General features: G+C 38.9%; 10 protein-coding genes and 1 pseudogene across 10 annotated transcripts; 9 read left to right on the plus strand and 2 right to left on the minus strand.

Annotated features, from left to right (window-relative positions):
* Positions 1–927: 927 nt before the first annotated feature.
* On the minus strand, positions 928–41,023 carry adgrf7 (adhesion G protein-coupled receptor F7). Its single transcript, XM_030128940.1, has 23 exons — positions 40,936–41,023; positions 31,647–31,729; positions 31,443–31,494; positions 31,135–31,275; positions 29,472–29,648; positions 26,806–26,871; positions 26,451–26,606; positions 26,199–26,360; positions 25,573–25,596; positions 25,305–25,478; positions 25,120–25,208; positions 24,929–24,987; positions 23,622–23,743; positions 23,268–23,486; positions 14,423–14,638; positions 12,696–12,818; positions 12,434–12,618; positions 7,860–8,036; positions 4,051–5,451; positions 3,926–3,967; positions 3,622–3,672; positions 3,457–3,523; positions 928–1,181 (listed from the first exon to the last, which is right to left on the minus strand). Exons 1-23 carry the CDS (start codon positions 40,988–40,990, stop codon positions 1,132–1,134), a joined length of 3,891 nt encoding a protein of 1,296 aa, XP_029984800.1. The 5' UTR covers positions 40,991–41,023; the 3' UTR covers positions 928–1,131.
* A 12,244-nt stretch (positions 41,024–53,267) lies between these two features.
* On the plus strand, positions 53,268–85,564 carry LOC115415591 (trace amine-associated receptor 1-like). Its single transcript, XM_030129218.1, has 3 exons — positions 53,268–53,589; positions 53,662–54,219; positions 85,392–85,564. The coding sequence occupies exons 1-3, from the start codon at positions 53,268–53,270 to the stop codon at positions 85,562–85,564; spliced, it is 1,053 nt and encodes a 350-aa protein (XP_029985078.1).
* Positions 85,565–86,101: 537 nt separating this feature from the next.
* On the minus strand, positions 86,102–87,046 carry LOC115415457 (trace amine-associated receptor 1-like; annotated as a pseudogene).
* A 3,309-nt stretch (positions 87,047–90,355) lies between these two features.
* Positions 90,356–93,020, plus strand: LOC115415592 (trace amine-associated receptor 1-like). The gene is given in 5 exon segments (XM_030129219.1): positions 90,356–90,402; positions 92,128–92,360; positions 92,433–92,519; positions 92,901–92,929; positions 92,931–93,020. Coding segments are annotated over 5 exon segments (486 nt in total).
* Positions 93,021–95,067: 2,047 nt separating this feature from the next.
* On the plus strand, positions 95,068–96,033 carry LOC115415596 (trace amine-associated receptor 1-like). The gene is made up of 2 exons (XM_030129225.1): positions 95,068–95,395; positions 95,468–96,033. Exons 1-2 carry the CDS (start codon positions 95,068–95,070, stop codon positions 96,031–96,033), a joined length of 894 nt encoding a protein of 297 aa, XP_029985085.1.
* Positions 96,034–104,523: 8,490 nt separating this feature from the next.
* On the plus strand, positions 104,524–105,486 carry LOC115415190 (trace amine-associated receptor 1-like). The gene has a single exon (XM_030128687.1). The coding sequence runs from the start codon at positions 104,524–104,526 to the stop codon at positions 105,484–105,486; it is 963 nt and encodes a 320-aa protein (XP_029984547.1).
* Positions 105,487–115,282: 9,796 nt separating this feature from the next.
* On the plus strand, positions 115,283–116,657 carry LOC115415598 (trace amine-associated receptor 1-like). Its single transcript, XM_030129226.1, has 3 exons — positions 115,283–115,343; positions 115,738–115,998; positions 116,071–116,657. The coding sequence occupies exons 1-3, from the start codon at positions 115,283–115,285 to the stop codon at positions 116,655–116,657; spliced, it is 909 nt and encodes a 302-aa protein (XP_029985086.1).
* Positions 116,658–120,438: 3,781 nt separating this feature from the next.
* On the plus strand, positions 120,439–121,416 carry LOC115415189 (trace amine-associated receptor 1-like). Its single transcript, XM_030128686.1, has one exon. It carries the CDS (start codon positions 120,439–120,441, stop codon positions 121,414–121,416), a length of 978 nt encoding a protein of 325 aa, XP_029984546.1.
* Positions 121,417–127,640: 6,224 nt separating this feature from the next.
* On the plus strand, positions 127,641–128,627 carry LOC115415286 (trace amine-associated receptor 1-like). Its single transcript, XM_030128805.1, has one exon. It carries the CDS (start codon positions 127,641–127,643, stop codon positions 128,625–128,627), a length of 987 nt encoding a protein of 328 aa, XP_029984665.1.
* A 3,518-nt stretch (positions 128,628–132,145) lies between these two features.
* Positions 132,146–135,727, plus strand: LOC115415599 (vegetative cell wall protein gp1-like). Its single transcript, XM_030129227.1, has 4 exons — positions 132,146–132,196; positions 133,919–134,139; positions 134,761–135,199; positions 135,476–135,727. Exons 1-4 carry the CDS (start codon positions 132,146–132,148, stop codon positions 135,725–135,727), a joined length of 963 nt encoding a protein of 320 aa, XP_029985087.1.
* Positions 135,728–141,387: 5,660 nt separating this feature from the next.
* On the plus strand, positions 141,388–142,374 carry LOC115415600 (trace amine-associated receptor 1-like). The gene has a single exon (XM_030129229.1). The coding sequence runs from the start codon at positions 141,388–141,390 to the stop codon at positions 142,372–142,374; it is 987 nt and encodes a 328-aa protein (XP_029985089.1).
* The last annotated feature ends 1,805 nt before the right edge of the window (positions 142,375–144,179 follow it).

Genomic DNA, 144,179 nt, shown 5'->3' on the forward strand with positions numbered 1-144,179 from the left:
CGTAACCCTAATCTTAATCTAATTTTAAAACAATACAAATTTTAAAGGTAGTCTGTGAGAAATGGAACAGGAGTACAATCACATGAAAGCAGGTTGCCCCAGCAGCCACACTGCACGTTGAACTGTTCTATTTTGCTTGCCATTTTACAGCAGGTGACATCCTTAACACACCCATAACTGAAGTTTGCAACTTCACCTATAGATATCACTAAATATCACATATTAAACTTCTGCACTCAAAATCAATGATTTCCCTTAAATGTTGTTCATTCAATGGTTGCTCTGTCCTACATTTGGACTGCATAAACAGGTCCCCATGATATAATAAAAATATAATATAATTATGAAAGACAAACTTTTGTGCAAGCACACACATACACACACACATAGGGTTTCCATGTGTTTAGGAGACATTGAATTTTCTGGAGACTTAATCTTCCTAAAATGCCTAATCCTAACCCTAACATTAAAACAAGACAACACAATTTAAGATTAAAATAAGACCTGATTTACATTAGTGGACTGTCAGGCAGTTGTCCTGACAAGTGACCCAGACCACAATCACATAATTATCACCACAATTAGCACACCTAAACTTAACTTTGAGCCTAACCTTAACCTTTAAACAAACTCTAAAACATTTTATTGTAAAGATTTACTCTTAGGTGAATCTGTTTTGTAGTCAGCTGAGTCCCCACAAGTGACATAAGTGAGACTAATTCACACATACATGAGCACACAAAAAACTATGTATAACACACATTCACAAACTGAGTGATAATAGTGATAGTGTTAAATAGAAATTCAATACACAACATGTTTTTTTCATAACTTATAACAGAAAAATATATGATGCAGACACTAATGATAAATCCAAGACATTAAAATATTATCCTAGTTTCCTACAGTAAGCTGCACAGTGTTTTTCAGTGGCAGTTCAGTACTTTAGAGTATAGCTAGAATAATTTTTCACCCTTGCCCCTAAAAATCAATTTTACTTCAGATGTCACCTTGTGTTTTCATACTGTAAGTAACAGCTGCAATGGAGAAAGCCCATGAGTTGATTGAGTGAAACATCTTTGTGTTTGGTTGGTTGTTATTCCAGATGACAAGAAGCGTCCATACATTTCATCAAGTATTGTAAGAATCCCTTCCACTAGTGGAGGAGACATTGTAGCCATCTGGAAAAGAAAAGAAAAAAATCAGTTGTGACAATGCTAGGCTGTATATACAGTCATGGCCAAACATTTTGGGAATGACAAGCTTTGTTTTTGCAAAATTTTCGGACAATAGTTTTATTAATTTATCTATTTTTCAGATTTCTGAGGACCTTAAAGAACAATTGAAAGATGTTTCATATAGGTTTCAAAGGGTTTTTTGGCAAATGAATCACATTTAACCAAAAATCCATTTGTGTCATTCCCAAAACCTTTAGCCAAGAAACTGTATTACAGTCAATGGCAAGAGACAAATATTTATTTTTTATTCCACTTTAATTATGTCATCATTTTGCAATTTTTTGTTTCCTCCATTGCATCTGCCATGTAGTTATTCAGTCTATTTAAATGGTGGTTAAATGGTGTGGGGGCTGCACTGGATAGCTACAGTACAGAAATATTTTTCTGTCTTTCAACAGTTATGTAACCTGCCCTGGACACAAGAAGCATGGAAAGATGTCAGTAAATCTGAATAAAAAACAAATTGCTCATCCTGTGTCAATGCACTGCATTAAACACAGATGTGGGGAGGTAATTTCTGAATCACCAGAGGTCCATGGGGTATACTAGTTCCATACTACAAGGGCTTTAGACCATAAAAAAAAGTCCATCTCCTTGTTTCTACAGGGTGTCCCATAAGTCTCCATACATAGGAGACATATTACATTCCATACATATATGGTTCTAACATGTATTTCTTCATATTTCTTCTTTATAGTTCTTCAGCAGTGGAGGACACGCATTGAAATGTGTTCCCGACAAAATGGCAGTCATATAGAGCATATTATATAAATAAAAATGGTTTATGTCAAGAAACGCTTATTTTTCCTATGTATGGAGACTTATGGGACACCCTGTATATTAGTATGCAGCTAAAACACAAGAGGAATTGAACCTGCATTATATGAAAAAGAGCAGTGTGTCTTGTTGAGACCATGAACATATGTCAGTTCAGTAGATGACCAGATATATTTTAGTGGATATTTCACATAAGACATAAAATTAGTCTATCACATAGTGGTGGACTGACTAATAGTGATGGGCGATTCACGAACGAATTGTTCAAAAGAATTGATTCACGTAAGTGAACGAGTTGAAACGATTCACGAATGCAACTGAATCGATGCATCAGCGCTTTGCTAATATTTTGTTTATTAACGCATAAACTAGTCAGAATCACTCATTAAGTCAGAGGCGGAAGTGCTGTGTGACGCACTGTGCAGCAGGTAGTCTCCATGGCAAGATCTCTGATTGTATCGCAAGACTAGTTGCTGGCAACAGGCAGACCAAGCCAAGGTAGTGATCCGCTGAATGAATGAGAGATCGAGTAGAGCGGAGTCGCTGAATTGATTCTGAATTGTTCATGAATCACTAACTCGCTGAATCATTCACAAATCGATGACCTGCTGAATCGTTCATGAATGGATGACTTGCTGAATCCTCCAAGAATCAACTCGCTGAATCATTCATGAATCGATGACTTGCTGAATCGCTTTGCGAATCGTTAAGTCTATTGAACTGCTGAATGAGACTAGATACCCCTACTGTAAGAAGACAGAACAGAAGCCATGATCAATCAAGGTGGATGTAGCAATGTGAAGTCAACTATTTTTGGAATGTTTAAAATGTCAAAGTGTAATTGCAAGAAAGCACACTAAAAAAATTAAACACACAGAGCACAAAGTTGTTTTAAGCAACATAAAGTAGATAGATAGATAGATAGATAGATAGATAGATAGATAGATAGATAGATAGATAGATAGATAGATAGATAGATAGATAGATAGATAGACAGACAGACAGACAGACAGACAGACAGACAGATAGATAGATAGATAGATAGATAGATAGATAAGTCGAGTATACTGAATGCAATTAACTACTGACAAAGTAGTACTATGTTGATATACTAGTGGAAATCTTTATTAAGTTTTATAATTTTCTAATTACATTAGTTATAGATTGACAGAAAATAGAGATATTAAGGGTTAGATCTATTGCTACTTCCCCTTGTCAAGTGGCGTAGTGGTACAAACATATACTTGGCATTTTGGCACTGCCAGTTTGCAACCAGTGCCTGTTAGATGTTTTTCTTTTTAAATTGATGAATTGATTCGCAACAAATGAATGAACCGAAAAAATCAAATTAGTAAAAGAATTGGACTTCCCATCACTACTGACTAAACAGACACTAAACTAACGTGTATAAATGTAGAACTTTCTTTAATTCTTGCTGTACCTCTTCCTCTTCGCCAGTTGCGAAGAAAGTCCAGACCACTTGATGATGACATCCCGGCACTGGTGCTCTATAACCAAAGTCAGAGCAAACACATGAATGGGCCACAACTATTTAAATGGTCTTTGGCTCTGCAAACAGAAAGACAATAAAGAAAGCTGCTCTTACCCTTGTTCCACTTGACGAAGTTTGTGACTTCACCGCAATTTCTGATCGTACCTGAAAAGTTAATTATCACATTTTAGCTCACATCTATAAAAGTGTAAATTTTAATCATGTATGATTTGTCAGGTTTAAGACTGAGTCTGTTTTCTTAATTCAAATCTGCTTCAAATAGACCTGTTACTTTCTGTAGGTGAGGTAAAGAAATTCTCTGGGTATTCTTTAAATATATAAATTTAACTCTGAAGTAGGTTTCCCTCTTATGAAGCCAGTTGACTGGTAAGATTTTAGAATACTAAGACATACGTACGTTTTTGTCCAGCAGAGTTCCAAAAATCAATATGAAAAACCCCTTTATGAAGACACAACACAATCATTTTAGAGGAATTCAGCAACAACTTAACATGCATAGCACAGTGTAGACTAAACTCATACCTGCAATGAATTGAAGAATGCGAATGAAACATGTATTCCAAAGTTGTCAGGGCTAGTCATGGTTCCAACTCCTAGACCCCATGTTAACCCAAACAGGGGAGTGAGGAAAGCCAAGCTTCGAGCAATGACCACTAGAACATGCCTTTCCTCTGCTTGTGTAGCATCTGTTGTTACCCTTCTCCTCACCATTTTGTAGATCACCACACACAAAATCATCAAGTTTATCAGCACTATCAAGAGTGCAGGGATTACGAAGGCCAGGAGAGCTTTAGACTCATACCAGTTGAGCCAACAAGCATTGTCTCCTCTGATGTACTCATCTGTGGGTGCAGTCACAGCAATAGTGATGACAGCAATAAGAAGTGGTGCCCCATAGCCAAGGGAAAATCCTATACCTAACATGGCATTTTTTGACAAACCCGCACCAAAGACATTGACTGTGCCGTGGAACAACAGCAGGCCAGATGCTAACATCCAGAAGAATAGAGCCAGGTAGAACAGATGGATAAAAAATGTTGCTGCAGTGCATGCTGGGGGATTTTTCTGTTGTAAATCTGAAATGGCTGCACCAATAATAAACCAAATATCTGCAATCAGGAGAGACACGGCGATGTTTACAATGGTAATATGGCGCAGGTAAGATATTCTTTTTCGTCTGATTTTTCTCCATATAATGCCCTCAATAATAAGGCAAATGATCAAGGAAGCCATTGATATCCCAACTCCAATGTAGGTTATGTAATCCAAGATAATTTTGTACTTCTCTGGAATGTTTGGTGACATAAGGATAGAGAACGAAGTCAGGTGGTTGCAGTTGCATGTGACGGTATCATTAATGTTTGACACCAGCTCACACCCCTCATTGTCCCATCCCCCAAGGTTGTTGAACAAGCTGAAGTTCCAGAAAACACACTGGGGGTTACCCAGAGTGTCGTTCAGAACATTAAATGTGAATGTTGCATTATTGACATCATTGGACTGTACAAGCACAACTCTCCCATTGATGAAGTTGAAGGATGAATTGGCTTCATCTCTTGGAGGAAGCACATTATCCATTGAATCAAAGGTTACAACAGTGATAACATGGTTCTGTAGACCAGAATCTGGGATTTCTATCTGTACTGATGAATTAAAGTTGGCGGTGAAATTGTCTGTGAATGTGGTTTTGTTCAGCAATATAAAAGGTGTGACAATGTTGAAAGTGTCATTGATAAGGTTATTTGTAAGAGACTCCAGAGAGAACAAAAATCTTGAGCTCGCACTTGACTCTTGAACTTCAGTGATGTTAGTTCTTGTCACTGTACTGTTAGTTACAACTTTTCTTCTGGGTTTGGTATTGAGTAAATCCCATGATTCCTCTGCTTCATCTTTGGTGAGGACACCTGAAGTGAACAGGATATCCTACAAGAAAAGAACACATTAGATGGCACGGAAGTGTATTCAAAGATCAGGTTGTGACATTACGTACACCTTGGGTAAATTAACTCATGTCAGTATATACACTGACATTTCTTTCCAGTGTACATACTTTATACTTTTTATTTAATCACACCATCACATCATATTGATTAGTATAAGCAAACTATTCTACAAGATCTTTATCACAAACCTAACTCCTGCTTTTTTCTGCTGACGTTGTAGTAATGTTTTCTTTGACAAACAGCCTTTTTTAGGTTCCCCATCCTCTAACATCCCTACCAGGTCAAACTGTTTCTAGGATGCTTCTGAACCTGCGATACTAAAATCTGTTCATCTCAGTAAAGTCGAGTCATTAAACATCCCAAATCTATCCTGCACAATTCTTTGATTAAGTTAGTATTTCTGTTTTGTATTTTCTATTCGTAAGCTCAAATGTTTGGGCATCTGTCTCTTGGACAACGTAGACTTGCAGACATCTATAAACTTGAATGTGTTGTTTCATTGCTTTAGATTGTCCCATGATGAAAAGCAAAAACGTCATGAAGGGAGGCCAGGGGTACATGTGATAATATCATAATCCATACCCACAGAAATTGAATGCCTGAATGGTTTCACTGTAAAATCAATTTGAATCTCAACACCAATAATTACAAACATGCAACTAGGGTTGGCTGAAAATCTTGATTTTGTTTTCCAGTGACCAATTTTCCCCCTATTTTTTCCCTATGTGAACACAAAGTTAAGATCTATAACATAAAATAAACCACAATTAAATATACCATGAATAAAAGAGCAAGGAGGATTAGTTCCCTGGAGGAACTAATCTAGATTGAAGCATTTTTTGCATTGAAAAAAACTGGATTAACTGAATTAAATTATTACATTTACCAGCCCCACTCACAAGTCTCTGCACAGTCTTTTGAAAGTGGCTGTTGTAAACCCAGCTCTTAAGGTTAATGTTAACTTCCTTCCAAGTAAAGAAATTTGGTATCTGCATTTTACCCATCCTAATACATACACACAATACCTAGCACTGGCATTAGCACATGCACATTAGGAAAAGTGAGCTGTCGCTGAAGGCACTTGGAGACCAAGTCTAGATCGTCATTATGGTCAGGGACACCAACCGGAGAATGAACCTAAATTTTCCTTTTTCTATAGCAGAACAACCTGGAACACCTGGTGGAATCCCATGTAGTGTGGAGAGAACAGTTTACCTCAACAAAGACAGACTCTGGTCTGACTGAGTAGAACCCAGAATCTCTTGCTGTAAGGCGTAAATATGCCACCATGCTACCCAAGCTATTGAAGCATTGAACCCTAAGATCTAATTCGTTTTTCCACAAATTTATTCTCCTTTTTGTTTCGAATGTTTTGGTGAAAAAAAATTGTTGCATTTCCTTCACACATTTGAGCAGTGCAATGATGTAGTGGTTAGCACTTTTTGACTCTAAGTCAGACTGATGCTTTTCTGAGATAAGTTTACCTGTTATTTTTGTTTTCTTTGGTTTCCCCTACCATTAAAAAGCAGGTACATATGGGTTAATTCTCACATGCCCCTGCTGAAAACCTGGAGATGGTCCCAGAGTGCCTTCAATGGGAGCTCACTGCTCCTAATTTGTGCCAAGTGCTAAAACTAGATGCTCTGTGTGTTAAGACGGAGAGACTAAATAACCTTTAATTACACTAGTAAGTAGATACTTCTGCAAAGTATATCATTAGTTTCCAGACTATAATAGAGGATTATTATTTATAATGTGATGTAGCTCATGCAGTGTAACTTTTCAACATCAACCTTCCTAATGCTAGTGGGAGGTAGTGTTTGAGTATCAGGATGGATAAAATGCAGAGACTGAGTTTCCCTACAGGGACAGTAAAGCCAGTGGGAAATTTTGGAAAAATGTTTGTAAAACACCATCAAAAAGCTGCAGTTGTGGCAAAGTAAATTAATATTTGCGGATATTTTTTCAACCAATCACAAAATTGTGCCAGCCTTCAGAACTTCTTCCAATCATACAAAATCCTCATTTTGTTAGGTGTAAACACTGAATTTAAACCTTTCAAAGCTCTTTTGTTATGGATTATTATCTCATTTATCCCATACAGGTACACCACCATTTATAAAGTGTAAATCAACCAGTCTATTCTGTAAAGTCATGACTTCCCTTTCCAGAGGCTTCCAAGCTGTTTGTTTACATACGCTGTTTATGTAACTATGCAATCAGTTAAATTAAGAGTCACATGTCCTAAACTGACGGGGATAAGTGAACTTAATTAGGTTAGCTGAACAACAACAGATATGGGAAAGAAATGTTTGTAAATGTTTGAGTGCTTGTAGAAAGAAATTGATGTCAAGTGTGATTTTCAGAACAAGTTTCCATCTTTCATACCGTCATTGATGCTTGATTTATTAGAATGGAGGCTTCTGATGATACATTTGCTACCCGTGTGAGGATTGTAACAATAGCATTAATGGTAGCTGGTGATTCAGTCACATCATCCGTGAAGTTGACAGTTACAGTCCTGAGTTCTACCAAGAAGAGTGGCAGCGTATTGTTATTCAGATTCTGTAAAGTAAACAAAGAGGATGACTCAGAGATTCAGTCTTAGAATTGAATTATATTTGAAACACTGAAAGACGTAATCATGTTTTTTATTCTCAGATCACCTGCATTCAATTGTCAAAGCTACCTTAAAGTAGATACTTAATGTATTTCAACTTTAAATAGTCTAATATTATCTAATACAATGTCTCTCAAAAGTTTGGAAACACCTAGTCTTTCATTCATTTCATTGTTCATTCATTCCATTGTTTTTGAAAGATACATGCATGTTTTTATTGTTTACATGCAACAAAATACGTAATTTAAAGGTGTGAAGATTTATTGTGCCTCAACAAATATACAGATGTGTAGATACTGGTTAAAAAAATATCCACTAAACTGTCATCCTAACCAATAACAAGAGATTTTGGATGAAATATATGTTAGTATGTCAAGTTGCTCTTGACAAGTAAAATAACCTGTCAACCACGATTAAGTGTACTGATACATGGAAACAATGACAAACAGTGTGATGTTTCAGGATCGATACACATTGGCATGGAAGGCATGGCTTGCACTTAGTACACCAACATAACCTTCCCCATGCAATAACATAATTATCCAAAACATACGTCCAAGCTCTGTAAGGTTTATTTAGAGCGATAACAACAAGTACCCAGAAAGCCTTAGCCAAGATTTGCAGCAAAGTATTTCAGCTAAATGTTGGCTTCACTGGCCTCCTGTCACTTAGAGGATCCAGTTGTATAATTTCAAGTGCCTGAAGGGTGCGCACTCCTGTAAGGGAAATACAACCTTTAAATCACCTGATTTTAGATACGTTGCATACCCGTCTAAACACTTAAGTGTCAGAGTTTTCTGTGGCAGGTCTGAGGCACTGGAACACTCCACTCCAACATATCTTATGTGTACAGTCCATTGAGATTTTAAATCTCTTTTAAAGACACACCTATTTGCACTGGGTTTTAATACAAAAGTGTGACTTATTTATTTTATCCACTGGTTGTGTTTTATATGTTCTATCCTATTCATTTTCTCACTGTTCTTATCAGTTTTAGTATAATTTATTCTTTTTTATTCTTATTTTTTCTAGTTTACTATATCATCTTTATCTTTAACTTTGTACAGCAATTTGGGCTACATAAATAAACTTGACCTTGATCTTGACCTAGAAACCACATGTACAGATACCAAGTGTGCAGATAGATAATTACGGTGTGTAGAAGCTGCTGCAGATGGGACTTTTGCTTACTGAAAGATGTTCTGAGGGTAGAAACTGTTGTGATTTGTCCAATCAACCCACCAATCTCCCGGAGCCCACGGGTGCTGTGGTGCCCCCTCACCAATCCATGTGGAGACATGGATTGGATGGCAGTGTTCGGAGCAGTGGCCAATGCTTTTGGTGGCTTTTTGCAGACCATGAATCCATCCATTTGTTGTTCCTCCTCAGTGGAGGTTCATTTCTGCTCCTGGTCTCAGCTCAATGGAATGGATGATAAAAACAAAGGAGGTTGATGTTCACAACTCCCCGACCCACCTCTTCTTCACCTTGCTCAAGGAACAGGGACTCCATCTCTGGCAGAAGATGGCAGCCAGAGGCAGGATGGAGATCCTGGATGGTGGCCACATGCACCATCCCCAGGCAGCAGCACCCAGATGCTGCGGAGCTCCCAGCTGCACTCCCCACTCAGGCTCCGGGGGATAAGAAGATGATCCATCGGGCTCCGTCCCTGGCCTGACCAAAGGTGCCTGGGTGGTTGCTCACCAAGATCTGGGGCAGCATCTGGATGCCTTACCCTGAGCATCAAACCGGGGTCTATCCACCTGTGGAGCTACATCTCTAGGCACAATCCGGTGGGGGGTGTGAGTGCAAAGGATGGCAAAGGAGACTGGGCTAGAGGAGGCAAACTGGTGGGGAAGCTCTCCTCCTGAGCAAAGCCTCCACAGGGAAGGCGGTCAAAGGAGCCGGTGGGCAAAGCAGGACCTTCAGCTCCTCTGTGGACAAGGACTGGCTGTCCCTGGATGTGGAGGTTGGGGAGGGCAGCATCTCCCATGGTAAGGAGCGGTTGGTCACATTAGTGGACAGTAGAGTCCCCCCTCCAGCTACATGTCATTTTCACCTGTGGCATGAAGCTGAGCATCCGGGGGGCCCTCCACAGCCAGGGACCACTGGACCTTGTCCATGGGGGGGTCTCTGAGCAGCTTTTGCAACTGTTAATAGTGGCATCAATGACTGCTGATGACGTAACAGGTCACAAAGGGTTGTCCCATTTCATAGGGGAATGTTTCAACCCCTACCCCTTGCAGCTCCGTTTCAAGGGATAGTGCCAAGTGCAAGGGGTAGGGCTAAGGGTTAGGGCTAAGGGTTAGGGCTAAGGGGTGAATTGGGCCATGAAGTTTCCATTCCTTGGGCGAGGCGAAGAAGAGGTGAGTCGTGGGTTGTGAACATCAGCCTCCTTTGTTTTTATCATTCATTTTGTTTGGGCCGAGACCGGGAGCAGAAATCAACCTCCATCGAGGAACAACAACAAAAGGACAGATCCCCAGTCCACGAAGAGCCGCCAACAGGAAGCTCTGGCTACAGCTCTGAACACCGCTGTCCGATCCATGCGGAGGTGAGGGGGAGCCACGGCACTTGTGGGCTCCGGGGGAGAATCAAGAGCCTTTAGCGCTTACCTCTCCCACCTCTCCTCTGTTTCGATTGGACCAATCACAACAGTTTCTGTCCTCAGAGCATCTTTTGGTAAGCAAAAGCCCCATCTGTGAAGCTGCTAGGACTGATGAAAATCAGTTGATGAAAATAAAGTTTGACTATTTGTTTGGTCACAATAAATCTTTATACTGTTATAGCACCTTGCTTATATATAAACAAAGGAGCATGCATGTGTCTGTAAAATGTATGCACTTGGTGTGTCCAGACTTTTGATAGGCTCTGAATTATTATCTGAGCTAACGGAAGTAACAGTTCTGATGTTGTGTCAAAGATGTCGCTGTATTGTATTGTGGACATATCTAGAGCCTGTCTTGTTAACCAGCAACTCCATTGTGGCTTGTTTTTGTCAGTGTACTTTAGTTTTGCTTTTTTTTTTTTTTTTTATTTGTGTGTGTCTGTATTTCTAACAAAAAATATGCTGGAAATACCGTATTGAAACATGCACATATCAGAACTAAACAGCTTCTGCACCTAAAGTCAGTATTTAATATTTACCTCCATTTGAATTCAGTCACACTTCACCTCTCTGAGGTCAACAGTCTGGACGTTTTTGTTCATTTGTTTTTTAATAATCATGTGTTATATTACACACCTTCAGGATGTCCCATAGGCTTTTATCCTTTATTCTGTCCAGATGATTCCATATAGATTCTACAATGTTCCATTTTTTCCAAAAAGCATTTTTGTTTTTAATACTGTTTGCTGTTTATTATTTGCTGTATAATCCAGTTGTACACATATTAGTAAAAGACTAAGAAATGCATATATGTACCTATGCGAAGATTTTGTGAATCCAAACGGAGATCACACTAAATACTAACTTCACCTGCAGAAGCTAATTCAGTCATTCATTCAGTCATTCATTCATTCATTGTGTGTGTGTTTCAACACTGTGCACATATTTCCTGTTAGAAGTAAAGACATGCATATTGCAACCATACAAAAAAAAAAAAAAAAAGACAGTTAAAGGTTGCCAAAGATTTTCGCATAGCACTGTATTACTAAGCCAAAAGCAAAGAGTTGGAATACAGAGGTGGCTGGCGGTCATCAGCAGAAACACAAATATATATCCTTACAATAATATCTAGCAAATATGTTGATGAGACTGCACACATTTTGTCATATGGTTCAGTCTGTATATGATAAAAGGTAGAGGAAGTGAAAGTAGTCTGGGATTTGTGATTTTTGATCTGGGTGTTTGTGGGCATGTGACAACTAACCCTACGTGAAAACTGGGATTGGGTTAACACAAACTAGACATGAAACTAGTATTAAACATTCCTCACTATTCTTACTGCCACTGCTGCATTGGTTGATATTACCTTATTATCTTAAGTAGATGCATCACTCCAAGATAAACCAGAAATGACTAATTCATTAATCAGCCATTAGATCTTGGGTCAAGGTCAGGCGGGGTTCACATAAAATTACACTGAATACTAGGAATACTAAGTCAACAACTTTTTTCAGGAGTCATTATGGGCATATCCCCTTTGTTTGGACTCTCGACTAAGTGTACTGGTGGGCCAGTACACCCAGTATTTCTCCATTACAATGATTTTAGGGCTTTTTAGGCCTTTACCTTGAACATTCATGTGAGGTCATCACATTCCTACATAATATCTCTCCCCCTATCTATCCTTTGCTAATATCATTACATTGTGCAAAAATAACTGGACAAATCATTCACCTCAGACTGACTGAGCAGCTGCAGAACTGGTATCAGGATGCAGTTGTCCTCCTCTTCCCATTGTTTCACCCCGTTATTGTCTGTACATATTCCTATTTTCTCACCCTCTTTGTTTGGTTCACAGGGAGCTATGGCAACATCCTCGACATTTCCAACCCCAAACTTAACATCGTCACAGTCAAATTCTGGAGTGAAAGACATAAGTTGTGAGCCAAGTACTTAAAAGTGCAGAAAACATTTTGAAAGTATGGTTTATACTTACCTCCAGAGACTAACTCCAGCTGTATACTTTTATTAAACCGTGTAAATGTTGCCTCTACACAAGTGAATAGTCTGTTTCCACAGCTAGTGAAATCCACAGTATGGGTGATTGAGGTACCTGCAGCTGCATATATACATGTATATATTTATCAGTCAGTTTTGAGACAGTAGTACAATGCCAAGATTAACTTGTAAATATAATGCTGCGGTGTAGTTATTACAGCGCTGTGAAAACGTATTTACCCCCTTCCTGATTTCTTATACTTTTGTATGTTTTTCACACTTATTATAATTATAATTACAATATTAGACTGATGGCCTGAGGAAGTAAGAATGCGGTTTATAAATGATGATTTCATTTATTAAGGGGAAAAAAGATATGTAAACCTATCTAGCCTTATAAGAAAAATATTATCCCATTGTTGTTACATCACAAATAAACTGTAATTAAGTTCCTTTTTTTAATATTATTATTTTTAACTGAGTTCAGTTTCATTCACTCATTCATTGAATTAGGAAATAACTTAAATCTAAAATGTGAAGTAGGCTAAAATGTCTCAAAAAGCAGCACATCATGCCATGATCTAGAGAAATTCCAGAACAGATAAGAAACAAAGTCATTGACATCAGTGTGGAAATGGTTCCAAAGACTTTGTAACAGTTGTGAACCTTCCCAGGGGTTGCCAGCCCACCAAAATTACTCCAGGAACACATCAACGACTCATCTAGGAAGTCACAAAAGAGCCCCGGACAACATTTAGAGACCTGCAAGCCTCATTTGCCTCAGTTAAGGTCAGAGGTCCAAGGCTGAACAATAAGAAATAGACAAAAGTGGTATCCATGGTCAAAGGTGAAAATCATTGCTGACCAAAAAGCACACGAAGGTTTGCCTCATATTTGCCAAAAAGCATCTTGATGATCCACAAGAATGTGGGGAAATTATTGTGGAGTAACGAGACAAAAGTGGAACTTTTTGGAAGGTACATCTGGCATAAAACTAACACAGCATTTCATAAAAAGAACATCACATTAACAGTCCAACATGAGGGTGGTATGTGCTGGTCTGGGGCTGCTTTGCTGCTTCAGGAACTAGATGACTCGCTGTAATTGATAGAATCATCAATTCTACTCTCTACCAGAAAATCCTGAAGGAGAATATCTGGCCATCAATTTGTGACCTCAAGCTGAAGTACACTTAGCAATGCAGCAGGACAATTACCTGAAACATCCCAGCAAGTCCTTGAATTAAAAAAAAAAAAAAAATTAGGAGTGGTCAAATTCCCAAATTAAATCTGATGGACATGTTTGACTTCATGCTCAAAAATTTCCAACGTGGTTGAATTAAAACAATTCTGTGAGGAAGATTCAGCCCAAATTCCTCAGTAGCAATGTATAAGACTCAATGCCAGTTAGTGTAAATGCTTGATTGCAGTTGTTGCTGCCAAGGGTGACACAATCAGTTATTAGATTTAGGCGGCAATTACTTTTTCACACAGGGTGACGGTAGGTTTAGTTATCTATTTCCCTCAATAAATGAAATTATCATAAACAACAGCAGTTTTTATTTAGTCTGGTCACCTTTGTCTATATTATAATTAATTTGATGATCTGACAGATTTAAGTATGACAAATATGCAAAACTCTAAGAAATCATAAAGGGAGTAAATACTTTTTTCGCAATATAATTTCACGCTGTTTGACATACATCAAACATTTGCCAAAGGTTACCTGGGGGATTTATGCCTTGAAATTGAATTGTGTGTGGACTCTGAACAGAACATGTCAGGGTCACAGTGTGCGACTCTCCTTCCACACACTCCAGCTTCTGTCTCTCTGGTTTCACCATAATCACTGGTGTTTCTCTAAAAGTGAGCTCTCCATTGGACTTTTGACGGAAAATTGCTTTTGTGACCAGTGTGTCTTTCATCCTACATTCATAAACTCCTGAAATGACAATCGATTGTCAGTTAAGGACACCTTGACATGAAATTAGTGGTGCTAAACTCTTGTGGACCAATGAAATGTCATCTTTAAGTTAGGCTAACCTACGTCACAAAAAATGTCACCACTTTATCTACAGTCCATGCAAACCACTGATACATTTGATCTCAAAGTGATTTGTCATTGAGGAATCTGGAAGCATTTTGGCTTCATTATTTCAATGGCAAAGCGATAGGGAGGATGGATAATGGATAGACAAAAGTACCTTGGTTATGGTCAGGAAATGCTATTGCTTGATTTAAATATTACCAAAGATGGGTGTCAGTCTATAAAGATTGTTGCAGTTTTGTATTTGTTTTTTCTGCATTACATCCATATGTTTTACTGTTAGGAAAAAATTGTGTGAGTGAAGAGGGATGGATGATGAAAACAGATTGATAACTATAGCGTTTACCTCAAGATCATGAAAAACTATAAAATACCATTATTATTAATATAATTTTGCTGTTGTGATGTGGTGATGATTATAACAGTGACTAATATGGGGCAGCTGTGGTTCAGTCGGTAGAGTGGGTTGGCCAATGACCGAAGGGTCGGCATATCGAAGTGTCTTTGGGCAAGACACTGAACCCTAAATTGCTCCTAGTAGGGGGTGGCTTGCGCCTTGCATGGCAGCAGTCGCCCATTGGTGTATGAGTGTGTCCATGAATATGAGGCTTTGTACAGCGCTTTGGGCACCCTAAAAGTGTGGAAAAGCACTATATAAGTAATTTACAATTAATAAAAACCATATTATTAAATATGTATAATAATGATGGTAATAATGATGACACTAATAATAACATATGTAATATAGATGATAGTACATGTTGGATCATTATTAAAACTGACATAAGTTAATACCTTGGTAATATTATTGATACATTGACTACAACAATTTTATAATATGCTATATATGCTAAACTTTTTGACTGAAAGCAGCTGAATAGATTAATACTAAAGAATATATGACTATAGAGTGGAAGTGGGAGTAAGTAAATTGTACTTGTTCCCTCCTCTTTTTTATATGTTGAGTATATGTATTTCTGTATGTCTGAATGTATATGTATTTATTTTCATTTGTAAATATTGTACATTCATTATATTCTTTTTGTTTTTTTCTTCTCCACATTGACATGCTTGAAATAAATGATCATTCAAACAAATGAATCAAAAATTCTATTTACTGCAACTTTTCCTTTGTTGTTAGAATTGTCATGTATTTACTTAATTTTCTATCAAATGGCTCAATAATCAGTTGTTTTACTTTGGATTACTTATACTTACACATTGTTTTGACTGAGGTTTCTGAAATGTTATGTTTGGTCAAGTTTGTCATGTTATGACCATAAGAAAACCACCAATGATTGTCTGGATTCTTAAATGTAAAGAAATTAACCAAAATTTGTCAGTACTAACTGATACGTTTATTTGGACGTAGAATTTTTGATATTATTTATGTCATGAATGAGTCATTAAACTGTATGCACTGACAATATATGGTGAAATATACAGGGTGTATAAGAAAAAAGTAGACTCAGAAATTAACATAAAACCAAAATATGAGGACATTTTGAAAATCTGGTCATATGTGTTTATTGACCATGTAATTCTCCCTTGATTGACACCAGTGTCCTGGGTCAGTTTTCATCCTTCAGTGAACAACGCTAGTTTGAATTGTGCAAAATAAAAGTCTTTTCATTCATTCATTCATTCATTCATTCATTATCTGAACCCGCTTTATCCTCACTAGGGTCATGGGGGTTGCTTGGAGCCTATCCCAACTACTTATGGGCCTTCGCCCATAAGTAGCTGGGAATATGAGGCAAAGTCTTTTATTTTGTACAATTCAAAATAAAAATAATTTGAAGTGTAAGGGTTAATATGAGATCTGTTGCCATGGATGACAAGTTCCATTGGTCTTTTACTTTCATATGTAAAACAGGAAAAAAAATTACATGTTAACTCCCTACTCCGTACCCAAAACAATAAGATGGGAGACTTAAATATACTGCAGTATTTTGTAATGCTTTTGCTTTAACTTGGTCTCACCTATCTGCATTTTCAGAGTATGATTTTACATTTACAAAACTGCAGAAAAGTTATTATCATTAGTGGGTCAGGCTAGAGTATAGATGCAATGTTGAATTTGCATTCTCAGTACAGTCATCAGAAACACAGTAGACAATCTTTAACATCTGTTATTTTACATACTAGGACCTAATGTAAAATTATCTGGTCCTTACCCAGTTCTAAAATAATTTAAATCTAACTTCAAGTGTAAAATAGCATACAACAAAATCCACAGTGGAATTATTTATTTAATAAAAATTAATTAAAAACTGCAAAACAAACAAACAAACAAACAAAACAGGAGCTACATCTCAGCCTCTACAGGCTGTTAAATGTTTTGACATTTAACATACATACAAGCTCAATTTGAAAACGACTATACAGGTATGGCCTTTTAGGAATGGTTTCCAGTGGAAGGCCTCTTCGCTCTACAAAGAACATGCCAGTACAGCATAGGTTTGCAGCTGAACAAATCATAAGACTTGAGGGACATTGACCTTTGACTACAAGACCAAAATGGGGACGTTTGGCCAAAATTCCCAACACTGCATTTGGTGTAAACCAAAAACAGCATATCAGCACAAACACCTCACACCAGCTGTAATGAGTCAAGGTTGTTTTGCACTCTTTACCTGCACACCTGTTGTCACTTAGCCAACCTCTATATAACAGAGTATGAGGTCATCTGTCTGACTGTTAAAGCTTGTCTGAAATTTAGCCATTTAAAAGTACACCAGTAAATCCGCAAAAGAATGACTGAAAATAAAAAATAAAACTGTTGCAAGAGTCAGTCAATGTCCTGAAATCAATCTGATTGAAATGCAATGCAATGCAAGATCTAAGCGTAAGTAAACCTTAACAAACTGAATCAATGTTGTAAGAAGTTTGGGTCAAAATTCCTCCATAATGATGTGAGAGACTGACAAAGTCATAAAATTGGTGCTAGATGTATTCCTACGTCCTATCAAAGGTTAACTCACTTTATTGTCCCCATAGGAAAATTCAGCCTCTGTGTTTTACTTGTCCTAACACACACACTCACACACACGCACGCACACACACACACACACACACACACGCACACACACACACACACACACACACACACACACACACACAGGGCCTACCATTAGCATTAGCATCCAGCACACACATTAGGACCAGTGAGAGGCCATTGAAAGTGCTAGGGGATCAACTCCAGCTCTTCATCACCATTTTTAATGGCAGGAGAACACCGCAGGGGTTTTCTCCGGCAAACTCAACACATAAAGGCTCCAATTCGACTGAGATCCAAACCTGGATTCTTTTTGCTAAGAGGCACAAGTGCTAACCACTACACTACCACACTTTCCGAGGCAGGGTGTAAAATAAACTTTTTAGCTCATCTGCAATTGGCTTGTGACCTCCAAAAATTGACCGGCCAAAAAAATTTTACAAGTTAAAATTTTTTTAATTACATGCCCTATAGACCCTTTTTCAGCCTACGTCACATAATGTTGTGTGCGCATCTTGGCAACAGAAGTGGTGCTGTTCTCCAGCGGTTCTGACTGACAAAGACGAGGTAGCAACTGGTTAGCAAACTTTTACAAACTGTTCCCAGTACCAGCATGTCTGGTTGTTGTGTATACAGTTGTACGAATCGCTATTCCACCGGAGGATTAAAGTTTTATAGGATTCCAACAGGATCACGACCATTTCAAAGCAACCGGCAGCGTCTGTGGCTGCAGGCGATTAAACGTGTGGACTGGAATGAGGACATAATCAAAAATGCTCACATCTGCAGCGCCCACTTTATATCAGGTAAGGTTATATAGCTACCCTTTCATTTTACGGGAAAGCCTTGTTTACATTAGGGATTGTCTGTATGATGTAGAAGTTTAATCAAATGCAGCTAAAGTTTGATAAGCTGGCATTAGATTTGGCTGGTAGCTTGCTAGGCTAAAACAAACATCTGAACATCTGATTTCAAAACACAAAACTTCAAGTCAGTGTCATAGTATTTGATGTTCTGTACATGACCACAGACAACGTATTCATAAGCATCCAGGGACTTATACACCCGCAGTTTCTCTCTGGTGTACACGCTTGGTTTCTCAACTAAATATGTATATACACTACTGGTCAAAAGTTTTAGAACACCCCAATTTTTCCAGTTTTGTATTGAAATTCAAGCAGTTCAAGTCCAATGAACAGCTTGAAATGGTACAAAGGTAACCAGTGAACTGCCAGAGGTTAAAAAAAGACAAAAAAAAAAAAAAAGTAAGGTTAAACGAAACTGAAAAATAATGTACATTTCAGAATTATACAAAAAGTCCTTTTTCAGCGAACAACTTAAAGCAGTTCTGCAGTAATGGAGGCTGATCAAGCCTCGAAATTTGGTGCTACCAATTCCTACAGGTGTCCCAATGTTTCTGAATTACTTCCAAACCCCTCTGTCTGCATAAAAGTAGCGTTGGAACACACTTTGGTACCATACCATTGTGAGCAGTATTTGAACAGTATTGTACTGCAGAAAGTAGTATGTGACTATAAAAATGGAAAAGAGGAAAAGGCAATTAACGATAGAAGAGAGATAGAACATCATAACACTTTAAAATGTAAGTCTTTCCTACAGAGAAATTGCAAGAAAGTCAAGGTGGCAGTATGTCCAGTTTCCTTCACCATCAAAAGGCACTCAGAAACTGGGGGAAATGCTGACAGGAAGAGGTCTGGCAGACTCAAAGCCACAACAGAATCAGAAGACAAGTTTCTGAGAATCAACAGCTTGCGTGATAGGTGACTCACAGGACAACAGCTTCAAGCACAGCTCAATAGTGTTCATAGTAAGCAAGTCTCAGTTTCAACTGTGAAGAGAAGACTTGGAGTTGCAGGTTTGATGGGTGGAGTTGCAGCAAGAAAGCCATTGCTGAGACTTCAGAATAAGAAAAAGAGGCTTGCTGGGCCATGAAACACCGCCAGTGGACTACTGAAGACTGGAAGAAGGTGTTATGGATTGATGATTCAAAATTTGAAATCTTCAGTTCATCCCGCAGGACTTATGTACGCCGTCGAGTAGGTGAAAGGATGGTTCCTCAGTGTGTGACATCAGCTGTCATGGAGGAGGAAGTGTGATGGTCTGGGGCTGTTTTGCTGGATCCAGGGTTGGTGACTTGCATAGAGTGAAAGGCACCCTGAACCAAAATGGCTACCACAGCATTCTGCAGCTATGCCATGCAGTACCCTCTGGGATGCGCCTAGATTAGGGGTCAGCAACCCTGGTCCTAGAGAGCCACTATCCTGCATGTTTTAGATGTTTCTCTCTTCCAGCACACCTGAAAGCTTTCAGGGGCCCTGAAAGCTGTAAACCCACACAAAGCCACAGGACCGGACGGGCTACTTGGGAAAGTACTGAAGGCCTGCGCAGACCAGCTGTCAGGGGTCCTAACGAGGATTTTTAACATCTCCCTAAAAGAGGCCACCGTCCCATCCTGCCTGAAAACAGCCACCATCATACCTGTCCCCAAGAAAAGCACCATAGACAGCCTGAATGACTACAGACCGGTGGCACTCACGTCTGTGGTTATGAAGTGTTTTGAGAGGCTAGTTCTGCACCATCTTAAGTCCTGTCTCCCTCAGAACTTTGACCAGCATCAGTTCGCATACAGGAAAAATAGGTCAACAGCTGATGTAGTCTCCACTGTTCTCCACGCTGCTGCGAGTCATGGGGAGAAACTGGGCAGCTATGTGAGGATGCTTTTTGTTGATTATAGTTCGGCATTTAACACCATTTTGCCAAACATACTCTTCAAGAAGCTGACTGACCTGGACTTCCCACCCCTCATCTGTAAGTGGATTAGCAGCTTCCTGACAGAGCGACCACAGACAGTGAGGGTGGGGCCCCATATGTCCTCCACCCGTACACTCTGCACGGGCTCCCCTCAGGGCTGTGTACTGAGTCCATTCCTGTACACATTGTACACGTATGACTGTGCCCCCTTGTATGACTCCAACATCCTGGTTAAATTCGCTGATGACACCGTTGTGGTGGGTCTCATCTCCAGGGGCGACGAGACAGCGTACAGGGAGGAGGTCCAGAGACTTGTAGCTTGGAGTTCAGTGAACAACCTGCATCTGAACACAAGCAAAACTAAGGAGATGGTGATGGACTGGAGGAGGAACAGAGCAGACCCCACCCCACTGCAGATAGATGGTGTCTGTGTGGAAAGGATCTCCTCTTTCCAATACCTGGGTGTACATGTAGCAGATGACCTCAGGTGGCACACGAATACAGCTGCAGTAGTCGGCAAAGCGCAGCAGAGACTGTACTTTTTAAGACTACTAAAAAAATGCCACCTGGATGTGAATCTGCTACAGACTTTTTACCGCTCCACTGTGGAAAGTGTGCTCACATACTGTGTCACGGTGTGGTATGCTGGCTGCACGGCCAAGGACAAAAAAGCCTTGCAGGGGGTCATAAAGGCAGGACAAAACATCATTGGCTGCCCCCTGCCCTCCCTGGAGGACATTGCAAACTCTAGGGGGTTGAAGAGGGCAAGGAACATCTTGCTGGACACATCCCACCCTGGCCGGTGCCTCTTCAACCCCCTACCCTCAGGGAGGAGGTATCAGGCTCTGGGGAGCCGAACAAACCGGCTCAGAGACACTTTTTATCCCTGGGCTATAAGGCTTTTAAATAAGTAAACTTGGGGTACTACTTTTTTTAAACTTTTAAAGCCTTTAAGTTTTTAACTGTTTTGTCTAAATATTTATTTTAAGATTTTTATTATCACTATATTTTTTTTAAGTCTTATTTATATACTATTGTGTTTTTATCTTGTTTATGCTGAATTGCACTGGGGGGGGGGGGGGGGGGCTGCACAATTTCATTGTAACATGGAGTACAATGACAATAAAGTTTATTCTATTCTATTATTCTTCTATTCTGATGGTCATTACTCCTGCAGAGCTTAATGATAGGCTTATCATTTGAATCAGGTGTGTTGGAAGAGGGATAGATCTAAAACATGCAGGATAGTGGCTCTCTAGGACCAGGGTTGCTGACCCCTGGCCTAGATGGTCAGGGGTTCATCCTACAGCAAGATAATGACCCAAAACATAAGTCCAAGCTATGTCAGAACTACCTTAAGAAAAAAGAACAAGATGGTTCACTTAAAAACATGGAGTGGCCAGCACAGTCTCCAGACTTAAACCCCATCGATCTGGTTTGGGGTGAACTGGACAGAGGAGTGAAAGCAAAGCAACCTACAAGTGCTACACATTTATGGGAACTTCTGCAACAGAGTTGGGAAGAACTTTCTAAAGAATATTTAAATTCCATTGCAGAAAGAATGCCATGAGTGTGTTCAACTGTTATATCTGTCAAAGGTGAGTACTTTGATGAGTCAAGTTTAGAATACCTTTTGATTTCTAAATTGATTCCATGATTTCTTTTTTAACTTCAGTTGTTTATTTGTTCTTTGCTTTAATTTCAGAGTACACTGAGACATCAAACTGCATCATTTTCAATGAAATTCTGAAAAAATCGGGCCGTCCAAAAAATTTTGACCAGTAGTGTTTATCTGGCCACTGTATATTTGGCCACTTGGAAACGTCTTCAACCCATTCATTAATAGAACACAGATCTGGCAGATGGACACCATTTGTCAAAGTCAACTTGTTCAGGTAACATTTGCGATCTTTAGTCGATAATCCCCTTGCATAGCTTGACAAGCTGTTTATCTCCGCCATATTTTCGTTGCCAAAATGTGCATGCATACGTTCTACGTCATCATTGTGTGCAAACAGAAAAAGGGTCTATTTGACCTTTTTTGTTTGCGTTATCGAGTGATAGTGAACAAAATAGATATTTCAGAGCAGGACCGCGAATACCTGACACGGGTACCGCCACACAGAGGCGTGGACGGGTCTGTCTCGCTGGCCCCTAGGGGTGATGGGTGTCTCCAGCTCACTCGTGCAGGTTCTGGCACAGAAGGGTCACGGAGGAGGGGTGGGGAAAACCTCCAGCCTCAAAATCGAACCTGCACGCAGTGTGGAGGGACTGGCCGCCTATTCAGGGGAGGGTCTCTGAGGCGGATTGTGGAAGCCGGTCATTCTCACATGCATTTAAAATTTTCCAATGGCCACTGGCAGGTGTGTGTATTTGCTTTACACGCCAAACTAATTTTTTACCCGCCATTGGTGCTTGGTTAATTTTACGCTGTATTCCAAGGTTTCCGAGACCATTGAATCATAGGGTGTAAATAGTTTTTCACAAATTTAGTCTCTATTTTTGTAGAATTTTTTTAGTGGAATCTTTTGTATGTTATTTTATCCTTGAAGTTTGATATAAAAATTTTAGAACCTGGTAAGGACCTTTTTTTTTTTTTCAATTTAGTCCTGGTGTGTAAAACCATTGAATTCAAACAAAATGTGCATCTGCACTGGTAAATAATAATATACTAAAGACATACTACTTGTTAATGTGGACAAAATATTACTTGACAGAAAACTGTGAAATCCATGTATCCAGTTTATTTCTTACCACTGTCGGTGCGAAAAAACCTGTTCACAGTAAGTACTGCCTTGTCAGCCAGTTTTGAAAACATGTGATTATCATCGGCGGGGATTAAAATGCCGTCAACCTTCCACTCCGCAACCCAGTTGGCACTAAAGTTAAGACTGCTTGGTGGAGGACCACAGGTTACAGACACGCTCTCCCCGAAAAACACGTCAGTTCGAGGAAAGGTTAAGGGTGTTTCACCTGGACAAATAAACAAATGTGCCTTATATACAGCAATCACATTATCCTAACATCATAAACAATGCTAATGTACCAGAATGTCAAAATTCCCAGCAAATTTTGTTAAAAAATGTAAAATATATGAAATTGTCTTACTGTCAATTATCATAGGGTATTTTTCTCCCAGCTGATTAATGACTCCTGTTTTTATTTTTTCTAATGTTATGTCCGTAAGGGAAGTGGCACTGACAGTACTGTCTGCAATTGTGCTTCCACTCCTGAAACACAGAATCAAATCCCAATGACAATCCAAACATTATCCATTAAATTTGAAAATAGTTGAAAGAGAAGAACTTTTTTTCTGATTCTTGAAACCTTCAAACCATTAAAGTTGTAGTACTTTGATGGTTTGAAGGTTTCAAGCTGCTCAAACCCATTATTTTAATTATTACAATAAATCAAACAGACTCACAATTTATTTTTCTGTCCCACAATGATTTTGCAATTACTGTAACTTTCAGTGCTCAACTATTTACCTCATTTACTTGACTTTTTTTTTTTTTTTTTTTTCATCCTACCAGACTTTTGCATGAAACATGCAAGTCAAAACAAATCAGTCATTTCCATATTTTTGGTTGTAAAGACACAAGGTGTAATTGCTTTGTTGCTTTGTGGACTGGATATTTTATATTTTGCCTGGCAATCATGACTTAGGGCTGGGACCTGGACTCCAATGAGAAGGCAGTGCTGAGGTATCTCAAAGTGTAATAATACCACTAGATGCTGGATCCCACTATTCTGCACTGAATTTCTCTCAAAAAATACACATTCAGTAATTTTTTTTCCTCCAAAAGTCATTCAGGTTAGTTTATTTGAATCCTCTAATAATTGTTTGGGTATTCTGACTGTAAATAGTTGCTCCATTAATACTAATAGAAGGTTTTTCTCTCTGTTGTGCCGTTGGGCTTTGATTGACTGGTGTAGTTTAGTGCTCACTCCCCTCCTGAGCTGGACCTTTGTAGCTTCTATTTGCTGAATGAGGCAATTTTCTTCCAGACAGCTCCTGTTGTAGTTAAAATGTAACCCTAACAACACTAACAGGCAACATTCATTTGTAGAATTATGCATAGAATATGGTAACCTCAAGCTTCAAAGAGCCAACATGATGATGGGTGATGTGGCAGCTCCATCTCCTTCTTTATAGTGTTTGAGTACTCACACTTTTAGGTAGAATTGGGTAGAGTTATCCTTGATTTAAAAAGAAAATGAAATAAACCCTTCATGTCAGTTTTGAAAACTGGTGTAATTGGTGAAATTCCCAGAATCAGCAAATTATAAAAGTGCTAGGTGATAACAGTACAGTGCAGAGCAACTGAAAAATAACGGCCAAATAGAAGAAAAAAAGACAAGTGTCAAAAGCTGATTTCAAAAGAGTATAGTAACTTTAATAAAAATGGACTTACCTAAACCTCAGGTCTGTCACCTTGCATTTAATGGGGATTGTTTCACAGTTACTTAAAATCTGTTTTGGGCATGCAAAGACAGTTGGTTAACTAAGGTACAAATCAAACCTAGAGCAAATGTCCAACAATTTATTTACATTGACATTATGATATGATTAAATGACATAGACAGACGACACATTAAGACTTACGGAATCATGCGTGTCTGTGTAAATCTGACTGTCTGGGCTATTGTATGTTTCCTGGTAAGTGATGTCCATGACCACTGAAAACTGTTTTTCTATAAAAATAAAGAAAATTAATTTCACAGTGTTACAAAAATAAAAAAAGAAAGAAAAAACACTTTTATGATATACAAAAAAGCAAGATATAATACGTTGCGGTGGTTCTGTTGGTCCACCAGTTGTTGTCATCTCTGGTGTAGTTGTTGTCATTGGTGTAGTTGTAGTTGTTGTCATTGGTGTAGTTGTTGTCATTGGTGTAGGTGTTGTCATTATTGGTGTAGTTGTTGTCATTGACGTAGTTGTTGTCATCACTGGTGTAGTTGTCTCTGGAGATGGGAAGAAACCACATTACTAGAGTACATGCTTTTTTTTATTATTCGTAAGTGTGCTATTACAAAGCTATGCTCTTCTCAAACATACCATGTATACATGTGGTGTTGACACCTGTGGAGACACATAAGAAAATATGTTGCCATATGAAAAAAAAAAAAAGGAACGTATTTAATTATGTACTTCAGGGATTTCATTTATTTTGTGTCTGCCTTAGTTTACCCACTTTTATTGTAAGATATATTAATAACGGTCCACAATAATGTTATATTTTATAAATCACCAAAGCCCTGTGAATTCATGACAGATATTGTTGAAAAAATTTTAAAACTTACAAAATCTTCAAGCTCTACTCAAAAAAACGTCTTAGTTATGAATAGTTGATGAATAGCTTGGTCCTTTTTTACACCATGAAATCATGAAAATGTGATTATCCTGATTATACCTCACAGAGCTCATAGTTTTCATTAGATAATCAAAAAAGGAATAAATACAGAGGGAATTCACGTCAACAAAATACATGGAAAAGTAGTTGAAAACTTTTGAATTTTGGGTGAGATGGCACAGCATTCCTTGCAAAAATGTATTTGCCTCAAAAACGCTGGGAATATGAAACCTACAGGCAACCTAAGCCTTCAGAAAATGCAAGAAAACCCCTAGACATTGTCATTACAACATCAGTTTTGTTGGAATAGGGTTAAATTAGATATGCTTACTTGTGGTAGGTTCACAGAAGCGTCCATCAGAGGGTAGACCGTTTATACAGCTGCAGGTTTGTCTTGAGACATTATTACATGCATAACGGTTGCATATGTCACACGGCCAGCGAAACTGGTTTTCACACTGACACTGCTGCGATCCAGAGACTGGAGTACACGCTTTAAAAAAGATGAATAAAACAGTCCATTGTAAAGGAATTATACACTTAGCCATTTGTTAAGTGAGCATAAATAAGCAGAAGCTCATACCTGTAGTGAATTTTAAACCTGTCAAATTTATAGATGATGTCACCGTCGTGGGTATGGGTATTGTTCCAAGAACATTTCTGAACCTAGCTATGAAATCTGATGGCACAGATGAGACTGGGACACGAACGTCAAAAGCTAGATTATACTTCACCAAGACTGTGGAGGAGGGGAAAAAAATTAAAAATCTATCACATAGGACTCATCATTTTCTAGACTTTTGCATCTTTACTCTCCATTTTTCACTTGACATGAAATCTTTTGCTATGACCATGAGGTTATACCATAAGTTGAATATCAATGCTGTTACATTATTTCCATTGTTACATTTCATTTCATTTTATTTCAAGTATCATACCCTGTGGGGTTGTGGTTGATGGCGATGTAGCTGGGCTTGATGTTGGGCTTGATGTTGGTGTTGTTACTGTAAAAACAATAAAATAAATCATTATTTTTTAGAATTGTAATGCTATTTTAGAATTTCATGAGTCTATAATGGTCCTATAGTAGACATTTTTTTTTTTATGTTCAGCTACTTCCTTCCTTTCAAGCAGTTCCTTGGAGATGAGAAAATATGACAGTTTTAATGTTTGGGACAATTAGTTCCTTGTTTCAATAATTCCAGTTTTCCCTTTTGAGTTTATTTAAATTCATTATTTTTTATTTTCTAATCTGGAACTTTGAAAAACCAGCACACCTGCATTTTTCTAGACATTTCCCTAAAACCTATATCTGTTTTTGCAGTGACTTCCAAAAGAATTTCTCTCTACACCTAACCTTTTCCAAGTGACATAATGTTTGTCACCATATGTTATTTTATCCTCTGCAGTTTATAGTAAACATATTTTATTTACAGATTGTGTAGATTGTGTTCATAAAAACCCAGAGTAACTTCACAGGTTATTATATCAGAACAGAGAAAATGGAAGAAAAAGTATTCAGCAAAATATGTCATTAAATGAATGTAAAACCAAGTATCTACAACCAGTTCCACTGGTCAAATTACATGGGTTTTACTGGAGAATCAGTGTTGCAGAAGATGATGGTGTTTCCACATTCACTATGGAGCCTCTGAAAATCATATCTGGTACTACTAAAAAAGTTAAGTTATTTTGATGTATTGATAGAATTAGTTATTGAACATTTTAGATCAAGAGAAGTTTTTGGTTGCCGGTTTGGTTGTATTTGAGGAAGTGCAACACATAAGAGGAACACACAGCATTGATGAGTATTAGGCGCCACCTACTGGCCAATAGTGAAAATGGCATGAAGACTGGATTTATATATATATATATATGTATATATATATATATATATATATATATATATATATATATATATATATATATATATATATATATATATATATACACACAGGGGTTGGACAAAATAATGGAAACACCTAACATTGTGGCATCATAGAAGGTGTTTCCATTATTTTGTCCAACCTCTGTATATATATATATATATATATATATATATATATTTTTTTTTTTTTTTTTTTTTTTTTTTTTTTTTTTTTTTTTTTTTTTTCCCTCCAGCGTAAATGTTCACCAGGACTTGATAGATGTTGGTGGTGAAATGATCATCATTTCAGGCTTTGTCACAAAATTTCCACACAATTATCAATGGGAAAACACTGTGAAGATGACAATAACATCACAATCTGTAAAATACTCATCTGGACATTAATCAACTCTATACTCCTCTGTGAAAATAGGCTATCAGAGATGACAGAATTTTTGTCACTGGAAATGATTATTTGGCATCATACATGTCATATAATGAAAACTTCCATTTCATGATATACATGACATGAAGACTACAATAAAGCATGCATTTTTATTTAGTAGCCTGGAAAGGTCATTTGGGTTCATATAATGGGTACATATATTTTTCAAGACATTTTATTTATACAATCCTGAGATACTGCATTTTAAATGTGAAGAATTTCAAATCTTATAGAGGATTAACTGATGCCTCAGAAAAAAAGAAAAAAGCATACAGCTAGTTCATGGGATAATATGAATGAATGAATAGTATGATAACAGTCACAGATCCAGAAAGAATTGGAAGAGGGGGCTGCAGGAGAATGGTGGGGTTCAGGGTTGGAATTCTGGTGGAGGCTTCAAAGAGATGAAGCAAAGCAAAATTAACAATATAAATGCTTCAGATCACATAAAATTGTATTGTTTATTTATTTATTTTTTATTATTATACACTAATAAAATGAATACAATTTAACCTCACTAAAGTGACCATTTTTGGAACTAAAACAGAGAGTTGGCCTCAGTTATGGCATTGAATTCCATTGCGTTCCAAATAATTGTAAATTAGAAACAACAGCATACAGTAGAGGTAAAGGCCTATATTTGACAACTTTGTATGATTCACTCAATCACTGGCTGTGTTCCACAGCAACTCAAAGATATTTAATATTCAGTCCATGCAGTTAAATATTTCCAACTGTATAATAATAATACATGACATACTGTCTGTAGCTGCCCATTTGTTTTTCCGGCATGCAGACCCAAATGCTGCTTGGATAGACAGATTTAACTCCCTTTACCCTATAGACTCTCGTTATAAATGGAGCGTGTGCAGTAGACCCACCTCCAATACAAGAGATAGGAGATACTTGGGGCACATAAATCTGTGGTCTGTGGTACATATGGACGGACAGCTCAATAAGTAAATTTGTGGTCTACGATATGGGAGATCAGGTTTCGAAGTTCGGCAAGAGTGCATATCATTTTCAACATTTTACATGCCGAGGGCACTGATAGGTAAATCCATCATTGTGATAAGTATGGATGAAACCACACTGGATGCCAATGTCAGTGTGCTTCTCAAAGAGGTTCATGAGCACAGTACACTATGGTTAAAATCTGCAGTGTAAAAAAGTAAAGATGGAGGCTGGCCTATTTCAGTGTTTGTATTTTTATTTTTAGTTCAACTTAAAGGAACTTGGAGATACATTGTGAATTAAGTGAGCAGTTGTATGAGCTTCAAAGTCAGGCCTACCTGTTTGACTAGTATTCAGCTGGCAGTACTGGCCATCTGCTGGAAGAGCATTAATGCATCCACATGTGTTAGCAGTGATGGCATCACAGGCTCCAGCTGTATTGCAGCTGTTGAACGACCAAGCAAAGCTCTCCTCACATCTGCACTGGTACCCAGTCATATTTGTCCTTGAACACACTGACATGAAACAAATGCAAATGTCAAACTGATTTCTGAAAATTGAAATGTATTTAATGGTTATACTGTGGCAGGATGAAGAGAAGACAGGAGCTGAAGGTTAATCTGGTAAAGAGCCTGGGAAATTTTATATATATATATAACACAACACTTAAATTCTGATAATAATCCTTAATTAGTGACACATTCATAAAAGGGTTTTTACAAAATCAAATACATAAAATATGAAGAAAACTTTGGTGTCCATAAAAGTGACCATATTTTGATTTCCAAAAAAGAACAGATTCAGCTCTACCTCGAGATACTTAAATAAGTACCATATTATTCTGTGCAAAGCAGCAATAACCCCTGAGAAAAATATTTCAATGAAACAGGTCACTTGGGATTATTTTATTAATCTAGCTGTAGTGTCATAAAAGTGTCATTAAAGTTGCTGCAAGTATGTGCTTGTGTTTCTTTTTTTCAGGACTGCTTCTACTTTCAGCTGGCTGTTCTTTTGCTTTAGTGTGTGTTTTGAGTGTCATAACATTGTGGAATAGCAAACAAAAATAACTATAATATAAAATAATTTCTGAATTTTTACAGGTTTTTTGCTGAATAAATTCTCAGAATACACATAAATAAAATTTAAGATTTTAAATTTAGGATGTTCAACGATTATTTTGGTCCAGCAGTTTTTGTTTTAGGTCTCTTTTTCTAAATCAGACCTGCAATTTTTTGGCCTATATTGCACTGCTGATACTTCCAAGGACACAAACTAACACTATTTAGGCCCTAATTTTTGTGCGCACAGCCATCTGTCAGCCAGTGCATTTTTTAAATATATATTTTTTTAACACATAACCAAGATGGCTGACAGAAGGTCTGAAATGTGGAACATCCCAGGAATACCTTGCAAATCCTTCTATAGTAGGACAACCCTGAAGATAGAAAAAAAAAAAAAGTGCTAGCATCAAGCAACATCTAAGGATTAATATCATTGCTAATATCATTGCTGTTTTATTGTATTACTGTAACTTTGCTCTTCTTGATATACTTGATCTGCAGTAACATGTTTTAATGGAAATCAATTGTAATTAACAGCATTTTTTAATCAAACAGTTTTCCTTTTCTTTTCACATATTATCTCCATAAAGTGAGAAACAAATAATATTCAAATATGTTAAAATGTGAAAAAACATCAAATTAGCAGCATTAAAAATGTTTTTATTTCATGTTTTTCACACAGTAGATTATTTTCTGATATTGGTTTGTTAAATAAATAATTCTTTGCCTCAAAAGTTGAAGAAATGGTGTCCAGCTGAGTGGACATTTATGTAACTCCATTAAAAATAGGTTCATAAAAAAAGAATCTATTGCATTGTTTTTTCATGACTAAAGAGGAAGAAAAACACTCAGGGAAAAAAAATCTTGACTAAACTTCTCCCAATTCATCCATGAAAAGGGTAACTAAACAACTGGGTACTAAGTGGAAAGGATGTCATACCTGTTGTGGCACTAATGCTGGTCAGTCTAGTGCCGTTGATAACTATGGGCAGATTCAGTGCACGTAAAGATGATCTGAGCCGTTCAAGGTCAGCGATGTGTGCAAGAACTTGAACAGTGTATCCAGATGAATCTGACTCAGCTGTGAAGATATGACCACAGCACGACACTTTCAGTTATCAATAGGTCTATACTTTGCACAAATGAACACTGAGCTACTGTATGTGAAATGTACAGATATCATTTATCACTGAAGCAATCAAACAGTCAGGTATCTTTAAAAAAAAAAAAAAAAAAAATGTTGCTCACCCTGTCTTTTAAGTAGGGCATGGCCGTGGGAAACGTCCGTATCCATCAGTTGCTGAAAAGAATCCATCTGACAAGTTTAACCTCATGGTTCTGAAGCATTAACTTAAATCCATCAACATACTCAGTCATATCTAATGATCTTTATTCAGAGCCAAAACACCACACAGTAATTATTCCTACAACAAACAGACATGTTATGCTTACCTCAGAGAATTGATTCTTCAGACTGTAGTATATAACCAGAAGAACACACATGTATCCTAATGCTCTGAGTAATGCCATTTTCACTGAAGAGAAAAAAAGCCTGTAAGTATTCAATTATTCATTAATGACTGCCTTGCATTTTACTGCAAACTCTCCTTGGTAGTTCTCCTCAGTTCAATTGGACTGCAAACTGTTTCAGCAGGTTCCTTCTGCCATCACCAAAAAGTGCTCTACCTTCCTGATTCCTGGTGCAAATGATTGTTAATGTCATACGATTGCAATGTTAGCAGTCAGTGTCTGGATAATTTCTTCATTAGTCAGCATGTCAGTTCTTGAACTATTTATGTTGTGGGCCAGTTTCCTGATTTATCTGTATCCGTGTTAACGTGATGAAGTATAACTAGGAAACAGAATGACATCTAAGACTCTGAAGTGTTTCTGAGTAAAATATTTATCACATTAAAGCTGCCACTGTACTTCCTTGATCTGTGTGTTGTGTCCTGCAAAGGAACTTAACCAAGTTAACACACATATCTGTTTTTTTCATGTGAATATTTTGTCAGTAAAGGGTCAAGGGGTTATTATTAACTCTTAGTTGATGCGCCCTCACATCCAAATCACATAACTGATTTAAGATGACATATCAGCAGATGGAGCCTCACTGAGTCCTCCTTAAAACTTGTATGGAAAGTGCAGATGTCAAAGTAATACTGTGAAGTCAATGGTGTTGAAAGGCCAAGTAAACAAGTAAACTGGACCTATGGTACACAAAAAAACAAAACAGAATTTTCCACAATACTGTCAGCATGTTTGGTGTGTGCTCAGTCCAGGAAGAGACAGTAAAAACAGGCTTCTAAAGGAAGTGCTTGCTTATAAAAAAAAACAAAAAAAACAAAACATGTTGCCATGTTTGGTGGAAAAGTTCACTAGATCAACCAAACAGATATGTGGCATCTTGTGATGCTTGTTTTTTGAAGTTAGTTGCATGTAGTTTTCCTAAAAAACACTTTGGCCATTGCCTGTATTTTCATGTAAGTAGTTGTAACAAAACATTTATTTGCTGAATTTGAAACTTTTTTTTTTTTTTTTAAAGTTTTCAATTTATATATTTACTCTAAGTTATAAAAATAGGACCAATGGCCCTGTAGCTTACCGACCAAATTAAAAGCTTTGGGAAATGTATCCAGATGCCATTTATTATCACCCAGTTATGTATATTTGTTATATTACAGAAATAGCCCATGTTTTGGTCATATTCCAATGAGGTCTGTAAAAAATTCAAATTCCAACTTGATATCATTGATATTTATTGATTTTTTTGGATCAATCCACTTCCTATCTGTTGTCATGGGAAAATTTTTCAAAGTGGCAGCAAATCTATAATCAGATCCAGATCGAAATAATTTCAATACCTTGTGTCGACATCATCATAAAGAAGCTGTATACCAAGTTTGAAGTCAATCGGAATTGTATTCGGAGAAGAAGATGATTGAAACGTTTTCCCCATAAGAGGCCATGTTAAATTTTCCGTAAGTTCCCAGATCCAGAAGAAGATCCTGATCAGCATGTGGCCATTATGTTTTGGTCATCTCCCCATCAGGGCAGCTTCTTTATGATGATGTCAACACAAGGTATTGAAATTATTTCGATCCGGATCTGATTCTGGATTTGGTGCCACTTTGAAAAATTTTCCCATTATAACAGATAGGAAGTGGATTGATCCAATCAATCAGTAAGTATCAATGATATCAAGTTGGAATTTGAATGTTTTACAGATATGATTGGAATATGACCAAAACATGGGCTATTTCTGTAATATAATAAATACACATAACTGGGTGATAATAAATGGCATCTGGATACATTTCCCAAAGCTTTTAATTTGGCCGGTAAGCTACAGGGCCATTGGTCCTATTTTTATATTTTTGTATGATTTTAGGTTCAGTGTGTTAATACAGTATGTATAATGAAAACAATAACTGTTAAGTCACACTGGTGAGGTTATGCTGAAAAAACAAACAAACAAACAAACAAGGCAAGGTAAACAGTTTTATAATGAGAAACGTAAAGGCAAAATCAAAAGTACTCAAAACAGCCAAAATATACTCAGACACCTAAGACTGACTGAGATTAATGTAGTCTACCTAGAAAACAAAAAAAATGTGATAACTTAAGTTCTGTTAATTGAGGTATGGCTAAAAGAAGTGTCCATGTCTAGAGCTAGGTATTATTCAGGATTTTTGATACCAGCTACTGATACTGATACTCTGACTTTGAAACCAATTCTTAACCCTGGACCCAGTGCTACTTTTGTAGCAGTTCCCAAAAATTTTTTTCTCTACCTTTAACCTTTCCTCAATGATTTATCAGTGTTTATTATAAAATTATCCTCTTCATTTTGCATATTTCAGTGAACATCAGGTATTTTCAGGTATATTTAATTTACTGATCATGTAGATGTTCATGAAAGCTAAGAGTAAATTCAAAGGTTATTTTTTAAAAATCTAAAAAAAAGTTTGTATTTATTTATTTATTTATTTATTTTAATTTAGCATTAACTGAATGTAAAAATTACTTATAACCACTCTCATTTGTCAAACTATGTGGGTTTTATTTGTGAATCAACTCTGTTTTAACACGTTTTTCTAACAGGGGTGGCCATGGCTCAGATTTTAGAATGGGTCGTCCAATAACCAAAGGGTTGGCGGTTCGAATCCCATGCCGTTGTGTCCTTGGGCAAAACACTTCACCTCCTCTTGCCCCCAGTGCTGCTACTCACAGTGGTGGACGAAGGGGCCGTAGGTACAGATTAGCAGCCACGCTTCCGTCAGTCTGCCCCAGGGCAGCTGTGGCTACAAATGTAGTTTACCACCACCAGAGTGTGAATGAATAATGGATCCACTGTATGCGCTTTGAGTATGCATTCATACAAAAGTGCTATATAATCCATTATCATTATTACATTTTTCAACAACTTGAAGTCATCTGTAAGTTATGTTAACATAACATGTATGTTAATATAACATACATAAAAGTGTATAAAAACTGTACGTAAATGTCTCTCATAGTGATGCTGATGGAATTTACCCCACAGGTGTAGAACATTGATATCAAGTGACATAATGATTCATACTTCATAGTTCTGTAACCAGCTCTTGTCATTACATTTTAATATCAGTATTAAACTTCAGCATTACTGATGTTGTTTGTCAGTTGCCAAATGGTTCAAAGAGAGTTATGCCTTTGGGTGTGACCCTTTTAATAATTCATTGTTTACATGCATTCACAAGCATTCTATAAAAGGGTGTGTCTGGCCACTGATCCCAGTGATGTTGCATAGTTTTATCTCAGGGAAAGTTTGACAAATGAGGCAAAATTAGGCAGAATTGTTCACTGTAGAGTGTCAATTCTTCTGAATGCTAAGTTTAAGGGTTGCCTTGAAGAATAGTTTATCTACATTGACACACATGTTAACTTGGCCTTTGTTTTTTGCTCATACCTGCAATTAAATAGAATATACATGCGCAATAAATAATACATACACAGGGCATCCTCAGGGCACATTCAGCCTGTATACATATGGTACTGAACAATGTGACTTAGCATGTGACTAGTACATTGTGCATCTTGCCACTTTAAACTTTAAAATTCATCTGACACTTTACTGATGCCATTTTATTGTTTATTATTTTCTCTCCTACCCCTGACGCTTCATCACATTGAATGTTTATAGTTATATTGCATGTTTATAAGTATAATCTGTTTTTATATTTTCTACTATGTTCCTTGTTGCACTGTGGGCCTTAGAGATTTTGTAATTTCAGTTTTCTATACGTGCTGTACATATAGCAACAACTGACAAATAAAGCTGACTTTGACTGTTGCCCATAAAGTTGGAGCATTTATCATAGAAAGAATTCACAAAGTAATTAAACAGAAGTAAAGTACGTAGGCAACCCCCCCCCCCCCCCCAAAAAAAAAAAAAAACAAAAAACAAAAAACAGCTACATAAACAGACATAAAAACATACAGCTATATACACAGACACAGGAATGAAAACATACAGCTAGACCCATAGGCATAAAAACATAAAAGCAAATGGTCATGAATCCCACCCCTAACTAAAAGCCTGTCTAAACAAGAAGGTCTTCAGTTGCTTTTTACAAGACTCAAGCAAGTCTAAAGCGCTAAGTACCAGTATTCCATAGTCATTGGGGCCACTGCTTAAAAGGGTCAATCCCCTCTAGTTATGAAATGACTATGACAATGCGATTTATCCATGGTAGATAAAGTGTAACTGGGTAATCAGTGCACCTGATCAAAAGTCATTGCCGATGTGTATAAATAGAAATAAAAAGAGGAATGTGTCTGAAAACAACATTATTCCAAATTCATGGTAAACAGTGCATATAATAATAATAATAATAATAATAATAATAATAATAATAATACCTCCCTGGTTATAGTCTTCGTTCCCAGTGACTGTCACTGGGAAAGACCTAATTTTTTCTTCCGTCATTCCAAAAATGTTCACACAAGGGTGAAAAATGTGTTGTCTGCATCTTATTTTATTGTTTTGATGTCTCCTCGTGACAATAACCACAGCCATGTATGCGGAATTATGCATACAAACAGTTTGCACCTCCCCTTGAGACGTGTTAAATATGGATGCAGTTTCTATGATAAATCACTTTGAGTGTGTTACATTAAAATTTTTACATTTTCTCCAACCCTTAGTAAATTAGTTTGTACATTGTTTTGCATGTGCAATGAGTTTGCACACATTTTTATACACACAAACCTTTGGTATAGATCTGACCCATAGTTTTTTTAATTCTACATATACTTATTTTCATTCAATTTTTTCATTCTGCTGTGTAAGGAGCAGTGGTGGCTGCTCATCTTTCAGAGAGGGGAAGCTCATTGTCGGCTTACATAAAAAAAAAAAAAAGTCAAGTTATTTAAACATAAATTCGGCCCTCCATTCCTTTTTAAGAAAATGGTCGTATTGTACCAAGTAAACAAGAAAACATTGGAATTATGTTAAATTGAAACAAGGAAGTACAATGAGTGTGTTTTATTTACAGTGCAAGAAATGAACAAGTAATTTCGTAGTGGTTTCTCTCTGATTTCACAAGCATAATGCATGACGGTATTAAACTGAACTCTGTGAAGGAGTATATCTCAAAATAGCTGTCAATCAAACGGGATTCAGCCTTTCGACCGATCCTCCAATCAGCACGTGTAATCCTGGTGTCCAGCCCGGCCGAGCTCCACCCACAGAATGGAGATTCACCCCCAGAGACGCCCGGTGTCTGGGGGCGGGACGACATCGTGGCATTTATCCAATTACCGTCCAGTTTTGAGGCAATGAAAAAAAACTGTTCCACTCAGTCCCATTAAAGTCCACTGACGCCGGGTGTCTACGGGCAAATGCACTGAGCAGAGATCGTATGAGAAAACAGCGCAACGGGAACGTATGAGACGTGAACAACATTGAGTCCGTTGATTTGTGATAAAGCTGATTCTGAATGAACTCGTCCTTGAGATGAACGTATTCTAACACATTTGTAGTCAATGAAATGTCAACACAACCGTACATATTTAACCATTTAATTTTCATAATTTTAGGGGAAGCCGGGCTTCCCTTGCAGTCTATGAGAAATCGCCACTGGTAAGGAGGGATAGCAAACACGAATTTTATTGTACAGCGTAACTACTATGTTTTATCCTGTGAATATGACATTAAAACCTTGTCAATCTCTTGACTCTTGATTTTCATAATTGATAATAATTTTGGTCAAAGGTCCAAGTCACTGTGACCTCTCAAAACACATTTTTGGTCCTAACTGCAGTAACTGATTTGCAAAAGCATAAAAGATGTCTCTTTGGACTTAGTTCAGTGTGTGATATTTAATGACATCTAGCAGTGACGCTGTAGATTGCAATCAACTGAATAACCCTTCACGTTCACATAGTGGCAGCTGCAATAAACATCTATTAGCTCTTGTTCACCCTCAAACACAGTAGGTGACAGAACCTTAATGCTGTATGACACCTACAAAATGGAAAAAAAAACTCTCAACATGGTGGAGATGGAGATGACCCACTTCCTCGTTAGACATACATAAGTTTTAACTAAGAGTAACAAAAATACTGTAATTTTCCTGTAATTATACAGTAAAAGGAACTCCCTAAATTTTTCACATGGACATAAATGTTGCAACTCCTTTGGCTCCATAGTTATGGTAGCTTTAGGCAGTTTTAGGATTTTTTTTTTCCTTTAGCGGACATCTGTGTTTTCACACACACCGCAAATCTGGTTTAGTATGCCTTCCTTCACCTCAGAAATATTGAAAAAATCTTGACGCATTTAATTACTGATGCTGAGAAAAACCCCTCCGCCTTAGTCACTTCCTGGTGTCACTTTTGTTGTTAACTTCTGCTTATTCATAACTCAGGGAAGATGCTGCGGAGCATTTAGGCCAGAACCACTAGGCTTAAATGCAACTCCTTCCCAGAGGCTGTCAGACTGGTCAACTCCATGGAACACTGATGCACTACTGTTGATCATGCTGCTACTGAAAACACTGCTGTTTTTGTCCTGGTTTAACATGCTGTTCATTTTTAATCTTGCACTGTAGTATTTATGCATTATAGTATTTACTATAGGATTCATTTTATAGGACTTTTACCATGTACATTGCTGGACCTGAGTACTGATATCGTTTCATGTACACACTACATGACTGATTTAGTTTCATGTACACACTGCAACAATAAAGTGAACCTTGAACCTTAACAAATCTCTAGTTTTAGAAAGAATCACAACAGACTTGGGCATTTTGTGTTTGATATATTCTATTTGTGATTTCCAAATGAGTTTATGGTCAATAATCACTCCTAAAAATGTTATTTTGTACACCCGAGGTTCAGTTTCAACTCCACTGATTTTCAGCTTTACATCACAACTTGCCCTAACACTGCCAAAAACCATAGATTTTGTTTTAACTTCATTAAGGGAAAACTTATTTACATTACTACATTTTTTAACTTCCTTTTCAACAGTTTCTAATATTTGTTTCATATTTGTTCCTGAATAAAACACGTTGTATCATCTGCAGATATTATACATTTTACCCCATTAGATGACATTCAAATATCATTTAAACAGAGTATGAACAATTTAGGTCCCAGAACTGAACCTTGTGGGACCCCACAGGTCACTTTTCTAAGTTGTGAATTTGTATTATTAATTGTTATATACTGGAACCTATTATGTAATAACTATTACTGAAATAACTATTACTACTTACTAATAGATATTAATTAGTCATAATAATGGATTAGATTTCTATAGCGCTTTTCTGGGCACTCAAAACGCTTTATATACTCACAATCGCCCTTTGATGGTGGTAAACTGCACCTGTAGCCACAGCTGCCCTGGGGCAGGCTGACAGTAGCGTGGCTGCCAATTTGCGCCTATAGCCCCTCTGACCACCACCAAACATTCATACGCATTCATACACCAGTGTGAGTGGCACTGGAGGCAAGGAGGGTGAAGTGTCTTGGCCAAGAACACAACGGACTGACTAGGAAAGAGCGGGATTTGAACTGCCAACCCTTAGGTTATAGGCCAACCTGCTCTACTTCCTGAGCCATGGCTATTATTTTAGTTAAGAGCTAAATATAGAAAATAGAATCAGAGATATGGTTGGCACTCATCAAAGAGGTTTTGAAAAGAACAAACACAGGACTATGTAAGGGGCCTTTTAACTCATCGCCGCTGTGATTCAAAGAACTTTAAGTTGGAGTCCATTGCAGTTAGCCAAGAACTTTTCTAATATAAATCTTGAAAACATATCTTTGAACCAATGTTTTTTAGATTTTGTTTTGTTTTCTTATTGATTCAAAGTAATTATACACTTTACCAAATCATTTTCATCTTATCAGACGGTTTAAGGGGTTATATATATTGCCACTAATGAAGTTGTTGTTTCATTATCCCCTGAATCATTTGACTATTAAATGATCTAAATACACACTGTAAAACACTAATGAAAGCAAAATTAATTATAAAAACTAAATGTGTATCCCTTCTCTGAATATTCATGTTGTCTAGTGAGAGTTCATCAATTGTCATTGAGTTAACTTCTTTACATGATCATAGAACAAATAAAACCTTTAGGTACTCTTCTAGAAACCTGACTGAGATTACATTAACAGTAACATTACTGGGAAAAAACAATAGATGTAAAATCGATTTGATGATTAAACAGAAATAAAAGGATTTACCATAGACTATTTGACTCAAATACATGATGATAAAATAACATAAAAAAAACCCTGCACTACTGGAAAAAGCTGAATATGAATATCATATATAATAATGTTATATGTATTTAGAATAAAAATTCTTAAATATAAACAATTTATTTTTTATTAAGAAAAAAAAAAAATCTGATCATTGAAAGAAGCCCAGACTCATGCAAACAGGGTCAAGTAAAAGCCAAGTTGTCGAATATAGACTAAATATACTTAAAGGGAAAGTTGTACAAGTGTCACTGTTAAAACAGTCTTAGATATGCAACCCACTGTCTTAACTTGTTATTGGTTAGTCAAGCTCAATATTGAAAAATTCAGTTCTTCTCATGCTCCTTTCCAATCATGAAAAGTGTTGATTTGTATGTATAATGAATTCATGTGCCAATAATATATTGTGATTGTGCACTTTCATGAAACGAACAAATGAAACAATAAATGACAGGCAATATTAAGTGGAATATGTTACGAAGACAAGAACAGATATATAAACTGACTTTTGCAATAAAAATAATGCTTGCCAACAAGGTTACATGGTTACAAGATTTCATTTTTACAACACCGTCTGCAAAAACCAACTGCATATTTAGCCTTAGGCTAATCTGAGTGAGCCACTTACAGTCAGTAATTTAGCTAGAATCAGCTTATGTGGTCCAATTATCCGTGAATTTAATGACAAAGCCTTAACATTATTTTAAAACACTATATTACTATATTATATTTTATTATATAATATTATATATGTTATATATCACTATATAACGTTATATTAAGACATTTTTTAGCTAAACAAGTCATTTTTTGTTCACATTCACTCTTTGGTAATCAAAAGCAACATTTTTGCAATCACACTCCTCTTAATCATCAATAAATAAAAGACCTGCATCAGTTTAGTGAAATAGACCAATAATCCACCAATAAAGAATATCCTTTTTTTTTTGTTAGGATTTCTATCATATTTGGTTACCTCTTATTGTCCTCTGTTGTTGTTTTGTCTTCAAGTTTTGGTCAAGACGGCTCATCCATTCTACAGTACGTCTGTCTCCAAATACACAGACTAACAATAAAACGTGTGAGAGAACATCAGTCAACTTCCTGGAATAGTTTGACTCACATACCTGTCCGGCCAGTTAAGTGACTTTACTTTTGGCAGCAGAGCACACTTGTTACAGTGTGTCACACAAAACTGACACACTTGTACAGATTAGAATTTGTTTACTGTACCTTTTTTTTTTTTTTTTTTGCAATAAATGTAAAATGTACTATGAATTTTCTGTAACTTTAAAGTCTATGCTTTATTTCTTTACTGTACTATAAACAGGAAGTAAATACGAACAAAGTCAAAACTTATTTTCCATGATTTTATAGGGGGAAAATATTAACTGTGTTATTAAATATGATAATACTCCTATCATTTTGTTAGGGAAATGTATGTTGTCCTCATGATTCACATGTTATTCTCATGATCTACTTAGACAGCCTTTTCAGTGTCAATCAATCAATCAATCAATCAATCAGTCCAATTTTATTTATATAGTGCTACATAATAACAAAAGTTATATCATGACACTTTACATTTAGAGCTGGTCTAAACCAGACTCTAAATAGCCAATTCACACACACCAACAGAATCCTCTGTTGTATGTATGTAGAAATTTTAGAGATTATATGGTATCTTCATGACTTTAGTTCAACAGAATGTTCATTCATGTGTGTAACAAATACTATAGCCTTGGCCATGTGTTACTCTCTTGTCATTTAAACAAAATAACCATTGGGGCCTTGCTAGAGATATGCTTCATCCCAAGGTAACATTATTCACATGAGGGGAGACATACAGTAGCTATGTCCCAGGTGGACCATTCATTGTTTTTCCACAACTTTATAAGTGAGGCCAGAAAAGACAGTCCCTTTAGTTTGGACATTTGATCATTGCTGTATGATTCAAAACTCTTTCCTCCTTCTTGCAAAAATAAATCACCTGACTTAATTATCATCATTAATTATCATTCCAAATAATATATTATATCAAGTGATATATTCATACTTTTCTCTGAAGCCTCCTAAATTCCATATGAAACAGCCATTTAACCCTTATCTGTCAACTTACTCAACAAAAATGGGGAATTCTTCTTATTGAAAAATGCATATAATTTATTACAAAACCAAATGAATAGCTAAATCTGTGGGAATTATTACAAAATAAAAAGTAGATATTGAAGATTTTTTTTGGCTCATTTAATACACCTCTATGTGAGCATCATTAGATGTACAAAGCCCATCAAGACAGTACTGGATTTCTTGCCATCTTCGTTGTAGCATAGCCTCATCAATGGTGGCAACGGCATCAGTGATCTTTTGCTTCAGGTCACTGATACACGATATATTTAACATAACCTCACAGAATGAAATCCAAGGGAGTGATATCTGGTGAACGAGGTGGCCAGGGTATTGGGCCATCCCTTCCAATGTTTGATTTAGTGCACCAACATGCAGCCCCCAATGTGGTGGTACACCACCTGAAAAATGATGGTTGGTTGAAGGTCATTCAGTTATGGTGACATATATTCAGTCAAAAGGTCAAGGTAAACATTTGTAGTTATCGATTTCTCATTGAAGAAAAATAGTCCCATGATTCAATTGTAAATGATCCCACAATGTGATTAAAAACTTTGATAGCTAGGTTAAACAGTGTAAGTAAATTAATCAGCCATTCACTTTTGTGAAACGGCTGTCGTGACAAAAATGATGATCTTGTTAATAAAGATAATGAAGTGAAGGTCAATGTGTGGAGAAGGATTGATGAGACTATGAGAATCAGTAGACTTTGTGTAACATGAACATCACATGAATACTCCATGTGTGTCTTTTCACATCAATACTAATACAGGTAAGATACGGTACAAAACCTGTTGGCAAAGATGCCACTATCCCTGTAGTCAACAACAGAGGAACAGCCACACCCATCACTTCAGAGCTTTGTAAATTCATATCAGCTTTAATGTTTGCTTGAGGCTGAATTATGAGAGAAAAGGATTGTACTCATGAGAAATGAATGAGTAACATTAAAACAAGGTTTTGTTTTGTTTTTTTTTTAAATTACCCCGCCCCCCAAAGAGGAGGCAAGGGGTATTGTTTTGGGTTCTGTTTGATTGCTACCCTGCCCCTTGAAGGGGAGGCCAGGGGTATTGTTTTTGGTTTGGTTTGTTTGTTTATTTGTGTCTTTGTTAACACTCTAGCAGCAAAACTATTTGTTGATTTCATACCAAATTGGGTTCATAGATTGTCAGTGATCCAGAATAGATGTCATTACATTTTAGGGGACATTGATATGCTGACATCAGCACACACAGACATAATGACATCAGCTGGATTGATGCCAAAGTAAGCTACAAGGGGCGGGGTTTGTTGTGCCTGGCACCACTTGTTTATTACTGCTATTAGATCTGTGTGCATCTCATTTGGCCTACAGGTAATTCTTACTTATATACTTTTGTTTAAATCTGTCTTGCGCCTTCTGCTTGCTTCAAGCTCCTGACAAAACACCTACAGGAAGGTGTTTTTACTGTGCAAGACATGTGACCTCTTGTGGTTGTAATTAAAATTCCCCCTATCAACAGGGCATTGTATAGAACATTTTTTTTATGTTCAGTAACAAAATTAACAGTAGGGTGATGTTAAACTACAATACCAACTCTGTACGAAGAGACAGGATTGGGAAATACATAAAAACAAAAAGGCCATTGTGTGTGTATTAACTTTGCCTGTGGTTTTCCACAGCACTATGAAAATAGCAATGCAAACAAAACCTCTAATTTGAATTGTACACCTAGATGATGAGCAGCTGCCACATAGTCAACTACCTAAAACAGCCCAGGAGTCTCTCATCTACACTGCTGTAAGATTAGGATGGATGCTGGATTTTTATAGTTAGATCTTTTAATTGGATATTTAACAACAAAAAGCACTGATGAGTATGAAAAAACATCAGTATCAAGTTACTGAAGAATTTTGCCCAAATGCACCAGTGGTTTTAATTATAGCCCTCAAAAGTATCAAGTTACTGAAGACTTTTGCCCAAATGCACCAGTGGTTTTAATTATAGCCCCCAAAAGGCTGTTTTGATGAATGTGAGTTTGGCATGTAACAATCGAGGCATATCTATTACGGTCGGGAATCTTAGTTGCGATACGATACTCATCTCAATACAGTGTCTCCAATCAAATTTATTAAAGATACGTGTGGCACCTCGCAATGTGATACGATACGATTCACACCCAAATCATGATACAGAGCGATTAAGCACATTCTGATTCAACACATTCATTGTGGTTAAAAAAAAAAGCAGTACAATTCAATAAGCTTTATTTTTTCATCAAATAAGACCATGACTTATCACAAAGTGGATTTTGCGCAATTTCAGAACATGTGCCTCACATACCTGTGCTTGCGCTAGGAAAATGAAAGATACAGCCGCTGTGGCTACATTAGTAGAAATGAGTGTAGCCACAAAAAGCCACAGCCAGTCTGGGTCCCTGCAGTGGGGCGCATAGCGGACCACGGTGACGAGCATAGCTCCCCTGGGAAATTTTGGGAAAAATGAAGTCTTTTTCCTGCATTCTGGTGCATTTTGAGCTTAAAAATATGTTTAATCTGGCTTCAGTTTCAAACAAAAAAAAATAAAAAATCATAAAAAATTAACTTAAGTCAACATTTTCATCTAAACTATTTTTTATTTCTAATCTTTGTATAACAAAACAATAAATGATAGACTTATAAATACAATTATTCTGACCACTGATGTTCATGAGATTCAATATGAGATTCAATGTAAAATAAATTTACCAGTGAGACACCTCTGAGTATGATACCATACATTAGGGATGCACCCATACCACTTTTTTCCAGACCGGGTACGAGTACTTACTTTTGAGTACTTGCTGATACTGAGTACTGATACTAGTACTTAATAATCCCATTCTAGTTCTTAGTTCCTTTTGTAAATGTGCTTTATTGTCATTGTCATTAGTCTGACTGGAAAAAAGTGTTGCTACTGACATTTAATATGTTGAAATGAGTGTTTCTCAATTAATCCACCAGGGGACGCTGCACTGAATTAACTATACTGGACAAATATCTCGAAGAAGAGGAAAGTTTTTTGAGAAGAATAAGAAGAAAGTCAGTAATTACAAACATGGAGATGACAGAGGCAACACTAATGTGATAGTAATATTGCAGCGTTTTCGCTGGTAAGGTTTTAAAGCAAAGCTTCAGCAGGAAGAGAAAAGAGAAATGAGCCAGAAATTTCGTTTTCACTTCTGCTGGTGGCAGTCTGCACCGCTCCGTACCCCTCTCTGTCTGTGCAGTGTGAATTCATAAAAAATCAGAAACGTTTGGGTAAGTTCGATTGCTCTCGGCAGCGCTCTTCAGTAGTGGAGACCGCATTTGTTATTTTCCTTGGTTATTGTAACATGAGGGTTCATTGGTGGTTAATGGTTCATTCTTGATAAAATGAGACTGCAGGATGGAGACGGATTTCTTCCTACAACAGTGCTTTACTTTTCATGTGCCGTGACAGCTACAACAACACGTCCTGAAACAACATCTCACATGACCGAACCAGCCAATCAGGAACTAACAGTACCTAGATCGGTAAATGTTAAGTGATTTAGAAAGGCACATTCAACAAGTTATTTTAGCTGCTTATAGACAACAAATGAAAATAATTAAATGTGTATATGTGTAAATAATAATTCTGCAACATAAATGTAAATAGTTATTTATGTAAACACTGTCAATAGATTTTTTAACAAATACCTGAATTAACTTATTCCCTGCAATCTACTCCACTGTCAAACCTTACATTCCTTCAACACAATTTTAACTTCTGAGCCTTACAGTTATCGCTCAGACATTTTCGATCAGAGATGTAAGTTGGTTGATTTTACTAAAGAATACCTTTGCCACTGTGGCTACACAGGTTGAAAACAACTTCGCCAACCAGGAAAATGCATCGCCAGTGGGGATGTGGCGATAGGCTAGCGCAAGCCTAGCATACAGTCAGGTGAAAAAGTTAGGAGTCATTTCTCTGCATGCTTCTAACGCTCAACTTCTTGCTCCCTCACCAAATCAATTTGTAATGTAATGTATTTGTAATGTAGGTAATACAGAAAAAAGTTCTGTCACTTTAAGAAACACCTGCGCAAGGTATTCTGGGATGTGCTGTTAGACATGTTTGTCACTGCTTAGGGAAGTATCTCCGGTATGTACGGCATCAATAAATGCAGCTGATATAGTAAAAAGTATATGTTTAAGCTGCGGGAGACTTTCGTCACCAATTTTTTATCAAATCTGTAAAACCCCAGTCATAGCCTAAGTATCACGAATCTGTAAGTCTTCTGTGATTACCCACCTGAATCTCTTCCCTCCTGATGAACAATTTCAAAGTGTATTCCACCATAAACATACCATTTATTTACAAACAGAGCCGGTAAGTAACTCAGGCATCTTCGGAATTTTTTTACAATGCACATTGTTGCCTGGCAGTGGCATTGCAACTATATGATATATGGCTGCAACAAACACCATGCGGAAATGGCTGAAACACAAACACAAATGGAGGGAAGTGGAGCTCCAGCCGTTTCCGTGTCATGTTTGTTGCAGCTGCCACTTCGTGATGCTTATGCTATGGCTGGGGTTTTACAGATCTGATGAAAAATTGGTGACAAAAGTCTCCCGCAGCTTTAAGAAACCACATGCCGTCACTTCCCTTCTATGTCTGTCAGATTCAGATACAGACATTACAGTATTCATCCGGGGAGCTCAGACTGTCGTGTGCAGTGTACACATCCACGAATCCACTGCGCACATTAATGTGGGCCTGAAGAAAAGAAAAACTTTATCCAAATAAATAGTAACACTTTTAAATTCAAGTAAGAAAATATATTCTATTGAATGGATCGAATTTTATCAATACAAAAATTCAGATGCATTGCGATACCATTCCAAACTTTTCATACACTCGCAGCTTCTCTATCGGTGTACTCGGATCGTGGATGTGCGTGTCGGCGTATCAATATGTATCGGATAATCTTTCCATCCCTAATATGTGCATTGTGACCTTTGGCATTGGAGAATTAATAAACAAAAACAAAAAACTGTTTTTTGTCAAAGAGTAAATGCACATAAGGATAACTGGCTTTATTATCCGCAGAGAAATTCACTCTGCATATTCTTTAACAAGTGGTGCCAGGCACAAACCCCACCCCTCGTATGTATATTGCAGCTCATTTTGGCATCTATCCAGCTGATGTCATCATGTCTATGCATGTGCTGATGTCAGCATATCAATTGCCTCTATATATGTGCCAAGTTTGAACTAAACTGGAACAAAATTGATGTTTTTATAGACATTTGAAATTTCGCCCATTATAAGTAAATGGGAGGAAAAATAAGAGTTTAAAAATTCATTAAAAATTTGAACTTTTCCCAAAATGCATTGACAAAACTCCTCCATTGCTGGCAATCTGTAAACCCATTGCCTCCCCTTCGGGGGGTGGGGTAACTGGATAACTGGTCCAAAAAAAGCCAAAAAACAAACATTTATATTTGCATCTTGTGACAGTTATTGTGACATTGCATAAGCATTGCATTTATTAGTTAATCTGTCCTGTGATCAAAGCTAAAAGCCGTGCAACACGGTATTTCATGTGGTACATCAAAGCTAAAGCAAGATCTAGGACAAAAATGAATGCAACTGTGGATGTAAAAAACATTGACTTAATAATAAATGATATTTATTGTAACATTATAAAAGCACTATGTGGTATAAATGATACCACACTGAATGTTTCTTGTAATCAAAATTAAAAGCAGTCAAATGAAATATTGCATGTCAAATGTTTTTTTTTTTTCATGTTGGGCAGCATGTCAAGACACCATTGTATGTTTAGTTGCTGTTTTCTTACATAGAGTTGATGTCAGTGTGAATAATCTCACACTCTGATATTATGCATAACCAATGACCTTGACATGTTTAATTAGTTGTTTTTATGTGGAAAAAAAAAAAAAAAAAAAAACTAGAAGCACTCGGAGAGCGCAGACCTCCGCCAAGGCTGATCAGTGCCCCCCCCCCCCGTGGGCCCCCCCCACCCCCGATCACCACCAAAATTTAATCATTTCTTCCTTATCCCATTTCCAACAAACCCTGAAAATTTCATCCAAATCTGTCCATAACTTTTTGAGTTATGTTGCACACTAACGGACAGACAAACAAACAAACAGACAAACAAACAAACAAACCCTGGCAAAAACATAACCTCCTTGGCGGAGGTAAAAAAAACAACTTATTGCCATAGAGCATGTTTTTGCACAGCAGATATTGTGAATCTTTTTTCTGTTCATAAAAAAAGCTGCATCAGAAACAAGTGCGAGTGCAGAAAGCATTACTTTAAATTTGGTTTATTTGTCACGATCGGGATATATTGCATTTAATAATGAAAAATATATTCCCTGGACTGTAAAGATGGTCATTGTTATAATGATTGTTTGTTCTCCCTAACCTGGTCTCTGTATTTTCCAAAGTGTCCACTATGTCATTGTTTACATAATTATATGGCCTTAAGTGGGTTTTTCTTCATGGGTTTTGTAATTGCTAGGACTCTGTCAGGCCCCAGGTTGAAGAGGTGAGATGATGCTGAGAGATGGAGGTAGCTCAGGGACCGTCAACTACACATTGCATTCACACCTTTAATTGAAGACTGTTCCACCACTTCAACAAGAGAGATAATTATAAAGACATATATTATGTGAGGATGTGGATGAAATAATTTAAATATACAGTTTTACAAATATTGTTTGATACTTTCAGTGATTTATATCAACTATAAACAGAAAAAGGCATCCGCCAGCACCTGGAAAACGGATGGAATGTACGCAGAGGACAGACAGAACACTCCGTCTATATCTGTCTGTGTCTTTAACGTTACTTGCAGTCAATGTTACTTGTATCACTAGGGATGGGAATCGAGAACCGGTTCTTTTTGAGAACCGGTTCCCAGTAACTTGATTCCTTGGAATCGTTTGCCTGCCTGCTTAACGATTCTGCTTATCAATTCCGCCTTCGTTGTGCATGCGCGATGACGTCACACGTACACTGCATTGTTTTGGTCAGAACATAGCCAACATGGTGTTGAGCAGAAATGGTCTAAAAAGATGACACCAGGTCCACTTACTTGGAACACTTGCAACACTTCCATGTCTTTAAAAGGGTGGAATCCCTCCAATATCCTCAAACATTTGTCCATGTGAATCATTTACAGGAATGTCACATATTTGATACGCTACATAGTGGCACTTGTGAATGTAGCGGCAGAGTGAACGCTGGCCCGTTTCCTGTGCAGGCAACAAACGCATCAAATACAAGTTTCCGAAGGTAAGAAGGGAAAGGAAATGAGGTGCACAACAACGGGAGACGAGCTGAGCCGAGTCAAACTGGTTCCACGTAGTAGAAGTGCGGCAAGGAAAGCGTCTTTAGTTTCACTTTCACTGTATGCCCCCCCTCCCCCGACTGGCCCGGCGTCATCTGTTATTATTATTATTTGCACATACTGTATATGTTATATTTTCTGTGCAGAGATGGCAATATAAAAGACAGTTAATGCAAACACACCCGTTTATACTCTTTTATTCCCTCACCCAATGGGATTCGATAAGAGAATCCATAAGGAATCGGATCAATAAGCAATATCGATAATGGAATCGGAATTATTAAATTCTTAACAATTCCCATCCCTATGTATCACCGTCATTTATTTTGAAAAATCTCCACACTCTTCACACTCCCCATACCCCCCACCGCCGCGTACCTGCTTCACTGAACTGTGAATGTCACATGGCTGTAAGTGGTATCGGTGCATTTGTATCGGATATCTTTTATGTGTACAAATACAAGTACACACACTGAGTATCAGAGACGATGCCCGGTACTCGTATCGGTATTGGTCCATCCCTACCTTGTGGTGATATGTGGTTGTGGTGCGGCTGAAAACTCACTTGGATACCACACCCAACCAAAAAATAATTTCACCAGCTGCCCTTGCCTCTTACCTCATGTGTGCTAGCATATTCTGTCTGCCCCCATGACCATGCACCAACCCCACAAGACCTGAGAAATGTAGGTCAACACTGTGTTCTAATTTGATGTGTCAACCCAGATTTCTCCCTGAAAATGAAGATCGAGGTCGATGCATAGGAGAGCTTCCCAAATTACATCTAAATACAAAACATGACAGAGATCAGATGATTTGAAAAAGAGTAATATATAGTGATACTGATGGACAGACACACACACACACACACACACACACACACACACACACACACACACACACAGAAAGACACCACAGGGTATGACACTACCTTACGGCCAATGACTGAGGGGTAAATACGGTCCAAACCATTGTTAAAACCTGGAAGGATAGTAGCAAATCATCATCTATGAAGAAGAAATGTGTTCAGAAAAATATTGACATCACTTAAATAACTGATTAACCCTTTCATGCATGAACTGTGAGAACCTTAGTCAAGATTGTTTTCTTCAGTGTTTTTATTACTTCTTAGGCATCAAAAAACAATGTGATCGAGTTTTTTTTTTTTCCTACGGAGTTACAAAAATATCCATGCATTTAATTTTTGAAGTAAAGAAACATGTTTAAAACCCAATATCAGAAAGTGATATGAAAACAATGAAATAAAAACATTTTTAATGCTGCTAATCTGATGTCTTCTCACATTTTAACATATTCTAATGCTAGTAATTACTCACTTCATGAAGATACTATGCAAAAAAAACTTCTTGTCTAACAAATAACAATTGATTTACACTTAAACATGTTACTGCAGATCAGGTTTATCAAGAACAGCAAAGTTACAGTAATGGTCCGAATGTCAGTGTATGGGATGATGCGTAAGTGTTCACTGTGTTGGCTGATATGGAACTAAAACATCAAAACCTATGAATATACAAGAGACCAGCTGGAGAAGAACTGTCCACTGTAGTGACCTATGCATGAAAGGGTTAAATCAGATCTTAATAAATCAACGTCAGAACTCGTGGCTTTGTTTAAAGCATTTTCACACACAATGTGAAAAAAACCTAAGAGACGAAACAGGTGTGTAACCTGAAAAAATCACTTGTCAGTGAAGATGAAAAAATGCCTCAAGACTGTGGATTGTGGAGCAAGGGCATAAATTCATGCAGTCGGATGAGTCCAGACTTGACCCTGTCCCATAGTGATGGGCACATCAGGGTGAGAGGAGATGAAGTAATTACCCATCATGCCTAGTACCTAGAATACAAGTCTGTGGGGGCTTCAGTTGGTCGGGTCTGGGTTCAGGAATGTTATGTGTCCAAAAAATGTGGTCAACTGACTATCTGAATATACTGAATGACCATTTCATCAGCATCAATGGATTTTTACTTTGCTAATGATGTAGACATATTCCTAGATCAGTGGTTCTCAAATCCGGTCCTCGAGGAACCCTATCCTGCATGTTTTAGACATTACCCTCTACCACCACACCTGGAAGCCATTATATTGTTATCAAGCTTCTGTAGCGCTTGGTGGTAAGCTGATCATTAAATGAACCAGGGGCTCATTTCTGGGTTAAATAATGAACCCACCTTTTTGTGAGCCTTTAAACTCAAATGTTAAGCTAACGATGAGGCTTAACGGATGCAAAATCCATTTCTGGGCTCATTGTGTTCGCTTAACCATCGCTTGCTCACTATTTGCGTTGAAGGGTGTTTGCTAATGGGTGCATTCACTGTTTAACCCAGAACAACACCTTTGCTCCTGCTGTTTCTGGTCAACCTGGTGGAGCACAACCTGGTGATACCGGGTTGGGCAGCATTATGGTTAGAATGAAGAATTATTTTAGGCTATTTGTGACCCCGGGCTTCCTCCCTTACCCTCACCTGTCTGGATGGGCCTCCTCACCCTCATTGTGCTGGGCTTAAAGATTTAATGATCCAGTGCAGAAACGAGCCCCAGGTGTGCTGGGGTGTGCTATTTAAAATATGCAGGACAGGGGTCCTCGAGGACCGGATTTGAGAACCATTGTCCTAGATGACAACATGAGGGTTCATCAGGCTTACATTGTGAAAAAGGGGTCCAGAGTCCTGACCTAAACTCCATGGAGAATCCTTGGGATATGCTGGAGAAGAATTTACACTGTCTGTCTCTCAATACAATACATCAATACAATACAATATCTTGGCCAAAAATCAATGCAACTCTGGATATTTTCTGAAAATAGTGTTAATACACCCTTATAGCACAATTACATAGAATCTACACCAATGTTAGTATGTCAGCTTCTGTTTTTCCACAACGGCCTTGATTGTCATATATTGTCCTCAGTGTCCACTGAGGTCATCGAGTATTAGGATGTTCTTCCACTTGTCTGTGACAACCTCTCTGAGAGGCCTGATGTTGAACATCTGATGCTTCTCCACCTTGTGTTTCAGCATGCCCCACAAATCCAATATTGAGTTCAGATTAGGCAACATGCCAAATGACTCCATCAGTAAGGCAGTGTTTAATACATGGTACAATCAATGAATTTGAGCACTACAGTACCAATAACATCATGCAGTTGAGGATATGTTGTCATACAACAGGCCTCCAACAGGCCCCATAATGGTCATAAATCATAATATATGAAAAAAAGATACTGCTTTTTGTATGTTTTAGTTTTTATTAATGTCTGTTTTTTTATGATAACATCAGCTTGCCCAGGGACTACAGGTGGAAATTAGCACTAGTGCTACAACCTGGCACACTACATATCTCCTTTTTAAGGTTAATGTATATTGTGCATTGTCCCTGTCTAGATAAATAAATAAAATGAAAATGAAGCCAATGGGTGACGTGTCATCAAAGGCTAAAACATGCACACATCATTCACACACCATCACTTATTTTTGTTGTATGTTACTTTTTGGTTGCCAATGTCTCATAGAAACAAGATACAGTTTTACATTTCTCTCAGTGACATTGCATATGGGATACGGGATGTGATAAATAGCAAGATCAGTGCACAACAGGACATGTGGCCAAGACCACTTCAGGAAACATGATCAAGGTTCATCAGGTATGAAAGAGCATGACAAGATTGACGGAAGAAGCTCACATTCTTATCATGGTACATAATGTCTCATTTAAATATTCAAGGTTTTTCAGTTTTCTCAATACTTCTAATATCATGAACTGTATTTAAATTTAGGAACCACAAAACATGGAATCCAGAGTGAACAGGACTGGTATTGTGACTGATATTCATCCCTGCTACAAAATAGAAGATTTCAGTTACATACTAACTAGTAGGCCTTCCATCATATGCATATTGCTATACACATCACTTGCATTATTATGTTTGGTTACAATTTTTGGAAACCTTCTTGTAATAATCTCGATTATTTATTTCAAACAGCTCCACACTCCTACAAACTACCTTATTCTGTCTCTGGCTGTGGCTGATCTACTTGTCGGGGTTATTGTCTTTCCTCTTAGCATGGCATTCTCTCTTAGCTCATGTCTGTATCATGAACACTTTTTTTGCAATGTCCGGGGAAGTTTTGATATTTCACTGAGCACATGTTCTATTCTAAGCCTATGCTGTATTTCTATTGACAGATATTATGCAGTGTGTCAGCCTCTGATGTACAGAACTAAAATAAATGACCATGTTGTTACGATTATGATTGTGGTGAGTTGGGCTGTTTCTGCTTTAATTGGAATAGGAGTAATAATAGCTGGATTAAACAATGGAAAATGTGAGGAAAGATGTTTAATTGATGTTCTTATGGAAAACACTATTGGACCTATTTTATCATTTTACCTCCCAGTGATCATAATGCTGTGTATCTACTTTAAGATTTTCCTTGTTGCTCTGAAACAGGCACGCAGCATCCAGAACACAAAGTCTGGAGGAACAGCCAGTAAGACGGAGAGGAAAGCCACCAAAACTCTGGCTATAGTTTTAGGAGTTTTTCTTATCTGTTGGAGTCCTTTTTTCATTTGTATCACCTTTATGCCTTTTACTCAACACTCGGTACCACTTCCTTTGATTGAAACACTGAATTGGCTCACATTGTCGAATTCAATGCTCAATCCATTTATTTACGCTTTCTTTTACAGCTGGTTCAGATCAGCTTTTAGAATGATTATTTGTGGAAAAATATTTAAAGGTGATTTATCTAATTCAAAACTTCTTTAATTAGATTTTTTGTTTGCTTAAATTGACAATATAAATTAACTGATCTCTGTAAATTTTAGCAATCATATTTCATTTACTTTACATATAAAAGCACTTCCTTGCTGTAATACAAATTTATGTTGTTTAATACAATCCTGAAAAATTATTTTGTGAATATTTAATATATAAATATTTTTGGTCAAAAAAATTACATAATGCACGAAATGCTCTTAGGTGCAGCTCCTTATTTATGCAACAATAAGACATATTATCCTATTTTGCAGCAATGGTAATTTAGGATATTTGTCTTATTTAAACAGGGATTTTTAGGTTCCTCCCAGAGTTTCCCTGTGCTGACTTGTATCTGATTATGTCTTCAATGTTTTTTGTGTGTGCACAAAACAAAAGTTACCAACCTACCAACACGATTCATGACATTCAACAGAATAAAGTCGGTCAGAGAATCGGAGAGAAATGTAATGTGAAAAATGTCAAGCACTGACTGCACTTTCCACTCTACAGTAAGATCTGGAATCAACATGATTTGTTGCCAAATGAGTCATTTCCTGCTGGGCTCTGTGTTTTATGTTTTATGGATTTTACTCATTCATCAATTTTCCAAAGCAGTTAATCCTCAACAGGGTCACAGGGGTGCTGGAGTCTATCCCAGCAACCGTCAGGTGAAGGGCTGGATTGTACTGTATTCTTTTAAAATATTTTGTTGTTTCAATGTCCTTTTGTATTTTACTGTTTTTATATATTTTATTGCTTTTCTATATCAATCTTTGATCAACTCTGTCATTTTTAAATATGCACTAGAAATAAATTGGATTGGAAAAATCATGAGTTAAATCTACAAACACTGCATTCACACACTAACCAAACATCCAACCCAATAATCCAGTGTAAACAGAAAATGCAAAGAAAACATACGCCTCACATAAAGTTTTTTACATCAAGCGTGGTAAGCTGAACTGGACTTCAAAGACAAGATGAGACAATGAATTTAAAGAAAGTAAAACAAGAAGATGCCTTTATTGTCATTATTATTATTATTATTATTATTATTATTATTATTATTATTATTATTATTATTATTATTACTATTATTTGACAGGAGAAGTGATGCTGACTGCAAGAAAATGCACCCCAGGCTAATAAAAGGTTGTTGTTGTTTGCCTGGCAAAAGGGTCAGCTGTTGTGTGTTCATATTTGATTCTGAGGAAAATGCACCAGCACAATGGGCTGTAGACCAAGAGTGAATGTTATAGCATGATTGGTTGGGTATCAGAAATATTCTACCCCTCACCTCAAAATGAACTTTAGTGATGTAGATGAAAATTAATGACAATAAAGAACAAAAAAACTCATTAAACAAAAAATATTGATTGATACATATTTGAGTTATTATGATGACAGAAGTTCAAATGAAAAATGTAAGTCTTACATATGTGCATTTGCAGTATTATTCAACCCCGGCTTCAGTTCTTTTTGGAGAATCCTTTAGCTCTTATAACTTGTAACCAATGTTCTCAGTAAGTGCTGACAAGCTTCTTACACCTCTCAATCTCAATCTTTGCCCATTCTTCACATGCAAAAGCATCTAAAGGCAGTGGCCACAAATGTCACCATATTTCACTTGTATAGATAATGGTTAATGATTCTTATTTCATTTGTGAATATGCATAACTAAACAAAATAATAATGTTTTAATATAATGTCAGAATATTAATGTCATCTTTAAACATGATGCCACATCACAGTCACATCACATCCAACTTTAGTTTATTTTACTTCTGTATGTCAAAAGCTGACACACTGCATAATATCTGTCAACAGAAATACAATACAGGTTTAGAATATAGCATGTGCATAGTGAAACATCAAAAAAGCCTTGTATTTTGCAAAATACATCTTCATGGTAGAGACATGAGCTAAGACAGAATGCGATGCAGAAAGGAAACGCTAAAAGGCCAACAACCACAGCCAAAGACTGAATAATGTAGTTTGTAGGAGTGTGGAGCTGTCTGAAATAAACGATAGAGATAATTACAAGAAGGTTTCCATGTACTGTAATAAAACATAATAATGCAAGGAAAATGTACAACAGTATGCAAATTATGGAAGGCTTAGTAGTTTGTATATAACTGAAATCTTCCAGTTTGCAGCAGGGATGAATATCAGTCACAATGTTGGTCCTGTTCAATCCTGATTCAGTTTTTTAAGGATACTGTCGCTTAACAGATGAAATTAATCGCAGTATTGGGAAAATAAATATTTTTTTTAATTTTACAGCATTAATAATGAGAGTATACTGAAAATCTGAAAGTTTGCCTGTCCTGATACTTTACCTGGTGAATCCTAATAATCAGCTATGCACCACTGCTGTTCTTATCCCAAAAATCTTAATATTTATCAACCAGTATGTCATTTGCATAATTGCTGACCACAATGAAATACTGTTTCCATGAAACAATGACATAGACATAAAGTTAAAGGGCACAACATAAAAATAAATAAGGATATCACAAATGTGTGCAAAAGCCAAAAACCATTACACGTTTACATATATTTCACTATAACTTTCTATGCAGTAGCAGTACAGTCAGTGATAGACAGAAACTACATCAGAGGTCTTCAACTAAAATCTCAAGATGTCAACTGCCCTCCTATGCAGTTGAGGACCAAACTATTACAAATGCAAATTTATACTTTTCACCCAATTAAAGCATTGAGAAATTTTACTGTAAAACATAAATGTAAGGTGGCCCAGAGGTGCAACAGGCCAAAAAATTATCCACAAGACCAGGGGTCGGCAACCTTTAACACTCAAAGAGCCATTTTGACCTACGGAAAAGACAACACTGGGAGCCGCAAACACTTTATGACATCTGAAATGAAGATGTTAGCCTATATATACCGTGAATTCCGGACTATAAGCCACTACTTTTTTCCCACACTTTAAACACTGCAGCTTATACTCCGACGCGGCTTATACAACAATTTTACCGGTACCACGGCTTGGTGCCGCAGCGCACCTCGGTGGTGGTGGGCAGCGCACCTCGGTGGTGGTGGGCGGCGCACCGCCGTACCATGGCTCGGTGCCAGGTGCCATGGCACCGCGGTGGTGCCTCGGCTCGAGGTGCCGGTGGTGCCATGGCACCGGTGGCACCCAGTTGTGGCACCGCGGTGCAACGGCACCCGGCACCAAGCCATGGTACCGCGGTGCCACGGCACCTGGCACTGAGCCGTAGTACTGCAGTGCCACGGCACCTAGCGTTGGCCCCGAGGTGCCGCGGCACCTTGGTCGTGCCATGGCACCTGGCATCATTAAATGTTCTATTTTCTTCAGATATTTTTCTTTTCTTAGATTTCTCCGTACTTGGCCTACCTGGGGTTGAAAGTCTCGATAAATGTATGGCGTTTTGGCGGGCTGTCGGAGAGTGTGACGCATATTTTGAGTGACGAAAAATAATACTATATATATATAAATGTATATAAAATTGTATATGTGTGTAATGTGTATATAAAATTTTATTTTAATATTTCAAGATCACAATAATCTTACAATTTACAACTACAATTAAACAAACGAACAAACACAAATAACATACTTTGTTCAGATATTGTGCAGTTTTGGTGTCGCAGGGCATTCCGCGCATGCCGGCTGCCGGCTGACACGTCAAGTGCTGTCAAACGTCTCTGAAGAAGGCGAATGCTGATCACCGAAATTGCACAAGGTATGAAGAAAGAAGTTAAAAACTTTGACTTAATAAGAAGACGATACACGTTTTTGAGACAAATAACATACACTTCAATCGGACACTTATAATTTATTTTCCCAAGCCACGCAGAGCCGCAACATAAGGATGAAAGAGCCACATGTGGCTCCGGAGCCGGAACAGCCGCAGGAACAGCCTAAAAAAATGATCACTAGATGAAAAAAATTATCTACTACAAGAAAAAAAAGAGAACAGCCCAAAAAAATTATCCACTGTAAGAACAAAAAGAGAACAGCCTAAAAAATTATCCACTAGATGAAAAAAATTATCTACTACAAGAAAAAAAAGAGAACAGCCCAAAAAATTATCCACTTTAAGAAAAAAAAGAGAACAGCCTAACAAAATTATCCACTAGATGAAAAAAATTATCTACTACAAGAAAAAAAAAGAGAACAGCCCAAAAAAATTATCCACTATAAGAAAAAAAGAGAACAGCCTAAAAAAAATTATCCACTAGATGAAAAAAATTATCTACTACAAGAAAAAAAAGAGAACAGCCTAAAAAAATTATCCACTGTAAGAAAAAAAGAGAGAACAGCCTAAAAAAATTATCCACTAGATAAAAAAAAAATTATCTACTACAAGAAAAAAACAGAGAACAGCCCAAAAAAAATTATCCACTATAAGAAAAAAAGAGAACACCCTAAAAAAATTATCCACTAGATGAAAAAAATTATCTATTACAAGAAAAAAAAGAGAACAGCCCCAAAAAATTAACCACTATAAGAAAAAAAAAAAAGAGAACAGGCGAAAAAAATTATCTACTAGCCCAAAAAATTATTCACTATAAGAAAAAAAAAAAAAAAAAAAAGAACAGGTGAAAAAAATTATCTACTATGAGAAAAAAAAGAGAGCAGCCTAAAAAAATATCCACTATAAGAAAAAAAAGAGAACAGCCTAAAAAAATTATCCACTAGATGAAAAAAATTATCTACTACAAGAAAAAAAAAGAGAACAGCCCCAAAAAATTATCCACTATAAGAAAAAAAAAAAAAGAGAACAGGTGAAAAAAATTATCTACTAGCCCAAAAAATTATTCACTATAAGAAAAAAAAAAAGAAGAGGTGAAAAAAATCATCTACTATGAGAAAAAAAAAGAGAGCAGCCCAAAAAAATATCCACTATAAGAAAAAAAAAAAAACATCATCCACCTTTTCAATTAAGGGGGCGCTGTTTACCCGAAAGGTGTCTTGCTTTAAAATTAAGGCCACCACAAAAAATAAAAGGATAGGCTGAAAAATTTTAAGGCTTTTGGCTAATGTGGCTAATGCTAAGGAAGTACCCCACCGGAAGTGGAGGTCGTGCGCTAAAAAATAAAGTTATTTTAAAATATAGATATTTACATTAATATAGTTTGCAAAGCAGTTAAATGATTAAATACGGTTCCAGTGTCTGCTCCAGGTTAGGCATGGGCGTTAAATGGTTAAGGTTAGGGTTAGGGTATGGTTGGGGTTAGTTTTCAGTGGTAAATGGCCCTTGTGTGCACTGTGTGAAGGTTCGTTGCTAAGCTAATGCTAACGCGAAAAGTTGACAGCAACTTTGTGAACTACCAGTGCGAGTAAGCAATTGTGTGATTACGGTGTTGAATTGTTCAACTGCCTGACATTCAATATCATTTTTGATGAATATTAACTACAAGAAGTTCTAAAATTATTTTATTTTGAGAGGAGGAGAAGAGGAGCTTCCTGTGGAGCTCCACTATCATGGCATCGCCCATTTGTTGCAGTTAGACCCCTCCTCAACTCAAGGTCTTCAGCTCATGTGGCTAATGCTGAGAAAGTGTCATTGACGCTGGAGAACGCTGGGACTGGGAGTTCACGGTTCATTCCAGGCATGCCAATAGGGGAGGAAACATGTTTTGCCCATTTTGTGGCAAACATTTACAAATAATACAGACTTACTGCAATCACTGTGGGAAAGAAGTTTCTTTTCTTCAAAACCACAACGGCGCTGAGTCTAATTCTGTGGACAGAGTTTCAAAAGCACCAGGTAAGCGAGAAGATGCTAATAACTATAAAGCTAATTAAGCAGAAATAGGGTGTGCTCAAGTCGCTATTTCAAAAATTCCACCAATCAGTGCATTTGCTATATTTCAGACCAACTTGCCACATTCCTCAGTATGAGGAAAGAAAAGTCTAAAGAACGCCTGAGGTTCTCCTGCCCAAAACAGAAAGCTCCAGCCCCACCACACCCAGTTAAGGTAAAGTGTAATTTGCTATAGCTTTACGTATATTTGTACATTATATTCTCATATGTGAATTTTAAGAAACTTTATTCAGTCATGGTGATTAGAAAGGACACGGTATAGCACCACAGTGTTAGGTCGGCCCAAGAACGCGGATTGCGGTGGCCAACCTGGGTGGTGGGCTCAGCGGAGTGCGGCCATGTCAACTCCCTCTCACACGCTGCTTTTACACTGTTAAGGCTTTGTTCTCATAAATCGTCAAAAACGTTATGCTGTAGTATAGTGGAGTTGCTGTAGTCATCTGGAACATTTTTCACTCACAGGCCGTCAGGTGAAACATGAAAATGTGCTTTGAAATTTAATAACACTCCGACCCTCTACAACGACGTAACGTTGACCTCATAAAAAAAAGATCTATTCACACCAACGTGGCAACTACAAGTTGTTATCTGATATTCCTGCATTTTTTTTTCTGATAGGTGTTAGTAGTAGTAGCTCGGTCTGTGTTTTGCTATGAGGGATTGTTATAAACCAGGGGTGTCAAACTGAGATCCTCGAGGGCCGAGAGACAGCGAGTGCATATTGAGGCACCTACACCGCCGGTGGCTCACTTCCGGTACCACGGCTCGGTGTCGGTGGTACCGTGGCACCGCGGTACCAGGGCTCAGTGCCGGGTGCCGTGGCACCGCAGTGGCACAGCTCGGTGTCAGGTGCCACAGCTCGGTGCCAGGTGCCATGGCGCCGTGGGACCATGGCTTGGTACCACAGCTCAGCTCGGTACCACGGCTCGGTACCACGTACCACAGCACGGTGCCAAGTACCGTGGCACCGCGGTGCCACTGCTCGGTGCCAGGTGCCAAGGGTTCCTATCAATTACATTGGACTGTGAGCTAAGGAAGCGCCTTGTTCGGTGCGGTGTTTTGAACCATGTCAGTGCTAGAGGAGTTCCAACTCACTACCAGCAGAAGGTGTACCTGCGCAAACAGATTCACATATTATAAACACTGACTTCGTTGTTGTGTTTGCACGGTGATTGTCATATTCTTCCCACTATTTTTTGGCAACCCTTTAACAAAAACGTGAATAATAAAACCTTTTGGGAAAACTGGGGCCTGTATAATCCTAATACAATCCAATGTCATAGATATGCAATGGAAAATGTTTGAGGGGGAAAAAGGAGCAGTTTGTCATGAAAAGAACAAGGTATAAGCAATGGCTGAGTGCATAACAAGAAGAAGAAGACAGAAGGAACACAATAAATTTGAAATAATTGATACTGGTCAAATCCAATCTAATTTTATTTATATAGCACCAAATCATAACAAAAGTTATCTCATGACACTTTATAAATAGAGCTGGTTGAAACCAGACGCTCAAGCCAATTTACAGAAACTCAAAAGAATCCTCCAGGAACAAACACTTGGGGCTGGTGACAGTGGCGAGGAAAAACTTCCTTTTAACAGCAGAAACCATCTGCCTTGACCAGTTGGAGTAAGAGAGAGAAGGGGGGGTAGGGCGTGAATGCAACTGATACACAGATAACTAAACTAGAACTGACAAAAGTAGAAACCGTGATCAGTGTTGGCGCTAACCTTTTTATGAAATGTCAACAAGCTTTAAACGGGATTCTAGTGAATTGATATGTTTATTTCATGTCTTTGTCCACCACATTCTCGAACTCGGACATATGCATCCGATTTAAACAGAGTCTGGCCGAGCTGGCAGCCACATTTCAAGGTCGCTATCCTAAGCCCAGTGAACATGTTTCAACATTGTACCAATAAACTTTTCTTTTTTTTCTTTTTTTTCTTTTTTTTTTAACCCATCCTCCACCCCCTAATAGACCATTACACTGACTAAAACAATATTATTCACAGTCCTAACTGTCGTAAAGAAGACAATCGTTCTCCACTGGAAAACCAGAAATCAGCTAAATATTCCACACAGGAAGAACCTGTTAACTACAACGGCATATTAGGGCCACATAAGAAAATAAAAACACTTGTCACTACGAGAATAAAGTCGTAAAATATCAAGATGAAACCTGTATTTTCATGAGAATAAATTCGAACACAAAAAGTCATAATTTCATGAGAATAAAGTGATATATTGAGAATAAAAGTCATAATATTGAGGGAATAAAGTCGTATCTTAAAAAAAAAAAAAAATCTTAAACGACATTTCAGTTGAAAAAATGTCCGCTTCACTCAATCTCAAAAGTACTCGTTTCAACAAAATCTGGTCTATATTCACGAACAAAGTTACGTCTGCATTATTAGCCTGACTCCCATTCCATAACCAACAAACAGATGTACTTCATGCCTGTCTTGAACGTCCGTATAGTCGTATGATGCGGTAGGTATTGTAAACTGCGGTACCACAGCCACTGGAAATAAGCCACTGGCACCAGAAACAGTGAACCACAGACACCGGCACCTCTGGCAGCGGTGCCACAGCCACCGGAAGTGCCACAGACGAGGTGCCACAGGTACCGGAAGTGCCACAGACTACAGCAGCACCTCAGGCACCGGTGCCACAGGCCACAGTGAGATTTCGTCCCTACTGCGAGGGCCAGTATCCTGCATGTTTTAGATGTATCCCTCTTCCAACACACCTGATTCAAATGATAAGCCTATCATCAAGCTCTGCAGAAGCCTGATAACGACCATCTGGTGTGCTAGAAGAGGGAAACATCTAAAACATGCAGGATACCGGCCCTCGAGGATCTGACTTTGACACCTATGTTATAAACTGTTTTACAAGGGGAGGGGGGTTAGAGTGTAACAGGTAACATTGATAACTAAATATAGATATTTTGGTCTGTGATTTTTTTTTTTTTTTAAATAATATGGCTTATAAGTAACTATTTATCCTGGCTTGGTACTCATATAAGCTGAGATAAAACCTAAAAGACTTAAATGACATCTGCTTAATGTACTTTGTACTGTCAAATGACAATAAAGGCGATTCTGATTCTCAAGCTGTTTAATAAATTTAAAAATGGTTGCTTCACGTGTCTTTATTGACGTAACATCACTAATCTCAGTCATTGCGTTAGTAGTTTAGCAGATGATTTTATCCAGAATAGGATAAGAGCATCTCACATAGTGTAGTTCAGCAAGATAACTTAACTAATTGGTTCTAGATCTTTCTTGTAACCCAGAACCATGACAAGAACATAACCAGTGTTAAATCTCCAATGCTAGAACAAATCTTTTAAAATTCAGTGCAATGTACTGTTAGGAGAAGGATCAGGGTCGCACATGTATACAGTTAGAGAAGACGTCTTACAATAATCCCTTGTAAGAAATCAGCAGGATTGTTACAGTTGTCTATAGGAAAAGACATAGGCTATGCCCAGGTATGGAAACAAATGGCTTTGGAGACCCTTTCTCTTATCATCATCCAATTTTCAATTTGTATTTTTGTTGCTTACATCCCTAAGACACATGTGGAATTGTTTATAATCTCTTCCACTTGTCTTTCAAGGAACTATTTGAGTATTTTCTGCATTGTCGTTCAAGCCTGCTGAACCCAGGAGGCAGCCCTGTTTCCGTTTTTTTTACTAGACACGGCCATTACATTGGCCTGACACAATCATGTGACGGCCGCTTCACCACTCTAGGGGAATAATCTTATTACAGCTAGAGTGAGCTAGTGCAGAATTAAAACACCGATCACAAAAAAACTGCAGGAATATCAGACGACAGCTTTTACTTTCAAACATAACATGAATACATCTTTTTTATGAAGTCAACATTGCATGATTGTAGAGGGTCGGAGCGAGATGAAATGAAAACCGGGTTCACCTGACGGCCTATAAGGGGTTAAAGAAAATTATGAAAAATATGGCACAGTCTAGTTGTTGACAAAATTTCTGCATCAACTACCATCTTGATATCTGGTGTTCCAGATATCATCTAGACTGAGACTACAGAAAAAAACATAAATAAAAATTGTATGTTATTAAAATATGTATTGACTAGAACAGCAGAAGACAGTACCAACAGAGGAATATCACCTACCACCAGTGGTACATGTCTACAGTTGGAAAACCACTGTTCTAATAAGTTATCAGCAAACCAGCAATTATTAACAACAACAGTGAGACCACCTCACTGACCTGTGTGGTTGCCATGCCCATTGTTGCTCAGCTCCGTGGCATGTTCTATGTGAGGGTTGTTTAGATGTCCAGGATAAGACTAGGTTTAGGTTTTATTTAGTCGTTTTGTTTTTTCTCATATTTTCTCCTGACTTTTTGTTGATTCAGGTGGTTTAGTCTAGGTATGTTTAGTCTTTGCTTCATCCTTAAAATGCAGTGAAGAATATTAAATTACATAGAACAATATGGTGGTCTGAACTACAAAGACCTATGACTAAGAAGCTATTGAAGAAAGCAGACATTTTTTTTGTAAAAAAAAAAATATTGACAATATTCATAAAAAATATTAATATAGACTGGAGAGAAATATTAAGTGGTGTTTCCTAAAGGTGCTCTTTATTATAATAATTTGAGACTGATTTGGAGTCTCTGAGTCACATGACTGACAAGGTATTGAAGAAAAACAGACGTTATTTTGTAATAAAAAAAATATGAATAATATTAATAAAAAATATCAATATAGACTGGAGAGAAATATTAAGTGGTGTTTCCTAAAGGTCCTCTTTATTATAATAATTTGAGACTGATTTGGAGTCTCTGGGTCACATGACTAAGAAACTATTGAAGAAAAACAGACATTTTTATTAAAAAAATATGAATAATATTCATAAAAATATTAATATAGACTGGAGAGAAATATTAAGTGGTGTTTCCTTAAGGTCCTCTTTATTTTAATAATTTGAGACAGGTTTGGAGTCTCCGGGTCACATGACTGAGAAGCTATTGAAGAAAAACAGACATTTTTATTACAAAAATATTAATAATATTCATAAAAATATTATTATGGACTGGAGAGAAATATTAAGTGGTGTTTCTTAAATTTCCTCTTTATTATAATAATTTCAGACTGATTTGGAGTCTCTGGGTCACATGACTAAGAAACTATTGAAGAAAAAAAGACATTTTTTCATAAAAATATGAATAATATTCATAAAAAATATATTAAAATAGACTGGAGAGAAATATTAAGTGGTGATTCCTTAAGGTCCTTTTTATTATAATAATTTGAGAATGATTTGGAGTTTCTGGGTCACATGACTAAGAAGGTATTGAAGAAAAACAGACATTTTTTTTTTAAAAATATGAATAATATTCATAAAAAATATTAATATACACTGTAGAGAAATATTAAGTGGTGATTCCTTAAGGTCCTTTTTATTTTAATAATTTGAGACTGATTTGGAGTCTCTGGGTCACGTGACTGACAAGGTATTGAAGAAAAACAGACATTTTTTTGTAAAAAAAAAAAAAAGAATAATATTCATAAAAAATATTAATATAGACTGGAGAGAAATATTAAGGGGTGTTTTTTTTAAAGGTCCTCTTTATTATAATAATTTGAGACTGATTTGGAGTCTCTGGGTCACATGACTGTGAAGCTATTGAAGAAAAGCAAACATTTTTATTAAAAAATATGAATAATATTCATAAAAAAATATTAATGTAGACTGGAGAGAAATATTAAGTAGTGTTTCCTAAAGGTCCTCTATATTATAATAATTTGAGACTAATTTGGAGTCTCTGGGTCACATGACTAAGAAGCTATTGAAGAAAAACATACATTGTTTCATAAAAAATATGAATAATATTAATTAAAAATATTAATATAGACCAGAGAGAAATATTAATTGGTGTTTCCTAAATGTCCTCTTTATTATAATAATTTGAGACTGATTTGGAGTCTCTGGGTCACATGACTGAGAAGCTATTGAAGAAAAACAGACTTTTTTTTAAACAAAAATATTAATAATATTTATAAGAAATATTATTATGGACTGGAGAGAAATAGTAAGTTGTGTTTCTTAAAAGTCCTCTTTATTATAATAATTTAAGACTGATTTGGAGTCTCTGGGTCACATGACTAAGAAGCTATTGAAGAAAAAAAGAATTTTTTTCATAAAAATATGAATAATATTCATAAAAAATATTAATATAGACTAGAGAGAAATATTAAGTGGTGTTTCCTAAAGGTCCTTTTTATTATAATAATTTGAGACTGATTTGGAGTCTCTGGGTTACATGACTAAGAAGCTATTGAAGAAAAACAGACATTTTTATTAAAAAATATGAATAATATTAATAAAAAATATTAATTTAAACTGGAAAGAAATATTAAGTGGTGTTTCCTAAAGGTCCTCTTTATTATAATAATTTGAGACTGATTTGGAGTCTCTGGGTCACATGACTAAGAAGCTATTGAAGAAAAACAGACATTTTTATTAAAAAATATGAATAATATTCATAAAAAATATTAATATAGACTGGAGAGAAATATTAAGTGGTGTTTCCTTAAGGTCCTCTTTATTTTAATAATTTGAGACAGGTTTGGAGTCTCCGGGTCACATGACTGAGAAGCTATTGAAGAAAAACAGACATTTTTATTACAAAAATATTAATAATATTCATAAAAAATATTATTATGGACTGGAGAGAAATATTAAGTGGTGTTTCTTAAATTTCCTCTTTATTATAATAATTTGAGACTGATTTGGAGTCTCTGGGTCACATGACTAAGAAACTATTGAAGAAAAAAAGACATTTTTTCATAAAAATATGAATAATACTCATAAAAAATATTAAAATAGACTGGAGAGAAATATTAAGTGGTGTTTTCTAAAGGTCCTTTTTGTTATAATAATTTGAGACTGATTTGGAGTCTCTGGGTCACATGATTGAGAAGCTATTGAAGAAAAACAGACATTTTTTATAAAAAAAAAAAAATGAATAATATTCATTAAAAATATTAATGTAGACTGGAGAGAAATATTAAGTGGTGTTTCTTACAGGTACTCTTCATTATAAAAATTTGAGACTGATTTGAATTCTCTGGGTCACATGACTAAGAAGCTGTTGAAGAAAAACAGACATTTTTATTAAAAAAATATGAATAATATCCATAAAAAATATTAATATAGACTGGAGAGAAATATTACGTGGTTTTTCGTAAAGGTCATCTTTATTATAATAATTTGAGACTGATTTGGAGTCTCTGGGTCACATGACTAAGAAGCTATTAAAAGAAAAAGAAATGTTTATTAAAAAATATGAATAATATTCATAAAAAGTATTAATATAGACTGGAAATAAATATTAAGTGGTGTTTCCCAAAGGTCCTCTTTATTATAATAAGTTGAAACTGATTTGGAGTCTCTGGGTCACATGACTGAGAAGCTATTGAAGAAAAACAGACATTTTTTATAAAAAATATGAATAATATTCATAAAAAAATACTAATATAGACTGGAGAGAAAAATTAAGTGGTGTTTCCTAAAGGTCCTCTATATTATAATAATTTGAGACTGATTTGGGGTCTCTGGGTCACATGATTGAGAAGCTATTGAAGAAAAACATACATTGTTTCATAAAAAATATGAATAATATTAATTAAAAATATTAATATAGACCAGAGAGAAATATTAATTGGTGTTTCCTAAATGTCCTCTTTATTATAATAGTTTAAGACTGATTTGGAGTCTCTGGGTCTCATGACTGACAAGGTATTGAAGAAAAACAGACATTTTTTAAAAAATAAATATGAATAATATTCTTTAAAAAAATTAATATAGGCTGGAGAGAAATATGAAGTGGCGTTTCCTAAAGGTCCTCTTTATTATAATAATTTGAGACTGATTTGGAGTCTCTGGGTCACATGACTGAGAAGCTATTGAAGAAAAACAGACATTTTTTTTTAAACAAAAATATTAATAATATTTATAAGAACTATTATTATGGACTGGAGAGAAATAGTAAGTTGTGTTTCTTAAAAGTCCTCTTTATTATAATAATTTAAGACTGATTTGTAGTCTCTGGGTCACATGACTAAGAAGCTATTGAAGAAAAAATGATTTTTTTTTCATAAAAATATGAATAATATTCATAAAAAAATATTAATATAGACTAGAGAGAAATATTAAGTGGTGTTTCCTAAAGGTCCTTTTTATTATAATAATTTGAGACTGATTTGGAGTCTCTGGGTTACATGACTAAGAAGCTATTGAAGAAAAACAGACATTTTTATTAAAAAATATGAATAATATTCATAAAAAATATTAATTTAAACTGGAAAGAAATATTAAGTGGTGTTTCCTAAAGGTCCTGTTTATTATAATAATTTGAGACTGATTTGGAGTCTCTGGGTCACATGACTAAGAAGCTATTGAAGAAAAACAGACATTTTTTTGTAAAAAAAAAAAAAAAAAAAAAAAAAACATGAATAATATTCATAAAAAATACTAATATAGACTGGAGAGAAATATTAAGTGGTGTTTCCTAAAGGTCCTCTTTATTATAATAATTTGAGACTGATTTGGAGTCTCTGGGTCACATGACTAAGAAGCTATTGAAGAAAAACAGACATTTTTATTAAAAAATATGAATAATATTCATAAAAAATATTAATATAGACTGGAGAGAAATATTAAGCTGTATTTCCTAAAGGTACTCTTTAGTCTCTGGGTCACATGACTGACAAGGTATTGAAGAAAAACAGACATTTTTTTGTAAAAAAAAACAAAAAAAAAAACATGAATAATATTCATAAAAAATACTAATATAGACTGGAGAGAAATATTAAGGGGTGTTTCTTAAAGGTCCTCTTTATTATAATAATTTGAGACTGATTTGGAGTCTATGGGTCACATGACTAAGAAGCTATTGAAGAAAACAGACTTTTTTTGTAAAAAAAAATATGAGTAATATTCATAAAAATATTAATATAGACTGGAGAGAAATATTAAGCTGTATTTCCTAAAGGTACTCTTTAGTCTCTGGGTCACATGACTGACAAGGTATTGAAGAAAAACAGACATTTTTATTAAAAAATATGAATAATATTCATAAAAAATATTATTATGGACTGGAGAGAATTATTAAGTGGTATTTCCTAAAGGTCCTCTTTATTATAATAATTTCAGACTGGTTTGGAGTCTCTGGGTCACATGACTGAGAATCTATTGAAGAAAAACATTAAGAGCAGTAATTTATTGATAGTCCCTAAGGCGATGGGTTTTGAATGTCTGTCGAATATCCAACCCGCTGCTAACTTCACCTCGGTAGCGTACACTGGATGGCCGCAAGTGTCCCATTTTCAGTTCCACAATCAGTTCTCATGGGCATTGGAACCACTTCCAAAGTCCACACGCATTCCACAAAATAATGGGCAACCACTGCTGGGTTGTTGTTGCTGGGTCCAGTCTCAAGTCACATCAACCTTCTGGAAAACCCGTCAATACACCCGTTTAATGCAAACCCATAGGGTTTCAGTTTGTCGTAACCATCCACGTGCCAGACATAACTGGGTCCAAGTGAGTGGTAGCTACGACGGACAACTAGCCTTCTCCTTCACGCACGTACTCCTGGAGCATCCATTTCAGCCAAAAGAGTCATTATATCATGCCTTCGCACAACAAGATGGTATTTCACCCGCAGAACTTGCCACATTGCACGATAGCCAAAGTGTCGCCCAGGTCCTGCAAGTTCACGGGTTATAGCCCTTCTCACTTCGACCAATGAGAAATATTGGCGACGTCGAAACAACCCTAGTTTCTTTAGTTTTGTTTTAATAGTACGGATACTTAGATCGATGTGTGCTTCGTCTTCAGTAGCTCAACTATTATCTTATACGTATTACCTGCATGAAAGTACGTAAAAAGCAAATTGTCTAACAAATTGAGGTCTACTGATGGTGAACATTTACCTCTTTGATCTCCACCACAGTGCACACAAAATGAGCCTTCTTCGCACAACTGTTCACCACAAAAAACGCAAAACATCTTTATCTCCACAAAAGGTCCTTCTTGAGCTACTGTTAGTGAAGACACTCTGTTTGAGTTGAGGAGGAGGGGTCTAACTGCAACAAATGGGCGATGCCATGATAGTGGAGCTCCACAGGAAGCTCCCCTTCTCCTCTCAAAAAAAAAAAAATTTTAGAACTTCTTGTAGTGAATATTCATCAAAAATGATATTAAATGTCAGGCAGTTGAACAATTCAACACCGTAATCACACAATTGCTTACTCGCACTGGTAGTTCACAAAGTTGCCGTCACCTTTTCGCGTTAGCATTAGCTTAGCAACGAACCTTCACACAGTGCACACAAGGGCCATTTACCACTGAAAACTAACCCCGACCATACCATAACCCTAACCTTAACCATTTAATGCCCATGCCTAACCTTGAGCAGACACTGGAACCGTATTTAATCATTTAACTGCTTTCCAAACTATATTATTGTAAATATCTATATTTTAAAATAACTTTATTTTTTAGCGCATGACCTCCACTTCCGGTGGGGTACTTCCTTAGCATTAGCCACATTAGCCGAAAGCCTTAAAATTTTTCAGCCTATCCTTTTATTTTTTGTGGTGGCCTTAATTTTAAAGCAAGACACCTTTCGGGTAAACAGCGCCCCCTTAATTGAAAAGGTGGATGATGTTTTTTTTTTTTTCTTATAGTGGATATTTTTTTGGGCTGCTCTCTTTTTTTTTCTCATAGTAGATAATTTTTTTCACCTGTTCTTTTTGTTTTTCTTATAGTGAATAATTTTTTGGGCTAGTAGATAATTTTTTTCACCTGTTCTCTTTTTTTTTTCTTAAGTGGATAATTTTTTTGGCTGGTCTCTTTTTTTCTTATAGGGGATTTTTTTCGTCTAGTGGATAATTTTTTTTAGGCTGTTCTCTTTTTTTTCTTACAGTGGATAATTTTTTTGGGCTGTTCTCTCTTTTTTCTTGTAGTAGATAATTTTTTTCATCTAGTTGATAATTTTTTTTAGGCTGTTCTCTTTTTTTTCTTGTAGTAAATCATTTTTTTCATCTAGTGGATAAGTTTTTTGGGCTGTTCTCTTTTTTTTCTTGTAGTAGATAATTTTTTTCGTCTAGTGGATAATTTTTTGGCCTGTTGCACCTCTGGGCCACCATATAAATGTGTCAATCAATCAAATTTTATTTAAATAGTGCCAAATCATAACAAAAGTTATCTCATGACACTTTACATATCGAGTCGGTCGAAACCAGACTCTAAGCCAATTTACAGAAACCCAACAGAATCCTCCAGGAACAAACACTTGTGACTGGTGACAGTGTCAGTTTTGAAGTAACGTGTCTTGGTTTGACATGTGTGATCCTTAATACAAGATAAATGGTGTTGAGCACTCCTCTCTTTACTTGTAGTCATCTCTTTCAATCAATCAATCAATCAATCAATCAATAGATCAAAGTCTCTTGAGGGTCTGAATTTGAAAAAACACTTGAAACCCTCATAGCACGTTCACTTAGAATCTGTCAGTGCAATGACATTTTGTATGAGAACCAGTGTCGCTCAGAACAGCCTTGATCTTACTGGACACTGAGTTCATAGAATAACAAGTCTTTGTTGTTTAGTCTTCCTCTCTTCTGTGACGACCACTCTGAGCTGCAAGATGTTGGACCTGACATTCCTCCACCTTGTGTTTCAGGATGTTCCTCACAAGTGTATTCTGAGTTCTGTTTGGAGCAACACATTGAGTGATTATTATGTTGAAATACAGCTTGTTGACTTTGGAGGGAGTGGACTATCTCCTCTTTCAAAATGTTTCAATATACAGGGTGGGGAAGCAAAATTTACAATGAACATTTAGTTGTTTTTTCTCAGCAGGCACTACGTCAATTGTTTTGAAATCAAACATATATTGATGTCATAATCATACCTAACACTATTATCCATACCTTTTCAGAAACTTTTGCCCATATGAGTAATCAGGAAAGCAAACGTCAAAGAGTGTGTGATTTGCTGAATGCACTCATCACACCAAAGGAGATTTCAAAAATAGTTGGAGTGTCCATAAAGACTGTTTATAATGTAAAGAAGAGAATGACTATGAGCAAAACTATTACAAGAAAGTCTGGAAGATACTGTCAGGATCTGGGCCTGTGTGACTCTTTGCTCCTCCCTTGTGGTCATGGTCTGCCTGTGTGACCCTCAGCTCCTCCTTTGTTATAATCATTATCTTCATCAGACTCACCTGCTGGCGCTGCGTGGCTGCAGCCAATTACCATTGGCCTATTTAAGGATTAGGTTTGCAGCCATGCAGCGCTGGTCCATTTCTCCTCACTCCTTTCCATAGCCCGGACATTTATCCATATTCATCCACGGACTCTGACCCCAGGTTTTGTATGTTTTTTTTTTTTTGACTCTGTTTTCTGATTTAGTTTTTGTGTTAGGTTTTTGTTGTGTTGTTTTCAGGTTTTGTTAAATAAACTTGTTTTTTTTCTTTCCCCTTCAGTACCGAGCATTTGAGTCCTTTCTTTTCCCCATCGTGACAGAATGGACCAGCCATACCTGGACTCAGCTGGTACTGAAGGGACCCGTTTTTTCGTATCTCCGTGTTTTAGTTTTTCATTCCTGGTTTCGTTTGTCTTTCCTTAGTTCTCCTCTGTACCGTCGCTCCGCGCTTCTCTGCCCCATATCCGGCTTTTCTGTGACTTACCCTTGTCCTCAGCTCCGGCGGCTCGGTCTCCTCCGTGCCGGTTGGTTCGGGAGGTCCCGGAGCCGTCGGGTGCACACCCCGGTTTGTTCTCCCGGTGTATCTCTGTCCCCTGTCTGTTTCCTGCCTTGTTTTACCAGCGTTCCCATGTCATTTGGGGCCCCGGACCATGTTGAATCCGGGCTCTCCTCCCGTGTTTTTTCCAGTGCGTCTCTTTCTCTCGTCTGTTTCCTGCCTCGTGTTTCTAGCGTCCTGTTCCATGTGGGGACCTGGGCCTTCGTGGGGTCCGGGTTCTTCTCTTGTGTCTTTTCCTTCGTGTGTCTAATGATTTCAGTGAAGTTCATTAGTTCTGATCTGTCTGTCCATGTTAGTTTGTTTGTTCTGCTTGTTTTATTCGTTCCTCCCTGTCTCTCTCTCCTTGTGTGCCGTTTTCTGTGTGTGTTTCTCTGTGTGTGTTTCTCTGAGCCTATTTCTCTGTGTGTGTATTTCTGTGTGTATTTGTCTTTCTGTGTATTTTTCAGTCTGTTTCTTAGTCTGTGTGAATTTCCTAGTTTCTGTGTGTGTGTGTGTGTATTTCTCAGTGGGTGCGAATTTTTTTTGTCAATGTGTGTTACTGCAGTCCATGTGCGTTATATGTTCCCCATGTTTGTTTTTTTTTCAGTCTGTCTTCAGTCTCTGTCTTCAGTCTCTTTATTCTCTGTCTGCAGTTTCGGTCTGCAGTTTGTCTGCAGTTTCATCAGTTTCTCCTTAGTTCAGTTCTTTTCCTGTTTGTCCTTTAGCTCTGTTTCTTGCAGTTCATGTTCTTCAGTTCCATTTTATCGTTCTCATCAGTTCAGTACTGTAGATTGTCCCTCTGCCTGTCTGTGTCTCTGTCTGTCTGTCCGTGTTTCTCTGCTTGGCCTAGTTCCCTTTTCCTTAGTACTACCTGGAAGCTAGTACGCCGTCTGGTAGTTTCCCCTCCTTGAAGTCCGGTTCCGGCCGCGCAGCGTTTTTTGAAGTCTGATTCAGTTTGTCCACTGCGTTCCTGAAATCTGTTTCTGTCTGTTCGCGCAGCGTTTTTTAAAGCCTGTTCCTGTCTGTTCCTTAAGTCCGGTTCCGTCCGCGTAGCGTTCCTGTTTCCCCGTCTCGGCCTCGCTCTTTGTGTCAGTCCGTCTCGGTCTCCCTGTCCGTTCCCCTGTCAGTCCCAGTCTCAGAGTCCGTTCCCCTGTCAGTCCCAGTCTCAGAGTCCGTTCCCCTGTCAGTTTAGTCTCAGTCAGCCTGAGTCATGGGTCCAGCCATAGTCCAATTCCAGTCGATGTCTGTAGTCCAGTCATTGTCCGGTCTGTCTTGTCTCAGTTAGAGTTACTAGTCAGCCATATTCAGTTCCAGTCAATGTCCTGAATCCAGCTACAGTCCTGTCTGCCACAGCCCTGGAGGTCCACGAACCAGAGGATTTTTCTATGTCCTGTTTTGGAGGGGTTCTCACGTCCTGGTCGGGAGGTTTCTCCATGGTCTGGTCCGGAGGGGCTACTTCATCCTGGTCTGGAGGTTTTCCACCTCCTGGTCCGGAGGTCTGTCCTGAGGTGCTTCGGCCGTCTTCCCGGAGGCTCTTCACGCCGTTTCACCGGGAGGTCCTTCAGCCTGTTCGCCCTGAGGTTCTGCAGCCAGTCTGCCCGGAAGGCTCTTCACGCCGTTTCACCGGGAGGTGCTTCAGCCTCTTCGCCCGGAGGCTCTTCACGCCGTTTCACTGGGAGGTGCGTCAGCCTGTTCGCCCTGAGGTTCTTCAGCCAGTCTGTCCGGAGGCTCTTCATGCCGTCCCATTGGGAGGTGCTTCAGCCGGTCTCCCCTGTGGTTCTTCATGCCCCTTTTCGCCAGGATCCCCTCTACAATCCAGGATGCCCTGGTCTCCGTGGGGGCTTTTTTCGTATCTTTGGGGATGTCAGGATGCTGTCCCTTGAGGGGGGGGTCCTGTCAGGATCTGGGCCTGTGTGACTCTTTGCTCCTCCCTTGTGGTCATGGTCTGCCTGTGTGACCCTCAGCTCCTCCTTTGTTATAATCATTATCTTCATCAGACTCACCTGCTGGCGCTGCGTGGCTGCAGCCAATTACCATTGGCCTATTTAAGGATTAGGTTTGCAGCCATGCAGCGCTGGTCCATTTCTCCTCACTCCTTTCCATAGCCCGGACATTTATCCATATTCATCCACGGACTCTGACCCCAGGTTTTGTATGTTTTTTTTTTTTTTTTTTGGACTCTGTTTTCTGATTTAGTTTTTGTGTTAGGTTTTTGTTGTGTTGTTTTCAGGTTTTGTTAAATAAACTTGGTATTTTTTTTCCCCCTTCAGTACCGAGCATTTGAGTCCTTTCTTTTGAGTCCTTTCTTTTCCCCATCGTGACAGATACTATTAAAGAAGAATGGGAGAAGTTGTCACCTGAATATTTGAGGAACACTTGCACAAGTTTCAGGAAGTGTGTGAAGGCAGTTATTGAGAAAGAAGGAGGACACATAGAATAAAAGCATTTTCTATTATGTAAATTTTCTTGTGGCAAATAAATTCTCATGACTTTCAATAAACTAATTGGTCATACACTGTCTTTCAATCCCTGCCTCAAAATATTGTAAATTTTGCTTCCCCACCCTATATACTGGAATTCATAGTTTAACCACTTAATTTGAGCTCTCCAGTGCCAGTTACATCATTACATCAGTTACAACTATAACATAACCCACCCCTGTGGATGGCTCACCCAACAAACTCAACCACCAATAGACCAAATCTTTTACAGATGTAAACTTATGCTTGTCCCCGGTATTTGTTATTAGTGGTGGTGACCGCACTGTGTGCTGCTCAGATGGACCACAGGCACCACTGGCACCATAAGGTTGGACTAGGTTTTAATGGAAAAAGGTCATGTGGTCTGATGAGCCCAGACTGACCTTGTTCCAGAATGATGGATGCATCAGGCTGAAAAGAGAGGTGGATCAAGTGATTACTCATCATGCCTAGTGTCTCCAATACAACCCTGTGGAGGCAATGTTATGACCTGGGGTTTGCTTCAGTTGGTCAGGTCTATGTTACGTGTCTAAAAACAACACAAATAAATGTGACTTTACATAACCTTATCAAAACCAGCCACATTGAATGCATGCCGTAATCAAAGCTAAAGGAGGCTGACTAAGTTTTGAGACTGTGGGACTTTGACTGGGCTGTGTAGGTGGTTCAAATGCTTCAGGAGAGGAGCTTTCTGAAAGTGTATTTCTGCTGTTGGACTTGTTGGTCAGTGCTAACCAGTCTTGCATAGTTACTGTTGGGTTTTCTATTTCAGTGTTAGAAGTTCAAGAATCTTGACAGTATGTTTTCAATCATGTAAGGCATGTTTAGACCACTTCTGCCTCAGAGTGGCCCCTCTTTGATTTGTGTTGTAGGGAAATTTGAAGTTCTGTTAAGATAGGATCTCTGTAAATAAGAGAGGATCTACACTGTCTTTTAACCCTGAATGTCATACTGCATCCACAAAGTGGTCTACGTTTGACTGTTGTCAGTGCTTGTGTAACCTGAGGGATTGGACCTTTTTGACTTTTATCTTTTGACTTTTATCTTTATCTCTTTATCTCAACCATATCAAACTATATTTGTAAAATTTCACATCTATTTATTTTTTTGAATAACATCCTCACTCCTCACATACTATATGTGTTCTAATGATCTCTCCAGTTTAAGTGATGCAACAGTCCTCAATTAAAGGTGTGAATACATTGTGTAGTTGTTGGTCCCTGAGCTACCTCCATCTCTGAGCATCATCTCACCTTTTCTACCTGGGGCCGACTCTGAGTCCTAGCAATTACAAACCCCATCAAGAAGAACCCACTTAAGGCCACATAATTATGTAAACAATGACACAGCATACACTATGGAAAATACGGAGACCAGTTTAATGAGGACATACATTCATTAAAACAATAACTATCTTTATGGTCCAGGGAATATCTACAATTTCATTACTAAAAGATGACTATGCAAATATCAGATAAGCAGAGAAAACGTTAAGCTGTAATTTCCACAATGACAACAGAATCTACAGCAAAGTCCATGTCTGAAGTCACTACCTTATCCATCCATTAACCACTTCAGATGTAAGTAAGTAAACAATTAAATAAATAAACAAATAAACAACAGGGCACTCAGTATTGAGTAGTATGAAAAAACAAGCTGTTTCTGATGCAGCTTAGAAAAGGAACACTGGAGAAAGTAATAGAAAGAACGTGATAGGAATCAGTAAATTCCCACACAATATTTATTATCCTGCTTTTAGACAAGGACATTTCTTCTTTTCCACACATATCTGGTTAATGGATGAATTAAATGTCTAGCAATGTCAGGATCAGAGGTGGATACACTTAAACATGTCTGTTCCATAAAATAGTTTGGAAGAGTCTACTTGCACCAGGGCGAGAATAGCTCTGTAGTAACACATACCTAGACTACACTACTACTTAGGTTTGAACGCCAAAATTTACTGAATAAGGTTATGAAAAGGGGGATTAACAAAAATACTGTCTCAACCAGGAATCACAGCCATTAAAAAAAGTGATTCCATTTTCAGAGGCTCAAAATTATTTATAAAACTGACTGACAAGAAGCGTCATTTCCAGATGTGCCCTGTTTCATGATTAATCTGTGACAAATGGAGATGAAAGGTCTGGAGTTGATTCCAGATGATAAATCTACATTTGGTAGTTTTTCACTGGAATTATCTAAATGAGGTCCAGTGAGGAGTCAATGCAAGTGAAGGAGGCGTCATCCAGCAGAAAAACTAAATAAATCTATCAGAGAGCTTTGACTTGGTCAAAAAGGAGTGACCCAATCAACAATTTTGTACATTATGAAAAAGAAGGCATTCATCTTTGCTTAGATTCAAAGAAATACTGCAGAACTGATAGGATGGTGCTTCACAAAGGAGATGGATAATGACCAATGACACACTGCAAAATCAGCATAAGAGCTTTTGAAGTAAAGAAATGAGATGCTTTTCAGTGGCCAAGTCAGTCACCTGATCTCACCTGATTTTTTTAGTTAGTGACAACTGAACTGTTGTAACTGTGGTAGAGGCCTGGAAAAGTATCTCCAGGGGGGAAAGTCAGGGTTTGGTGATGCCAATGGGTTTCAAGCTTCAGCCAGTCATTGACTGCAAATAATAATAATAATAATAATAATAATAATAATAATAATAATGAATGACCTGCCACCAGTTCAATTCAGTTTTATTTGCAGAGCCCTATATCACAACAAGGTTGCCTCACAGGGCTTTACAGAATTAGTTGGATATGAAAACAAACAACAGTCAAATAAACACCAGCCAGTTCATCATGTCACCTCATGACCATTCAGTGGGTGTGAGGAGATGAAGTACCGGGCTGCTGTGGACTCCTTTGTCATGTGATGTGAGCAAAACTATCTGCAGCTCAATGTGATGAAGACCAAAGAGCTGGTGTAGAGAATAAGGTAAATAATGTAAAGAGATACTGTTTGAAGAAGGCCCAGCATGTGTCTTTCATGGAAGAAGGCCCTGCTGATGATACTGCAGGCACAAGCGTTTGTAAACAATTGTGAAAGGAGGATTCTCTGCCAGTTGTGGTGTGAAGTCCCTTGACCCGGCTGCTGACCCTGCAAACCATGTTGGCCTTGGTGAGCCTGGTTGGGGCTGGCTTAATAATTTCTGGGCAGTATGCCCAGACCATCTAGTGAAACATTCGGCACAGCTGTGCCACTTCAGTAAAAGAAGAACCAAAACAACTGAAAAGAAGAACCAAAACAACTGATAAGAAAAACCAAAACAACTGATGAGATGACCAAAAGTGACCTTGAGTGTGTAGGCAGCAAGTAGGGTAAATGGCACAGATAGGCCTGACCAAAGATGGTTTTAAAAGGGAAGCTTCCGGGGGTAATAGGAACTGAGGGGTGGTTTCTGCCAGTGGAAAAGTACCCCGAATTTTCTAGAATGCTGGAAAAAGGGAATTTTGGGAGGAGCGATCCGGGGTTTTGCGGGAAATCATGCCCCGAGCCCCGAAACAAGGTATAAAAGATAAGGGATTTTCGGCTACCCTTCGGACCATTCCTAGGTGTGTCTCCGTGTGTTTTGCCTTGCTTTTGCAAATAAACACATGTACGGCTCTGAAGACAGACTGGTTTGGCTCATCATTGTCTCTGACGAAGTTCTTCCTTGATCACCACTTAGACAGAATTCTGCAGTTTAAATTAGGTGGGGAAAAAGGCGCAGACCTCCAATCGAGTCTCGTCACTGGTTATGGACTTCAGGAAGTCCAAGACACCTGTGACTCCTGGTTGATGTGGAAATAGTGGAGAATTGCAAATACCTCTGACTACACATTGACAATTAAAAAACACAAAACAATAACAAAAAAAAAAAAGTAATAATAATAATAATAATAATAATAATAATAATAATAATAATAAAATCGTTCTCTTCCTTTAACCCTGTCTCTTTAACCCCAACTGGTCAAGGCAGACAACCATCCTCTGAAAGCCAGTGTCTGGTCAAGGATTCTGCCTGTTAAAAGGAACTTTTTCCTCGCCACTGTCACCAAGTGTTTGCTCCCAGAGGATTCTGTTGGATTTCTGTAAATCGGCTCAAGAGTCTGGCTTAGACCAGATCAAATGATATCTCAGAACCGATAGAAACCGATGAGCTGGACTCAAGAACTATTAAACAAAATCCCAATTCTCTATTCATTAGGAGTGAAAGAAAATGAAGTAATTTAAATTTTTAGAAAATTTAAGAACAAAAGGTCAAGTGACTGTCATCACCTTGATATGGTCCTCATAAAAGATATCATAAATTGTATAGTTAAACCTTTTACATATATTTGTAATTAGTCTTTCCTCACTGGTATTTTTCCATGTAGTATGAAAACTGTTAACGTAATTCCCATTTTCAAAAACGGAGATAGACATCAGTTTAATAATTACAGGCCCATTTCTATGTCACAATTTTCAAAAATTTTTGAAAAATTATTTGTTGTAAGGATGGACAATTTCATAAATAAACACAAACTACAGAGCAACTACCAATATGGATTCAGAGCAAACATATCAACTTCAATGGCAGTTATGGAGCTAGTGGAGGAAATTTCAACAGCAATAGACAATCAAGAAAATACTATAGGCATTTTTAAAGACTTAAGCAAGGCCTTCGGCACTATTGACCATTCAGTGTTACTACAGAAAATGGAGAGATATGGTATATGGTATTGCAAACTCCTGGCTGAAAAGTTATCTCAGCAACAGAAATCAATATGTATACATGAATAATGCAAATTCTGAAAGGAGAATAATAACCCATGGAGTACCACAAGGCTCTGTATTAGGGCCCAAATTATTTTGTATGTATATTGTTAAATCCTCGGTACTACTTTGGTTCAGCTCTCCGTTTAAATAGGGTCCAGATCTCTCATGGCTGAACTGGGGTCTTACCCTCACGCACTAACCCATAGAGATTCTACTTAGCTGAACAAATTTTGAAACACTCGCCTGTCTTCTAACTACCTTTAATTCCAACCTCTGCCCCGCTAACTATGGTACCAGAACTTCCAGGAGAAACCCACTCTGTGGTCAGTAATAATACCAGCCCAGTTGGATTTGGCAGCTGTTTCATATGGATTTAGTGCACTTGTTACATGACAGGTAATAATTTGAAGGCCAGGAATGGAAAGCCCCCGGGACACATTATAAATAATAGGTGGACTATGGCTAAGATACCTTTAGGACCTTTAGATGTTATGCACACAATAACCTAACGTTTTACGTTCACCAACATAATGTACCACATTGAGAATAATTCAAGGAGAATTTAGAATTTACTTTTTATAAATTTATTGTAGGCACTTTTAGCAAAGCAAAGCATATACATAAATCATCAATCAATTAATCATTAATAAAATCATTAAACTGAACTTCTAAAGTTATAAATCAATATCCAGATCATTAAACTTAACTGTCTTCTATTTTTCTTACTTCAACGCAATCCCTGTTGTAATCCCTCAACCCACAGTTCAGTCCTTTGAGTCCTTTTGAAAATGTCCCAATTGTTGTCTTGCTTGATGTCCTCAAGGGAAGAAAAAGGAAAAACTTTTGTTTCCGAATTTAAAAAAAAAATTGGAAAAAGTTCAAATTCAGAAAAATAAAAATTAAATACAATTTAGACGACGACTTCAGCAGTTCGGCCAAAACTGTTAAAACCATCTTTAATGCTGGGTAAAAGGTAATAGAATTAAGAAATATAAAAATCTTCTTCTTTTCCAGTTCGGACCAAAGCAGGGAAAAACCCAACAAACTCTGGTAAACAGCTGGTTCACTGACAAGTGTCCCCTTGGAGTTGGTAAAAGTTCTCTTAAAGACAGTTCTTGTCCTTAAAGTCTTTTTGGTCCGTTGTCTCTCAGATGAGATAGGTCTTTGTCTTCGAATCTCAATTCATCGATGCAAAGTTACTCTATCTGAAAAACCTCCAGCATTCTTTTGAGAAGTAAGATTAACTCTGAAGCCAATCTGCCACGCTCCTTTCAAAAGAGCATCGCTCAGAGTTATCTTCTCTACGTTTCACAACGTAGGGCGCACAACTTCTTAGAGCGTCTTGCACTTCCGAAATGCTATAATAGCAATTCTGGTTTTTAACCAAACTCTAGGCATTACTTCATTACCCCCTAGACAGTTGACTTCATCGATAGATGAGTAATGTCCAGATGTCTCTGGTGGAACTTCTCTTTTTTACCGGTCTTGACCAGTTTTGGGTGCAGCAAATAGCCTATTGTTTGTGTCACTTCTCCTTTTTTGTAAGACATCTGACTGTGTTCGTACATTTTGTACAGGTCATGTCCCAACTCGTCTCCTTTCACATACATTCAGTAATCACAAATGAATCAACGTTCATCTCAATATTCTTTTCTTAACTATACTTGTTGATCATATTACATATATCTAATTTAACTTAATAAATCAACTCAATCATCATGTTAGTACTACGTTATACTGGATAATATGTTTCCATTCAATGCCTATGCTGACCTGAGGAGCCTTGACCTCGACCTAACTTGACAATATAAATTATGTTTCTCAGGTTCTAAAAAGCCTTAAGTGTATTTTATTTGCAGATGATACCAGCCTCTATTGCTCCGGCAAAGATTTAAGTCAAATTGTAGATACAGTTGAAAAGGAGCTTGCTATACTAAAAGACTGGTTCGATGTCAATAAACTATCATTAAATCTTAGTAAAACCAAATATATTATTTTTGGTAAAAGGAAAAATAACAAACTACTTAAAATTAGAATTAAGGAAACTGAAATTGAAAGCGTGTCTGCAACAAAATTTTTAGGCATTATAATTGATGACCAGTTAAATTGGAAAAAGCATGTAAACTTACTTAGATCAAAAATAGCCAAAAATATTGCTATAACGTATAAACCAAAAACCTTCTAAATCAGAAATCTCTCCATATATTGTACAATTCTCTTGTTCTTCCATATCTGAACTATTGTGCAGCGTTATGGGGTAACAACTATAAATCAAATATTAATTCTATATTTGTACTTCAAAAAAAGGCAGTTCGACTTGTCAATCAAGCACAGTACTTAGCTCCAACAAATCCCCTATTTATCAAATTAAATGCTCTAAAACTACACGATCTTGTTGACCTTAATACTCTTAATATAATGTATAAAGCCCATGAACATATGCTCCCCTACAGTCTACAGGAGATGTTTGAGCCCAGGCAAAGTAATTATAATTTAAGGGGAACTGAAATCTACAAGAAAATTAAGTGTAGAACAAACATAAAAAACCAGTGTATCTCTGTCAGAGGGGTACATCTGTGGAATAATCTGGAGCAAAACTTAAAAATGTCTTCTTCAATTTGAGCATTTAAAAGGATGTATAAATCCACTATAATAACAAAGTATAGAACATTATAGAAGTACGCATAAAATAAGATATTATTGTAGTTAATTGGTTATCATGATCAGAAGATACTATCATATTTATTGATCATTGTATTTGGAGCAAATATTTAAAGTGCATATAAATATTACAGTTTATATTAAAAATGGTTGATTATGCAAATCTGATTGTGTATGAGGTGACTAAAAAAAGTGTATATGAATGGTTTTTATGGATGTTTTGTGTTATTGTAAAAAATATACAGCGGAAAATGAGTGTTAACAAAGCAAAGGAAGCGGATCTAGTTTGATTATTAGTTTGTAAAAAGGGGGTGGGAGTCAATAAGTTATATTTCTCCCCACTCCTTTTCAAGCGCAAAAAATTGTATTTATTTATTCGTTTTGACCATGTTGTATGATTCTTTGTTATCTGATGATTCTATGTGCTCGAAATATACCACTACTACTACTACTAAATTATTAATTGTCAGTTAATTGCCCTTTTCCTCCCGTCCAAACCTGTCCAAAGGCTCCCGATTTGTCCGCGCTGCGCCGCGGCTGGAATAGCTGGTTATTGAACTAGATCATGGCGTTGATGAGTTAGAATGGCTTTATGGACATGATGGAGCCAAACACAGACCAGCCTGTCTGTTTGTGCGAGCGGTGCACCCCCGAATAAATACACGCGCAAATGCTGGGTCAGTATCGGAGTGTTTTCCCTGGAGGTTGGTGTAGTTTACAGTCAGTGAAAAGTTTCACTTTCACTTCCGCGGGGCGACGGACTGCCCAGTACCCCCATAATATTAGAAGTAGGATGGAAAGTGACACACGCACGTGCGTGGTTACCAACCAACACGCATGCATCCCCCGGCCGTACTGCGCGCATGTGGGTACCCCCCCAACAAAACGCATGCGCGTGCACCCCCCACACGCGCCGGCGAAAGGCACGCGCGTGCACCCCCCCATCAACAGATGAATTCCACAGGAAACACAGCCTGTATCCAGTAGTTCAATAAATCAATCACTAAGGGATGTGACATGGTTTTTTTCATGAAGTGTATAATCAATATTTAGCTTTTTCTTATAGACCATATTGAAAAAGAAATTCAGGTTCTCAGGAAAATCGCTGCTTATCAATTAATCGTTAATCAATTGATAAGGCCAACATTTAGCCCATCTCCAGCACAGAATGACACCACATTTCAGGCAGTGTGTCCAAGCAGAGTTACTGTTGCTCATGCATAAATGGGCAGTTGATCCAGTAGTGACAAGCAGCAGAACCAAGTAGTAAATATGAGACACTGTAAGATGCTAAACAGCACGTTGGCCCACTCAATAGGAAATTTGAGTAAAAATAAAACAAACTAAGATGTAACAGTCGACTGACATTATGCACACTCTGCAGGAAGGACTTTTCTTTTCACAGAAGCACTTCAGCTTAAAATACCACACATCTCACCACTCCTGCAACCACTGTTCTGTGTGAGAGACTGTTTTCAGTTGCAGGCAACATTGTAAAGAAGAAGCAGTCCGCTCTCCTCTCGGACAATGTCAACAAGTTAGTTTATCGTTGTAGCTGGCTGAAAGAGGAGTAACAGGGCCACATTAATGTGGATAAATGTTTGTTTAAAAAATGAGACAAAAAGTTAAGTTGTTTCAAGTTATCTGCATATATTCCTTTCTTTCTTGAGTCTGTATGCCTATGCAAAATGAAAGGCAACTAATAAAGATGAAAAATTAATGATATTTAATCACGATTAATCAAAATGAATCCACAACAATCCTGTGATTAATCTGATAAAAATTTAAAATGTTTGACCCCATTAGCTGTGGCTCAGTTGGTAGAGCAGGTCGTCTAATGACCGAAGGATCAGCGGTTGACGTGTCCTTGGCATGGTGCAGCCACCTGCTGGTGTGTGTGAAAGGGTGAATGTGAGGCTTTGTAAAGCGCTTTAAGTGTGGAAAAATGCTATACCAGTATAAACCATTTACCATATATATACTATGGTGCAAAAGCTTTAGGTTTTTAAGATTTGTTGTTTTTGCAGCGTTGAAATGAACATGCATAAGCCTATTTATTCCTCAGTCCTTCAGATACAACAAAATACAGGGAATATGTGCACAGCCTTAAAAGACACACAAAAAATGGAAGTAAACAGGTTCTAAGGGTTAAAGTCAGTATTTAGGGTGACCCCCTCACCCCATGATGCGAACCTCCCTGCAGCGGCAGCGCGAGCCTCCATTTCCCACAATGCATGTAGAAACAAAAAATTCCGAAGATGCCCGAGTTCCCTCCCGGCTCTGTTTGTAAACACACGGTTTGTTTCTGGTGGATGGTAATTCGAAATTGTTTACCGTAACAGAAGAGATTCAGGTGAGTAATCACAGAAAGACTTACAGATTCATGATACTTAGGCTATGACTGAGGTTTGACAGATCTGATGAAAAACTGGTCACGAAAGTCTCCTGCACCTTTACATATTATGCTCCTCTGTATAGATTTTTTTCTCTCTACCTCTGTCTTGCCATGGCCATCCCCATTCTTTCCCCCTCTTCAATTTGCATATCATTTGTCCAGTGTAATTGTGATTTATGTGTCAAAATATGACTCTATCTTGTAAAATAAAATTTGTCTTCCTTATTTCCTTCTAGCCATCTCTGCTGGGAGCACTTCAATGGACTCCCAGCAGTCAGCCAATCCGGATCTAGCCTCTCTCACCCAAACAAGCTGCTGCAAACTGTCAGATCACTTCCACATCAGGCCACTCACAGTGAGCCACTTGCTGCCACAAGCAGTGGCTTTCTTCTCTTCTTCAGGGCTCTGAAAAATATTTTATTCAGATGACATGAATGTGTTGTGTTCTTGTATACTGTGCCAATTTTCCTGAATTTAGATGGAAAAAAAAAAGTATCTCTATTCTTACTGTACAACACTGAATGCTGCGTCATTGCCAGATTCTTGCCAATACACAGCCACAGCAGCACAGAACTTTAAAATCAGCCCAATCTGCCCCTGTAGGCCTCTGCACAGCACTGGACACATTGAATACATGTCAGTAGAAACACAACATTGGTTTGTCATGAAATATTGAAGAGTCTTATCTATCCTGCTTTATATATAACTCAAGTGACTTGAATATCGTATACTAAAAATACAAATAAAGAAATCCAACACATGCAAAATCTTCACAGTCTTCACAGTGCCTTTTTTTTTTTTTTTTTTCTGCATTTTTACATTTATTTATAGTCAACATTTCCATATTAAGGGCATGCTTAAACAGGTTACTTTGTACAAATACAGTTGTAGAGAAATATTATTGGCAGTTTCATGTTATGATTATTGTCAGCATCAAAAGTGCAAGTCAAAGCAGTTTAGTGTTGGCAAAGTCACCCTGAAATATCTTTCCTGAAATTATCATCCTGAAAGCACATCTGAACCAGCTGTAAAAGAAAGCAGAAATAAATGGATTGAGCATGAGCCAGAAGAATGATTCAGTAACAGATATGGGTATTGGGTATTTACTGAAAGGCAGAACAATGATGGGAAAAAAAAAGGAGCCCAATTACTATAGCCAGAGTTTTGGTTGCCTTTCTCTCCATCTTACTGGCTGTTGCTTCAGACTTTGAGTTCTGGATACTGCATGCCTGTTTCAGAGCAACAAGTAAAATCTTTAAGTAGATACACAACATTATGATCAATGGGAGGTAAAATTATACAATAGGTCCAAACATGTTTCCAATCAGAATATTAATTAAACTGTTTTCTTAACACTCCACATTGTTAAATCCCACAGTGATTACACCTTTTGCAACCAAAAAGGAAACATCCCAACTCACAAGGATCACAGTCACAACAACACAATCTTTATTTTAGTTCTGTATGTCAGAGGCTGACACACTGCATAATATCTGTCAACAGAAATACAGCACAGGTTTAGAATAGAATATGTACTGAGTGAAATGTCAAACCCATCCCGAATTTTGCAAAACAGATCTTCATGATACAGACATGAGCTAAGAGAGAATGCCATGCTGAAAGGAAAGACAGTAACCCTGACAAGCAGATCAGCCACAGCCAGAGACAGAATAAAGTAGTTTGTAGGGGTGTGGAGCTGTTTGAAGTAAATTACAGAGATTATTACAAGAAGGTTTCCACAGATTGTAACAATAGACATCGTTGCAAGAAAAATACACCACAATACACATCTAATGGAAGGCCTTTTTGTCCATATGTAACTGAAGTTCTCAATTTTGTAGCAGGGATACATGACATTATTGCTCCTGTTCACAGTCACTTCGGGTTCCATGTTTTTTCTCCTCCTAAAATTCATCATGAATAATATTAATATATTATTCTAATATTAATACATAATAATTAATATTGTTCATGACCTAAAGCAGTTATTAGTAAAATATTATTAGTAAAGGAAGATTTTAAAAACATTTAAGAAAAATAATTTCTAATGATATTTCACTTAACCTGTTGAATCCTGATGACTGACCGTACATCACCGCTGATGGATCTTCATGACCAGACAGTGTTGTTATGCAGTAGACCATATATGCATCATCATTATCACTGTCCCTTCAGAAAACTGCATCCTGTTCCTCTACCAGCTGTTCCTCTACCACAGGGGTGCCCAACCCTGGTCCTAGAGAGCCACTATCCTGCACTCTAAAAAATTATTCATGGGGTTAGTCAGATAAGCTTAAAATCAAGAGCTTTCTCTGCTTAAAAAATTAAGTTTGTTACATTTAAATCAGTTGATAAGTTATTTTATTAAGTTGGTCTAAATGAAAAACAAGGAAAACAGTCTTAACTTAATAACATATTGACACTTTATATGTTGACCCATCACTAGACACCCTCTTCCTGTTACTCTTAACTCTTCATGTATTTTCGCTGAAGACAGGAGCACCACTTTGCCCATTGCCTGCAGCCAGGCCCTCTTGCTCCCTACTGCTTCCCCACTTGTAAAATGAAGAGAGATATGAACGAGTTGTTTTAGGAAGTGAATCAGCTAGGTCTGGTTAGCCAAAAGATTCGAATTGTTCCCAAAGGACAACACTACCTTGCTGAGTTAAGGTTAAAGTGCCATCCGGGAGTAAGCAGATGTTCATTCTCATGGCTAATGTTAGGATAATTTTATCAGTGCACTCCCACAAAGTGGTTACCATTGACAGCACCTTAGTTTCCCGCTGCACCCTGTCACTGCAGACGAGCCTGATTACGAGTTCATTTCTTTGCTCTGCTTTGCTTTGGTGAGGTCCTCATCACTAGGGTGAGTCTGTTTGCTTGCTCTCCCTGAAGGCATTTAGGATTGAACTCCAGGCTTGCCTGTCTTGGGCAGCTAGACAGGCCATGTGGATGTCACAGCCTTCTCCCAGGAGTTGTTGTATGTCCTTTGATGCTGATATGGGGCCAACCTACACCATAATGGCCGTGGGTGGTAGTAGTTCCAATAGATGTCTTGGGAGATGGGATATGTCCATCCATGGAACACAACCAAGAAAGCGCATCCAGCTGGCCAACAGTCTTGTGCAAAGCTGAGGGTAGTCAGTGTGGAACCTTATTTCCTTGTTTGAAATATGATCTTGCCATGTCACTTTCAGAATTCTCTGATGACAGGCACATTGAAAACTTTCCAAAAGTTGTTGTTCTTTCAGGGCCCACGTGCAGGAGCTGTTCAATAGTACTGATAGCACACCACATCCGAAGATCTTGATCTTTATGCCAAGTGTGATTCCCCAATTCTTCCAAATGGTGTTTAAAGTGTTAAATGCCCCAGAGCCCTGGCCAGTTCTCACATCGATTTCTTTATTAAAAGAGCCATCACTGGAGATATGTGAGCTGAGATATTTAAAATGATTCACTTGCTCCAGAGGTTTGTCGTCAACTGTGAGATAAAGTACTTTATCCTGAGTATAAGAGTGCTGAGTGTGGAATTTGCCTATCAGCATACCATTTATCTATCTTGCATTTATTTTAAGGCCAGCTTCTTGTCCAAAGGTGGAGATATTGGTGGGGGCTTCTTGTAGGCCGGCTTTGCTGCTGTCAATAACAGTGATATCATCAGAACTGCAATATCATCATTGCTATGGTCTTCCTATTAGACAGGATATCAGAGGCAGTAGTGTGATGGCCTGCTTTGCATTCTTAAAGTAGTACACTTGGTAGATTGTCTACTCCATTTAATGGCACTGCTGCTGGAGTTGGTACTAAAATGGAAGTGTGAGCTTTGAGAAATCGCACTATTGGTGTCCATGGGCTGGTAGCAGTCATAATTGGATGTGAGATCCGTCTCTGGGTCACACTGCCCAGACTATGTGATATAAAGCAAGTTTCAGTAGCTAGTTTGTATTTATACATGGCCAGGGAGTTAACCCTGTGTCTGGGGATTGGGTCATCGAGCCGCCCACCGTTGACGGCCGCCCAATCCACATTGCACCCGTCCTCTTCGGTTCAGTGGGTGGTGAGCCCACCGACGTCATCCGTTCAGGCTGAGCAAGAGGGGCCAGCTGAAGTGGCTTGAGCATCTGTTTCGGATGCCTCCCTGAGGAGGTGTTCCAGGCATGTTGCACCGGGAGGAGGCCTCGGAGAAGACCTAGGACACGCTGCAGAGACTATGTCTCTCGGCTGGCCTGGAAACGCCTCAGGATCCCTCCAGAGGAGGGAAGAGGGAAGTCTGGGCATTCCTCCTTCGACTGTTGCCTCCGCGACCCGGCTCCAGCCCCGGCCCCGGCCCCGGCCCCGGCCCCGGCCCCGGCCCCGGCCCCGGCCCCGGCCCCGGCCCCGGCCCCGGCCCCGGCCCCGGCCCTGACTCCAGGTCCTGGCCCGAGCCTGACCCCGGCAACATTTGGAATCAACTCCAGACCTTTCATCTACGCCTTTTGTCATAGATTAACCAGGGAACAGGGCACATCTGGATATGAAGCTGCTTGTCAGTTAATTTTGAGCTTCTCAGAATGGAAGCACTTTGTTTAACGGCCTTAATTCCTATTTTCTTCATTTTTGTTAATCCCTCTTTCCATAACCTTATCCAATAAATGTTGGTGTTTAAACCTAAGAATGTATTCTAGGTATGCAACACTCACAACAGAGCTATTCTCCCGCGGTGTAAATAGACTGTCCCAAACCATTTTATACTGAGTGCACTGTTGTACATTTATTTACCTATTTACTGTCATTATCCTCATATCATAATTGCTTAAGTCATACTTTTGGCCAAATTGTGATATTTGCATAACTTTACTCTCCTAACAATGCTGCTTCATTTTATACAGATATCGCAATTAGGTCAAAAATATGACTTAAGCAATTATGCCATAAAGTGGTTGTTGAAGTGGTTTGAAGTGGTTAATGGGTCAATAAGATAGTGACTTCAGGCATCTGTTGTCATTGTGGAAACTACAGCTTAAAGTTTTCTCTGCTCATCTAATATTTCTCACCATTGTGACATATTTGTTTTAGTAATGAAACAGTAGATATTCCCTGGACTGTAAGGATGGTTATTGTTTTAATGATTGTTTGTCCTCATTAAACTGGTCTCTGTATTTACCAAATTGTGAACTGTCATTGTTTACATAATTATGTGGCCATAAGTGGGTTATTCTTCATGGGTTTTGTAATTGCTAGGACTCAGTCAGGCCCCAGGTTGAAGAGGTGAGATGATGCTGAGAGATGGAGGTAGCTCAGGGATCGATGGAGGCTGCTCAGGGACCAACAACCCAATGCATTCACACCTTTAATTGAAGACTGTTCCACCACTTCAGCTAGAGCAATAAATAGAAACAAATATAGTATGTGAGGATGTGGATTAAAGAATTTGAATATACAGTTTTACAAATATGGTTTGATATGGTTGGTTTGATATGGTGGATTTAGATCAAGTATAAGAGAAAAAGTCTGAGATAAAGATAAAAGTCAAAAAGGTCCAAACTCTCAGGTTACACAAGCACTGACAACTGTCAAACTTTGACTACTTTGTGGATGCAGTATGATTTGTACTTTTTTTAAATACAGCAAAAAGGGACAAACCAATAAAGTTTTAAACATGTAGGGTTAAAAGACAGTGTGGATGCTGTCTTTATTTATAGAGATCCTCTCTTAGCAGAACTTTAACCTTCAACACAAATCAAAGACGAGTCACTCTGAGGCAGAAGTGGTCTAAACACACTTTACATGATTAAAAATATACTATCACAATTCTTGTATTTCTAACACTGAAATAGAAAACCTAACAGTAACCATGCTGGCAAGCATTGACCAACAATTTCAGTGGCAGAAATGCACTTTCAGAAAGCTCCTCTCCTGAAGCTTATTTGAACCATCTACACAACCCTGTCAAAGTCCCACAGTCTTAAAACTTAGTCAGCCCATGGATGGATTTCACCATGTTAGAAAAAATAAAATGGATACAATGTAATTACATAATTTAACAAAATATGTAACATGGACATTTTAATGGAAATAACAGTAGATTTTGCATTTAACGCTTCGATGAGTATATGCATTTAACCCAAGTGTCAATCCGAGTGTCAGCTTGTCAACACATAAATTCATATACTAATTCAATGACACTGAATGTGTGGACATTTTGTCTCTGGTTGTGAACTGACCTGGGGCCCATTTCTGCACTAGTTCGTTAAATCGTGAAGCCCAGCGCAACGCAAAATGCGTCTATTTAATACATTTTGCGCTATCCCGTTTCTGGGCTCGCTCTTTGTTCGTTAACAATTAGTGCAACGCAAAATGCGTTCGTTTGTTAGTTCGCTAACCCCAACACAACGCAAAATGCGCTATCCCGTTTCTGGGCTAGGTGGTTAAAAGTGTGCACTCGCCCAGTTCCACGTTAAAGAGCTGATTTTAACGCAGACCTCAGAGGTCCGCGTTAGAAGGAGGATGTATTCTTGTAGATTCATTTCACTTCGTTTCTGTCAGTATTTCCTTTGAAATATTATTTACATTTGTAGAAGAAGATTTTAACACAAGTCTGACAATATCTTTATTGATATCAGATTTTTTCCATGGACATTTTGCACTGATAAAAGTGAATTTACCGAGTGAGGACTGATCCACTCACTGAATTTTATTTTCTATAGATTTATGGATAAATAGAAAAGCATTCGGAGAGCGCAGACCTCCGCCAAGGCAGATCAGTGCCTTCCTGGAGAGCGCAGACTTTCATAGTTTTTCAAGAGACTCACATTATTCAAACTGTGCATAGAAATATTTTTAAGAAATTAATCTATTTCCTCAATATTGTCATCATCTGTTAAGATACAGGATCCTTAAAAAATGGAATCGGGATTGAACAGGACCAAGCATTGTAACTGACATTCATCCCTGCTACAAGCTAGACAATTTCACTTATATATTTACCTGTAGCCCTTCTGTCATTTGCATATTATTGTACATTTTCCTTGCATTACTATCTTTTATTACAGTATGTGGAAACCTTCTTGTAATTATCTCTATTGTTTATTTCAAACAGCTCCACACTCCTACAAACTACCTTATTCTGTCTCTGGCTGTGGCTGATCTCCTTGTTGGCCTTTTAGTGTTTCCTCTCAGCATGGCATTCTCTCTTAGCTCATGTCTGTATCATGAACACTTATTCTGCAATATACAAGGCTTTTTTGATGTTTCACTATGCACATGCTCTATTCTAAACCTGTATTGTATTTCTATTGACAGATATTATGCAGTGTGTCAGCCTCTGACATACACAAGCAAAATAAATCACAATGTTGTTATGATGATGATCTTCTTGAGTTGGGGTATATCTGTTTTAGCTGGAATATATGTGATAATTGTTGGATTATACAATGTAAAATGTGCGGAAAACTGTTTGATTGGTGTTTTGATTGGAAACACTATTGGACCTATTTTATCATTTTATCTCCCAGTGATCATAATGCTGTGTATCTACTTTAAGATTTTCATTGTTGCTTTGAAACAGGCACGCAGCATCCAGAACACAAAGTCTGGAGGAAGTATCAGTAAGACAGAGAGAAAAGCCACCAAAACTCTGGCTACAGTTTTAGGAGTTTTTCTTATCTGCTTGACTCCTCTTTTCCTTTGCATCACCGTTCTGCCTTTTACTCAACACTCGGTACCAGCTGCTGTTACTGAAGCACTGAACTGACTCGCTCTGTCAAATTCAATGCTCAATCCATTTATTTATGCTTTTTTTTTACAGCTGGTTTAGATCAGCTTTCAGAATGATCATTTCTGGAAAAATATTTAAAGGTGATTTTGCAAATACAAAACTGAATTGATTTGCTTGTCTTGCTTAAATTAAGCTCAAATTTCCATGTCGGCACAAAAACGCTGGATGTACATTACATTTACTGTTTCAGCCACTGTGGCTCTGTGTACTGTACTGTAAAAAGTGATGTGTGATTATAGTTTTATATATTTTGTATCAACCTGGTTCAGATGGGAAATGCCTCAGTAATGGAGACTGATCTCATGAAATCGCACTGTATGTCACCCCAGTTCTTATTGAATTTCTCGTGCTATGTGTATGCATTTTTGACCTTTCACATGTTATTCAATGCCATTTGATGGCATGTCAATTCATGCCAACATATCCAGTTCACATGACCCTAACCTCAACGTCTAACCTTAACTGTTACCCTGAGCCTAGCCCTAACCCTAACCATTGGTGCATGGTATTTGATGCGGCGTGAACATACACTCGGAAAGCTTATAATGCATACAGATAAAACGCCAATTAAGAGTGCCGCATATATTTACACGATTTCACAATATGTCGCAGAACTGTAATAATGAAAATGACCTGTACTAGATAACTATAAATAAACTGAAACTTACACTCAGCTCAAAAGTATTTTTGTTCTTGGCTTCACTCCAATCACAGTTTCACTGTGATGAGCTATCAACAGTCAAGATGTTTACACATTCTGTTCTTTGGTACTCAACTAAGTTGGATAAAAATATGTGATGTGACTGAGGCAGACATCACGTTTATAGATGAGGTCAATATATTGGTATTACATTAAAGTATTATTACCTTGTTTACTTAATAACTAAAGTTCCTACTGATAATATTGTCTTTTTCCCATATCAAACAGCAATAGTTTACATATTTTCAAGAGACCAAATTCAATTTCAAATCACCATCCACCCACCCACCCATCCATCCATCCATCCAGTAACTGAAATTAGTCAGTGGGCCAACCACATTTTTTGTGTTAATTGGTTGTGGGAGGTCTTGGTGACTATGAATTTGCAAGCAGATTACATCAATGAGGTTTAAAAATATCAAAATATGAAATATTTTACCGTTTTAAAGTGGATATTGTTGCACCACAACTAAATAAACATGAGTGCACAGCATCAACTTTGCTAATAAGAAGCTCTGTGATTTGTCTGAATACATTGCAGTCAATCAGAGCACATATTAAAACTCATTGCAAATATGGCAGCCAATAGCAAAAAAGTATCGTAGGCCACTTTTACTACCAACATTGAGAAATGGAAAACCCTCGATTGCACAGAGCAGGAGGTAGCAAGTCAATTCATTTTTAACCCTGTTGCAGAAGAAATGAGCCTGACTCTGAGTCTGAGTGAGTGTGAGTCCGGGTCTGAGTCTGGGTCTGGTAGAGAATGTGAAAACACGTTGAATTTCTCAAATTTTTTATATGTTGCCATGGCTACGGGCCATGGCCACCTACTTTTAGTAGAACATTACACTTTGGATTTAGTAACCCATCTACTATGAAAATCAGCAGAGTCCTCATGGTCACCAAGACCCTCCACAACCAATTGACATTTCTACCAGCTTTTTTCATGGTCAACCCACTAACTAAATTCCATGAGATAGACATGTTTTATCAATCCGAATTTGCAAAACAACCCCCCCCCCCCAAAAAAAAACCCAAAACAACCCAAACAAACAAACAAAAAAAACCACACACACACGCACACACACACATACACACACACACAAAACCACACTGAACCATATTAGCATCTTTCTTCGTCTATGTTGTGTTTGTCTTTGGTCTCATGGAAACAGGACACAGTTTTCTAAAGGGAAAAGAATCACACTGATGAGATATGGGTTAATAAATATTACATCTGCACCGGGCACAACAGCACATGTGGTCAAGAAGTCGCAAGTCTTCCAGAATCATTAGGTAAGATTGAAAGGTAAAAAGCTAAAATAATTATTGATCAGCATTGTAGAATGCAAATGACTACAATTTTTTTACGCAATCTGTAACTGAGATGTATCAAATATTTCTGGATTTTTGTTAATATTGCAACTAATATATAACATACTGAATCACAGGAAACATGGATACTGCAGTGACTGTGAACAGAACTGATGTTGTAACTGACATACATCCCTGCTATGAAATAGACAATTTCAAGTACATTTGGACAAGCAGCCCTTCGATCATATGTGTGGTGTTGTATATTTTCCTTGCAATATTGTCTATTGTTACAATCTGTGGAAACCTTCTTGTGATAATCTCTATCATTTACTTCAAACAGCTCCACACTCCTACAAACTACCTTATTCTGTCTCTGGCTGTGGCTGATCTGCTTGTCGGGGTTATTGTCTTTCCTTTCAGCATGGCATTCTCTCTTAGCTCATGTCTGTATCACGAAGATCTGTTTTGCAAAATTCGGGATGGGTTTGACATTTCACTCAGTACATGTTCTATTCTAAACCTGTGCTGTATTTCTATTGACAGATATTATGCAGTGTGTCAGCCTCTGATATATAGAACTAAAATAAATGACCATGTTGTTGTGACTATGATCCTTGTCAGTTGGGGTGTTTCTGCTATAGTTGGAATAGGTGTTGTGATTTATAGATTGAGAAATGAAAAATGTGAGAAATCATGTTTAATTGACCTTGTTATGGCAAACAACACTGGGCCTATTTTCTCCTTTTACCTCCCAGTCATCATAATGTTATGTATCTACTTTAAGATTTTCCTTGTTGCACAGAGACAGGCACGCAGCATCCAGAACACAAAGTCTGGAGCTACTGTCAGTAAGATGGAGAGAAAAGCAACTAAGACTTTGGCTATTGTCTTAGGAGTTTTTCTTCTATGCTGGACCCCTTTTTTTCTGGGTAAACACTCAGTACCAGTTCCTGCCTTAGAAACACTAAACTGGCTCACGCTGTCCAACTCACTGTTCAATCCATTTATTTATGCTTTCTTTTACAGCTGGTTCAGATCTGCTTTCAGAATGATAATCTCTGGAAAAATATTTCAAGGGGATTTTGCGAACTCTAAACTGAATTGATCTGCTTGCCTTTTTTTTTTTTTTTAATTAAAGTTACCATGTAAGCACCACTATTACAATAAAGGTTGATGCAGTAAAAGTCAATGTGTAGCAATATTTCTTGAGAACTGCGCACGGTAGTTTAAGCACAGTGTTCATACTTTCTTTGATGGTTACATAGAAGGAACAATGTAATGAAATGTTTTATGTTTAATTTTAAAAAACTAAACAATGAATAATATGATAAATATAACTAATACAATGAAATGATAAAACCATAACGGGTTTCTGCTGTAGGCATTGTTCTTGGTCTGTATTACGGTGTAAGGGAACTTGTCCTAACACATTTTTACACTGTTGCCCGTAAAGTTGAAATAATTTTATTTTCATACACATTCATCTTTTTATTTCTCTTTATACAAATCAATAATAATCTTTGATCAGGTACAATGATTACACATTGAATCCCAGTTACACTTTATCTATCAAGAATAGATTACATTGCAAGTAAGTAAGGAAAGTTTATATATATAGTATTATTATTATATATTTTATAAAGTGGTTTTCACAGCCAAAAATCACTGTGCTGTACATTAAATGGATACAATAAAACAACATAAGAATAATTTCATAAAATCAATAAAAAGGATAAATCCGTCAACCAAAAGCTTTCCTAAATAAAAATGCCTTGAGCTGCTTTTTAAAAGAGTCCACAGAGTCGACCACACAGAGGGACAGGGGCAGGTCATTCCAGAGTCTGGGGGCTACAGTCTGAAAGGACAGACCTGCTTGGGTTTTAAAATTAGTCTTTGGGACCTTCAGGAGGCTCTGGCCTGAGGACCTAAGGGTGCACCCTGAGGAGTAGGGGCACAACAAGTCAGCAATATAATGGGGGGCCAGACCATGCAGTGCCCAGAAAGTCAGGACTAAAATTTTAAAATCAATACAAGATTTGATTGTCAAAGTCATTTCATGAGATGAGAAGAGGTAAAAATATTTTATTCCAACTTTATGGGCCACAGTGTATGATGAAATGTAAACAAAAGTTGATATTTTAACCACCTACACTTACAAAAAAAAAAAAAAAAAACTTTCAAAAAGTGCATTTTGAAAGAATAATAAATACATTTTATATATATATATATAGTATACATCTATACACACACACACGTATATATATATATATATATATATATATATATATATATATGTATATATACACACACACATATATATATATATATATATATATATATATATATATATATATATATATATATATATATAAATGATCTTCAATGATACTTATATGTTTAGTGTTAATAAGTTTGTATGTGCCCTGCAATGAACTGACGACATGTCCAGGGTGTACCCCGCCTTCGCCCTTAAGTAGTTAGGATAGGCTCCAAGCGACCCCCGTGACCCCAGTGAGGATAAATCGGGTTCAGATAATGAATGAATGAATGAAGTTTATATGTACAGTACAGGCCAAAAGTTTGGACACACCTTCTCATTCTTTGCATTTTCTTTATTTTCATGACTATTTACACTGTAGATTCTCACTGAAGGCATCACAACTATGAATGAACACATGTGGAATTATGTACTTAACAAAAAAGTGTGAAATAACTGAAAACATCTCTTATATTCTAGTTTCTTCAAAGTAGCTACCTTTAGCTCTGATGACTGTTTTGCACACTCTTGGCATTCTCTTGATGAGCTTCAAGAGGTAGTCACCTGAAATGGTTTCCTAACAGTCTTGAAGAAGTTCCCAGAAATGCTTAGCACTTGTTGGCCCTTTTGCCTTCACTCTGCGGTCCAGCTCACCCCAAACCATCTCGATTGGGTTCAGGTCCGGTGACTGTGGAGGCCAGGTCATCTGGCGCAGCACTCCATCACTCTCCTTCTTGGTCAAATATCCCTCACACAGCCTGGAGGTGTGTTTGGGGTCACTGTCCTGTTGAAACATAAATGATGGTCCAACTAAACGCAAACCGGATGGAATGGCATGTCACTTCAGGATGCTGTGGTAGCCATGCTGATTCAGGTTGCCTTCAATCTTGAATAAATCCCCAACAGCGTCACCAGCAAAGCACCCCCACACCATCACACCTCCCCCTCCATGCTTCACGGTGGGAACCAGGCATGTAGCATCCATCTGTTCACCTTTTCTGCGTCGCACAAAGACACGGCGGTTGGATCCAAAGATCTCAAATTTGGACTCATCAGACCAAAGCACAGATTTCCACTGGTCTAATGTCCATTCCTTGGGTTTCTTGGCCCAAATAAATCTCTTCTGTTTGTTGCCTCTCCTGAGCAGTGGTTTCCTAGCAGCTATTTGACCATGAAGGCCTGATTCACACAGTCTCCTCTTAACAGTTGTTGTAGAGATGTGTCTGCTGCTAGAGCTCTGTGTGGTATTCATCTGGTCTCTAATCTGAGCTGCTGTTAATTTGCGATTTCTGAGGCTGGTGACTCAGATGAACTTATCTTCAGCATCAGAGGTGACTCTTGGTCTTCCTCTCCTGGGGCGGTCCTCATGTGAGCCAGTTTCGTTGGAGCGCTTGATGGTTTTTGCGACTGCGCTTGGGGACACATTCAAAGTTTTTGAAATTTTCTAGACTGACTGACCTTCATTTCTTAAAGTAATGATGGCCACTCGTTTGTCTTTACTTAGCTGATTGGTTCTCGCCATAATATGCATTCTAACAGTTGTCCAATAGGGCTGTCAGCTGTGCATCAACCTGACTTCTGCACAACACAACTGATGGTCCCAACCCCATCAATAAGGCAAGAAATTCCACTAAGTAACCCTGACAAGGCACAGCTATGAAGTGAAAACCATTTCAGGTGACTATCTCTCATCAACTACTAGCTCATCAAGAGAATGCCAAGGGTGTGCAAGGCAGTCATCAGAGCTAAGGGTGGCTACTTTGAAGAAACTAGAATATAAGAGATGTTTTCAGTTATTTCACACTTTTTTGTTAAGTACATAATTCCATGTGTTCATTCATAGTTTTGATGCCTTCAGTGAGAATCTACAATGTAAATAGTCATGAAAATAAAGAAAATGCGAAGAATGAGAAGGTGTGTCCAAACTTTTGGCCTGTACTGTATATAAGATAAGATAAGACTTTATTGATCCCACCATGGGGAAATTTCACAGTTGACAACAGCAACATACAACACACCAGTGAGAAATTTGGTATTTATTTATATATTTATATAAATAGAGAATTAGAATGTTTAATTCTAATTAAACATTCTTAAGATTTTAAATTCAAATGGTATTTACGTTATTTACATTGTGGTTGCACATGTACCTGGTGTGACATATGGGTGGGGGGAGGGATACTGTGAACTGTTGTATAGTCTGATGGCTGTGGGGAGGAATGACCTGCGGAAGCGTTCCTTCTTGCACAGGGGATGTGAAAGTCTTGCGCGGAAGGAGCTGCTCAGGACCTCTACAGTGTGGTGCAGGGGGTGGTAGGGGTTATCCATGATGGATGTCAGCTTTGCCAACATCCGTCTGTCCGCCACCTCCTCGATGGAGTCCAGTGGGCAGCCTAAGACAGAGGAAAGCACTCTATCAGTTTATTGAGTCTCTTCCTGTCTCTGTCCTAACTGTCCGCTCCCCAGCACATGGTGGCAAAGTAGACTGCAGAGGCCACCACAGTGTCATAGAAAGTCTGGAGGAGAGCCCCACTCATTCCGAGGGACCTCAGTCTCCTCAGCAGGTGGAGGCGACTCTGGCCCTTCTTGAACAGGGTGTCTGTGTTGTTTGTCCAATCCAATTTATTGGTGAGGTGAACACCCAGGTACTTAACAGAGTCCACAATCTCAGTGTCCAAGCCCCGGATGTGTGTGTTGTGAGGGTGAGCTGCAGAAGCCAATCACAATCTCCTTCATTTTCCCGGTGTTCAGGAGCACGTGGTTTCACTCACACCAGTCCACAAAGTCTGTGATGACCCCCCTGTATTCCTGTTTGTTCCCTTCAGACATACAACCAACAATGGCATTGTCATCAGAGAACTTCTGCAGGTGACAGTGTGTGGTGCTATATGTGAAGTCTGATGTGTATAACGTGAAGAGTAACGGTGAGAGCACTTTGCCCTGGGGGCCCCCGTGCTGCAGACTACCACATCTGACACACAGTTGTGTCAGAAGTGGTAGTTTTCAAGCAATCATGTAAACAGCATAATCTGATATGCTTTATCACATTTAATACAGGAGCAATCTGATTATGAGAAATCAGATTAACACACCTGGATGTCTCCCCAAGTGTCCTCCTGCATGTATACCTGTTAATCTGACTCATTTCATTCTTTTCCATCTGTGCATGTGTAAAAACAATTAAATCATAGAAAAGGGAAGCGGCACAGTCAAACATGAGTGGACTTACAATAACAGGAAGTTTGACTCTAAAAAAAATCTGATAATTGACTGAAATGTCTAACAGAGTTTTTGATTAACACATTACTGAAGTGCACGTACATGTAAGATCTGATTATTACAAATATCTGATTAGGCCTACTCCCAGTTATTGGATTTTTATGGTATGTTTTTGGTGTGATTTTTAAGATGTGCCCAGTATTTCTTTTGTATGGCCTGTAGAAGCCAATAACGTAATAATGACCCATAACATAATAACGACCCATAACGTAATAAATTTGCCATTTTTAAAATGTAAGAGGCCAATAACATAATAACTGGCCAATAACGTAATAAAAGTCCTGAACCGATAATGTAATAACTTTTGGCCAATAATGTAATAAGTTATTATGTTATCAGTTGGTTATTATGTTATTGGCCTGGTTAAAAAAAAATAATTCATTGCAAAAGTAATAACTGAGCCGATAACGTAATAATATATTAATTTCAATGTACAGTACAGGCCAAAAGTTTGGACACACCTTCTCATTCTTCGCATTTTCTTTATTTTCATGACTATTTACATTGTAGATTCTCGCTGAAGGCATCAAAACTATGAATGAACACATGTGGAATTATGTACTTAACAAAAAAGTGTGAAATAACTGAAAACATCTCTTATATTCTAGTCTCTTCAAAGTAGCCACCCTTAGCTCTGATGACTGTTTTGCACATTCTTGGCATTCTCTTGATGAGCTTCAAGAGGTAGTCACCTGAAATGATTTCCTAACAGTCTTGAGGAAGTTCCCAGAGATGCTTAGCACTTGTTGGCCCTTTTGCCTTCACTCTGCGGTCCAGCTCACCCCAAACCATCTCGATTGGGTTCAAGTCCGGTGACTGTGGAGGCCAGGTCATCTGGCGCAGCACTCCATCACTCTCCTTCTTGGTCAAATATCCCTCACACGGCCTGGAGGTGTGTTTGGGGTCACTGTCCTGTTGAAACATAAATGATGGTCCAACTAAACGCAAACCGGATGGAATGGCATGTCACTTCAGGATGCTGTGGTAGCCATGCTGATTCAGGTTGCCTTCAATCTTGAATAAATCCCCAACAGCGTCACCAGCAAAGCACCCCCACACCATCACAAGTAATGATGGCCACTCGTTTGTCTTTACTTAGCTGATTGGTTCTCGCCATAATATGTATTCTAACAGTTGTCCAATAGGGCTGTCAGCTGTGTATCAACCTGACTTCTGCACAACACAACTGATGGTCCCAACCCCATCAATAAGGCAAGAAATTCCACTAAGTAACCCTGACAAGGCACAGCTATGAAGTGAAAACCATTTTAGGTGACTACCTCTTGATGCTCATCAAGAGAATGCCAAGGGTGTGCAAAGCAGTCATCAGAGCTAAGGGTGGCTACTTTGAAGAAACTAGAATATAAGAGATGTTTTCAGTTATTTCACACTTTTTTGTTAAGTACATAATTCCATGTGTTCATTCATAGTTTTGATGCCTTCAGTGAGAATCTACAATGTAAATAGTCATGAAAATAAAGAAAATGCGAAGAATGAGAAGGTGTGTCCAAACTTTTGGCCTGTACTGTATATAAGTTTAATTTATCTCTCTCTCTCTCTCTCTCTCTCGCTCTCTGGAAGCACACACGTTTGCAAACATAGCCAATATTACATATTTATGACATTTATGACATGTAACTCACTGTTGAAGATCATAATTTTTTTTCACTGTTAACGCTGTAAAGTCTGAACCATTAAATCATTGACAGAAAATTCCAATTATTTAAAACTGGAGCCTTTATTGGTCCTTCCGAACACCGGAAAAAAAAAAAAAAAAAATCAAATGCTAATTTCCATGCATGTGGTTCAGTTTGTATCATATTTGATACATTGTGTCTCAGTGCTCAAATACTATTATTTTTGAACAAACACAAACATAATATAACAAAAACATATGTAACAAACTGGTAATTCCAAACATTCACAACAATATTTTCCAGTGCTACTGTCATGCAGCAATGAGAAATCAAATGAGAAAAAGGATTATCTGTGTATTGCATGTATCTAATTGTATACATCAGGTTTTTCAAGAAAAAGAAATACCACACTGATCATTTTGAGGACTTCAAAACTACGTTTGGTGTTATAGTGGTTTGATTTCCCAAAGTTGACCACTAGATGGCAGTGGTGTGACATTGACTTTCTTCAGTTGTCCAAACTTCCTTTCTTCCTTTCTGGTACACATATTGAAAGGTAATCACTTATCAATTTTCTTTAGTGAGCAGTTCATTTTGTTGAAATTTTTGCATATACCACAAACAATCTTATATATTTAGAGCAAGAGGATATAACATTATTGAGAGTGTACTCAAAGTTAACTGACTATGCCTAGCTAACTGTTGGCATTATTAGCTATTATTGGCACTATAACTGTTGGGACTATTAGCATTATTAACTATTACAGTTTGATAATATCAGGGGGTATAAACATTTTTAAGGGTTTGTCCCATATTTGATCTATTCAATTTATCCATTCCATTCCACAAAATTTACCAGAAGTCATCAGCTAAGACACACACACACAGATACAGATGCACGCATGCATGCACGTGCACGCACATACATACACACACACTTTTCTACAAAAATGTTTATAGCCCCCATATATTATCAAACTGTAATAGTTAATAACTCTAATAACTAGCCAACATTTAGCTAGGTATAGTCAGTTAACTTTGAATACACTCTCAGTAATGTTATATCCTCTTGTATTAAATTGATAAGATTATACGTGGTATATGCAAGAATTTCAACAAAATTAACTTCACCAAAGAAAATTGATCACTGATTACCTTTCAACATGTGTGCTAGTAAGGAAGCAACAAAGTTTGGACAACTGAATAAAGTCATTGTCACACCATTGCCCTCTAGTGGTTAATTATAGGAAATCAAAAAATCCTTAACTGAAAAAAAATGACTATCTTCAAGAGTGAGTTACATGTCATAAATGTCATACATATTTCATATCATACCATTGTATATGTTTGTAAACGTGTGTGCTTCCACTTCGTTTGGAGATAGCTTGAAAGGCTAAGGAGCAGCAGACAGGACTAGAGATCATTTTAACCATCAAGTTAAATAGACAAATACATGGAGAGGGGGGGGGGGGGGGGGGGGATTTTATCACAGTTATATCTAATAAATGAAACTTAAATACAATGATATGAATATATTATTACATTATTGGCTCAGTTATTACATTTGCAGAGAATTTTTTTTTTTTTTTTTTACCAGGCCAATGACGTAATAACCGATCGATAACGTAATAAATTATTACGTTATTGGCCAGTTATTACGTTATTGGCCTAATACATTTATAAAATGGCATATTTATTACGTTATGGGTCGTTATTATGTTATTGGCTTCTACATGGCCCAAATTCTGTCATACAAATGACCAAATTAGTTAGTGTAAACTCTGGTGAGGACTGCTAAATAAAGCATTCCAAAAACGCCCTATTTTTCCTTATCATGAGATGTCTTTGCAGCTTACATCACCCTTTGCCCACCCTTTGGACCCCTGGACCACAAGGTTGAGGCCTGCTTTCTGTAACAGTGACAGGCCCTAGTGTTGGCTGGAGGACAAGAGACTTAGCTGTCCTAACCTGGGATGATAAAGTCAATAGTCAAAACCTGCTTTCTGTCCAGTCAGGTATCTTATTTACATTTGATAACAGTATACAGTATCTATATGACTCACAGTTCACAAATTGGGGGTCCATGTGGATAGTCAGTCATTGTTACACAACCTGATGGAGGCTTCCCATGTGTACACAGATCCTGTTGGCTTTTTTTTTTTTTCTTTGTTTCATGGCAACACTTTTCAGGCTTTTCACTTCTGAGGGGACAACAATCATGTAAATGAGATATGGGTTAATAAATACATAAGCATGCCTCGCACAACTACACATGTGGTCAAGACATCCCACTGATGTATGGTAAATTTCTTTGGACTCAGTAAATAGGATGTAAATATTTATGGCAAGCTGAAATAAAATTTTAAATGTTTTAACCTCTTCAAACATTGTTGATAACATAACATACTGAATCATGGGAAATATGGATCATGCAGTGAGTGTGAACAGGACTGATGTGACTGACATGCATCCCTGTTATGAAATGGATCATTTCAATTACAAATGGGCAAGCAGTCCTTCCATCACATGTGTGATGTTGAATGTTTTCCTTGCAATACTGGCTATTGTTACTGTATGTGGGAACCTTCTTGTAATAATCTCAGTCATTTATTTCAAACAGCTCCATACTCCTCCAAACTACCTTATTCTGTCTCTGGCTGTGGCTGATCTACTTGTTGGAGTTACAGTCTTTCCTCTCAGCATGGCATTCTCTGTTAGCTCATGTCTGCATCATGGACACTTATTTTGCAAAGTCCGGGGAAGCTTTGATATTTCACTGAGCACATGTTCTATTCTAAACCTATGCTGTATTTCTATTGACAGATATTATGCAGTGTGTCAGCCTCTGATATATAGAACTAAAATAAATGACCATGTTGTTACGATTTTGATTCTGGTGAGTTGGGCTCTTTCGGTTTTAATTGGAATAGGTTTAATTATTGCTAGATTAAACAATGGAAAATGTGAAAAGAGGTGCTTAGTTGATGACATTATGGCAAATACAGTTGGACCTGTTTTATCATTTTATCTTCCAGTGATCATAATGCTTTGTATCTACTTTAAGATTTTTGTTGTTGCTCTAAAACAGGTTCGAAGCATCCAGAACACAAAGTCTGGAGGAACTTCCAGTAAGATGGAGAGAAAAGCAACTAAGACTTTGGCAGTTGTCTTAGGAGTTTTTCTTGTCTGTTGGACTCCTTTTTTTCTGACTAAAAACACAACCCCAGTTCCTGTGATTGAAGCACTTAACTGGCTCACATTGTCAAATTCAATGCTCAATCCATTTATTTATGCTTTCTTTTACAGCTGGTTCAGATCAGCTTTCAGAATGCTAATCTCTGGAAAAATATTTCAAGGTAATTTTGCTAACTCTAAACTGCTTTGATTTGCTTCCTGGTCTGCAGAAATGTGCTGCTATTAAAGTTAATGTTTAGAAATAAGATTGAACTTGAGTCATATCTATGCATGTACCACTCTATCAAATTAACTCTTACTTGGTTTTAATTGAAATCTGAGCTTTGTGTATTAAAATCCATTAAAGCAGAGCATGATTTAATGAGTTTGGTCATATAGTTACCTTTATTAGATAGCACTGCTGTAGTTGTGGTTAATGAAGTGCACTAACAATTAGGATGACCATGTTTTCATTTCCAAAAAAGAGGACATTCCGCTCCCCCTTGAGATACTTAAATGATCACACGCTATGTAAGTACTGTAGTATTCTGGGCAAAGAGCCCAAAACCCAATAAAGCATATAAATAACAAAATATTTCAGTGAAACAGGCTGCTTGCAATTATTTTATTATTCTAGTTGTGAAAGTGTCATTAAAGCTGCTGTGAGTATGTGCTTGTGTCTTTTTTTTTCCAGGACTACTTCTACTTTCTTTGGGGTTTTTTTCTCATTTGTCTTGTCCAGCATCCTAACAGCAGAATGGTAGTCTGGCTGCCTTTTGGTGCTGAACAAATTTGCTTTACCAAGGGTAACTTCATAAAGTAAATGAAGCTCCTCTTGATATTCTACTGTATTTATTATGAGTTTTGTTGAACCACATTTCGCTGCCGGACCTGACATGGGGGGGCATGAGAGAAGAAGGTGGCGAAGACCCTCACAAGAAAGTATCAACAATACAAAAAGTAACAACCATGATGATAATTATAATGGTAACAGTAACTACAACCAGAACTGAGTAAACTGGGCAGAAGAGAGAGAAAAAAAAAGAAAAGAAAAACAAAACTACAAAAAATACAATAAAATACATAAGACCTATTAAATGATGAATATAAGAAAAGAAGGCATGAACAGAATATCATATACCATGTTCGCACAAATAATACCAGTAGCAAATAATACCAGCAACAAATAACACCAGTAACAAATAATATCATTAACAAATCCACACAACAACAGTTGTTCACATTAATCTGCTGTGACAGAGTGAACAAGGCAAAGAGAAATAGATGAAGAACACGGGCATGCAATCGCAACCGCACTCCCTCCAAGGATCAGGAACCGACAAAGAGGGCCCCAAGGCCTGGCCAACCAGCAGACACCACAGAGAGGGCTGCCCCCCCAAGAGGCGATAGTGTGTCCGCCCCGAAGATGGACAAGGGAGGCCCCTGCCAGAGGCCCCACAGCAGCCGAGCACAGGCCCCAGGGGGCCAGGGACGCCAGCTGCCACCCCCCTGCTGGGGGCAGGTCACCCAGGGGCAAGCAAGGCACCGGTCCCCGAGCACCACAAGCTCAGGAGCCACCCATCCCCCCGGGCAGGGGTCCCACCCAGCACACCAGGCGGCCAGGCCGGCCCAGACAGCCACCCGCCGTGGGCCAGCGCTCAACCCGATGCCACAGCCAAGTGCCCTGGGGGCCCACCCCCATCCCTGCCCCCCGTCCTACAAAGCTCAACCCCCTCCAGTCCCCCACACAAGCATATGCACACACACCCACTGACACCCAGACACACACACCACCCATCCCACATGTTTGACCATTCACACACCCGCACCCACATGCACAAACACCTCCACCCATGCCCATACACCCACCTACCCACATGCACGCCCACACGCACACATCTACATGTACACACACACGCCCACACATGTACCCACAACCATCAACAGTCCCTCCCACCCACCTGCACGCACCAGATACATGTATCTGGAGTGCCGCCACCACCCCCGGCAGCGAGCAGCACCGCCGTGAGTTCCCCCAAGGCGCGGCACCGAAGCGCAGACAACAGGAGCCCAGAGCGGCAACACCAGCCGCCAGGAACCCCACCGCAGTCCACCAGCCCACCAGCAACCGCCACACCCCCAATGCACGCACACACACATCTCCCCTGGTCCCGACACGTCCTGCGCCGGGCAAGAAGGCAGCCAGCCCGGGCCCCCCCACCCCCTGACCACAATCCTCATGCGCACACATCATTCATCAGAGGGTGGCACCCCCCAGGCAATCCAGCCAGGTGAGTCCCAAGCCAATGGAAGGAATAATGGTCTAAATTCCCCATGAACTTTGTTCAGGTCTGATCATTTGCTACCTAACCTCAACCAACCTTACTTGGTTGAGGTTATTGCTGCCAAATGAGGTTCAACCACTTATTAAAACCAAGGGTTCACTTTTTTTTCCCAGCAGCATGGTGAATGATTAATAGCTATGTTTAATAAAAATTTGAAATATTAGAATTCTTTATGTGGTATTTGGTTAAGAGCATTGTGTTTGTACTTGGATGCAGATCACACTTTATGACCAGTTCATGCATAAACCTTGTTATTTCTAAGGGTTCATATACATTTTTGCCACTTAATACTTAAGGAGGAATGAAAAACAGCACAGATCTTAACTTAGATCCGAACACACTACACATTCCTGTTGGTTTCCATTCTTCTGAGCTAAGCTTAGAACCCCTGTGTCACAGTTTGATATGTAACTTCCCTATCCCCACACCAGCCCATGGTGCAGTTTTACACAAGAAATGACTGTTATGGGTGGGGGTGGGGGGGTTCTATATGTGCACTGATTATTCTTGTAGGTCAATAAAAAAAAAATCTGCTGTCCTTAAAGGAATGCAAATAAGAACCTCGTTTTGTCTGAAGTGATGTGAACAGTCAATGGAAGCAAAAATCTAACTTTAAAAAAGCACGGCACATTCATGTGTTCATTTAAATGTATTTTGTCAATCAATCAATCAATCAATCAATTAATTAAATTTTATTTATGGAGCACCACATCGTAACAAAAGTTATCTTGTGACACTTTAGATTTAGAGCTGGTAAAACTAGACTCTTAAGCTAATTCACAGACACCCTACAGAATCCTCCTGTCATGCCTGCCGCCAGACGTTAGTCTGGTTATGTCTGTCTTGTGTGTTTGTCTGTCATTTCCTGTTTTATTTTGTTAAGTTCTCCTCTTGTGTCATGTCTGGTGTCTTTGCTTCCTCTCCCTAATCTGTGTCACCTGTGTGATTACCTGTCCCCGCCCTGATTTGTTCCACCTGTGTCTCATTGTCTTCCCTCCCTTTTGTGTATTTAAGCCCTGTGTTTTCCCCTGTTCATCGCCAGTTCATATTTTCCCTGTGAGATACTTACCAGCGTTTTTGGATCCTGTCTGTCTGTTTGCCTGTGTATGACCCGGTTTGCCATCTCTGTTTTTTGCCTGTTGCCTTATCCCTGTCTGTGCTTCAGCCTCCAACTGACTCAACGTGTGTTTGACCTTATCACCTGTTTTACGGTACGTGAGCTAGCCTGATCCTTATGTCCTGTTGCCTTTCCGTCTGCCTGCCCGTGTATGACCTGGTTCTGCCACTGACCTCCCTCTGCTTATCCCTAGTCGGATTCCCGACGTGCTCTACCGATCCGGACTGTGGGTTTTCATCTCCGGTCCACTTTACTAACCCAGAGAAGAACCCGGGACTCATTGTTCTCAAGATTTTGTTCATATTCATTATCAGTGAACTGTCAGCGAACTTTGTATTTAATAAACACTGTGAACTTTTACATCTGTCTCTGGGTCATGCATGTGGGTTCAGTTTACGTACTCAGTGCATTACACCTCCAGGAGCAGGATATTAGACACATGGATGCACAGCAAACTGAACTATAACTGTAAACTAGACTGTACTAGTATAACTACCAATAACTAGTACAAATATTCATAACTGTAAATACTACTACTCCAAATGCAAGTACTAGCAGTGGATAGACAACTACTGCAGCTGTTAGCAACCAATGATAGAACAGAATAAAATAGAATAGCTTTACTGTCATTGCAACAACGAGATTTAAAAGTGCCATCCAATCTGTACATCATATATAAAATCCACTGTAAACATACAAATAAAAGCAGCTAAAATGAACAGGTAAAAAACAAGCAGAAACCCATTACCCACACACCAGCATAAAATCTATTATTACACTGATCCCTTATAAAACATCTTCTGAGCCATTTTGATGACCCTCTGGAGCACTTTCCTCTGAGCTTACTGCGCAGCTGCTGTACCACACACATATACAGTATGTTAGGATGCTCTTGATGGAGCACCGATAGAAGGACACCAGCAGTCTCTGTGAGATGTTGTTCTTCCTTAGTACCCTGTCGAAGTTCAGTCTCTGTCTCTCTGTCGGTTTTGCAAATGATGAGGAGCTTTGTCTGTGCTACAATGTCCCAATCCATGACACCACCGATCACACAACAGTGGATAGCCCAGACCCCCAGTTTGGCCCACTTCTCACAACACACCTGGACATATCCACAATACTAAAAATAGGACCAATGGCCCTGTAGCTTACCAGCCAAATTAAAAGGTTTGGGAAATGTATCCAGATGCCATTTATTATCACCCAGTCATATGTGTTCTAATGTTTAATAGGTACACAGAAACCTTTTAGACAGAGACGGAGTTCAGCCATGTTCAAGTTAAGCACGGAACATTTTTTTTCCTCTCCCCTCCAGGAACATACCGGGAACAAAGGTTCCTTCCCGGCCTATCACTACATCCCCCTTTCTTTACAGGAGCAAATCATAAGGTAGAAATGCATTTGCTAAAACGCTAGAGTAGTGTCTAATCACATACATTTTACAGTTGATTGTATGTATATGCACATTCCAATTTGTAAACTCCGTAAACAAGAGCTTATAACTGCTTAACACTTTTTTTTTTTTCTTTACCCGATGACCACTATAAATAAAACTGACATCTTTAGTAAAATTTGGCATGAACAAGGGAATGGGGTAGACTACCCAAACCCTAAACTGATCAAGGGGATTATTCTGCCCCACAATCATTTCAACTCAAGTAACATAGTCTTTTAGGTACTCTGGTGTTTTTCTGACTCGAGCAGGATAGCGTCTCTCAGACTCTGGTGTCTGCTGGTTAGAGTCATCGAGTACTCCAGGTAAGACTGGTCCGTTCACAGTCTCAGCAGGGTTGTTTTCAGAAGAATCCGGGATGGTAATGTGTGGCTCAGGAGCTACAGGTGTGCATGAGAGGTGGTACCTGTTTCACCGGAGGATGCCGCTTGGTGTTTCCATGATGTAGGATCTGGGTGTGTCTGCTGTGGACACCACAGTTCCTCTCTGCTGCATGTCCTTGACCCACACATGATCTCCAGGAAGCAAACTGGACATGTTGTGAGCTCTGTGTCGTTTGTCGTAGTTCAGTTTTTGTTTTTGTCTGTAACTCTGTTCTCTCTTCTTCACCTTTCCTAAGTCAGCTCCCCTTGGATCGAGCTGAGAAGGAATGACAGGAACAGTAGTATGTATCTTACGCCCCATGAGCAGTTCTGTAGGACTATAACCATTGGCTAAAGGTGAGGCACGGTAAGCCATTAATGCTAAGTAGGGATCACTAGACTTCTTTAGTAAACTTTTGATAGTCCGTATCACACGTTCCACCGCCCCATTACTCTGTGGGAAGAGTGGACTGGATGTGACATGTGTAAAACCCCACATTTGTGCAAACTTTTGGAATGCTTCAGATGCAAATTGTGGACCATTATCTGAGCGCACTACCTCAGGTATACCGTGTCTAGCAAAAATAGACTTACAGTGTTCAATAACAGCTTCTGAAGTTGTACCTGAGAGTTTAGCTACCTCAAAAAACCTCAAGAAATAGTCTACAATAGTGAGGTACTGGTTTTTACCAAACTGAAACAGATCTACACCTACTGTACACCATGGTCTGGAAGGAAACTCAGTTCCTAACATAGCCTCTTTGTTCTGAACTCGCTCGCGAGCACATGTGTCACAGTTTTCAATGAGTTGTGTTAGTTCTTTGCTAAGACCTGGCCACCATACAGATTGTTTAGCACGCTCTCTGCACTTTGTTATGCCTAAGTGGCCCTTGTGAAGTTTGTTCAGTATGTCACCCCTGAGTGTTTTTGGTATGACAAGCCTACAGCCTAGTAACAACAAACCATTCTGAACAGTCAGTTCACCTGCAAAGGGTAAGTATGGTTGAAAAGCCTTTTCCACTAAAAACTTGTCTGGCCAACCATCTGCACAAAACTGCTTGAGCTGGCGCAGTATTTCATCTTTGTCCTGGTGAATCTGTATTTCCTTGAGTCTCTTTTCAGTTGCCGGGAGGCTGGCAATGATGGTGTCGGCGTAGAGGTCGATTTCCTCCTCGCGCAGTCACTCCTCTGAACATGCCATTAGTGCTCTTGACAGCACATCAGCTGTTGCGATCTCTTTGCCGGCCACGTGTGATATAGTGAATGAAAATTGCATGAGATGCATTTTCAGACGTTGGATACGTGGAGGAAGTTCATCCAGGTTTCTTGAGCCTAGCAGTGGGTTTGTGGTCGGTTTGAATGTGAAAGTCATTTCTGATCAGAAACTCTGCGAATCTCTCACAAGCCCATGTTGTGGCCAGCGCTTCTTTCTCGATTTGTACATTGCGCTGCTCTGTGGTGTTCAACGCTCATGATGCGTATGCCACTGGTTTCCAGTCTGTACTGCTAGTTTTCTGTAAGAGAACAGCACCCAGTCCATAGGAAGATGAATCAGCTGAGACTAGTGTGTCTGCAGAGGGATCATACAGTGCTAGTCCTGGGGGTGTTGTCAAGTCCTGTTTTATACTTTCAAAAGCTTGCATTTGCTGAGGTCCCCATGACCACATGTTTGCTTTCCTCAAGAGATCTCTCAGTGAACGTGTCTTCTCGGCTAAGTGTGGCAAAAATTTTCCCACATGGTTTGCCATTCCCAGTAAACGTCTCACCTCGGAAATGTTGGTTGGCTCTTTCATGGCTGTTACTGCGTTGACTTTATCTGGGTCTGGGCTGACTCCAGACGCCTGAATAATCTGACCCAGGAACTTGATTTTAGTCGTTGAGAATTCACATTTGTCGTTCAGCATCACTCCTGCGTCCCGCAGACGTGTAAGAACTTTCCTTAGCCTTTCATCGTGCTCTTTTTGATCTGCTCCCCAGATGAGAACATCGTCCATTTGGCATACAGCTCCTTCCAAGCCCTCCAGAATCTGCTGCATGCGCTTCTGGAAGTGTTCTGGTGCTGAAGAGAGTCCAAAGCACAGACGATTGTAGCAGCAGCGACCGAAGGGAGTGATAAAGGTTGTGAGCAGTGACGATTCTTTAGAAAGAGGAATCTGCCAGAAACCTGCATTGACATCTAGCTTCGAAAATACCTTGGCACCTGAGAGCTGTCCAAGTGTGTTTTCAACTGAAGGAAGCTGGTGTCTCTCTCTTAATACAGACTTGTTGAGTTGAGTGTGGTCTGAGCATATTCTCACTCGTCGTGCAGGTTTGGGTACCACTACCATAGGCGCGCACCATTCTGTAGGCTGCTCCACCTTGGAGATGACTCCTTGTTGCTCCATGCGGTCCAATTCCTCTTTGACCTTTGGTAGTAGAGGGAGAGACATGTGCCGTGGCGTTGAGATGGAGAATGGTTGTGCTTCTGGTTTCAGTACAATGTTGTATTCTCCTTTCATTTTTCCCTGTCCAGTGAAGAGCTCTGGATACTCCTTTTTGACAGTTTCTTTAGAGTCCAAAGTAGCTGTATCCAGCCTAGCTACTAACTGTAGTACAGTTGCTGCTTGCCTACTTAGTAAAGCTGTACATAGTCCATCTACAACATAAATGTCTTCGATGATGGTTTTGTCCTTTCTCTTTAAAGTTGCAGCAAACTTGCCTCTGACTTTTAATGGTGACCGGCCTGGCCCCATCAGAACTTTCTTTGTTCGCTGTAGTTCACTAAACTGTCCTTTTTCATGCATTTTTGTTGGGACAGCTGTCACATCAGCACCTGTGTCAATTTTAAACACAGCATTGGAATTGTCCATTTTGATTTCTGTCATCCATGGGTCCTGAAGAATCACTTGAAAGTGAGGCCAAAAATGCAATATCCTCTGACAAAGAAACTTCTGTTAATATTTCTACATTGACTTCATGCACTTTCTTAGACCTGCATACCCTAGCAAAATGTCCTCTCTTTTTGCAGCTATTGCATGTAGCATCTTTTGCTGGACATTGCTGAAATGTGTGACCTTTTGCGTCTCCACATCTTGCGCACTGTTTGGCTTTGTTGTGTCCAGTCTTGGGCTGTATTTTGTTTTCTTTGTGTCTGGCGCCCCCTTGTGGCTTTGCGTGCATATTGTCAAGTTGAGCGTTTACAACGTCTCCTTTGAAGTTAGCTTTCAACATTTCTTGTTGTTTCTTGACCATTTCACTTTGTTTTGCTTTTGTAACTGCTTTTTCCAGTGTAAGTTCTGGATCCACTTGCAACTGTTCTGATAAGCGTTTGTCTCTGAGTCCAACAACTAGTCTGTCTCTGACCATCTCGTCGTGTAGTGGGCCGTATCCACAGTGTTCAGCTAAACAATGTAGCGCGGTGATAAAGCTGTCAGCCGACTCGCCCATCTCTTGCTGCCGCTGATTAAACTTAGCTCTTTCAAACATTATATTCCTCCGAGCTACAAAGTGAGCATCTAGCCTCTGTTTGACTGTATTGTACTCACTCGTTTGTTCTGGTGTGAGATGTAGAGAGACTAAAATGTCCTCAGCTTCTTCTCCCATACTGTAAATCAGGGCGTTGACTTGGTTTTCATCGGCTTGGGTTTCCAAACCTGACGCGATTCGAAACCTCTCAAAGCGTTTTATCCATTTGGTCCAGTCTTCTGCCTTGAACGAAAACTTTTCCGGCAGCTTTACTTGATATTGTGCCATTTTAAAAGCCTTGTTGACGGTGCCAAAACTTAGCTTGTTGACGTTAGCTTCCGCCTAGCCGTACGATGCTAGCTGCCTGGACTGAAGTTATTTTTAACTTTTTTCAGTCTTTACATCGTGGCCATTTACTTTGTCCATTATCTCCTCGTCTGGAAGCTTTTGGCACCACTTCTGACACCATGTTCTAATGTTTAATAGGTACACAGAAACCTTTTAGACAGAGACGGAGTTCAGCCATGTTCAAGTTAAGCACGGAACATTTTTTTTCCTCTCCCCTCCAGGAACATACCGGGAACAAAGGTTCCTACCCGGCCTATCACTACAATATGTATTTATTATATTATAGAAATAGCCCATGTTTTGGTCATATTCCAATCAGATCTGTTCAAAAATTCAGATTCCAACTTGATATCATTGATACTTAGTGATTTATTGGATCAATCCACTTCCTATCTGTTATAATGGGAAAATTTTTCAAAGTGGCACCAAATCCAGAATGAGATCCGGATCCAAATAATTTCAATACCTTGTGCTGACATCATCATAAAGAAGCTGTATACCAAGTTTGAAGTCAATCAGAACTGTAGTTTCGGAGAAAAAGACGATTGAAATGTTTTCCCCATAAGAGCTCATGTTAAATTTTCCGTAAGTTCCTGGATCCAGAAGAAGATCCTGATCAGAATGTGGCCATTTGGTCATCTCCCCATCAGGGCTGGACTGTAGAAATTTACACTTGATATCATTTATATTTACTGAGTTATTGCATCGATCCACTTCCTATCTGTTATAATGGGGAAATTTTTCAAAGTGGCACCAAATCCAGAATCAGATCCGGATCCAAATAATTTCACTAACTTTTGTTGACATCATCATAAAGAAGCTGTATACCAAGTTTGAAGTCAATCAGAATTGTAGTTTTGGAGAAGAAGACAATTTAAATTTTTGTAACGGATGACAGACAACGACAGACGACGACAGACGGCAACAGATGACGACAGATGACGACAGATGATGACGATGGACGCAGCATGACAACAATAACTTGCGGCCTGTCGGCCAGTAAGCTAAAAACCCACTGTCAATCATAGCTTACCGAAAAAACACTTGTTGAAACCAAATATAATGCTTCACATCTGATTGGACAAGAGCAGCTTGCATTAATTATGATAATGAGATGAGGCTTAATATGACATTCAAGTCCACAGGTTCAGCTCGGTCAATCAGGACACACATCACCACTGATGCCACAACTATCTAAAGGTCTGTGGTACTGAACAAATGCATTGTCTTTTATTCTTCATTATAGTGATGTTCATCGAAGTATTTATGCTGTTAAGATGTTTTCTCTGTGTCACTAATTGTTAACGGAAAATTCATTTGCAGACCTTCAGAAGCATGGAAGGAGAATTGACTGTCAGTGGGATAAATAACATACATCCCTGCTATATATCAGATAATGGCACTTACACCTTTGCAAGCAGCCCTTCCATAATATGTGTCATATTATATATTTTCCTCGGTGTGTTATCTGTCGTAACAATATGTGGAAACCTTCTTGTAATAATCTCCATCATCTACTTTAAACAACTTCACATCCCCACTAACTACCTGATTTTGTCTCTGGCTGTGGCTGATGTTCTTGTTGGGGTTCTAGTGTTTCCTTTCAGCATGGCGGTCACTGTAACCTCCTGCTGGTACTATGAAGGACTACTCTGTAAAGTAAGAGGGAGCTTTGATGTGACACTAAGCACAGCCTCCATTTTGAACCTGTGCTGTATTTCTGTTGACAGGTACTACGCTGTGTGTCAGCCTCTCACATACAAAAATAAAATAAATGATCGTGTTACAGTGATCATGATACTGGTTAGTTGGGGAGTTGCTGCTCTCATTGGCATCGGCATCATAATTGCAGGATTCAATCAAGGAAAATGTGAGGGAAGTTGCCTAATTGATGCTCTAATATCAACCACACTAGCATGTATTTTCTCCTTCTATATTCCAGTCATAATAATGCTGTGTATCTACTTAAAGATTTTCCTTGTTGCTCAAAAACAAGCAAACAGCATCCAGTCCACAAAATCTGGAACAACTGTCAGTAAGATGGAGAGAAAAGCGACTAAAACTCTGGCTATAGTGTTGGGAGTTTTCCTTTTATGCTGGACTCCGTATTTTCTTTGTATGATCTTTCAGCCTCTAACTTATGAAGTAACTCCAATTTCTCTGATTGAAACACTAAACTGGCTCACACTGTCAAACTCAATGCTCAATCCATTTATTTATGCTTTCTTTTACAGCTGGTTCAGATCAGCTTTCAGAATGATAATTTCTGGGAAAATATTTCAAGGCAATTTTGCAAGCACAAAACTGTTTTAAATGATTAAATACTGAACAATAAACTGAATTTATAAAAATGTGAGCTTATAAAGACACACTGAATGTTTAATTAATCTAATATTTTTTATTTATTTGTAGCTACATAGACACAAAAATAAAGCTATTTCGTAATTTCACAGTTTCGAGTGATTTCATAAATAATCTTGTGCCAGCCTAATTATATTGTAACCTAATTTAATGCATGATTTCTAAGAGGTTATTTTTCAGTTTTCATGCTGGAGAGGGATATTAACAAGTTAATTGGTCATGAACACAAAGACATTAACACTTGTGGAGGTGAAACATGATACTGAAACGTGGACTTTAACGCAACATTATCAATTTGCTGATGTGCCCTTGAACAAGACCCTCATTTGCTCCCCAGGCGCCTGACATGGCAGCCCACTGCTCCAATAGGGGTGGGTTAATGCAGAGGCTCAAGTTCAGAATGTATTACATTTTCCCATGTACAATATACAGACAAAAACAATTCTTCATGTTAAGTTTTTTTTTTTTTTTTTTTTAATTAGCTGATGAAGCAAAACAAGGCCATGCATGACTTCAAGTATATTCAGTTTTGATATGCATGTATACTACCTTTTATTGATTTAGTCTTTTTCGGCATAAGGGCAAAATCCATAATATTTTGTGCATGTAATCATAGTCCATGTTGTGTAAAGCCCAGCTCATCACTGTGAAAGTATGACAAACATCAGGAAGAGGCCAGAGGAAACCTAGAAGAACTAGAAGCACTCGGAGAGCGCAGACCTCCGCCAAGGCTGATCAGTGCCCCCCCCCCGTGGGCCCCCCCACGCCAAGGAGGTTATGTTTTTGCCAGGGTTTGTTTGTCTGTCTGTCTGTCTGTTTGTCTGTCCGTTAGTGTGCAACATAACTCAAAAAGTTAAGAACAGATTTTGATGAAATTTTGTGGTCTGCACCCCCCCCCCCCCCCCCGTGGGCCCTCCCACCCCCAATCACCACCAAAATTTAATCATTTCTTCCTTATCCCATTTCCAACAAACCCTGAAAATTTCATCAAAATCTGTCCATAACTTTTTGAGTTATGTTGCACACTACCGGACAGACAAACAGACAAACAAACCCTGGCAAAAACATAACCTCCTTGGCGGAGGTAATGAAGGTATGGGCAAGGTGAAGTACTGAAAGGACATGGGAGTGATAAGGGAACTAAGAGAACTCCTGGCTTCAAAGACAAGTGGAATTACTTAGTCCTCATAACACTCTGCAGATCATACGCAATACTAGCGGCACAGAAATCTCACAGGAACCAGTCATCTTTGATAAAGTATCAGTGACTTTTGTTATGAAATGTTAAGTTTAATAGAAATAATAGAGCATCATTTTTCATTCTACGCAGTTACAAAATGGTAAAAAATTAAAAATTAAAATGACATATATTTACATCATTACAGTTTGTGCTCATTTAGTTTGATGTCAGATGCTGCTGGCAGGATATGCTTTTATTTTAAAAGACAAGATGTGTATGTATGTCAGATAAGTGAAGATAAGTGAAACGTTGCCATTCAGTGCAACAGACTGTTTGATTGTTTTCTTCCCTGTAAAATTGCCAACACATTGAGCAGCAAAATCTAAAGTTTAAAAGACTCCTGCCCCAGTTATTATTAAGTATCCACTGACTAACATCTTTGTTTTACTGACAAAAACCTAGAGAGGAGGTCTTTGGTTTGCATGAAATAAAAAAAATAAACACAAAAATTTAAGGAAAAGCAAGGTGGGAAGTGAGTAGTTTCACAGTTACAGAAAGAAGGCAGAGCTGCTATCCAATGAACATGTTTCTTAATAATCAAAGCCCCCACACCATGTCCCACTGTTTGCATTATCCTTTGGTTTTGTTAAGCTCCTAGTTCATCGCAACAAATTCATAAATTTGTTTACATTATTGGCACTGATCCTCATACATAATGGTTATTTTCCTTTAGAATTAAAGGAGAAAATTTTCATTACTAGTTGTTTCAAAAGATCACATATAGTACTAGTGGTTCTATCTGGTAAGGTACAAGTATGTTCGAGTACTAGGTCAGCGCTCCGTCAGTCAGGCATGGTCAGCAACATTGTGCATTGTGCTGTTCCAGCACCAAAAGACGCAGACTCATTGTATTGTCTATTACGCGGGCTGCGATGGACTGATCACTATAACCCCGTAAAATAGACACTAGTCTAAGGGCTCATTTACTGTGTTCTCTACATTAAAGACACAGACGGATATGGATGGAGTGTCCTCTACCTCTGCGTACATTCTGTAAGTAATTCTGTCCGTTTTCCGGGAGCTTGTGGATGCGTACCCAGATGGAGAATACGGAGCAGTACCAACAGGACCATAGAGGTAGTGTTGAGATTTGAAGACAATAATTTCCAGAAATAGCGGTACTTTTCAAAGAGCAACTGTGTGAATTAGTGAAAAACTACATATACCACATATTTATGGCAACTACCTTTCTCAGTATCAACATTAATATCCACATTAGTAAAATCTCCTCTGTCTTTGCCATGTTTGTTATTATTGACTTTCTGCTTCCTCTCAAAAAACTTTACTCTTCTTAGTGGTATTCAGCCAGTAGAGTAATTACAAGTGGTGCCCTCTGATGGATTAATTAAGAAATGCTCATTCCAACGCATTGGATGCATGGAAATATGAAGGCAGTGACGCTTGACAGCATCAGAAACGGACGTACCTTTTTACATATGTAAAGTGAGCATAGATGAGCCTTTATGGAGCCATTCTGGGGACCAAATGTTTTGTATATGAAAAAATTTTATTTGAAACTGAAAATTCAAGTTTTGATCTTGAATTTTGAAAAAACAGCAATGTATTCAAATTAAAAATAAGTGTATGAAAAGTTTTTTCAGGTTAAATATAATTTTGATTCACTTCAATTCTTTTGAATAAATTATTTCTTTTAATTTTTCACCTTCATATATATTTTAATATTTGAGGTTTTTTGTTTGTTTTTTTTCAATTGCATGTTTTATCTTTTCAGATTCAGATCTTATTTTTTTACAGTTTCAAACCTTATTTTTTCCCTTTCAGAACTTTTTTTCACTTCTTCATATCTTTTTTTGAAGTCCCCCAGTAGGAAGTCCCCCAGAGTCCCCTTTTGGGGTGCTTTCCAACGCCCATCCCAGGGACTCCAAAAAAGGCAGGCAATCGGAACCTTTGTTCAATGCATACGCACTGGCAACAATCAGAACCCGTTTCCCAACCCAAAGGTGCAGGGAAGCAACCGTTTCGTCCACCGTTGTAAACTCTAACATGCAAGCGACTCCAGCGAAGGAGAAGGAGAAGGCCCACCACCTGCAGGGGGAAGAAGAAGGGTCTGGTGCTTTGTGGATTGTACAGCAGACTAAGGCCTTGGTGGTCCACTTGTCAGTTACAGAAGCTGGCTTGTTGAATACTAATTGTTGAAATAAATTTGTTAAAGAAACTTCTCTTTTGGGTATGCATAGTGGGCTTATGTAAGCAAACACACCACGGTGCAAATAATGCAGTGCACACACCTAATTGGATGACTGGTGTTTTGTGAGTCTTTGTAATAAGGCTAACATTGATAAATAGCTGTGCTAAGGCACAGTGGCATGGTATAATGAGGACATGAACACTGAGGGACAGATTGCATCAAAGTGTTGGACTGGGAAATGCTGCCTTGTTGTACATTTGGTGTATGCTGAACTCAGTATCTTTTTTATTTTCATTTTCTCATCCCTAGGTAAGTTTAGAAACTGAATCTGAGGCTCCAGAAACATGGAACCAGAAATCATTGTTAATAGGACTTTGTATGACATCCATCCCTGCTTTGAGTTACATAATACAACTTACAATTTTACAAGCCGACCTTCCACTATATGTGTATTGGTGTATATGTTCCTCAGCTTATTATCCATAGCTACAATATGTGGAAACCTTCTTGTAATTATCTCCATCATTTACTTCAAACAGCTACACACTTCTACAAACTACCTCATTCTGTCTCTGGCTGTGGCTGATCTGCTTGTTGGGGTTTTAGTTTTTCCTCTCAGTATGACATACACTGTAACCTCATGTCACTATCATGAACATATAGTCTGCAAAATCCGAGATAGTTTTGATGTTGCATTATGCACATCTTCTATACTGAATTTGTGTTGTATTTCTATAGACAGATATTATGCAATTTGTCATCCTCTAACGTATAAAACTACATTAACAGTTCATGTAGGGAGGATCATGATACTGGTGGTGTGGAGCATTTCTATTCTAATTGGAATATGCATCATAGTTGCTGGATTTAGCCAAGGAACATGTGAAGAAATGTGCTCTGTTGATGTTGTACTGGCAAACACTATGGGACCTGTTTTCTCATTTTACCTACCCACAATCATAATGCTGTGTATATACATAAAGATTTTCCTTGTTGCTCTGAAACAGGCAAACAGCATCCAGAGCATGAGGTCTGGAGCAACTGCGAGTAAGATGGAGAGAAAGGCCACTAAAACTTTAGCTATTGTAATGGGCATTTTCCTGTTATGTATGACTCCATACTTTCTTTGTATTGTGTTTCAGCCTTTAGCCTTTGATCCTCCACCACTTCCTGTGATCGAAACATTAAATTGGCTCACACTGTCAAATTCAATGCTCAATCCATTTATTTATGCTTTCTTCTACAGCTGGTTTAGATCTGCTTTCAGGATGACCATTTCAGGGAAAATATTTCAAGGCGATTTTACCAACACCGGACTCTGACTTATTTGATTTGTCTGAATATTCTGAACATACTTTAATTCAAGGGGAATGAGAACTCACTTATGCTGCCAGAGGTTAGTGGGTTATTTCATCCGAGTTTTACTCTTTCATGTACATACAGATAGAATTTTTTGTCACAAAGACAGAGCTTTCCCAAACACCTTCTACAGTGCATATTTTGTTGCACATAGTAAATGATACTGATGGCAGTTATCGTGAAAATGCAGGTGAAACAATCCTTTTGTAATTATAATAAGTCATAATAAGTCAATGTCAGAACTAAAGGTGGAAAATTCATGGACTGCATAAAAAAGTGCATCATGTGTACAACAGTGTTCTAAATTACATGTGAAAGCCTTGAAATAAGAAAGGACTACTTAAAGACATAAAACTGAAAAATATACATAAAAAATACACCAGTAGTGTATAGGTGTATGGGTCTGTGTATGATGCATATAAACGTAAATATAGACAAAATTATTACATCATTCTGTAATCAGTTATTTTACACTGTTTAAGTGTGTTTTGATGTAAATGTTGGTTCCTTAGATAAAGCTCCTTTGACATGTACTGATGAAAGATTGACTCCATCAGAATACTGATTATCTAATATCAGTAATCTACTGTTAAACAGGCTGGAAGTTGGTTATTACTTTAGGGGTGGAGTCACAATGAATATTTTATGTTTATGAAGATTAAAGACAGTTAATGGATTCATATTCAAACACTGAACATCTCTGGGAACAGTTTTATCAAAATTTTCAGAGGAAGAACCTGATGCATAAGGAGACTGAAAGTGACTGAAATTGAGGATATACAAACACACTGTTGCATGGTGGATGCTTCTGATCTTGTTCTGGTACATGATAAAAAAAATAGTCATTACATGCTCTTGTTCTCAGTGTTGGTTTGTGTTTTTAATTTGGGAGGAGCACATATAATGGGGATGTGACCACTAAATACAGAATAAATTGAGGTTAAAAAAAAAAAAAAAGCATGAGAGAGGTTCCCACTGGGTAGTAGGGCTTGTCACATAAAACATGCAGGATAATGGGGTTCTATTACCTTTCAAACACCATTAAAAGAACAAAATTTTAAATATAAAAACACATTAAAAGTCCACATAAGAGAAAAAAATACAATAGTTTCATTTGGGCTCCCCTGGTGGTTATATGGCCCGATAATATAACAACAAAAATTTAATAATTTCATGCATCAGCCCATAATGGGAAAATGGTTGCAGGATAATGGGGTTCTATTACCTTTCAAACACCATTAAAAGAACAAAATTTTAAATATAAAAACACATTAAAAGTCCACATAAGAGAAAAAAAATACAATAGTTTCATTTGGGCTCCCCTGGTGGTTATATGGCCCGATAATATAACAACAAAAATTTAATAATTTCATGCATCAGCCCATAATGGGAAAATGGTTGAAACTGGTGGATAGAGTAAAAATGTCAAATATCACTTGTTTTCTTCAAAATGAAATGTTAACATTACAGAATATATGCTTAAATAGTGTAATGGCAGTGAGATTAAAACAAACAAACAAGACAAAAAAAAAAACAGGTGGTTATTATGGAAGTTAATATAACATTTTTGTCCACGAGAGTAACCAGAGTGAAAATCTGACACTACAGAAAAAAATATGAATGCGATCAAATCAGTTTTGTTGCTAATGTTTGACACATCCAAGGCTCTAATCACCACTAATGTCCCATGTCCCATCCCCCTACCATTTAGTATATGGAAAATATTACTTTTTTTTTTTTTTTTAATCATTCAGAATTAAAATAATTGAACTGGCATGTAAAGGGTTAAAATCCAGAAAATTGTTGAATTTTTTGTAGTTTTGAGCAAAGCTGAAGTTATAAGAAATTTATGGGGAAAAACAGCACACAAAAAATACTGATGTATGATGATTTTATAACTTTTTTTATGTGCATATACATTTTTGCCACAAGGGTAACCAGAGGGAGGCCAAATGCATCATGGGAGTATAAAATTCATGTAAAAGACACTGAATTTCAAAAATATTACTGACGAGAAAAGCACTTGGAGAGCGCAGACCTCCGCCAAGGCAGACAGGTAAACATGTAGCACATATTTACCTGTCATTTCTGGTCATTTCTTAACAGTTTCCACAGTGACTTTGGGCAGTGAATCTCTCCCAGTGAGAGAAAATAGCTCTTGATAGCTGACCAGTTGTCATATAGCCTTTTGACAGCCAGCCATAGACTTAACCATCTAATAGGTACATGTCTAAGAACAGCCTGATACTCCTCTTCCACAAAGGCCAACACTGATTTCAGTTCTGCAGTATGTTTTGCAGATGCTGCAAAGTGACTGAATATTTTGTTCACTGTGGACTCAATGTCAATATCCAGTCTGTCATCGACTATGTGAGCTATACAGTTTGCTTTTATTAGGGCAGTGTTATCTGCTTTCAGCTTCTGGAAAACTGAATTATTTTTGCCATAATTTACACTTGCATTGTCAGCAGTGTATGCTGAGATCTTGTCCAGCTTTAGGTAATTTTCTGCTAATTTACCTGTTATCTGGAGATGTATGCTAGCAGATGACTCATCACTATCCTCATAAAAATCAATTACCCTATTTTTCAAACCCAGCTCTGGTGTACAGTATCTAACATCCATCAATTATCTGCCGCTTATCCGGGGCCGGGTCGCGGGGGTAACAGTCTAAGCAGGGATGCCCAGACTTCCCTCTCCCCAGATACCTCCTCCAGCTCTTCGGAGACCCCGAGGCGTTCCCAGGCCAGCCGAGAGCCATAGTCTCTCCAATGTGTCCTAGGTCTTCCCCGAGGCCTCCTCCCGGCGGGACATGCCTGGAACACCTCCCCAGGGAGGCATCCAGGAGGCGCCCGAAACAGATGCTTGAGCTACCTCAGCTGGCCCCTCTCGATGTGGAGGAGCAGCGGCTCTACTCCGAGCTCCTTCCGGGTGACTGAGCTCCTCACCCTATCCCTAAGGGTGTGCCCAGCCACCCTACGGAGGAAACTCATTTCGACGGCTTGTATCCGGGAGCTTGTCCTTTCGGTCATGACCAAAGTTCATGACCATAGGTAAGGGTAGGAACGTAGATTGACCGGTAAATCAAGAGCTTTGCCTTTCAGCTCAGCTCCTTCTTCACCACAACCGACCGATACAGTGACTGCATCACTGCAGATGCTGCACCAAAGCTCATGACTCTGTCAATCTCACGCTCCATCCTTCCTTCACTCGTGAACAAGACCCCAAGATACTTGAACTCCTCCACTTGGGGCAAAGATTCTCCACCAACCCCGAGAGGGCAAACCACTTTTTTCTGGTCAAGAACCATGGCCTCAGATTTGGAGGTGCTGATCCTCATCCCACTCACTTCACACTCGGTTGCAAACCACCCCAGGGCACGCTGAAGGTCCAGGTTCGATGAGACCAACAGGACAACGTCGTCCGTAAAAAGCAGAGACGAAATCCTGTGGTCCCCAAACCGGACTCCTTCCGGCCCCTGGCTATGCCTAGAAATTCTATCCATAAAAATTATGAACAGAACTGTTGACAAAGGGCAGCCCTGCCAGAGTCCAACATGCACCTGAAATAGGTCTGACTTACTGCCAGCAATGCAAACCAGGCTCCTGCTTTGGTCATACAAGGACCGGACTGTCCTTAGCAGAGGGCTCTGGACCCCATACTCCTGAAACACCCCCCACGGGATACCATGAGGGACATGGATAAACGCCTTCTCCAAATCCACAAAACACATGTGGACTGTTTGGGCGAACTCCCATGAACCCTCGAGCACCTGATGGAGAGTGTAGAGCTGGTCCAGCGTTCCACGACCGGGACGAAAACCGCATTGTTCCTCCTGAATCTGAGGTTCGACTATCGGTCGGACCCTCCTCTCCAGTACCCTGGAATAGAGTTTCCCTGGGAGGCTGAAGAGTGTGATCCTTCTGTGGTTGGAGCACATCCTCCGGTCCCCCTTCTTAAAAAGGGGGACTAGCACCCTGGTCTGCCAATCCAGAGGCACTGTCCCCGACTGCCACATGATGTTACAGAGACGTGTCAACCAAGACAGTCCCTGTACATCTAGAGACTTAAGGTACTCAGGGCGAATCTCATCCACCCCCGGTGCTCTGCCACCGAGGAGCTTGCCAACCACCTCAGTGACTTCAGCTTGGGTGATGGACGAGTCCACCTCTGTCTAACAGACGGAGGGAAAAGTTTTGTTGTGCCATGATTTGAGGCATCTGAGGCCACAGAAAAAAAAAAAAAAATTACTGTTCTTGTCATCTTGCACCATTGGTTTATGTAGCTCACTTAAACAGGTTTGCACAGAGGCCAGTGTGAGGACATCAGTAACAATGACTGCTGCTTTTGTACGTCAATATGAGATTTTTTTTTTTTGCTATCTCCGAGTCTGAAAAAATGACTGGAGCTAGCTGATTACCACAGTCTAATGGCCTGTGTGATTGCGAGTGCTGCACTGTGTGGTAAACGTTCGTAATCTCAACTGTTTGGTAGTCTACTTTTGGTTTCATTAGGAATGTTTTCATAGAGTGACAGGTCTCTTTCTGAGTGAGGCATTTTTTGTGCGTTTCACGATGCATGTCGCTTCAGATTCATGTAGCTTCTCTCCCCCGTGCGCAATGGAAAAATAAGTTTGGCAGAGTTCGCAGAATACCCTCTGACAATCATCCTCCACCACTTTCACCCATGGATAAACATTCTCCCATTCCTTTCTATAACTGCATTTTCTTTTTTTGCATTGAATTTCCATGTTTTACACAAACATTAGCATCCCAGTGTCTGAGGCTTTTGCCTTTGTTTATTGTGTGTCAGTGGGCGGAGGTCAGGAGGACGCAGGTGACTGACAGGTTGATGTACTCCCCCACGTGTATGTTGACAGCGGACACAGCCAGTGGTGATAACGCTCTCTCCGCTATAAAATGAAAGTCATGTTTGCAGAAAAGCAACTGTCCTGCACTTTGGAGAGGCAGAGCCAATCAAATGCAGGACATCGTCTCAATTTGCAGGACGTGGAAAAAATGGTCATAATGCTGTGACGTCCCACACAAAGGGGGACGCCTGTTCTACCCCCCCACACACACACACACACACACAATCACCACCAAAATTGAATCATCTGTTCCTTGTGCCAGTATTAACATTTCCTGAAAATTTCATCAAAATCTTTCCATAACTTTTGAGTTATCTTGCTGACAGACAAACAAACAAACAAACAAACAAACAGACACACAGACAAACCCCAATGAAAACATAACCTCCTAGGTAAAAAGTAAAGTTCTTGCCAAATTTCATACCAAAAGCTGCAACACAGCCAAAATGATCACCAAATTAAAATAAAGACAAAAATTTACAAAAATGCCCAAGGAGGACCTAGGAGTTAAGACATGAAAATGTACTTAACTAGAAAAGCATTAGGAGGGTGCAGACCTCTGCCAAGGCAGATCAGCCACCTCCCCAATCACCACCAAAATTTAATCATTTGTTCATTGTGCCATCCAAATCTGTCCATAACTTTTTGAGTTATCTTGCTAACAGACAAACAAACAAACAAACAAACAAACAAACAAACCCTGATGAAAACATAACCTCTGCTGTTCCTTGGTGGAGGTAATAAGGTATTTATCTCATAAGCTTGTGTTAACCATAGGACCAAAAATCCTTCATGAAAACAACAGAAAGTTCAAAATATTAACTGTTTTCCTCATTCATTTCCACAGTTCTCTACATCTGCATTAATACAGATCATGTCTAAATGGAAAAAAAAAAAAAAAAAATGCATTTCTCAAGCAGATGGCTCTTACCCTGGGACTGTGTAATTATAACTCAGTTGGTATTATTTGTTTAATCCCTGCTGGTAGAAATAAGTAAGTGATTTACAAAGCTTTTACATATATCCATATAACTTAACACCGATGCAAGTGAAAAAAGATGCATGTTTTCAAGACTTGCTCAAATCAAGATGTCAAAACATCTGATTGGACGGCTGGTATCCAAGACACTGTGACTGATAAATACTTGTGCTATGGTACAGTGGCTCAGTGCATCAGGATATTAACACTGATGCACAGATTACATTAAGGTGCAACTAGGTACATTAACAATTTCTTATATCTGCATTATATGCTTTAGTACTATTTTGAATTAATACTGTAGATTATATGAGGGATTTTAATCACAGTCCAGGAGCATGGAACCAGATACCACTGTCAATGGGTCTTACACTTTGTATGACATCCATCCCTGCTTTGAATTAGATAATACAACTTACAGTATTACAAGCCAACCTTCCATAATATGTGTATTGGTGTATATGTTCCTTAGCTTATTATCTGTGGCTACAATATGTGGAAACCTTCTTGTAATTATCTCTATCATTTACTTCAAACAGCTTCACACTCCTACAAACTACCTTATTCTGTCTCTGGCTGTGGCTGATATGCTTGTTGGGGTTTTAGTTTTTCCTCTCAGCATGATATACACTATAAACTCTTGTCTGTATCATGAAGATGTATTTTGTAAAGTAAGAGACTGTTTTGATGTTGCACTGAGCACATCTTCTATACTGAATTTGTGTTGTATTTCTATAGACAGATATTATGCAATTTGTCATCCTCTAACATATAAAAGTACAGTAACTGTTAATGTTGTTAGGATTATGATCCTGGTGATTTGGAGCATTGCTGCTCTAATTGGAATTGGAATCACAGTTGGAGGATTTAGTCAAGGAACATGTGAGGAAATGTGCTCTGTCGATGTTGTACTGTCAAACATTATGGGACCCATATTGGCCTTTTATTTTCCAGCGATCATTATGCTGTGTATCTACGTAAAGATTTTCCTTGTTGCTCAGAAACAGGCAATCAGTATCCAAAGGACAAAATCTGGAGTAACTGCAAGTAAGATGGAGAAAAAGGCCACAAAAACACTTGCTATTGTGATGGGGATTTTCCTTTTATGTATGACTCCATACTTCATTTGTGTTGTCTTTCAGCCTTTAGCCTCTGATCCTCCATCTTTCTCTCTGATTGAGGCACTTAACTGGCTTACATTGTCCAACTCAATGCTTAATCCATTTATTTATGCTTTCTTTTACAGCTGGTTCAGATCTGCTTGTAGTATGATAATTTCTGGAAAAATATTTCAAGGTGATTTTACCAACACAAGACTTTTTTGACTTTTTTTGTTTGAATGTTTCTCTAATAGTTCAATTAAAATGTAACCTATGGAGATGGACAACCAATGGAGATGGCAAGTGAGATAAAATCATATGTTTTAATGTGTTTTAGCGACGCTTAAATGTAATAGTCTAAATAAAACTGTTAAGCATAAATTTTGAAAAGATGATTCACAGTTATTTCAAGAACAGTCACTCTGGACACACCAGTGTAATTCATGTTCCCTTACAAGAACTGTGCATATAGACAGATACAATAATTTTGACAAATTAGCCATGTACGCATGCTTGACAGTTGAGCAATGTTCATTCTGGGTGAAAATTGGATGCAGGGGTTACAAGTTACTGGGAACTGTTATAAAGTCTGATGGCTGTGGGGAGGAATGACATGCAAAGTTGCTTGGGGGGTGTAAAAGTGGTGCTGAAGGAGCTACTTAGGGCCTCTACAGTGTGGTGCAGGGGGTGGGAGGAGTTATCCATGGTGGATGTCAGCTTTGCATGTACAATAATACAGGAGGGGGATACGCAATACACTGAGAAATATAACAAGTTGATCTTTTTTTTTTTTTTTTTTTTTAACACATTTTATTGATTTTAGACATATAAAACATAGAAACAAGACCCCCACCCCAACCCCTCACACAGCACATGCCAGTTACAGCCTTATGCAGACAAAAATGAAAGAGAAAAATAAAATTAAAAGGAAAAAAAAAACACACCAGACATCATCATTACAATGCACCAGTCATCATTACTATAATATTATACTTCGTGTTGTACAGGATTTGAGGGTACCAAGGCTAAGCCTTATTCCATTCAGAAAACTGTCTGCCCATCATTAATAGATTTTTCAGATCTGCAGGTATATAATCTAAGAAGGGTGACCAGATTTTTAAGAATAGTTCATCCTTGCCCTTTATAGTAGCTTGTAACCTTTCATGGGGGAGAATATTAAAGATCCCCCTGATCAGATCACCCTGTACCAGAGTGTAACATTAGGTGGAAGAATTTTGATCTAGTTTTGCAGAATGCACTTCCGGGCAACTAAAAGGAGTTTTTCAAGGTGTCTATAGTGTAATGCGGTGAGATGCAGGTCTCTAGAGGGAAGGCCTAGGAGGAAAACCCCAGGGTCTTTCTTAATTTTTATCTTAAATATTCCACTGATCACCTTTGAAATAAGTGTCCAAAATCTAGAAATAAGTTTACATTCCCAAAAATAATGATATGTCCCCCTTTCTAAGTTGCACTTGGTACATAGAGAAGAAATGGAGTGATCGATTTTGTTTAAAGTAGATGGGGTAATATACAGCCTATGAAGTATTTTGTACTGAGTTTCTCTCAGTCGGTTACAGGTAGATATAGACCTGATCAGACGTATAGCTGCCTGCCAATCATCCTCAATATATTCATTATTCAAGTCTTTTTCCCATCTGTGAGAGATGTCTGGTAAGTGGTATTGTGATAGCTTGAGCAGTCAAGGCATGTTTCAAAAGGAGCATGAACCCAGGATTGTAGTAAAAAAAATCAATTTTCTTTATTTTCTTCAGCATGTCAAAATAACACAACCTTCACCGACCACATCCAACACTAAAATGACCCCTATATATACAAAAAGGCACTGTGCATGTGACTCAACTAATCCATTTTTACACAGGGGAAACACAACTTACCTATTCTGCCAACAACAGTTCTTTCTAATTTTAAAAAGACCACAAACTCATAAAATACAGTATTTACAAAGATTAAGACAACCCAAATATACAAACACCACTATACAAAACACATATATACATATTTACATTTATCCCACCACCAGAACACCCCTCCTTCAACCACTTTAACGATTCACCATGCTCATACTTTGTAATACACAGGCCCCTACGCACGCCCGGCAAAAGAGGTACGCCGCACACATGGCTCACCCTCCCTCGCTGGACCTGCTCCACCTCCGAATCACCCTCCAAACAATACAATAACCAACTAGAAGCACTCGGAGAGCGCAGACCTCCGCCAAGGCTGATCAGTGGCCCCCCCCGTGGGCCCCCCCACCCCCGATCACCACCAAAATTTAATCATTTCTTCCTTATCCCATTTCCAACAAACCCTGAAAATTTCATCCAAATCTGTCCATAGCTTTTTGAGTTATGTTGCACACTAACGGACAGACAAACAAACAAACAAACAAACAAACAAACAAACCCTGGCAAAAACATAACCTCCTTGGCGGAGGTAATAAAGACATTTAACCTGAATGTGTGTTTATTTCTTCATGCTTTGCTTACAGAAGTTATACAATATACTAATATCATTAACATCCGACGTAACGGTGACCGGACATAACGGCGACCCACCATTACAGGTATCTAACGGAAGAACCAAGGAGAGAGTAAAATGCTGATATAAAATGTTTTCTGTTTTTGCACTTTAGCAGAAAACTCTCAACCTCACTGTAAGTGATATTAGTCAAGAAAGAGGTGGTCTGTGAAGACACAAAATGTCTAATCTGTAAATACCCAAAAAATGGTGCTTGGGAATATTGAATGTCTCCTTTAACTGCTGGAAGGACAATAAGGTATTGTGTTTAAATAGATCACCGAGTACATGAATTCCCATGTCCCTCCAAGAGAAGAACATGGATGAGCTAACACCCGCAGGAAAGTCAGGGTTTTGGGTTATGGGAGACAGTAAAGACTTTACATGTCTCCTTCCCAGATATTTAGATATATCCTGCATATCCTGATGCTATTGTAAATGATAGAATTGCGTTTTGTCACTGGATTTATCTTTTTTGCCTCACATGTGATTAAACTCCATGGGAAATGAGGGTGGCAGGCCCAGGAGTCAATACAGGTCTCTCTGTTAATGTATGAATGCAACCAGAGCCAAAAGTGGTGTGCGTGACAGGCCCAGTTGTAGAATAACATATTAGGCATAGAAAGACCACCCATGTCTGCAGGTAATTGTAGTATCTTAAGCCTCTGCCTGGGTTTTCTGCCTTGCCAAATGAATTTGGAAAATGCCTTCTCTAAGTCTAGGTTAATCTTCTTTGACAGATATAAAGGAAGCATTTGCAAAGGATATAGAAGTCAAGGGAGCACAATCATCTTAATTAGATTGATCCTTCCAAATAGACAAAGGGGTAAGTTCTGCCATCGTTCTAGGTCTCTTTTAAGTGAAGTGCGAATTGGGGCAAAATTTAGTTTTCGCAAATCCTTTAGGTCTGAGGACACTTTTATCCCCAAATAAGTAAAGCCAGATCTCGCCCATTTAAAAGGAAAACCTTCCTGAATATCCGTAGTATTTAGGATTCCCAGTGGCATAGCTTCAGATTTATTAAAATTTATTTTATAGCCCAATATATTACTAAAGTTATAAAAAAATATCCATAATTGCAGAAATTGACAGCTGAGGGGAGGATAAAAACACAAGAATATCATCTGCGTACAAGGCAATTTTGTGTTCTTTACGTCCTATTGTTATTCCCTTTAAATCTGAATGTAATCGGATGGTTTCGGCTAATGGTTCCAATGCTAAGGCAAAGAGAAGCGGACAGAGAGGGCATCCCTGGCGTACACCCCTTGCTATTGGGAAGAGGCCAGAGCGTCGTCCGTTAGTTATGACGACAGCTGTGGGTGAATGATATATAGTTTGGATCCATTTAAGGAAGTCCCCCCCCAAACCAAATCTCCCCAGAATGTCAAACAGATAGGCCCATTCAACCCTATCAAAGGCCTTTTCTGCATCTCAAGAGACAGCCAGTGCCTTTCGTTTGTATTGTGAGGTAAATTCTATGATGTTCAAGAGCCTTCTCACATTTTTTAAATTTTTTTTTTTTTATTATTTTATGGGCTCAGCTGGCTGACAGGCAGCTGTCTGTACCGATAAGGCAGCAGCCGACACCAACTGTACTCCCAGTCATCATTGCCCATTTTTCTGACACCTTTGCTTGTGTATCCTCTTTTATTTGGACATTTTACCAGGGAGTATCTCACACTACTTCTTTTTTTTTTTTTTTCTACTTGTCTTGTCCAGCATCCTAACAGCAGAATGGTAGTCTGGTTCCTCCCGGTGCTGAACAAATTTGCTTTGCAAAGGGTAACTTCATAAAGTATATGAAGTGCCCTTTGATATTTGACTGTGTTTATTATGAGCTCTGTTGAACCACATTTCGATGCCAGACCTGACATGGGGGGGGGGGGGGGGGGGGGTAGAAGAAGGGAGAAGAACAAGAGAGAAGAAGGTGGCGAAGACCTTCACAAGAAAGTATCAACAATACAAACAGCAGCAACCATGGAGACAATTATAATGGTAACAATAACTACAATCAGAACTGAGTTAACTGGCCAGAAGAGAGAGGAAACAAAACAAATAAAACTACAAAAAAAAAAAAAAAACAGAACACAACAATGAAATACATAAGACCTATGAAATGAAGAATATAAGAAAGCATGAACAAAATATCGTATACCACGTTCGCACAAATAATACCTATAACAAATAATACCAGTAACAAATCCACACATCATCAGTTGTTCACATTCATCTGCTCTGACAGAGTGAACAAGGCAAAGAGACTGAGGTGAAGAACACAGACATGCAACCGCAACCACACTCCCTCCAAGGATCAGAGACCAACCAAGAGGGCCCCAAGGCCCGGCCATCCAGCAGACACCACAGAGAGGGGGGATCCAGCCCAGCCCCCCCCGAGAGGCGACAGTATGCCCACCCCGAAGATGGTCAAGGGAGGCCCCCGCCAGAGGCCCCACAGCAGCTGAGCACAGGCTCCAGGGGGCCAGGGACGCCAGCCGCCACCACCCTGCCGGGGGCCAGCCACCCAGGGACACGCAAGGTGCCGGTCCCTGAGCCCCACGAGCCCAGGAGCCACCCGTCTCCCCGGGCAGGGGTCCCATCCAGCACACCGGGTGGCCAGGCCGGCCCAGAAAGCCACCCGCTGCAGGCCAGTGTGCACCCCGATGCCACAGCCAAGTGCCCTGGGGGCGCGGAGGCCCGGAGGCCCACCTCCCCATCCCACCAAGCCCAACCCCCAAACCCCACACACCCCCCAGTCCCCCACTCACCCATACAAGCATATGCACACACACCCACTGACTCCCAGACATACACACCACCCATCCCACATGTTCGACCATTCACACACACACACCCACAAACCTCCACCCATGCCCATACACCCACCTACCTACATGCACGCCCACATCTACATGTACACACATACCCACACATGTACCCACACCCATCAACAGCCCCTCCCACCCACCTGCACACACAAGACACGCGTATCCGGAGTGCCACCGCGCCTCCCCGGCACTGAGCAGCACCACCATGAGTCCCCCCAAGGCGTGGCACCCGAGCGCAGCCCCAGCACCAACCGCAGCCCAGGGCAGCAACACCAGCCACCAGGAACCCCACCGCGGTCCACTACCCTGCCAGCAACCGCCACACCCCCAATGCCCGCATACACACATCTTTCCTGGTCCCAACATGACCTGAGGTGGGCAAGAGAGTGGCTAGCCCAGCCCCCCCCCCGACCACAATCCCCATGCGCACACATCATTCATCAGAGGGCGGCACCCCCCAGCAATGCAGCCAGGTGAGCCCCAAGCCAATGTTCCAGCCCCCATCCCCTGGGGTCCCCCGCCCCAGATGGCATCCAGGAAACAGGGGTGTGGGAAGACCCCCCTCCCCCTCGCCTCCCCACCTATCAGTGTTTTGAAGTGTGAGATGTGTATGCAAGCGGTTAAAATTGAGGAGCATAACTGCGCACCACTGAGGGCAACACCACACAGGCAGCCCCACCCACCGGCACGGCACCACCCACCAGGTGCCACGCAGCCTGCCCCCCAAAAGTGAATGTGTGGTGTTAGTGTTTCTGTGTGTTGTGTTGTGGGTGGGTGTAATTAAAATTGAGGAGTTAGCCAACCAGGGTATCACAGAGGGAGGGCATTTTAGTGACCCCCCCTGCCGCACCCCCTCGGGATGTGCACCCTCTCCAAGACCCTACGTGCTTTGTGTGAGGGGGGTGAGGAGGCGAGGGGTTGGGGGATGGTATGACTGGGAGGAAGTTTCCTCCCAGAAGATGAGCCAGCTGGCATTCGGCACCCCCGTTCCCCAGTACCCGTCCCCAGGCTGGGGCCGCCAAGGAGCAGGGCAGCCCAGAGACCCCAGGCACCCAACGACCGCAGCCAGAAGGCCGCCACCCCCCCAGAGGCCACTCACACACTCAATCATCCTATGCAGTTGAGGGGGCACAGACCCGGGACCAGCCACCCAAAAACCCCCAAACAGGCATGGGGACCCACCACACTCCACACCTTCCCAGTCTTACATGCACTAGGGATGCAGCGATCACCAGCACAGTGCCACCCCACAGCACGAAACCCAGCGACCAGCACCCCGCCCCAGGTACCAATCGCCACCATGGCCGCACCCCACCACCGCACCCCGAGAGAACCCCCAGCGACGCCCCCCACAGGGGCCGCAACCCCCCAGGCACACCTGCAGTCCCCCTCCCGCACCACACCACAACCCTCCCTCATTCACCAAACATACATGTACATCCACACCCACACACCTGCTCCATCAGCTCCCCCACACACCAGCACACACATACTTGCACACACAATTCCTCATTCATACTCTAATGCACACATGAGCACTCGTTCACACACACCAACACACACCGACACACCCACCCATACACACAAATGCGTGCACACACACACGCACACACATTCTCTCTCTCACACAGACACACACACACACACACACACACCAGGACTCCCAGGCACCAGCCAGACACCGGGGCATGCACCCGCCCACCCCCGCAGCAGCAAGTCCAGGCCAGCCCAGACACCCTGGTGCATGCTGCGCCCCCCCCACGGGAGGGGCAGCACCCAGACCCCAGGGCCCAGGAACCGCACCCTGCCCACCCCCGACTGGCCCAGCCACCCAACCCAGGGGACGCCGACCTCCGACCCAGGCCCAACCCGGAGCCCCCCGCCCCACCACCACAGGGCAACCCTGGCATCGGGTCCACCCCTGCCCCAACCAGGACAAAAACCAAACCGATAACAAGTTGATCTTAATCAAATCTAGGAAACTGGTTGCACTCAGAAAAGGCAAATAAACATGATCATTTGTCTTAAAGGAGCCGTATGTAGGTTGGTGTCCAAAACTGGTACTGCAATCACATTCAAAATACTGTAGAGTATGGTAAGAACATGTGTTTTGGCTGTTTACACCTTCAACCACATTGGTGGAAGAGGTTGAGCACACCTGATTGCTCTGTGAAACTTGAAGTAAGGAACCTTGACATGTAAGCAGCAGTTCAAATCAGTGTCTTCATGCATGTTACAGCACAACACTGTAGCATGTGTTTGTTTACTTCTGGGGTTTCTGAGAATCCTAACACTTCTTTCTGTCTAAAATTACATTCCATATTGCCTCAGAAAACTTCAATGCTCCTCTCCTGCTCATCAACAGTTACTAAGCACCTCGTGTCTTCTTCTGTGGCATTTTTGGCAGTTGGCTAACCTCCTTACAGGTGCTTAAAGAAGTAAATGGACACCACCAACTGGACAGGAGTGTGACTCAATAGGGTGTTCAATACATGAATATAAAGTTTCAAGCCCAGTTTTCTCAGGTGAACTTAGTTGCATATTTCTTCAGGAGAAAATGAGTAAATACTCAAAGTATATGAGTTAAATTAACAAAATAGTGAGAAATAAGTAAAGTATCCTAATATGATTTAAAGAACTTCAAGTATTACCTTTTAGAGTGTACCACAGTTGAATTATACATTTCTCACAATGCATGGTTGACCTCCATAATGAATACCATGGTCTATCATAAGTGTTCAGATATGCACATAGCAGCAGGAGATCCTTGGCAAAGTTGCTGATCATCTTTGCAGTCATGTCATCAGAATTGTGGCTTATGCCTTTGACACTTATTGGAAGTGAGTAGGTGAGCAGGTGGTGAGTTGGATCTGACGGCAGGGGAAGAGGCCAGGCGGACTTAATGCACCCAAACTTGTATTGACCAAGTGCAGGGTGACTGCTCCAGGTTGGGGATGAGTTGTGTTGAGGAGTTTGAATATGTTGGAATCTGCAGGATGGCTGGGCTCTTCCTTAGATGTAGGGTGAGGAGTTTGGTCATTCACAAGGGGCTGAAAGTAAAGCAACGACTCCTCCCCATCAAGAAGAGACAGTTGAACACTAAATTTTGCCAATCCCTCAGTGACCCCGAGTTTGAGTGTTTGTGCCACCTTTATAGACAGTCAGTCAAGCTGTTCCTGAGCTATAGCATTTTAAGCATAATTTTAGTCGCATCCCAATATCCTGGCATCATAATCTGAAATGTTGAGCTACGTCAAAAAAACCTATTTTGTGAGGTCCCAGCCACTTTGACCTTTGACCAAAATCTTATCTAAAAATATACTTCCTATCTCCTTTTCCTAAACACTTTTCCTAAACCTCAGTGAAAAACATGAAGTTTCCATGCTGCATTAAAAACATCATCTACCTAAATTTCTAGTTACATTTAATGCATAAATATGTTTATTCTGATCTGTCTGCATTCCTCTTCTCTAAAACTATCCAGTTTCCAGTTCACTGTCAATTAAGGCATCTCTGACTGAAAGAGCCAAAAATTAATTCATGACATTATTAAGCTTGCAACAGCCTACAGCAACCCTTAGGAGGAAACACCTACTGCAAAGTAATCACATGAACTCCTGTCATATTAATTTTACAATTTACACAGTAATGTAATGTGCATAAGTCATTGATTAGTTCAAGGACAAAACACATTAGAGTATTGATAGACTATTATTAGTGGGGGCTGTTGCACAGAAGGTAGAGTGGGTTGTCCAATAACCAGAAGTTTGGCAGTTCAACTCCTGTTCTGTCCTAGTCGTTGTGCCATTGTGTCCTTGGACAAGACACTTCACCCACCTTCCCTCCAATGTCACTCATGCCAGGGCAGCTATGGCAACAGATGTAAACAATAGTTTGTGAGTGAATGAAAAGTGCTAACTCAATACATTATTATGTCAGCCATATGGTGGAAAACACGTTTGCTTTCAGCTGATGTTACCAGTGAATTATGCTGCGAAATGTGAAATGACATTCTCTCCTCACCTCTCATAAATAAAAGTCCCGTGTACTCTAAGTTGAAGTAAACAATAAAAGAATCACTGAAGCGCCTTTCTTTAGCATTTAGAGAATATAAATAGCTCAGCTGAAACTGAGATACTTTCTGGTCATTTCACTGTTAGGAATCTTCCTGAACACAATCCTTGAGTCTAAGGGCTGGATCTACTAAAGGTTTGCGTGTATCAAAACAAGTGCAAACTCACTGCACACACAAAAAAATGTACAAACTGATTTACTAACTGCGCACAAAGGGTTGCGTCTTTCAAAGGTGCAAAATAGTGCGTCTGCATCCAGTTAGTACATTTGCCACAATGAATATGCAAAATGGGACATTTACACGCAGTTGTGCATGTGCTGGGAGAAGAAAATGTAAATTTATTAATTTAGCACATGCAAAGTGATTTATCAACAAACTGTGTCTATATTTACCACGTCTCAAAAGGAGGTGCAAACGGTTTGGATGCATAATTGCGCACACATGGCTGTGGTTAGGAGACGTCGAAATGATGAAACAAGATGCAGAGAATGCATTTCTCACCCTCGTGTGAACATTTTTGGAGTGACGGAAGAAAACATAATTGAGACATATGCCCTCATACACCCCCCCCACCCCCCACACACCACCTTTAAAATGAAAAATGAATGAATGAATGAGTCATGCAATACCTTCTATGACAAAACTCCTACAGTGTTACATTTCCATTCTTCTGGATCATTCAGCGCCCTGTTACCATTAGTGTCGATGTATCCCATCCATCCATCCATCCATCCATCCATCCATCCATCCATTGTCTTCCACTTATCCAGGGCCGGGTCACGGGGGCAACAGTCTAAGACCAGGGATGCCCAGACTTCCCTCTCCCCAGACACCTCCTCCAGCTCTTCTGGGGGGACCCCGAGGTGTTCCCAGGCCAGCCGAGAGACATAGTCTCTCCAGCGTGTACTAGGTCTTCCCCGAGATCTCCTCCCAGTGGGACATGCTCGGAACACCTCCCCAGGGAGGCACCCAGGAGGTATCCTAAGCAGATGCCCGAGCCATCTCAGCTGGCCCCTCTCAATGTGGAGGAGCAGTGGCTCTACTCCGAGCTCCTCCCTGGTGACTGAGCTCCTCACCCTATCCCTAAGGGTGTGCCCAGCCACCCTATGGAGGAAGCTCATTTTGACCACTTGTATCCTGGATCTTATCCTTTCGGTCATGACCCAAACCTCATGACCATAGATGAGAGTAGGAACGTAGACTGACCAGTAAATTGAGAGATTCACCTTTCGGCTCAGCTCCTTCTTCACCACAATTGACCGATACAGTGACTGCATCACTGCAGATGCTGCACCAATCTGTCTGTCAATCTCATGCTCCATCCTTCCCTTACCCGTGAACAAGATCCCAAGATACTTGAACTCCTCCACTTGGGGCAAGGACTCCCCACTGACCTGGAGAGGGCAAACCACCTTTTCTCGGTCGAGAACCATGGCTTCGGATTTGCTGGTGCTGATCATCATCCCACTCGCTTCACACTCGGCTGCAAACCGCCCCACTTCACGCTGAAGGTCCAGGTTCGATGAGACCAACAGGACATCATCTGCAAAAACCAGAGATGAAATCCTGTGGTCCCCAAACTGGACCCCCTCCGGCCCCTGGCTGTGCCTAGAAATTCCGTCCATAAAAATTATGAACAGAACCGGTGACAAAGGGCAGCCCTGCCGGAGTCCAATATGCACCTGAAATAGGTCTGACTTACTGCCAGCAATGCAAACCAGGCTCCTGCTTCGGTCATACAAGGACCGGACTGCCCTTAGCAGAGGGCCCCGGACCCCATACACCTGAAGCACCCCCCACAGGATACCACAAGGGACACGGCCGAACACCTTCTCCAAATCCACAAAACACATGTGAACTGGTTGGACGAACTCCCATGAACTCTCGAGCGCCCGATGGAGGGTGTAGAGCTGGTCCAGTTTTCCACGACCGGGACGAAAACCGTATTGTTCCTCCTGGATCCGAGGTTCGACTATCGGTCGGATCCTCCTCTCCAGTACCCTGGAATAGACTTTCCCCAGGAGGCTGAGAAGTGTGATCCTTCTGTGGTTGGAGCACATCCTCTGGTCCCCCTTCTTAAAAAGGGGGACCACCACCCCGGTCTGCCAATCCAGAGGTACTCTCCCCGACTGCCACGCGATGTTACAGAGACGTGTCAACCAAGACAGTCCCTGCACATCCAGAGACGGTGTATCCCAGAGCAGTTTAACGCACGCAAAATCTTCATATAAATTGGATTGCCTGCAAGACTTTGCACCTGTTGAGATTTCCGCAAGCAATCTTAGTAAATCACCCACAAACCACGGTTCAGCCCCACGAGCAAAATTCTAGATTGCGCATGCAAATTAGTACACGCAAATTGGGATCTTAGTAGAGTATAAGTGTATAAAATTTGTAAAAAACCAAAAAAAAAAACCAAAAACAAAACCCCAAAAACATTTAAGGCATTCCTGTAATATTAGATTAACAAAACCAAAGTTGACCTTTTGGATATAAAATGTCTTTATCCTCCTGAGATTTAGCAATGATTTATTACCCTCTGGTTGACAAGAGTTTTACAGCTTTCAAAGGACATTCCATAAAAAATATCAAATGTTTCCAAAAAAAAATGTTGCATCATGCTGTTTACAATTTTTTGTCCTCTGGTTGACAAGAGTTTTACGGCTTTGAACGGACATTCCATAAAAAATATCAAATGTTACTGAAAAAAAATTGATATCACTTTGACAGTTGACCCATGTCGTCAAAATCTTTTATAATGGTAATTTTACATATATCCTATATTACATATAAGATTGTTTGAACTCTGTATTATATGGCACTGGGGTTTTATTCCTGTTCGACAAATGGTTGTTTTGCACTGTCTTTGGTCTAGGACATCTCTTCCCGTGCTCCCAGACATTCCAGTCTGGCACAGATTTTGTTTTATTAGTTTCATATAAGAGACAATGACAGACTCTAATCTTTGTACAGACAGCAGACTGCAGACAGCTTTTGCCTCTGTACAATCTGTACCTTGAAGCTTCAATTAAAATCCACAGAAAGACACTGAGCGTGTAATGACCATTTTGATTCTAAGGATGAATGAACAGTTTTTTTCTGTAACACTTTTGAGTTCATCCATTCCAAGCATTTTTATACATGATGATGAGCTGACACATGGCATGTTTTTAAAAAAAAATGTTCTCTTGTCGTGGCAGATTTTTCATTTGAAACAATTTTTATATGATTTAATAAATACAAGTGAGCACAGTATCAGAGGATTACATGATTGCATCAGAAGTTGTGATTATATCATCTGGCCAAAACATCTGATTGGTTGACTGGTATCCTAGACACTGTGGCTGATAAATAACTATGCTGCAATACTGTTGCTCAGTGCATCAGGACACTGATGTACATTCATAACTACAATAAGGTGGAACACAGTATGGTAGAAACTGTCTTGTTGTTGTTCCCATGACATAAGCTGTGCTACATATCTTAGAATAGCTTATATTTCCCTGGTACTGTTGATTCTTTTGGAAAATGAACACAATCTAAAGGCATGGATGCAGAAAAAGCTATTAAAGGGACTCAAGCTGTTTTTGACATCCATCCCTGCTTGGAATTGGATAATACAAGTTATGTTTTTACTAACAGCCCATCCACAGTATGTGTATTGGTGTATATATTACTGTGCTTATTATCTTTAATTACAATATGTGGAAACCTTCTTGTAATTATCTCCATCCTTTATTTCAAACAGCTCCACACTCCTACAAACTATCTTATTCTGTCTCTGGCTGTGGCTGATCTGCTTGTTGGGGTTTTAGTTTTTCCTCTCAGCATGACATATACTGTAACTTCATGTCTGTTTGATAAAGATGTATACTGCAAAATACGAGATAGTTTTGATGTTGCACTGTGCACATCTTCTATACTGAATTTGTGTTGTATTTCTATAGACAGATATTATGCAATTTGTCATCCTCTGACGTATAAAACTACAGTAACTGTGAATGTTGTTAGGATCATGATCCTGGTGATTTGGAGCATTGCTTCTTTCATTGCACTTGGCATCATAATTGGAGGATTTAGCCAAGGAACATGTGAAGAAATGTGCTCTATTGATGTTGTACTGTCAAATGTCATGGGACTTATTTTTGCATTTTACCTCCCAGCAATCATAATGCTGTGTATCTACTTGAAGATTTTTCTTGTTGCTCAGAAGCAGGTGAACAGCATCCAGAGCACAAAGTCTGGAGCAACTGCAAGTAAGATGGAGAAAAAGGCCACCAAAACTCTTGCAACAGTGATGGGAATTTTCCTCTTATGTATGTCTCCATACTCCATTTGCGTTGTCTTTCAGCCTTTAGCCTCAGTACCCCCATCATTTGCTGCAATTGAAACCCTTAACTGGCTCACACTGTCAAACTCAATGCTTAACCCATTCATTTATGCTTTCTTTTACAGCTGGTTCAGGTCAGCATGTAGAATGATCTTTTCAGGGAAAATATTTAAAGGTGACTGCACTAACACAAAGTTGTTTTGATTAGTTCTTCAGAACACTAATTAAGCATACTGATTTGTAAATGATGGTGAAGAATGAGTATAATATTAACACTACAAATACTTAACCACCATGATAATATGCATTCTAATGTTTGTTTTTTTTCCCCGGAATACAAACATAATTGCAATTTTAAAACAACTTGCATGACATTTATATTAACAATAAAGACAGGTTTTTGAGACAACAATGTATGTGGCATTTCCTTTTTTCCTGCTCAGGGTATTCCAGTGTCTTTGTATTTCCAATTATCATATCTGCTAATGAGTATTATATATAATACATGATGTTTTAATGACTTATTGTAGCATTACATTTTTGGGGCAGATCTATGCTTTTATCAAAATATGTCATCAACAAAGAAATCAGTGTCTATAGAGTTAAACTTTGACCTCTACCTCTGAATTAGCTACTTGTCATATCTTTTCAACTTTGTGAAAAACATGCGTAAAACTGATTTTCTTCAGTTATAATAACTGTGCAGCTCGGCTACTTCCAGTGGCTATGGTGGCTCATGGAGCACAAAAAGTTGCATGATTCCTCGGTTTGTTTTGGCTCGAGGCCGGCTATATTCACACTAGAAGTGAAACAGCCGAGAGTTTGGAAGCGGAGAACCAAGATCACCTAGAAGAGGTGGTCTCGGTTCACTTGTTTGATTCAAATCAGAGTTTGCATGTTTGTATTCACACCTAAAAAAAGTCTAGACTTTTCAGACAAACAAACTCTGGTCTGGAATGTCTGGTCCAGAGTGAGAGTGCAGTCACCTGCCTCGTACCACCCACTCTCATGTGACCTCTGACTGTCTGAAAACCTTTTCCTTCTGCTCCATCCTGGACGGTGCCACCTTAGAGCTAGAGGCGGAGGGCAGATTTCTTTTTCCCAAAAAATTTAAAATTAAAATTAAAAAAAAAAAAAAAGTAATATATTTTTAAATTTAAAAGTAAAAAAAAAAAAATTAAATAAATAAATAAAACAAAATAAAATAAAAATAAATAAATTGTTTTAAATAAAAGAAAAAGAAAAAAAAAAAGGAAAATAAAATAAATAAATAAATAAAATAAAATAAAATAAATAAAATATTAATAAAATAAAAACATGGGAGATGCTGCCCTCCCCAACCTCCACGCCCAGGGACAGCTGGTAGATTAGATAGAACTTTATTGATCCCTTGGACAGGATCCCTCAGGGAAATTAAATAGGTTGACGGTTTAAACTGCCTCTAATTGTCCCTCAGCCATGGCTTTAGCCTAGTGCTACAATTGCAGCCCCAGTATTTCCTCCTCCAGTAGTTCCTCTTTTGAAAAAACAAGATGACTGGCTTGTGGGGGTGCTTTAAGATCAGTATGAGTGGTTAAAAGAGTTATAGAGAGTGAGCAAGAGTAATAAGACCAGTGTTGAATGTTGTAATTGTCACGGTTCACTACTATCACTGACCCCTCCCTCAGACTCATCACTCACCTGCTGCACACCGTACTTGGAGCACATCTCCACCAGGAGCCCATATAAGGGGCTCCTCTGTTCCAGTGCAGTGCCAGATCATCGCTTCACAGACCTCCATAGACTCTGCCGGACTTTTGCTAATCTATCCAGTCACTCTGTGGACTTTGCACCTTGCTCGGGTTTCAATTTGTTTCTCTGTTTTGTTTCCTGTTTAATAAAACTTACTCCCTTTGGCACCATGCATGTGCGTCCATTCATTCACTGTCCTTGACAATAATGATCCCTCAGTCACCCCTTTTGATAATGAGGGCTGCCCTGCTCCTATAACTCTGTTGCTCCCTGCTTTC

The sequence above is a fragment of the Sphaeramia orbicularis genome, chromosome 24, assembly GCF_902148855.1.
Source record: "Sphaeramia orbicularis chromosome 24, fSphaOr1.1, whole genome shotgun sequence".
Lineage (NCBI taxonomy): Eukaryota > Metazoa > Chordata > Actinopteri > Kurtiformes > Apogonidae > Sphaeramia > Sphaeramia orbicularis.

Bases quoted from the DNA above. Each gene is read 5' to 3' on its own strand.
- LOC115415596 (XM_030129225.1), top strand. From the start codon at position 95,068: ATGGATACTGCAGTGACTGTGAACAGAACTGATGTTGTAACTGACATA. The intron at 95,396-95,467 runs GCAAAATTCGGG...GTATTTCTATTG, and splicing joins GTATCACGAAGATCTGTTTT to ACAGATATTATGCAGTGTGT.
- LOC115415190 (XM_030128687.1), top strand. From the start codon at position 104,524: ATGGATCATGCAGTGAGTGTGAACAGGACTGATGTGACTGACATGCAT.
- LOC115415600 (XM_030129229.1), top strand. From the start codon at position 141,388: ATGGATGCAGAAAAAGCTATTAAAGGGACTCAAGCTGTTTTTGACATC.
- adgrf7 (XM_030128940.1), bottom strand. From the start codon at position 40,990: ATGAGCCGTCTTGACCAAAACTTGAAGACAAAACAACAACAGAGGACA. The intron at 25,597-26,198 runs GTAAGCATATCT...GTGTCTCCACAG, and splicing joins CTTCTGTGAACCTACCACAA to GTGTCAACACCACATGTATA. The intron at 3,968-4,050 runs GTATGAGTTTAG...GTCTTCATAAAG, and splicing joins CATTCTTCAATTCATTGCAG to GGGTTTTTCATATTGATTTT.
- LOC115415591 (XM_030129218.1), top strand. From the start codon at position 53,268: ATGGAATCCAGAGTGAACAGGACTGGTATTGTGACTGATATTCATCCC. The intron at 53,590-53,661 runs GCAATGTCCGGG...GTATTTCTATTG, and splicing joins GTATCATGAACACTTTTTTT to ACAGATATTATGCAGTGTGT. The intron at 54,220-85,391 runs GTGATTTATCTA...ATTTCCTTCTAG, and splicing joins TTGTGGAAAAATATTTAAAG to CCATCTCTGCTGGGAGCACT.
- LOC115415286 (XM_030128805.1), top strand. From the start codon at position 127,641: ATGGAACCAGATACCACTGTCAATGGGTCTTACACTTTGTATGACATC.
- LOC115415189 (XM_030128686.1), top strand. From the start codon at position 120,439: ATGGAACCAGAAATCATTGTTAATAGGACTTTGTATGACATCCATCCC.
- LOC115415599 (XM_030129227.1), top strand. From the start codon at position 132,146: ATGGTTCCAATGCTAAGGCAAAGAGAAGCGGACAGAGAGGGCATCCCT. The intron at 134,140-134,760 runs GTGGGCAAGAGA...CCCGTTCCCCAG, and splicing joins TGGTCCCAACATGACCTGAG to TACCCGTCCCCAGGCTGGGG. The intron at 135,200-135,475 runs GTACATCCACAC...CCACCCCCGCAG, and splicing joins CTCATTCACCAAACATACAT to CAGCAAGTCCAGGCCAGCCC.
- LOC115415598 (XM_030129226.1), top strand. From the start codon at position 115,283: ATGACGACAGATGATGACGATGGACGCAGCATGACAACAATAACTTGC. The intron at 115,344-115,737 runs GTAAGCTAAAAA...GCTATATATCAG, and splicing joins AACTTGCGGCCTGTCGGCCA to ATAATGGCACTTACACCTTT. The intron at 115,999-116,070 runs GTAAAGTAAGAG...GTATTTCTGTTG, and splicing joins GTACTATGAAGGACTACTCT to ACAGGTACTACGCTGTGTGT.